The sequence below is a fragment of the Hydractinia symbiolongicarpus genome, chromosome 12, assembly GCF_029227915.1.
Source record: "Hydractinia symbiolongicarpus strain clone_291-10 chromosome 12, HSymV2.1, whole genome shotgun sequence".
Classification (NCBI taxonomy): Eukaryota; Metazoa; Cnidaria; class Hydrozoa; order Anthoathecata; family Hydractiniidae; genus Hydractinia; species Hydractinia symbiolongicarpus.
In genome coordinates this window covers 10,680,383-10,798,309 of record NC_079886.1, presented here as the reverse complement: position 1 = coordinate 10,798,309, position 117,927 = coordinate 10,680,383, and the positions used below count along the sequence as shown (strand labels likewise).

The 117,927-nt window shown below is 33.9% G+C and overlaps 14 protein-coding genes across 17 annotated transcripts; 7 read left to right on the top strand and 7 right to left on the bottom strand.

The window, feature by feature from the left end:
- Window positions 1-5,494: 5,494 nt before the first annotated feature.
- LOC130622010 (ras suppressor protein 1-like) lies at window positions 5,495-9,072 on the bottom strand. The gene is made up of 9 exons (XM_057437405.1): window positions 8,942-9,072; window positions 8,786-8,836; window positions 8,635-8,702; window positions 8,488-8,540; window positions 7,571-7,689; window positions 7,263-7,345; window positions 6,881-6,995; window positions 6,559-6,691; window positions 5,495-6,286 (listed from the first exon to the last, which is right to left on the bottom strand). Exons 1-9 carry the CDS (start codon window positions 9,051-9,053, stop codon window positions 6,190-6,192), a joined length of 831 nt encoding a protein of 276 aa, XP_057293388.1. The 5' UTR covers window positions 9,054-9,072; the 3' UTR covers window positions 5,495-6,189.
- Window positions 9,073-14,308: 5,236 nt separating this feature from the next.
- Window positions 14,309-21,838, top strand: LOC130622013 (pituitary tumor-transforming gene 1 protein-interacting protein-like). The gene is made up of 8 exons (XM_057437408.1): window positions 14,309-14,435; window positions 15,456-15,545; window positions 15,629-15,684; window positions 19,007-19,109; window positions 19,447-19,567; window positions 20,237-20,302; window positions 20,613-20,659; window positions 20,822-21,838. Exons 2-8 carry the CDS (start codon window positions 15,476-15,478, stop codon window positions 20,869-20,871), a joined length of 513 nt encoding a protein of 170 aa, XP_057293391.1. The 5' UTR covers window positions 14,309-14,435; window positions 15,456-15,475; the 3' UTR covers window positions 20,872-21,838.
- LOC130622009 (uncharacterized) lies at window positions 15,744-18,748 on the bottom strand. The gene is made up of 2 exons (XM_057437404.1): window positions 18,479-18,748; window positions 15,744-17,033 (listed from the first exon to the last, which is right to left on the bottom strand). Exons 1-2 carry the CDS (start codon window positions 18,514-18,516, stop codon window positions 15,995-15,997), a joined length of 1,077 nt encoding a protein of 358 aa, XP_057293387.1. The 5' UTR covers window positions 18,517-18,748; the 3' UTR covers window positions 15,744-15,994.
- A 238-nt stretch (window positions 21,839-22,076) lies between the features above and the next one.
- LOC130622011 (collagen alpha-1(IX) chain-like) lies at window positions 22,077-24,508 on the bottom strand. 2 transcript variants are annotated; one of them, XM_057437406.1, is made up of 3 exons: window positions 24,276-24,508; window positions 23,613-23,701; window positions 22,077-23,491 (listed from the first exon to the last, which is right to left on the bottom strand). In XM_057437406.1, the coding sequence occupies exons 2-3, from the start codon at window positions 23,677-23,679 to the stop codon at window positions 23,004-23,006; spliced, it is 555 nt and encodes a 184-aa protein (XP_057293389.1). In that variant the 5' UTR covers window positions 23,680-23,701; window positions 24,276-24,508; the 3' UTR covers window positions 22,077-23,003. The 2 variants fall into 2 exon arrangements, with proteins under 2 accessions (XP_057293389.1, XP_057293390.1); XM_057437407.1 differs by lacking the exon at window positions 24,276-24,508 and having other exon boundaries at window positions 23,613-23,969.
- A 4,624-nt stretch (window positions 24,509-29,132) lies between these two features.
- On the top strand, window positions 29,133-31,687 carry LOC130621977 (carbohydrate sulfotransferase 11-like). 3 transcript variants are annotated; one of them, XM_057437368.1, is made up of 5 exons: window positions 29,133-29,338; window positions 30,074-30,223; window positions 30,440-30,483; window positions 30,671-31,146; window positions 31,254-31,418. In XM_057437368.1, the coding sequence occupies exons 1-5, from the start codon at window positions 29,332-29,334 to the stop codon at window positions 31,273-31,275; spliced, it is 699 nt and encodes a 232-aa protein (XP_057293351.1). In that variant the 5' UTR covers window positions 29,133-29,331; the 3' UTR covers window positions 31,276-31,418. The 3 variants fall into 3 exon arrangements, with proteins under 3 accessions (XP_057293351.1, XP_057293349.1, XP_057293350.1); XM_057437366.1 differs by having other exon boundaries at window positions 29,218-29,338; window positions 30,671-31,687; XM_057437367.1 differs by lacking the exon at window positions 29,133-29,338 and adding an exon at window positions 29,838-29,948 and having other exon boundaries at window positions 30,671-31,687.
- On the bottom strand, window positions 31,596-59,011 carry LOC130621976 (adhesion G protein-coupled receptor L3-like). The gene is made up of 18 exons (XM_057437365.1): window positions 58,539-59,011; window positions 57,407-58,113; window positions 56,878-57,027; window positions 56,549-56,617; window positions 56,360-56,468; window positions 55,991-56,186; window positions 54,488-54,590; window positions 54,272-54,321; window positions 54,022-54,136; window positions 53,567-53,670; window positions 53,022-53,124; window positions 52,236-52,389; window positions 35,724-35,793; window positions 35,133-35,193; window positions 34,675-34,760; window positions 34,457-34,586; window positions 32,610-32,651; window positions 31,596-32,230 (listed from the first exon to the last, which is right to left on the bottom strand). The coding sequence occupies exons 1-18, from the start codon at window positions 58,561-58,563 to the stop codon at window positions 32,171-32,173; spliced, it is 2,334 nt and encodes a 777-aa protein (XP_057293348.1). The 5' UTR covers window positions 58,564-59,011; the 3' UTR covers window positions 31,596-32,170.
- On the top strand, window positions 36,775-52,081 carry LOC130621975 (uncharacterized). The gene is made up of 9 exons (XM_057437364.1): window positions 36,775-37,130; window positions 38,069-38,207; window positions 40,189-40,432; window positions 41,068-41,209; window positions 42,568-42,678; window positions 42,972-43,119; window positions 43,937-44,265; window positions 45,145-45,243; window positions 45,783-52,081. Exons 1-9 carry the CDS (start codon window positions 36,909-36,911, stop codon window positions 52,002-52,004), a joined length of 7,656 nt encoding a protein of 2,551 aa, XP_057293347.1. The 5' UTR covers window positions 36,775-36,908; the 3' UTR covers window positions 52,005-52,081.
- Window positions 59,012-62,796: 3,785 nt separating the features above from the next.
- On the top strand, window positions 62,797-64,820 carry LOC130622196 (uncharacterized). Its single transcript, XM_057437631.1, has 2 exons — window positions 62,797-64,103; window positions 64,467-64,820. The coding sequence occupies exons 1-2, from the start codon at window positions 63,083-63,085 to the stop codon at window positions 64,763-64,765; spliced, it is 1,320 nt and encodes a 439-aa protein (XP_057293614.1). The 5' UTR covers window positions 62,797-63,082; the 3' UTR covers window positions 64,766-64,820.
- Window positions 64,821-65,618: 798 nt separating this feature from the next.
- On the bottom strand, window positions 65,619-67,693 carry LOC130622198 (glutathione S-transferase-like). Its single transcript, XM_057437632.1, has 5 exons — window positions 67,544-67,693; window positions 66,713-66,864; window positions 66,230-66,447; window positions 65,932-66,036; window positions 65,619-65,830 (listed from the first exon to the last, which is right to left on the bottom strand). Exons 2-5 carry the CDS (start codon window positions 66,849-66,851, stop codon window positions 65,672-65,674), a joined length of 621 nt encoding a protein of 206 aa, XP_057293615.1. The 5' UTR covers window positions 66,852-66,864; window positions 67,544-67,693; the 3' UTR covers window positions 65,619-65,671.
- A 6,879-nt stretch (window positions 67,694-74,572) lies between these two features.
- On the top strand, window positions 74,573-77,715 carry LOC130622483 (integrin beta-2-like). Its single transcript, XM_057437939.1, has 7 exons — window positions 74,573-75,470; window positions 75,609-75,706; window positions 75,789-75,870; window positions 75,999-76,123; window positions 76,221-76,307; window positions 76,398-76,626; window positions 76,893-77,715. Exons 1-7 carry the CDS (start codon window positions 75,425-75,427, stop codon window positions 76,988-76,990), a joined length of 765 nt encoding a protein of 254 aa, XP_057293922.1. The 5' UTR covers window positions 74,573-75,424; the 3' UTR covers window positions 76,991-77,715.
- A 3,973-nt stretch (window positions 77,716-81,688) lies between these two features.
- Window positions 81,689-82,639, bottom strand: LOC130621241 (neuropeptide FF receptor 2-like). Its single transcript, XM_057436551.1, has one exon. It carries the CDS (start codon window positions 82,637-82,639, stop codon window positions 81,689-81,691), a length of 951 nt encoding a protein of 316 aa, XP_057292534.1.
- Window positions 82,640-85,957: 3,318 nt separating this feature from the next.
- On the bottom strand, window positions 85,958-93,103 carry LOC130622297 (uncharacterized). Its single transcript, XM_057437746.1, has 6 exons — window positions 92,698-93,103; window positions 90,616-91,136; window positions 90,310-90,514; window positions 89,725-90,123; window positions 87,789-88,454; window positions 85,958-87,253 (listed from the first exon to the last, which is right to left on the bottom strand). The coding sequence occupies exons 1-6, from the start codon at window positions 92,948-92,950 to the stop codon at window positions 87,015-87,017; spliced, it is 2,283 nt and encodes a 760-aa protein (XP_057293729.1). The 5' UTR covers window positions 92,951-93,103; the 3' UTR covers window positions 85,958-87,014.
- Window positions 93,104-103,474: 10,371 nt separating this feature from the next.
- LOC130621559 (DIS3-like exonuclease 2) lies at window positions 103,475-113,765 on the top strand. Its single transcript, XM_057436862.1, has 2 exons — window positions 103,475-103,636; window positions 109,106-113,765. Exon 2 carries the CDS (start codon window positions 109,115-109,117, stop codon window positions 112,052-112,054), a length of 2,940 nt encoding a protein of 979 aa, XP_057292845.1. The 5' UTR covers window positions 103,475-103,636; window positions 109,106-109,114; the 3' UTR covers window positions 112,055-113,765.
- A 1,089-nt stretch (window positions 113,766-114,854) lies between these two features.
- Window positions 114,855-117,785, top strand: LOC130621561 (uncharacterized). Its single transcript, XM_057436863.1, has 2 exons — window positions 114,855-115,042; window positions 116,669-117,785. The coding sequence occupies exons 1-2, from the start codon at window positions 114,970-114,972 to the stop codon at window positions 117,679-117,681; spliced, it is 1,086 nt and encodes a 361-aa protein (XP_057292846.1). The 5' UTR covers window positions 114,855-114,969; the 3' UTR covers window positions 117,682-117,785.
- The last annotated feature ends 142 nt before the right edge of the window (window positions 117,786-117,927 follow it).

Below are 117,927 nucleotides of genomic sequence, written 5' to 3'. Positions count from 1 at the left end.
CAATCATGTAGATCCAGGCAGAGATTTTCGTTGTGGTGTTCATAACAACAACAACAACAACAACAACAACAACAACAACAACAACAACAACAACATCAACAACAACAACAAAATTAATTAAGGCCTTATTGATAGTTTGATTGAGTAATAATTCTTGCAGGATATATGTATATCTTTCTAAAAAGACAATAAATTTCAGCCCAACTTCCTATTTTTTAGACTTACAATGTTTGTTTTTATTATTAAATTTGATACCGTCTTTTTATTACACAACATACAACCTCTCCAGTCAATCATTTATTTATTATGAAAATATCACCACTTCAAGTACTTGTCTGACGGCTAATTTTGGGGGTCGAAGTATCCGGTTTTTAATATAGTATATTCTTTCTCCAGGTATGTCATCATGATTTTCCAATTATTTTTAAGTTGACCTCTCCCATTTTTATATATATATAATTTCTTTGTTATTGTTTTGTCTGACAATGACATTGTGGGAGTTTCTTCAAAGTATAAATCTCCAGGTATCTTTCTTCTGGTATGTCGTTTTAGTTTAGTGGTTATCATACTACAAACAATGTTTTGATTCTGTATTTAGGATGCATGTGTCAATAACTTCTTGTTTCGTCATCTTACAAAGAACTAAAAGTGATATAAGTCTGACGGTATTTTGGTCAAGTGGGGTCTAGTCATAGCAACAGTTCATCATTACGTCAGTTAGTTATTTCTTTCTGCTAAGGACTGTACATGAATGCCCCGGACAGTTGGCTAGTTCAGAAATTCTTGAATGGAAGCTTTAACCGCACTTTGAGATTCCGGCGAACCTCGATAGTAAAAGTACGAGGCTTACTGTAACCCTTAAACAGCAAACCACACAGACAGCGTAAAATAAAACCGTCACACTATTTCATCAAGTAACATCTAAGTACTTATCGCTAAAAAAATTGCTCACGTTTCCGTGGCTCGGAAATTATAATTAGTGGGAGAATTGTAAAGGTGAGACCTTCGTTGGATGAGAGAGGCCAAGTTTTTACACTTAATAACAGATACAAACACTTCTTGTAAACAGCGCGAATGCAGGGCGTACTGAATATGGCAGAGGAGCTGTGCAACACAAAAACCGAACAGGTAATGGGGGCAATATTGTTGGGAAAAACAAATTTATGTATGTATAACGCAATCATATAGGGACGAGAACTCCACTGGTTAAGGAGAAGAAGCTATTGACAAAGGCACCTAAAGACTTTGCCCACTTAGCTACATTGACCTCATTCTAAGACGCAGTTAGCGGCAGACTTATTCAACACGACAGCATGATCACCAGAAAAAACAATAAGGCCAGTTAAAATCTCTGACCCCTACCAACAAGAAATCTGTAAGAACCAATATGGCCAGACATGTTGCGAACGCGCAGAGATTCAGTATACTAGAGACAGATATGACGAGCAGGAAATTGTGTTAAAAGTAAATTGTAGTGGATTAAAATATGTGCGCACATGTCCGCTTCTAGTGCCTGAGTATACCAGAAAAGAGAATACAGTTCCTTGAGTATACCGGAAAAGAGAATACAGTTGAGTATACCAGAAGGGAGAACAGTTCCTTAAGAATAACCAAAAGAGAGATTAATGTTTTCAGCAGACGTAAAGCATCTAAAAAAAGAAGAGATTTTAATAAATTGTCTAAGTACAGAATGAATATCTTAAGGCATTCTGTGCTCAGTTTATTTTTTGACAAATGTAATCCCAGCCATGGCACTCTTTGTCTCTTGTCCACAAGGTAAGAGTATCAGAAGATTTCAGTAACATTGCCAGCAACAACTTACAGATTCTCAAAAGAAGTTAAACAAAATTAACACTGTGCATTCCAGAGACAGAATTTGACATAATTTTGTTGCTCTAGCTCCTAAAGTCTACTTTGTTATTTCAAATTCGAAATGAAATGTAGTTTCCGGATACACATATTCTTAAGCTTCCCTATTATCCGTATTTGAAGTAAGCTAAACTGTTAACTTTTGGCTTGATTAGCAGCTCTGTTAACAGCTTCTTTATCTTGACCATGCTGAAATAAATTATCCTTTTTTGGTATGTGCGCTAGCAATCTTTTGATTTTAATTGTGATCAATGCGTTCGTTAACCTCAACACAAAATCATGACCTTTGTAAATATATTTATATGTGCATTTTACATATCTAGCAGGCAGACATACCTCCAAATAAATATTCATCGATTTCCAAGAATGTAATTTCAAGTAAAACACTTGGCAATACTTTTGACATGGCTGAAATATCAATTAACGAATTAATGAATCTAAAGCTTTTACAATTTAATCAACTTTCATTGTCAATTGCGGTGTTTATTCTGCACAAAAGGTTTTTCTGCATACCCGGGTATATTTCGCCATTGGCCTTTTTCCTGCACATTGTACTTTAAGCTTACTAAGTTCGCTATTTGAAGTACGTGATAGCCATTTTAAACTATTACGTCAATGTTACAAATTTGACGTCAAATAATTTTCTATACTTTGCACATAACTCAGTGACGGAAGGAAGTGACACTGTCAGAATGGAATTCCACACTGCTAATAATAGTAATGGCATGGAACCAGTAAAAAAGGTAAAGAGGTTTGAAAAAGTGCTAACATTTTTTCTTCTCCGCGTCACCCTTAATCCTTTGTCAAATTGTGCAATACATAGCGAAATATAGAGCAATAGAGATGCAAAATAAAAAAAGCAAAAAATTTCTGTGTCTGTCTACAATTTGTTAAGATACATTTACTCTTACTTTTCAGGAAATAAACGAAGCATATGAAGATAAGCTTACAACATTATCTCAAGCTGTTCAAACAGAGAAGAAACTTCGTCAAGAAAGCGAAGAGACAGCAAAAAAGCAGCTAGAGAAAATCCAACATTTGGAGAAAATCATTGAAGATTGTAAGAGAGAATGTGATACAACTTTCGATCAGCTAAGCACAAAAGCAAACGCAATACCTGAAATGATCCAGGAAGCAATAAAACCAATAATAAAGATGGCGACTGACGCCGTTGAACAACAAGAGAGAGAGAAGACGAGAGGAATTCAAGCTGAAGAATTACTGAAGAAGGTGAGACATGAAAGTGATGTTTTGACAAAGGAGAAAGATGAATTGAATCGATGTGCCTTTAACATGGAATGTAAAATTAAAGAACTTGAAGTCATCAACGCTTATCAAAAAGATGCGGTGGAAGATTTAAAGAGAAAAATCGCTGAACAAAATGAGCAGTACACTCATTACAAACGGCAAACGAAGAGTTTCACCACTGCGATTAGAAACAAGTTTGATGGCATTACAAAGATTTTGCATAAAAATTTTATATGCAAAATCTTCCCACGAAAGGTTTCCAAAAAGAAATTGAGAGTTGTGGCTGCAATTGAAGAAGTTGAAGAACTGCTTCAATTGCATGCTGCAGAAATACAAAATTTTTAATTTTCCCTCCCCCCATCCTACCTTTATCCATTTTTCTATGAACTTTTTTCTGTCTTTCTTTTCTGCATTTTTTTTTTCTGATTTTTTTCTGGATTTTTTTAAAAAAAATCTTTTTAATGTTTTTTCCAAATTTTTTTCTGATTTTTTCCTGGGTTTTTACTATGAAATTATATCTTTTTCTTTTCTTTTTTTAATTTTTTTTTGCTAGTTACAAAAGTAACTGGCCACGCTATGGTCAGGCACAAATGACTAGGGCATTAAATACTGTCAACAAGTATTTCAGACGGACGCTTTTATTTCTTAGTGTGATCAATTTTATGTTTCTGTAAACAGGCGGCCACAGAAGCTTAAGTCATCTTGCTAAACTAAAGTCGAGTCCTGATAATATGCTTGTTCTGATAAAGTAGCCCTTTTTCTTGTTTTTAAAACTTTCTTTGGTTTATATGAGATTTTACCGGCCATTTTTTTTTACATATAAAGACTGGAATTCATATGAAAGCATCTGAAAGATGTCGTCGTGGAAAGGCGGCAAATACCCGACGACATCATATTTTCTTTTCAATAATTCCAGTCTTTTAATTCTCATCCCATTAATAGGTTTTTTAAGGTCTTTCTGTGATAGAGGTAGGGTGGGGGTCTACGTCTATTATTCTTATTGTAAAAAATGTTTTGTAAATTAATTCTAATTTTATCACAAAGTTGTTATGACTTTCCAGACAGTTCGTTCAGCCTTGTTCAGTGCTTTGTCCCTATATGATTGTAATGATGGAAAGTCACGCAGACCAAGGAGATTTGAATTTTAGCCTCGCAGCTTTACCAAAGGTTAACAAAATTATCGAGATAAAATGATTGTTATATATAATATATACACAATTTCTTCGAACATATACATATGAAAAAGAAGGCTTTACTTTCATTTATCTTAAATGTCAGTGACAATCGTTGGTATTTAGACAAAGCCTCAAGAACGCCGCGACACTAGCCGGTCACAATCATCTGCTAAACAAACCATTTTCTGCAAATCATCAGGAGCCGAATATTTGGAAGATTTTTCATGGGAACTAAGCAGGCGTATTTGTATTCAAAAGACAATTGCCTTGAATTTACCATTTTGAGATATGCAGACTCTCTGCGAGTGTTAAATCCAAAAGGGTTTTTTGTCGAATTTAGAATAGTACATCTTCTTCACCACAACTTTTCAAGGGGTAGGTGCTAATTGATGTAGCGGAGGTACATAAGTCTTTGACGACCCCATCTGTCTTTGACGACCCCATTTGGGTCCCCCATGTGTTTTATTTACATAGGTAGGTGTCACTATATGCGCAATGAAAGAGGACATTCTCATTCTTTTTCGAAGACGATGTGACATTTTATAAAAGTAAAAAGGGGTGAGTATTTACGTCGTAACTGGTCTGATAAAAGTGTGAGTTTTGTGATAAAAATAACCGAAACTGTGCCAGGCCAAGTGGTTTGGATTTAAGCCCTTGCTTCTTTGTATGAGCGCACTTAAAATAAATTATTAATATCTATTCATTTCTCCTTACTTTGTGAATTGAAGATCTCACCCTGAACAATCCCGGTCACAATTTAATTATTTGTGAAGCCAAATGCATATATACAATAGGGAAGCTGTTTGTATTGCGATATGTTTAAATTGTTTGCTTTGTAACGCAAGCAACAAACATACAAACATATAAACAGTCCTTCATCCAAACAATAACATGTTTTATAGTTGACACAAAGAGTTATATGGACGCAATATAATCATAATCCCGTCTTGTCATATAAAACTTGAAACTGGAAGTTGTTTTGTAACGCTGTTACAAAACAACCATAGGAATCCAGTCGGGCTCGAAGATGAGTAAATTAGCAGGGGGCTTAAGTAAGAAAAGGTAAGGCGCATGCGTAGAAAACCTATAATCATTTGTCAAGAAACTGGACTACCGAATATCTTCGATCGTAGAAAATCCCGCTTGTTTGTGAAGTGTTTTCTGAATTCGAAGTGGCTGCTGCTAATTTTTTTACAAAAGGGTTCACAATGTAACAAGATTTATTCGGCAAATTAAATTTAGTACAGAGTATAAATAATCAAGATTATATAAAAAATTAGAAAGAGCACTTCCAATCAACATCATAACAACAGCATAACACGAGATAGGACAAAGCTCAGTTCAGAAGTCTGCATACTGCATTTTTTTTTATCTTCGGCACACCTTATTGAGACTCGAACAATGTTTCAAGGTTGATTATTTCTACTTAGGTTTATGCCCTAAAAGTGGACGCACTTGGTATGGCATTATTCGCACTGTAGAAGTAAAACAGTAAAAACCTAAATAAACATAATTCAAGTTAATTTTTTTCAAATTAGAATTAGAATTTTCAAGCATCGTTCCCAAGGCAGACTGTTTACATGAAGAAGGAAAAACTAAGGAAAAAAACATCCCATTTTTAACTCCAGACTGAAATCACTTCGAGCTCCGTAAAGTTTGAACAGGCTTTAACGACAATGTATACTATACACAAATAAAATTTGCCACTGCAAGGTCCACTTAATGCACAAGTCTTTTTACAAAAAAGCTTGCCTCATAAACCGGCCCTTATAACCAGTCCTTTAAAAAACCAATATATAATATACAAAATTACACAAAGTGTTTTTTTTTAAAAAAGTGCTTATATTGATATATTTATTAAAGTTTTCTCCCATTTAAAGAGGTATTCTTCTTTTCACTACTTTTTCTTCTCGTCCTTCTTACGCTTTAAGGTTTTTTCGCGCTCTTTCTTGGGAGGAGGTGGTCGTTTTTGATCTAAATGTTCTTGGTATCGTCTAGAAAGCAATAATTTAATGTATATATTCTCTACACAGAATTATTTAAAAAACTGAATTTTCCCCTTTCCCTGTATAATTATGATTTCCGAACAAATTTCTTGGATGTTTTTACGCTTCGTACGATATGTTTTTTTATAAGCAAGTAAATATTAAAAAACATATGCTGACGTTATGCTTATTGAGAAATCAAAAACTTTAATGTTGCCTTACAAGATAAGATGAAATGTACACACGACATGAAAGTGTTACACCCAACATTAAAACCTAACCTCCTGTACGCTTCCGATCTTAAATAGGTGAGAACATGCGATGCACCAAGAACGATTTGATCTTGAATTTCCTGTATCCAAGGATTCTTGTCAACTCGCAATAAATGTTTCGAACTAATCAAATCAAGGTTTCCTAAACATAAAAATGTGAACATTTTAAAATTCATTTTTTCATTTCTTAATCTGTCTTTTATTTCCCTTGCTTACTAAAATATTGTTAACCGCGAACTTTGAATAGTTTATTAAACCAAAACACTAAAAGTTTACCTTTGATACTATGCCATTTTTTTCCTCTTTTCAAAATGAATTTGATGATACCTACCTAGCTCAGGAGGGAGTACTTGCAGTCTGTTATTTTGTATGTGAAGTTCTTTCAGTTTCGATAGTTCTCCGAGTTCTCTGGGAACGGAGATTAGATCATTATCCCGTACCACAAGCTGCAAACAAAAAAAAGAAGAAATTTTTCGTGAGTTTATCAACTTAGTTTCTTTAATTAAGTATCTAGAAAACCATTTTTTGGGACATTCATTCAAGCTGTAGCCTAATTTTTTCCCTAAATTTTTTTCATTTATACTTTGTAGGAAGATTGCGATAATTTTCGATCAGTGATATTATTTTAACGTACGTCGACGATTGGTATGTCAATGGAAAGGTGAATTTACTACTAACTTGTAATGTTGTTACTTTTAAGAAACTTCACTTACAACTTGTAGATTTACTAAATTTTTGATTTCAGGTGGAAGAACTTCAAATTCATTATCACCAAGGTAGAGGGCTCTCAACGGTGCTAGAAAAAAATAATAATAAACACGCTTCAAAGAAATAATGGTCTTTATAGTCTTAAATATTGAATAGGTACGACTTTTCATTTCTATCAACACAATGGGTGTTTCAAAGTTATTTATTTTTCTGTGTTTTATTTTTTTTCAATTTATCAACGCAATAAAGAAATTTGAATATAAGTACAAAACATGCAGAATGTTGTGAGATGGAGTTAAAAATAGTAAACTACCTAAGTAGAAGAAATTTCCTGGAAACGATTGATCATTCAAGTTGTTATATGTTAAATCCAACACTTCCAATGTTGGGCAAGCACCAAAGCCTTTTGGTAATTCCTTCAGCTTGTTAATTCTAAAGCAAATGTGATACATAATGTTAAAAATTGTCAGGGTTGCCACGTATTCTAATAGATTGAGATTGAGATTTGAGGACTTGATGAGAACTTTTAAGTTTTTTTTAAAGGGAACTTGAGGTATAAAATGATGTTGGACTTATATTATAGAGCTTAAGAAATTGGTTAACAAGTCTTTTTAAATTTTTAAAAAGCTCTTTTCCTTCTCAAGATATGCATATTTTTAAAGAATTATAGATTTAATTATGCTGCATAAATTGTAATGTCATATCAAGGAGTAGCAAATTTTCACATTTTCTGTCATCAGTCATTTTACACTTGTTAACTTTATCAAAGCACAGATATTATAAAGGTGAGTTGACAAAAATACACTTGTTGCTCGCCCCAGACCTCTTAATTTTTTTTCGATGACTTAATAACTTGGGATCTGCAACATGATTTGCAATAAAAATTTTCTGGCTAAACTTTTATATAGGCTCTATATGTTTCCTCATTAAGGCTATTTGAGGAGACTTTCACATTTTTCCAAAAAAAATGAGAAGATTTGATAAGAAAATGCTGTCAAAAAATTTACTTTTGGTTGATATTGTAAGAGTTTTAAGGAGATTTTTAGAAGAATTGACAAGTTTTGATTGTGTACAGTGAAAAACACTAGTTTAGACTGCTACGATTTTTTCATGGCCAAACCTCAATAAGCACGTGCTTCATATAATGTATAACGTAATTGCTGAATGGTGCATAAAAGACAGCATCTGTCATTAATTTTGTTAAAAGTTGATGTGATACAAGAAACATACCCACAATTGAGGAACTTGAGCTTTGGTAAATTACACATTGTTGTCGGTAAACTCTAAACGAATAATCGCTAAGTTTACTATACATTCACAAAAATACATTGCAATGCATATATTTTACTCCAAATACCTTCACATTTTTGTACTTACATCCAGGTCATTATTAAACAAATTCAAGTTTTCTAAACCACTAAGATTAGCTATTGCATCGGGTAGCTCTAGAAAGACGAGATTTACAAAATATCAAGTAAAATATTATCAGTTGTTTCAATATATTCTTCTTTAAGAAATATTTACTTACTTTGAATTCTATTATGACTCAAAGTCAAGATAGTGAGGTTACGCATTTGCACTGCAAAAAAAGAAAAGAAAAAGGAATAATATATTATGATCTTTGCCTGTTATTTTTATATCTTTAATAACATACTGCATACAAAAAACTAAAAAACAAGTTTACATAGATGAGGAATATCAGCAACATTGGTTATGCTTTTGTCTTGGAGATCAATTTCTTCATATCCTCTTGATTTGGATTCCTCCATAATTTTTTTCACAGATTTCTGAGCCATTTTTGTACTTTATTTATATCTATAAAATATAGACATGGAAATACATAATCACTCATTGTTAAAAAAATAGGTGGAGAGGTGAGAGACAGCTCTTCGTCTCATCCCTTATAAAAGCATTTAACTATTTTGCAAGCAAATTTTTTTTAACATCATCATCATCATCATCATCATCATCATCATCATCATCATCATCATCATCATCATCATCATCATCATCATCATCATCATCATCATCATCATCATCATCATCATCATCATCATCATCATCATCATCATCATCATCATCATCATTCTCGGCTTAACGTCCGTTTTCCATGCTAGCATGGGTTGGACGGGGTATATTAATGACCCTCTTCCAATCTGATCTAGACTGTGTTAGATCTAAACTCAACTCCCTCTGTATCAAGTCTGTCCTTATAACCTCCTGCCAAGTCTTTCTCGGTTAACAGGAGAAAGGAGAAAACATATGACAGAGAAAACTGAGGAATAATTAACAAAATTTATTTAAGTTTTCATAGTCTACACAGACAGGCGATTTGTTTATCCTTAATAATATGTTATAATAATATGCAATAATATGTTAAATTAGTTTAAATAATTAATTGAACAAATTCCTCAATTTATTTTTTAGATAAAAAAAACAGGAAACATTTTTTTGGAAAGTGTCCTAATTGGTACACCAATAATATTTTTTGGCATTGCGTATTATGCGTATATTGGAGGATAACAATATATAAAAGTCAACCTGGAACAAGACCTATACAATGCTGTCAGATTAAAAAAAAAATACGGTTAATATTTTAAAAATGGCAGATGTAAACAAACAAACAAAATTAAATCAAAATTATCATTTAGGGAATTTATAAGCTGCTCCACAAGTCTAATTAAAACTTCTAGTCTGCTGCTTCACTTGCCATTTTCATTTTTCTTTCGTTTTGAATTGCAATGCACATGCTCTTCTTTTTCAACCCGCTGCCTGACTCAGCAAAGTGATATTATATGAAATGAGTCAACCCTAACCAACACGTTCTGGGTTGAAAAAACGAGCTAGGCGGGTTTTAAAATATTTTTTAGTATAGGGATCTGCCATTATGCTGAGCTGTTTTAATTTTGTCATGCTGAACATGTGGTGAGCCAACTCTCCTCATATATTCAGGCTCTAAAAATCAGTTTATTTAATTCTACACATTTCATACATTTTATCTGTTTTTTTATTGCGTGAGCATGATTTTGTTACGTCTTTTTTTTTATCCAAACAACTACAACATTCATAATATAATTTGAAATAATATCCTTGTATTTTGATTGATTGCTGAAAAGATTTATATAATATATAAAAAAATCTTATAACATTTATATATATACACATTATTTTTTAAATTCTTACCACCCATTTGCCAATTAAAAACATTGTATATATCTCAAAAAAACTAAGTAATGGTTTCAACTAACAGCATTATAAAAAGTAAACAGAGTTTTACTTCTTTAAAAGTGGAGAGGCAAAATTATTCAGCATGGTTTGGGCTCGCGGCTAAGAAATTTTTTAATTTAAACCCCTACATTGGCTAAAACCCCTAGATTCGCTAACATAACTTCAAATTCCAAAATATTGCGCTTGAAAGCCTTCACAAAATGCAGTAGATTATAATAGAAATATAGAAACGTCATATTTTCAAAATAAGCAATAGTAACATTGAAGCAAAATAAAGATAGTCGCAGAGATCTCACCCTTGGGGCACTAACCATAACATTTTGCAGAATACTTTGTAAAATTAAAACAACTGCAAAAAAAAGTCTTCAATCTGTATTATCATCAACGGTAAACAGAAGCCCATATTATGCATGTTTGTTATTGCACAGGTATTTAGAAACAACACTTTTGCCGTATGATTGTAGCACAAATACAGAGCATTATATATATTGATCAATTGATAATTGATTAGAACACACGATAACCTTATAAAACACAACATTAAGATAACATTGGTTTCATACTTATATTGCCAGTAGTATGTGAGAGACAAATGTGCCTATTTCGCATGGCTAGCCTCACAAACATCGAGGGATATATACCCTGTCTATTATTTCCAGGAGGGGTCATGGTTTTGCAGTGGTCCTAGATTAGGGTCCCTGCTCTCCCAGGCAACTCCCTGAAACATTTAATAGCCCACATTGAATGGCTGTCTAGGACAATCTAACCTTGGTTTCTTGCACAAAGTACAAGCCTTATAATCACTAAGCTAAAGAGTATTTTTGGTGACATATTGGCGCAGTTTAGATAAAATGGCATTAGCTCTTTTAAGTTTGGAATTAATTAAATTAATATGAGATCGCCAGGAAAGGTCGAAATCGAGTAAAATACCTAAATAATTAATCATGACACTAGAATTATAATACGTTTATAATAATACGTAATTTATTATAATACGGGCACTTGGAAAGAATAGAGGGCAATAATTGGGTAAGAAAGTGTAGAGACTTGATAGTTCCTGGGGCAAAGCCCAGAGGCAGACCGAGAAAGTCTTGGCAGGAGGTTATAAGGACAGACTTAATACAGAGGAAGTTAAGTTTAGATCTAACACAGTCTAGATCAGATTGGAAGAGGGTCATTAATATACCCCGTCCAACCCATGCTAGCATGGAAAACGGACCTTAGGACTAGAATGATGATGATGAGTAGATTTATGTCTAGGTTTAAATATAATGTATTCGGTTTTTGATGTGTTTATCAAAATTTTATTGCCGTTAAGCCAATAACACAATCGTTTAATATCGGACTGACATGCCTTTTGTAGATGTTTAAGATTTTTATTGAAGTGTAACAATTTGGTATCATCAGCAAAATGATGGACCTCCCCAAATTTAATAGCATGAAATAAGTCATTTATATAAATTAAGAAGAGGAGAGGCCTAAAAACCGAACCTTGAGGAACACAATGTATTTAATAATGTTGGAGCCAGATGAAATACCAGAAAAGGAGACAATTTGTTTTCGATTTAAGGGGTAAGATGAAAAGAGTTCTAATGAATGTCCATGAATACCATAATGTGAGAGTTTAAAAAGAAGTATAATGTGGTCAACTGTGTCGAATGCTTTTTCAGGATCAATAAATAGGGGACATGCAAAGTTTCCTTGGTCAAGGGCTTTAGAAATAAGCTGAGTGATAACTGAAAATAAATTTTGGAATGGACTGTTCCACAATTTACCTCCTGCATTATTTTGCCTGTCAATTAGCGTAAGAGGTCTATGGATTATAATATAACATACAAAATTTTAATACCGTGAGACAATTATTTTTTCAAAAATGAGAAATATTCATAGTGCCCATGGACAAAGCCTTAGGCCACCCTCAAAAATACAATTGGTTAGCGTCACCCGACCGACTCACTTTAAAAGGCTAGAGTCGAGTCGGGGAGTCAGTAAATTTGTAAAAAATAAACCAAACAATCCACGAACAATCTTCGACACGCAACAAAATCCACCATTTACCTTTTCAGTGGTCCTTCGAATTATTTCGATATGGAACTGCGCTGTGCTACTCAGTGCTATATTTCTCTGCTTCGCATTTATACGGCATTACAAGCTCAAACCATGGGAACGACATTGACTGACAAAAATCGAACTTGAAACGGAGTCTAAAAATACAGCTGGCGTACATTTAAAACGAATAATAGAAAATGGCTTTTCAGGAAAAATTTTTATCCCACCGACCGACTGACTCACTTTTGTAATTAGAAATGACGCTAACCAAACATATTTTCGACGGTGGCTTTATTAAATTTACTCTGTTTACTTCCTTTTTTAATACAGAAAATGAGTGAACAACTTAAACTGTGAAAAGAGGTGTAGCTATGGGAAAAAATATCTTTTGGAAAAAACTGAAAAAAGATGGCAGAGGCTTTGGAGATTGTACTTCGCAGGTTCTTTTTTCTCACCTATTTTATGGGAGTGATCCTGGATCTGGGTTTGTCCCGTAGCCGACTCTTACCAGACGAAATGATGAAATTCTTGGTGCAATAATTAGCAGTTATATCCTTCTGACCATTAAGAAATATTGAGGGGATGGGGATCATAAAAAAAAATCAAGAAGAAGAAAAAAACATCCAAACGGGTTAGGTAGCTATATCACTCTTTCCTTCCTTTAATTACGCCAAAATATGGGTTAAAACATTAAAAATAGTTCTACATTTTTAATTTTTCCTGTCATATCGTCTTTATTATTATTATTCTCATGTGAAAAACAGAATACCTTTCGAATTTGGTGAATTTAAAATCCTGAGGAATCCTGTTATGTAATTACTCCTCCTTTTAATAAAATTAAATTGCCGAACGATTTGGAGCAAAGATTATATGGATGTCAGTTTCCCGGAGACGGAGCACGGAAAAATTACGTCACTGACACACAGGACTCATCACAACACTGAAGGATTTCTTTTCTTTTTTTCTTTTATTCTAGTTTACCTTTTTATTGCTTCCACGATATCCGAATTACACATCCCAAAAAGATAATTTGACTGTTGTAGTTTTTTTAATTGAATTAGCATTCGTTGACTGTCTTGCTGTCTTTTAATTTCTTGTTCTTGTTTATGGCTGGGGGATAATGCATGGATGGGTAGCTGGCTAGCTAGCTATTCTCGGATCCGGGTTAACATTATCAAATTTTGAAAAAGAAAACAAGGAACTTTGAGAAAAATGAGTGGCATATTGGAATTTATCAGCAAAAATTATATAACATAGGAAATTTAGAATACCAAAAGATTATTAGAACAGGATTTTTTGTAATTTAAAGTTTTTAAATTTTATAGGAGTTTGACCATAATATGAAAAATTTTCACTGCAGTGAATTTGTGTGGTCGTTTTTTCATAAAACATCAAAAGTTTGGCTACTAATAGAGGCAATTATACTGTTGTACTTACATAGCTAGTGTATAAACTTGAAAATTTGCATGTTTCCATAAATTTTGATGCTGAATTGGTCATTTTTGTTAAAAATGATCAGAATATTTCAAGCATGTTAACCAGGATACGGGAATAGCTAGGTATTAATTTTGTAGGTTTTTAATTTTGAATAGCATTCACTTAATACTGCAGGAAACAAGGTTCCCCTTAAAAATATGTTTAGTTTATGGATCACTCACATATTATAGCTAGCTAGCTACTGACTTTTGCTTTTTTTACATTGTTCTTATAGTTGCGAATGTTTACAAAGTTCTGTATATGCGCGCATTTTTACAGGCAATAAAAGAAGAACCATAGAAAGATAATTGACTTTTTCCTTTAATTTATAGATTTAAGAAATAAACAATCTCAAAGGAGCTGGAATTGTTTTTTCTTAACTATCATTTTCTCTTTTTAGGATCAGGTTTTAATTATTTTAAAAAGTAAGTTGCTTTTTCAACTTGATTTATTTGATCATTGCGGTCTGTTTTTTATATTTCTTGCCTGTGTACATGCATGCACATGTCCATTGTTTTGATGCAAAATCAAAACAACTATGTCACGCTGCAACTCATCTATACTACCAAATCTCTTGGAATGTGCCCATGTTTTTAAGACTTGGCTAGCCAATCTTCGGATAGTGACAAATAGGTGACTAGGTCTTATATGTGGATCTATGGATGCACATCTTCAATCTTGGAACAATTGTGGAGGACAAAAAGAACAAGGAGAATTTTACACTGTTAGTAACATTGAATTGAAACTGTCCCTGCCCAATTAAAAGGCTGAAATAATTTATTATATAGGTATAATGTGTGATGCCTAATAGGCTATAGCTCAGTATAAAATTAAAAATTTAAAATACATAGCAAACCTCTATATATAACATTTATTATAAAATTTATAGAAATTTTTCAATTGATTAGAAAATAAGAAACCCAAGTCCAGCTTTTTTCCTAATATATACACTAAAGAAATTCTGAATATGGAAACTGTTTCACACACATGATTTTTTATGGAATTCTTTGGTTATGGTTAAGAAAACTACAAATTTTATTTGTCAAATAGGCATACACTCATTACTTCTGATGTCTGCCACAATGTCAATTCATTGCATTTATGAATTTTAAGACCAATTAACTTACAAACAGAAGGACATAACTTTCATTTCACAAGTGGGTATAGTTGAGACACATCTTATTTAAGCTTTGTCAAGTCCCCCAATCCAAGGATCATCAACCTGTTACAGAATCAACAGGTTGATGGCATTATTATAAACTTACAAATGGAAGGACATAATGGGTAATTGAGACAAAAATAAAATTGGCCAGTTCCCCGAACCAAGGACCATCATCAACCTGTTACAGAATCAACAGGCATTATTATAAAGGTGCACCTCAACCTCACCTTCAATGTTGGCCAACCTTTTGCCTATTTAAAATTCTTTTTATATATGATTTTAGATAATAGTAAGTAAATAAAAATGAAAGCAGAATTTGTGTTAAGTACATTGCTGGTCCTGTTTTTATCAACTCTAGTTACTGAATCCTCAGGTAAGTTTCTGGATTGTATTTTATTTGGTTAATAATTTTGCATGGTGACTTTTAATTTTGTATATCTTTTACATTTTTTTTAGCTTTGTGTAGTGATAAAGACAACACTAGTTGTTCTGATTGTGTAAAAGATTTTGATGTAAGTTAATCTACCACTATCCAGTTGTGTTACGTTTTTATATAGTACAAATATTCAATACAGATGCGTAATGCTATCCTCAAAACAGTGCTCGACTATAACATTAAATCACAGGAGCCATATAACAAGGGTAATAAAGTAAACTGAGCTTTTACAGTACTCAGAGTTTCATGTATTCACTATACAATCCTCAGCTGTAAAATAAATTCAACTGATCTGAATTCCTATAAGTATAACAAAATTAAATGAGGCTGTAAAACGTGCAATAAAATCAGTAATTTACAATAAGAAAAGTGTCAAAATGTCATTATCAGTCTTTTGATTTATAATTGGCCAATAGGTATTTGTTCATATGGCGGCATTTAGAAACGATCTCCGACCTTTTGTTTAAAAGTTCGTTTTTATTTTCGTAACTAAGGATTTCCAATTTCTCTTGCAGACAAAGTGGACATGATTTGCTTTTGTTCGAGTAACTTCTCACACGTTTTACGATCGACCAGTTTAACTCCGGCGTGATATTTTGATCCTTTAACTGCCAGATGTAAGTGGACAGCGTGGTACTGTTCATGTACTTTTTGTTGTTGAAAGATAATTTGTGCCCACCGTAGCGTTCTTTGAACTCTTTCTCAGTTAACCCGATGTAGGCCTTTTTTGGTTGGTTTTGAGCGGTGACTTCGCATTTGTAGATGACAGACTGAACTCTACAATTTCCTTGTAGAGGGCACGTTCTTTTAACTCTGCAATTGCATGTTGGTGTATCGATTATTTGTTTTGAAGAAACTTTTTTATTATGTGAATTAATGATGGACTTCACGTTTTCTGTACAACTGTAGCTGACTTTAACGTTATTCTTATTGAAAACTTTTTGAAGGTTGTTTTCTTTTGTAAAGTGCTTCTTAATTAGTTTCAGAAAGGATCTCCCGACGTCGTTAACAACATTTTTATTGAAAGGTGGGTTAAACCATATCACGTTTCGTTTCCTATTTCTGCCAATCCGATTGGGTTCCTTTTTATTGAAGGACAAGTTCAGGTTTTTGTATCCGCTTTTTCGGAGGGCTTCTTCGTATTCCGTTTTGGCTTGGTCAAAAACTTGTTCGTTTGACGAATTTTTGACAAGCCTATCGTTGATTGATATTGGTAGTTGTTTCAAAATATTTTTTGGATGGTTAGATAAAATGTGGACGTATTGGAGCTGATCGTTTGGCTTTTTGTAGGGTTTGAAAGTTTCTGAATCTAAATCAAGTGTAACGTCGAGGAAGTCTACTCTTTTTAGGTTAGTTTGAATCTCGATGTCGAATCCGATCGTTTTGAAGGTTTCGATTATTTTTTTACGTTTGGTGTCTGTTGATCTGCCTCTTGAGTTTCTTAATACTAATAATCCGTCATCACGGTATAAGCCGATGTCGTCTTTTCTCACGATTGAAGAGAGCTTTTGCAGAATAAGAATGCCAACTAACTCACAAATTTCGGCTCCATCAAAGCTTCCCATAGTAACGTCAAAACATCCATGTATATCTTTTTTCTTCCATGGCTCTTCATTGAAAAACAAAAGTGACTTTCGGCAGTGTAAGATAGTTCTTATTTCTTTGTCTGATATCGTAGTGTGTTCCTTTGCAAAGCGTAATGCCTCGTCTAGAATGTTGTTTGTAATTGATGGGTAAAATTCTTTGATATCAAGCTGGATGAAAGTACAGGTTTGTTTGTTGTGCAATGAGGAAAACCAATCCAATACCTGGTCGGTGTTTTTCCACTGGTTAACATGAAGTAAGTTTCGTAGGTCTGAATTAATTCGGTCCAAAATCGATTTGCTAATGGCACCAAGCTCACTTTTACATGGGTTTATAAGACGACAAGGCTGTTTTTGATGAAAGTTTTCTTTGTGATCTTTCAAGGATATAAATGCAGGAGATTTTGCGAGTTTTTCAGCGCGATTGTCTATTTTGTAAGAAGATGCAATTTCTTTTGCTTCGGAGTTGATCGCTTTTTCGAGAAGGGGCGGTGCTTTTTTGTACGTTTTGGTGACGTTTTCTTTCAATAGCTTTTCGTGGAGGTCTGGTGCCATCGTGTAAATGTTTGAAGTCTTATCGGCAAAAACGTAAACCTTGTTTGATTTGCGAATGCTTGAAATGTCCTTTTTCAGTTTTCGTTGGAAGGTGTCATGTGTGTTACGAAATTCGATGTTTTCAAATAGGTCCAGTAAATCTGATTCGAAGTTTTCCAGTTCGGTGCAAGGTGGAGGAGTGTTCTTACTTTTAAATCCGAAGGTTTCTGCTTTTGGAATTGTATTTCCGTCCCTGTTGTTAATCCAGTACATTTTCCAGCGCATACGTTTTATGACTGCTTCGATTTTATCAATTAATTTAGTCTTGTAAGAATTTTTATCAGGAATCGGTATGTTCTTCAAGGAGTAAGCAAAGTTTATTTTCTCCATTGATGAAAGCAAAACAAAGTGCTCGACAAGATAAATCCAGGAGCTGTTTATATTCAATACAGATGCGTAATGCTATCCTCAAAACAGTGCTCGACTATAACATTAAATCACAGGAGCCATATAACAAGGGTAATAAAGTAAACTGAGCTTTTACAGTACTCAGAGTTTCATGTATTCACTATACAATCCTCAGCTGTAAAATAAATTCAACTGATCTGAATTCCTATAAGTATAACAAAATTAATCCCTCTACAAGGAAATTGTAGAGTTCAGTCTGTCATCTACAAATGCGAAGTCACCGCTCAAAACCAACCAAAAAAGGCCTACATCGGGTTAACTGAGAAAGAGTTCAAAGAACGCTACGGTGGGCACAAATTATCTTTCAACAACAAAAAGTACATGAACAGTACCACGCTGTCCACTTACATCTGGCAGTTAAAGGATCAAAATATCACGCCGGAGTTAAACTGGTCGATCGTAAAACGTGTGAGAAGTTACTCGAACAAAAGCAAATCATGTCCACTTTGTCTGCAAGAGAAATTGGAAATCCTTAGTTACGAAAATAAAAACGAACTTTTAAACAAAAGGTCGGAGATCGTTTCTAAATGCCGCCATATGAACAAATACCTATTGGCCAATTATAAATCAAAAGACTGATAATGACATTTTGACACTTTTCTTATTGTAAATTACTGATTTTATTGCACGTTTTACAGCCTCATTTAATTTTGTTATACTTATAGGAATTCAGATCAGTTGAATTTATTTTACAGCTGAGGATTGTATAGTGAATACATGAAACTCTGAGTACTGTAAAAGCTCAGTTTACTTTATTACCCTTGTTATAGTACAAATAAAAGTATAAATATTCTAATCTTACTTTTCATCCAGTGTTACTGGTGTGTACCTACAAAGAAATGTGGTGAACGACCAACCATAAAGCCTTCAAAGAGCGAGTGTGATGGCAAATGGTATGCTTTTTCTCAATGCAAAGGTAAAAACATATATTTGTCTTTTTTTGTCTTTTAATGCAAGTTGGAAGTATGGTTAATAATAATAATAATAATAATAAATATTTAAAGTGGCTAGCCCAGAAAATCACAAAAACCTATAGTTAGTGGATTGTTTCCACTGGGGGCCACTAATGGTTTCAAAATTATTTTTGTTTCAAAGGGTTTTAGAATCAGAAATTTTCTTAATTTGTATAATTTTGTAGTGAGGGACTTATCTCAAATTTACCTTACGATCATAACATCAGCTCAATTGTTAGTGCAATGAGGTGTAAACTGAAAGTTGCTGGTTTGGATGTTGACTGTAATTGTATTTTATAGTGTCTGGAAATTTCTTGTTAATCGTCATACCAATTTGTGCTTTTGTTATACTGGTGATTGCGATTGCATGTATATATTGTTGCTGTTGTCGAAACTGTTGCAGGGAGCGTAGAAGAAAGAAGTAGGTAGTATCTCAAGAAGTCATGTACTAATTTGACATTGTTTTTTGAAAGGTCTGACGTGTGCATATGAGAGTAAAAACAAGTGCAAATCTAATTAGTGTGCAGCATTATGTTACTAACATTTTTGTTATTAAAAACCAAAGTAAATTATGTGATGCACACAAGGCTAGTCATGGAGTATCGAATCTTGAAACAATCAGTTCTAAATTATTTTTTGTGTAGTAAGACACTTTTCCATTTTTGGGTGTTTTTGTGAAATTAATTATTAGTTTTTTCATCAATGGACACTAATATGTTGCAGTTTTTTATTCTAAACACTCTCACACTTTTTTGATAAATGGCCGTTTTAGAAAAAGGTCCAGGAAACTTGACTTTTTTAATCAATAATGCTGAAAAAAAACCTATTAAATTTTTTCAATACCTTTATATAGTTATATATCCTGTTGAATGATGAGTTTTTTAAGCACTGGCTAAAGATGGATCACATTAACCTCTTTCTCCGATATTGTTATTGAAGGCTGAATTACTGTTAATTTGGTTCAGTATACATTTTTTAAACACTTTCCTTGATAATCTTAAAATCCACCTGGAATTGTTATAGTTAATTTATTGGAAAAAGTCCTGGAATTTTGTTTCCATGGCTTTCTACTTATGACTTGTTTTTCTAGGTGGGCCAAAGAAGACAATAGGAGTGATCAACGCAAAAAAGAAAGAGAGGACCGCCACGCAGCCAAGTAAATATTTTTTGTAATGTGATTTACTGGAAACAAGAAAAACTTAAGGCAGAGTTTTTTGAGATAAATGAGGTCAATATATTTTAACATTTTGTTGATTAAGTGAAGTCAATATTAATCTAATTAACTTCAAAATATCAAAGCATGGCGATGTTTTATTGTAAACAAATTTAGTTGCACATTTTTAAAACCCACCGATGTTTTTTATGTCAAAATTTTACTTTCATGTGTTGCTTATAATATACCGGTTTAGAGTTCTGTGTTGTGTTGTGAAGTTGTATACAACATAAAATTTCTGTATTTTTTTCAGGGATGAAGAGAGAAGGCTAAAACACGATCAAATCCGTATGAAGTATGGTTAGTAACTAAATCCGTATTTATATTTTTTAAGGCTTGTTTTTTAGTACTTGAGAATCACCCAGATGATAGAAAACTGCTACCATTCGAATCTAAAGAATTTTTTTTGTATTAGACAGGTGTTTTGGATATTTTAACTAAATCATCACATTTGTCTTTCAGGTTTGTTCAAGGAGAATGAACCAAAATATGAGAAATTTGACGCATCTTAAAGTGTTGTAACTGTTGTTATGACGTCAAAGGTTATGGTTTATGTGTATAATTGGTGTTTCTGATTTTGGTGATTTTTTATTCAAGCGTTTTAATATTCTGAAAAGGTTTCATATAACATAAATGGTTGATGCTATATATTTAACTTCAGCCGGATTTTCTAGCACCTACCCTTATAGAATTGCAAACGATAAAAAAAATATATAATATTTCATGTAATAGAATTTACGTTTAGTTTGAATACTGCCTAAAAACTTGAGCCTAAAATTTGAATTGTCACGTGTGCTAAGAAGGTTATGAAATACACACAGTGTTACTTTTTGTATTCTATAAGCGATAACACCATAAGATAGTCTTTTTCAGTTATCTCAGTTTTGTTGTTTTTTAGGACCACTTATGTATTTAGTTTCGGTTAAGAATCTCGATAAATACTTACATATCAACTAAAAATGTGCTAAGTGTGGTCAATGTTTTCTCGATGGGTGAAATCTTGTAACTGAATGTTGTGAATATCATAGGATATAATACTCGTCATGAGTTTTTTGTTAGCTCTTCTGCTTCAAATAAATTGGAATATTTTCGTGTTTTTATAAATATTGCATCTAAAAAAAAAAACATGTAAATGGTACACGAGAGTGTTTATATTTCATAAATTTCCCATCAAGATAAGCAAAGTAAAATATTTCAATGTTTTGAGGTGTGGGAGCCCCGTATAGTTAAACCCTGAGTAGTAACACCGTAGTGATATTTGGTGTATAGTTTGCACATTTAACCATGACGACGGTTTCAAGAGAGTTTTTTTATGTTTTTGTGCTAAAGAATGTGATTGTGTTGTTGTGGAGAGGTGTATATTTTTATGAGATGTAATTATAAAATTGTAGAGGTATTTTTGTATTAAAAGTGTTTGCACAAAAATTCTTATATTCCTGTACATTGTTTTTTTCTGAATAGAAATCAACGGTGATCAAATTTTATTGTTCCTTTCTAACAATTCGAGAAGTTGTCTAAATGTCAAAGTGAGATCTCTCTTAATGGTTTCGCGGCTCATATTTTCGCGAATGATTGTAAAAACTCTCGCAGATAAAATTTACTCTTCTTCCGTCAATGAAATTGCACTCTTTTTTACTCTGAAACAAAAGCTATTCTTGTTTCTTTTTCGCAGGTATTGATTTTCACGAATGTTATCTTGATTAATATTTCGTGGGTACATGCTGTTGAACCGCAGTCCATCGTTCAAACGACGGCGTTCTGTATGCTCAATTTCTATTATATTTAAGACTGTAGCGTTTTAGAAAATTTACACTTGGTGGGCTCGTCTTACTTTCAAGGTTGCGGAAATACAGACGTCGTGGCCGGCCAAAAGATCTCTAATGCGCATGCCCGTACACCAAACGCTGGAAGATTCAGCTAAGTATTGAAAAGCTGTGTAACTCAATGCCATGTAGTTGACTACCGCTTCCTGCAAATTATTTTTGCGTATTTATTTTCGCACCTCCAACAATCTATTCCGCGCGTAATAAATTTCATGCAAGTTAAATAAAAGACAAGGAATAAAAGTAAAATTTCAGAACTTTTACCAAAATATATCGTTTCTTTTATGTAAACAGGTAAGTTCTGTTTGTAACTGTTAACGCAAATCGTGAAAAAAAAACTTGAGAAAAAGTAATTTTTTTGGAAGGAAGTATACCTTCCTGCACATTAATTTGCACACATAATTTCTGTACATAATTTTACGAGGCAAATATTTTTTTCGCAAATGTGTACAAATTAGGTTTCGTTGACTGCAAACTGGAATAGACAACGCAAGAAAAAAAAAGCATATCTTTTTTTTTTTTTGCCGTTAAAGAATTTACAGTTTTGTCAACCTCGTCTCCTATTTGCCATTTATAACGAGGTAGAATCTTATCTATCCTTGAGTGTACATATATACAGTTTTGGTATTAAATTGATACAAAATTTCTAGTGAGCATATTTACACTTCTTTTTCGAATTTCGACATTGCACATATAATGCATAAAATGAATGTAAGAACACGTGTTTCCACCAGGTCTTTAACCATGTCTCCTAACACCAATACGTAGTTATTTTCTTCGCATCGAGTTTGCATTTTTTGCTTTTAATGTCAGAAATGCTTTTATGATGTAACCACACAACAGGTGGGGTGACAGTGGTTTGTACATTCGACTGCACATAAATTTGGACAGAACGCTGGGGGAGGCGGTGGTGGAGCTGGTGGACCAGGCCTCCCCACTGCCCCAGTCTCTCCGACAGGACCAGGAGGCCCAGGCGGACCTGAAAATCCAGGGGCTCCTGTTGCACCTTGTGGTCCATCTTCTCCTTGTGACCCAGCAGGTGCACCGGGAGGACCTGGCGGACCAACAACACCAGGCTCTCCTGCCGGTCCAGGCTCTCCTGGGGGACCATCTGGTCCTTGTGGACCCTCCAATCCCTGTGGTCCGGGAAGGCCCTGTGGAGCTGGTGGATAGTAGTACGTCTGTGGAGGTGGTGGTGGTGGAGGTATAGAGTAGGGTGCAGGAGAACAACATTCAGAAAGACAATACGGAGCGCAAGATGGAGGACAGTTATCAGGACATGATATTTCTTGTTTTTTCCACGCAGGGCCTACAATAAATAAAATCAAGTCGTTTTACAATAGATAAAAAGTAAAGTCAGAACATAACAAACATACAGTTCGATGTCTACACATAGGACATCCATAATATGCTAAAAGAGACAAACATACCTGTATTTGCAGGGGATGCAAGCTGGAAACAAAATACTGAAACTAAAGCCTGTGCCAACATCAACATGATATACTCACTTGAAAGTGACCTAAAGAAACGATAAATACATTCTTAAACCCGTCAAAAGTGATACCAATCAAATAACAGCTTCTATGAAACATAGTTCCCAGGCGTTTTTTATTTTTAAAGGTATGGAAGAAAAGCCTTGGGAACGAGGTTGACAAATGCGTTCATGATATTTCAAAAAAGTTGAATACTACTTTTTTTCTGCTGTATATTTAACCGTATTCTGTTCAAAATGGTATCCGAACCATTATTTTGTGCTAAGGATACACGAAATAACAATGCCGAGGCTACGCACGACGCTGAAAATCTGGCCAAAAGCACCTGAATATATATGTCGGGCCAACCCTAGGATGTTTCTACGATCTAACGACTATTCCTCCCGCTCTCTCGGCTAACAGATGCTATTACACATAAAATGCGTAACCGTATGGGGGAAAGATAGGGTTGAAATGCTCCTCGGATATTCTGAAGTTTCTAGGGAAAGAAATGAAGATATTAGGTTACTTCATGATGGCGTTAACAAATGTAAATCCGAATTAAACTTTATATCTTTGAATTTTATATTTTAACACTGATGCTTAAAAAAAAACTCTTACCTCACACTAACTACTGCAATCTATTTAATAATTTGAAAAACAAGAAGGAGGAATCAATCAATCATACCGTTGTGTGATTTATGATAAACACGACTCGTAAAAAGTGAAGATTTTGCGCATGATTTTTGCAGCGGCATTTAACTTTAAAACCAGTGGTGAGTGATCTTTTGACAGATGAAGAAATTAAACGATATGCAGTATGATATTACCCGCGGTTGTTGTCAAATAAATCGCGGGCAAAACATGTTCTTTCTGCTTCTTTGCAAGAACGAAGAACCAACTGGAATCCTGTAACTTAACTTTTATGTAGTGGTTTTTATTTCAGCAACCTTGTCCCCAGGTTCTCTTTGTTTTTTTACAGTGTGGTAAAATATTAAAACAAAAACAAAATGATGTGCAAAGTATTAAGTTAAAACTCTATGTCTTAAATCAGTAACAAATCTTTCCTGTTCGCCACACAACAAAAAGTGAAAAAGCCTGGGAACGAGTTTGATTGATATGCTAAATTTATAGCTACCCTTTAAAACAAAGGTAAATTATTTATGATAGAAATTTTTTAATGTTTTTTGAAATGCAAATAATTCAATTTAATTTTGCAGATCAAAAATAATTAAAAATTGTAGGTACTTTTTTCTTTTGGAACTAGTCAACCTTGTCCCAAGGGTCTCTTGCCCCTGAGGCAAATTAATCAAAAAGCCCTGGGAACGAGGTTGATAACTAGCACAGTCTAGAATTTGCATAGAACGTGGATACAGCGACAAGGTAGCGCGAAAAGGGTGAACTAAAAACAAAATGTCATATTTTTTTCAATAAGCTTTATAATTGGCTTTGTCACACTAATTAAGCTTATCCGCGAACTTAGGCATGTTTCTCTTTTTGATTATGTTCCAGGGACGTAGCTGGCACACAAATGTAAGAGGGGGCAAGTGGTTGGAGCAGAAAAGCCGGCGGAAATTTTAAGATTTTAATCCTATAAATTGGCTACAAATAAATATTTCGCACAGGACTCCCCCATAAAAACAAGGAACAATGAAGACCCCTTCGGGTACTACGCAATAGGTTCCCATGTGTCAAGACTATAATCTGTTTTAAGAAAGAGCAATTTTACCTGGATTTGTGCGTTTTTTTCTGTTTTTAGTTATTTTACCAGAAGCGAACTTGGCACTGCGCGAATACGCCTACATTTGGCGCTCGAAATAAAACTCGCGAAATTAACCAGACCGAATGAAATCATAAGTAAAATACTGCACGTTGTTTTTTTTTATAAAAATACCAACTTCCTAACCAGGCTGCTAAACAATAAACCTGTTGATTTTAACCTAAAATCACAACCTGATATTTTTATAAAGCATATTTTTATAAAAAAAAATCTTTGATAGGAATATCTTGCAAACTTGGCTAAAATGTTTAAAAAACCACAATAAAAGTAGCACGAAAATTGTGTACCATTAAAGCATGTTTCATTTAGTTGAAAAAGTTATCCATAAAAAACATTATATAGTATTTGGGTAAGTAATGCTATCCGGAGATATCAAATTAACACGTGTTTCCATAGCAACGATATGTAGCAAAAATCAACGAAGCATAGAATGTTTAAATGTTAACGCTAAAGTCTTAAACTTTGTATGTTCGCCTTTGTTACGCTGCGTTTTAAGGTAAGCCATTGAGATCTCTTAATATAATCCTGTTCGACATTTACTATGCAAGTAAAACTTAACATTGCTTTATTTTAAAGCACATAGTTTTAAATGTGTAAAGGCTAAGGGTTTGTTTATAATAGAGATAAGTGGCTTGTCCACTCCAAACGTATCAAAACTTTCAATTAAATGAAGCTATGTTTCCGTGAGTTTGCAACGGACTCTTTTAGTTTGTAATTTTCTCTGCGACGGGTGTGGTTTTTGACGGGGGAAAGCTTCAAGCCGTCGGATTAAACTATTTTATTTCATAACATCGCAATCGATTTTCAACGTAATCGGTTACGTTCGGCTCCGTAAAACTAGAGTACAAACTGTTTCCATCCTCTTTCCATCCTTTTTCAAGGTTATTGCAAACAAGGAAGGGAGCCGCAACTTAAAAGTTATCTGATTTAATCCCGTTAATCTGTATATTATAATGACTCATTTACAGAGTGTTGTGAAGATGTATCTAGAGAAGAACGTTTAGATTCAGGAAAGAAAGAAAGTAATAATTTAGAAGAAAAAAGATTGGCTAATGGTTTAGTTAATGCTCTGCAAATCAAGCATATCATTGTCAGAGAAAATGGCCAATTATATGAATAAATTGTTCCATAAATCCAAATCAGAAAAAGAGATGAGTCATAAAGCTGGATGATTCTCAGGGGGGTGTAACAAAAGAGAAAAAGAAGACACAAGAATTTTGAAAATTTGGTAGCGAGGATTCAATGCAAAGTTTAAAAAGTTGTTGGACCACTGTGCAAAATGTGGGTTACTTTTGATAAATGTAGAGATAAAGGTGAAGAAAAAGCATCGTTAGTCAAAGAACTTTTGTAGTTGTTTTGAACAGTAGATTTTGTTACTGAGTCATAACAAGTAATCAAGCGATGTATGAGAGAGGGAAATATACCCTCTCATGTATACACCACCTACCACAAGTAACAGATACTTTAAAGGGGAAGGCAAAGAGAAAAAAAACAATCACATCCATTTACCTGGAACTTCTAGCAATAAAAATAGCGATTCAAACCTTTATCGAGATGTTACCAGTGGCACTTTGTTATCTTTTAGAAATAGGAGGTAAGCCTCCTTGGAAATGTGCTATATCTCAAAAGATATCTAGAAACATTTGATATTTTAGAAGATTACAATTACGTCCCCAACGCTTTGTATGTATGGGGAAATTTGAAGTCTCGAAACACAACAGACCCATCCGAGTGGAAGTTGCCCTATTGTGTTCCATTACATTTATCACCCTCTCGGGTGTCCATAAATATATTTATTTACAAGTCGGTTGTCTCAACAACTAACAAAGCACTACTCTTAAAACCAAATCCAGTAAGGGGATGGACGTCATGCAACAAGACTGGTCCAAAACTCTTCTCTATACCTTTCCACCCTTCTTAATCTTAATTCACAGAATATTAAGGAAACTCCAAGGTCAGGCATGGTATTCAATTTTTTTAAAAAAAGGATTTATTAAAAATCCTACAGAAATAAATTATCCATAAGTACAAAACAAAAGCCTAAATATACCGGTTTTGATGGTTTCAATGAAATACTTGCGCAGAAGGAATTTCAGATAGAGCTCCTAAACGTATCATCTCATGCAGAAGGCAGTTTTCTGCGTCAAGTTACACTTCGGCCTGGGGTAGATGGGGTAGCTAGCATGACAAACACAAAAATGATCCATTTCAGTCTACTGTGAATCGGTTTTTGATTGTTTAGCTTCCATGTTCGAGTCAGGTTACTCTTTTAATACTATATGCTATCAACGTGCAGCCATCTCAACTTATAATGGTTGGATGGGAAATCTTTGGGAGAAAATCCATTCATCAGTTCTCTTATTACAGGTATTTTTAATCAACGCCCACCACAACCTTGGTTTACCACAATGTGGAATGTTCGAGTAGTGCTAGATTATCTAAAAAGATGGACGAGACCGGTATTTTGTTAGATAGACCTTTGTCACTTATGACAACAATGATTTTTGCTCTAACGTCGGCTGCATGGTCTTTAGGACTTCATCATCTCTATCAAGCATAGGCTAATTTTGAATTGATTATTACTTTTATATATCACAAACTTCACAAGTCATGTAGATAATTGGAGAAACTTCCAATTACTACTTTTCACGAGTCATGTAGATAATTGGAGAAACTTCCAATCACTACTTTTCACGAGTTTGTAGATGACAGTGAACTATGTGTTGTCGAATCTATGAAAACTATCTTCAATGGTCATCAAACTGGAGAAAGGATGACGAGCCTGGCCAGTTAGTGCTAAGTCATGTTAACCCTTATAAACCTATGTTAAGCGATACAATAATAAGCGATCAAACAAGTCCTACTGAGCACAGGTATTATTACACAGGTAATGATATCACTCTCCACCCGTTCTGCTTCAACCTCAAAAGCAAATTCCCATGGTCCAAGCGTTGAAGATATTTTTAATAAAGGTTTCTAGTCTAGTAGGTCGTCAACATGACGTCATATTTTGAAATGAAAGTTGATTACATTTACAAAATGATGTTTTAAAAAGTGTAGTAGTGTCGCTTTAAACTGAAGAAGAAAGCAGTCTGTGCTCCAGTTTCGCGGACCCAAACGCAATCGATTGGGTTAAAAGAAGTAGTGTTAGATTGAGATTTTATGAAATAAATTTGAGAATTTGCAGAAGAGCAGGAAGCGCCTCTTAGCACATTTGAGAGCTAATAAAAAAAATCAAAAAAAAGATCTAATCTTCCTTTTCCCATATACTGTACGCAAATAGTATACAGGGTGTACCTGTATATATAACTTGTTATCTCTCTTCAAAGCCGTTTTACAAGAATCAACACAACAAAAATTACAACAGATGAGATCTACTTTGTAGTATTTCATGTTTTCAGGAAAGAAATAACGTCTTGTTGACATCTTGTGTCATTTCTTCATGATTATTTAGCTATTTGTTTTACCTTTACCAGTTTCGTTGCCTGCTCGCACGCAATTGGGTTGTAAAAATGCAGTGTTAGAATCTTCTTTCAATTTTATTTATAAAATTTAAATTGCGCTTTAGGCGTTGGGTGCCCACCCACAATTTCACAATTGTTGTGGTTCAAAAAACAACCTGTGTTCACGGTTGCTGTCTTGAATGCATGGAAGCGAAATGGTAAATAATTTAAATTACCATTTAGCTTCTCTTTAATTTTACCTTATGAAGTTAAATCACAATCAAAATGTTTTAAACATATGTTCCAAGTTAATGTTTAATGAAATTCAATCTTTTTGAAATTTAGTTGAGAAAGATAAACTGGATGAATGTGCTAAAACAGCTAAACAGTCATTTTCAAAACGGAGATTGTCATTCTTGAAGTCCCCGTGAATAACTGGCTGGTGTTGTTATGCATGGTTGGTAAGGGTTACCTTTTATCAATTTGTTCTGCACCCTCAAACTCAATTTTAAGGAAGCTGTGCACCACTCTGACATTTTTTTTAAGAAGCTTGATTTTTACATATATGTCTGTTTCTTGAGTTTGTTCTTTCTCCGGGGCGTCAAATGTTACTTAGTCGTTGTTGTTGGCTTTTCATTTGGAAAGAGTTAGCAGGATCTTTTTAGGATCAAATTTATTCAGTTGGATGAGTATGCCAATAAACATTAATATTTAGTTTTGATGAATTAATGACTTTTTTATTATCTTTAACTTGTTTTGTTAATTTCCTTAAAAAGCGCCAATAATCAAAACTACGAATTGATTTTAGCTGCGCATGTTATTATATCAAAGAGACTGCATCGAAGGAATAAAAAAGGCTTTTGTATAAGAATTTTTAAATTACACAAAAGCTTTTGTGAAAAAAAATATTATATCACATTTCGTGTTTACATAACACGACTTTCTTCACGCGAACAAACAGACAAACGGAATACGGATATTATTAAAGAGATTTAATCACTTTAGGTTGATTGTTGCTTTATTTTTCAATCTATTTTAATCAAACGTTGCTCATAAAAAATGCGTGCAACAGTAAGTTATAAATGATCTTCCAATGACGATAAACTGATTTTTAATTCAGTGTTTATATATCTTCAAAGTTTTGAGTAAGGCAAATATATTAATGTGAGTTTGAAACATAAATTAACCTGTTTTAGGTACAATGGAATTTAAGAGAGCAAAAGTTAATTTTCAATATGGCGGATACGAAGTAAACAACGGCATGTTCAAACTACTTGTCTTGTTGATATTTCTAGTGCTTCTGCTTTCCGTTATTCAATGTTTACTTATGTTTTCAAGCTGCAAAGGTAAGAAATGAATGCTTATTTTCTTTCTTATAAAAGCCCTCTATCCTGGTATTTTTAATTGTATTGTTCTTTTAACTCATTCAGTCCAGGGAAAGAGGAGAGGGGAAGACTCTTTTTTACATGGCTGTATGGTTATTATACTTACTGAGCTTCTTTATTTAGCAAAAATGCTTTGTAAAATATGCAAAAATAAAAACCTTTCATCTTGCGTTATAGAAAATGGAATCAACCTTCGTTACAGCAATTATGAAAACATTCAGGTACTTTTTTAAATAACAGGTCCAGTCCACAGAAACGATTACGCAAAAAATAAATCTGCATACGCCAGACTGATGGTACTAGACAGTTACCCACTCCACCCTCTTCCCAAAGTTAAGGGTTAGAGTTATAACTCTATTGGGGCGGTAATCGGACAAGTACTAACATTTACCATAAATTTTTATTCAGAGAAGCAAGAATTCACTAAATCAAGGTACTCCGCTGCCACCATCACCTAAAACAACCGCGAGAATAACTAAAACCAATAAGGAAACACAAATGGAGAGGCAGCAGATATTGCGGAATTTCTGCCGCTATAACCAAACAAAAGATCAGTTAAGAAGAAGTAAACCTCTGATGAATAATATGTTCTATAGTGAAAAGAAAGAAATTATTTACTGTTCCATACCAAAAGCTGCTTGTACAAATTGGAAACGATTGCTTCAAGTTTTTGATGGAAGAATGAAAGACTTGTTTCAAGTTAAGGACAAGGACCAGCTGCACAATATGAAATATTCAATGCTACGAAATCTAAATGAAACAGAACTTGCATGGAGAAGAAACTCTTACTATGCTTTCGTGTTCGTCAGACATCCGTTCGAGAGATTATTTTCCGCATATCGAAATAAATTAAAGCAACCAGCCCATCCTGGTTTTCAAAAGCGGTACGGTTCGGTTATATTAAGGATGTTTCGTGTAAATCTAAGTAAAGCAGAATACGATGCAGGAAAAGGGGTAACTTTTAAAGAATTCTTAATGTATTTAATTTCAGTACATCAGAAAAAAGGGCATAAAGCTTTTGACGAACACTGGCAAATAATGACAAAACTGTGCAGTCCTTGCACTATGAAATACGACTTCATTGGCAAAATGGACACGCTGCTGCAAGACGCTGAAGAGGTATTGAAACAGACAGGTCTTTACGAAAAATACAAGTTCCCTTACAACGCCACTGATAATTATAGAGAAAGCGCTAATTCTGTTATGATGAGATTTTATTTAGAAATTCCCAAGTCTTTTCTACGCACGTTATATAACATTTACAGGGACGATTTCATTTCTTTTGGATTTTCTGGAAAGCAATTTGGTTTAGAAGATAGTTAATAGTAATTGATTTTTAAATCAATTTTTTTTTATATTGTTTTATTGATGTAATAAAAAACATGAAATTTGTTAAACTGGGCACAAAACAAGATAAATATTGTAGTTTATTTAGTATTGAATATGATTACAAATGCCAATTGATATAACGCACTCTTATTGCCAGCGAATTTTTGTCTTTATGATAAACTTGGTGACGGCCGTAATTACCTGCTCCAGGGAATAGATCCTAGGGAAAATGTGATATGCAATATTTTTATAAGAAAAATAACCGAAAGGCACTTAAAAAATTGTGTGTTTCAAAATTATCTGTCCTTCAAGAAGGCCTTAATTTTTACTATTTAAAATGTGCTTCGAATTCTTGAAAACAAAGAGGTTTTCTGGAGATTTTCATAGATATAAAGGCAAAAAAACTGAATTTCTTACTGACAAAATTCTTGTATGGTATATTCTCAACCACGTCCCCCGCATCCTCCCCCTCCCCCGTCCTCACTAAGAAAGGTAATATGAGCAAAATACAATACAATACAAAACCGCCATAAACTATGCCCGTGATTAATTAATCTTGATAACAATGATAGCGCGTTGTCATGTTCTTTGTGAACTTCTGTTTCGCGGGGTAAATCGGCGATGAAGATCCGTTCGTATCTGAAACGCAAAAAAAGTGGCAATATAATTTAGAATTTAAGAAGAACAATTGTTTTTTCTGGTCCACTTTCGTAAACACTTTTCGGAGAAAACCTTTTAAAGCAGAGTTTACAAGTATCAGGTATTCTATTTTCAAAAGCTCGATGCATATTTTACAGAACAGAAATTAATGTCGAGTTAAACACACACTATACAGCACCATTTTGAAGAAATAAGTTCTGTTCTCTTCATAGCATTACGTATACCTATAAAATAGGTTTTTTTATGCAGGAGCATGTAAATTCGTAAAACATTATTAAAGGTAAGTAAAAATATAATTCTACACATTTTCCTTTTTTAAAAGCTCTTCCACTTTCCCAATTATTTAAAAATTGCTAACCTTTTTGTCCATGATCATGCAACATATAAATATCCATACACCCTATAAAACAAACGATATATTTGAATCCAGATTGAAGCCTGAGAATAACAGAAAACATGAAAGAAAAACATGTTTTGATAGTAATCTTTATAACTCTAATCTTGAACAAAAAAAACTTTTCATACGCTTGTCCAAATTAAATTAAATTTGGCACATTTATAGTACGTCACAAAAAGAACAAAATGATAGCAATAAATTTCTGCTTAAGTCTGCACTTATCTATGATGTCATCAAAAGCTTGAAATTTGTTCAAAATACCACTATCTGCTTAAAATTCAATTATTTAGTTCTACAGCGAATTTTTACATTCTGTCTGATCTATAAGATCTTCGAAATTTTGAAGGATAATGATCAATTTTTTAACGTCGTTTAACTCTATTTGGTATGGAAGGGGAAAAGCACAAAGTAAATTCAAATCTTAAAATCTTCTGAATTATTTGCTCAATTGTTATGAAACCTAGTTACTATTAATATTTTTATGACTAGCATATTTTACAAATTTTTGACTCCACTTGTGAATGACGTCACAAGTTACTAGACATTGCTGAAAACCGCCAAAGAATACTTTCTAAATAAAATGAGAAATTCTATAAATTTTGATCTGTTAATCATATGAGGGTTTACGTTGATAATGTAAACATTTCGGCTGAGTTTTTTTTTTAAGATTTTTTTACGCTGATTTTACGATTGTAATTTGATACATGGAATATTAGTTAGATATTTTAGAATTTTGCGTATACTTATCCTTTTTTATGTGCAAAAACCAAAATATGTGTTATAAACTATTTATATTACTAACAGAAAATCAAAACAGAATGGCGAAATATACTTAGAACACTCTCAAACGCTCTTAAATTTACAATGCTTGTTTATTTTTTAATCTCATATTACAATTGCGCCAAAGTTTTATTTCATCATAACTATAACCCTGCAAGAAGTTATAGACCGCTGGAACTTTATGCCTCCACATACTTTTAAAGTCCAAAAAAGTCCATGGTCTTAATTTCGCTGTTCTTATTTTTAGATTTATAAATACCTGTGAAAACGAACTTTCTGACCCGAATACTTTGTGAAAATACTCTCTATATTAATAATATTCGTTTGCTGTTTGTTTAAAATAATTGCGCACAAACTTAGTTTGGTCTGTCCATATAATTAATTTAATTACTTCATGTTAACAGGCGAACAAAAAATCACGAGATAGCAATACAAAAAATATGTACGACGGGCGAGTTCCTTACAAAATTTAAGTGAAGTAGAGTATTTCCGAAGCTACGTGATCACCAACCGACTATACACGGAGATTCTGAGAAACGGAAAAACTGCGGTGCGTTAACGTCCCACAATAATTTGAACATTTTTCAAAACTTCTTTTCACTGTCTCACCGCACTCATGTAGACATGAAGCACTATGATTCTTTTTTTTCACAATTTGACAGCTTGTGTGTGAAGCAAGAAAAGAGACTTAATCAAGCTTAGAGAACATCACTAACGAAATATCGTTGCAAATGATGTATGATGTGGATTTTCAAAAGATCATATCCGTGTGACCAACACGTATATGATATTTTGAAAGTACAGTGCAAAGTAAAGCCCGAATAGAAAATTTCTCGACTACGTCAATCATTTGTGTAACAACAAAACGAAAAACACTGTGACGCAATAAAGAAATCGAATACAAAAATGTCTGTATTTTTACAACAAAAATTTGTGTCAATTTACAAAATTATCTCGAAGGTGGCGAAAAAAAAACAACCTTTTTGAAATTTTTCAATTTCTAAGCAGGTGGTACGCTTAATGTTTACCTGATTGGTAGAGAACAGAGCGAATACATATTGCAAGGGACGATTCTTTGGAAATATTGACACAAAAATTCCAACCAACCAGGTTAATCCAAGCGAAGGTGTAAGAACAACCAAGGCTCGAAGTAACTTTCTAAAAAAAAATCGTAAGAATGCAGAAATCATTGTGATTAAATTTAGTGATTTTGTTGGCTGTTTAAAAGAAGATGGTTTTTACTTACTTAGCCTTGATAATATTCTTTGCATTCTCCATCACTTTTGTGCCATATAATCGACGCAATACGTACATGCTAATACCAAAATTGGTCTGAAAGATTAAAAAGTGCATGCGGTTATTCAGAATGAAAATAAAAGATACTAAATGTGAATTAAAAATGCAGATACACACCACCAGTCATGAAAAGTTACATTATCAGGGCTGACGAACTGGTTTTGCAAGTGGAGGGAAAATTACTGGGACTAGAAAGAGTCTAGTCATGGTTGGGCCTTTTTTTAAAACATTTTTAGCATTGAAGACCTTTACATTGGCTAAAGCAATTTAAAATCTAGCTACAGTTTTATTGTGTTAAAATGGAGAGAATTGTGTGTTCAAGCTTTCTAATCCCTAAATGCACCTGGTTTCGTAGGCAAAAAGAAAACAAAAAAAACCCGTATAAATATACTTAAAAAAGGTTCTTACAGCTACGACAGTTGCAACAGGGATGACAAATATCCACAGAGCCTCATCACTTAACCAGCAACTATAAAAAGCAGTCGTAAATAATAATGCAGGATTCATTTTTTAGGATTATTTCCCTACGCAATAAAGAATTGATAATTAAGGAATCGCGTTTTAAAATTATAAAAATAATAAAAAAGTCGAAACACGGTTACCGGTTTCCTTGGTATATTAAGTGTTTACAGAAATTAATCAAACTTCTTTATCAAATTCGCTAAAATAGTAAACTTACGGTTTTTTACATGTTAACTAAGTAAAAATTAATTTGGCATTTACAAGGAAATCTAGTACTGGCATCTTTAGAAGTAAGAAGATTGCTATAGAGAACCAGAGGTTGGAACCTTTGCAGGTCAAAAGAGATCAACCCTAATCGATTGTTGGGTGGCCGTTGGTTGTTTTGGTTATTTTAAAACCTCTAAATCTAAGCTTTAATTCAACAATCGAGCTCCGTGATTCAACATGTTTACGAAATTCACAATTTTTTCAATGTTTACTATAGATGTCCTCTAAATACAATCGACTTTGATGTGCGTACTTTAATATATTACTTACTGGTGCTTGGTGCCAAATCCTTTTCCTTTCGTGTAACTCAAGCCAATTATTTGCAATGCTACTGGAATTCCTAAACAAATATGAAAAGGTAAAAAGCAAGTATGACATCATCACTAGAAATACAAAAAAATCCCAAAAATTTCGGAGCAGAATTTTATCTTTGCATTAAAGTTTAAATTGAAATAGGTTATAAAATTATCGTTTCGAAAACTCAACTCTTTGAAAATAGAGCGCTCAATGAAATTAATTAAACTAACGCTGTTTGTGAACTTTAAAAGTTATTAAATTAGCGCGGTCAGCGGCTAGTAATTCAAAGGGGAGTATAACTAAATGACAGGACTGTACAACGGAACAGGAACTCTTTTACAAAGAGCAATCACTTTTTCCGTATACTCATCACGCCTTGGTCTGGCTTATTACATCGCCTCTTAAGAGTTGGGCCAAGCCGCACTGAAGAATCCCGCCAAAATTTTAAAGATTATAGCTGCCCTTAACAACATTATCTTGCTACAAAAGTAGTTTTACAACGTTATGCACATGGTTTAGCTTGGCTCGTTTTTGGGATTTAGATTATGCAGTCGAAAAAGAATTTCGGCCGCTTTTTTTCGCTGAAATTTTCGCCCTTCGTAAAATTTCTCTGGCAGAAGAATTAAATAAATTAATTGTAGCATTTCGCAAGAATCATTGTAATGAAAAAAAATTTATGCTCCCCCTCTGAAAAAAGAAGTCTTGTTGAAAAGAGTAGAATAAAAGTAATATTTATTACAATTTAAAAGGATGAAGTATATTGCTCATTGTAGTGCTAATTCATCGTCCTTAAGAGCCTGGGTTTCTAGGTTCTCCAAATTTACCTTTATTCCACCAGGAAATGTTAGCTAGAAATTCTTAATTTTGCGATATGTTTCCTAATTCGCTCATAAAACAGATGAATATTGGGGGCCTGTGTTGTGGGAAAATTAGGGAACATCAACAAGATTTTGCGAAGTTCCAACTAGCAATGCTATGGTTTCTATTATAAAACAACGTTCGATTCGGGTTAAATTCGAACATTAGTTAACGCACGAAATCGAAAGTCAGTTGCAGTTTTGTAAACAGTTAAAAACGAGTTGGTTCGTTGTTAACAAAATTTTATGCGTTAAAACTAATGTTATTTTTATAAAGTTTCAATAAGGTGGCGTAATAATTATGGTGGCGCAGAAGAAGGAGAAATTCATAAAATTTCCAAACAAGAATCCCTGGAGTTGGTTAGATGATGCTGGTATCCACGAAAAACAAGGTTTTACTTTTCCACAAGTGAAAGCAAATTTGATACTGTACGAAACACCAGGAAGTCTCGATGGAAAAGTACCGATGGTTCCGGGACTAAGCGATATGATTGACCTAGCAACCACTAAAATAGGCACCAAGGTACTTCTTTACTTCCATTAATGTCGGGGGGAGTGACACTTACTCTAATTCTGTGGTCTTTGGACCTCCCTGCTTTTTTACTTAGAAAGTTGGATTTCTATGTTATTATCTTTCATAATATTATCTTTTGGAATACTACAGAAAGTAAGCAAAAACAATGCAACATGGTTTCCATGACAACTCTGAAAAATGTGTCCTTGAAAATGTGCTAAATAAAAAATTAATAAAATTCAGCACATTTTGATGGAGAGTATGCTAGGAGTTTCAATGAAAAAGTAAGTTGGTGGTATTGAACGAAATCCAATAAACCAGTAATGATCAGTGGATAGAAAACGTGGTCTCAAATTTTTTTTTGACGTCACAGTAAATTGTGGCGCCGTAGATTAGTGGTTATAGCTCTCGTACTCTGTGCGGGAGACCGGGGTTCGATTCCTCTTGACGGCGATTCAACATGGGCGAGTGAATGTTACCATAGCCCCGGGTTAACCCAAGCCATGTGAGGGAAATTGGGAAGATGGCACACTGTGTGGGCCGTTGGATGTTGCCGGGAGTTGTCTAGTAGAGCGCGGGCTCTAATTGGGTCTGCGTAGCTCAAAATGAGCATTAAATACTCTAGGACTCTCCATCTACGCCATGGCCCCTCCTGGAAATAATAGACAGGGTATATCCCTCGATATTTGTGAGGCTAGCCATGTAAAATATGCACATCTATCTATCTATCTAATGAATATCATTTATGCTACACTATATTTCTGCAAAGTTTTCTTTTAACATACCTTAAAGCTGTTGAAAATTATTTAAGGTGGTTAAATTCAATAAAAGTTTTTTAAGGTGGTTAAAATATCTTCTAGATGGGTGGGTACCATCAAAAGGATACTTGAGGCGAAAAAAGCCCAGTGTGTTTGCAATAAATTAAAGCAAAATTTGTTTTCTTTCAGAGATTTCGAGTACCACCAGATGCAGAGTTTGATTTGAGCGAACCGTATCGACCACCTCCGGGGTATAATTTTTTACACGATCCACATCTGCATGATTATCTAAACAATTCTCTCGTACGAAAAAGATTGACTGAAAAAGGTTTGTTTTATATATACATTCAAAAATTTCTGACTGCCAGATTTTTTATAACATCTAGTTTGTTCTTAATAGTAAGAACAGAACTGATGAATCCAGCCTTATTTCGTTCTATTTTATTTTCCCCTGCAAATTTCTCCCAAATCTGTAACCTTATATGAAAAGTGTTTTTCTGCAAATGAAGTCCTATAATTGTGCTCATGAATTACCGAAATTTAAAACAAAAGTATTTACGTCATAATTTGTTCTTCAAGCTAGAAGAACAAATTATGACATAAGTACTTTGCAGACTCAGGTTGTTTTACTTTTGAAAACAATGATTGAAGGATGAAGCTCTTCTTATTTTGTTCTTATTTTTTTATAATTTCTAGTAGAAATATATGCATCTATAGGTGGCAGAAAGAATATCGCAAGTTCGGGGGTGGGGAGGGTACCAATAAATTTAGAGGGGTAGGTTTGTGAGTGTTTTGATTTCACATATGAAAGTTTTAAGTCAATGATTGTTTCTGCTGGAATTCCTTTTGTCTTTTGAGCAGTTTTAAGATGGGCTCAATCGAGTTATCTTAAGGATACGCAATTGTTTGCTGATGATGGATGGATGACTACATTTTTCCAAACATAAAGAGTTCCGCCAAAATTTGTGAATATATTTTGCGACATTAGCTTGAAGCTAATGTCGCGAAGGATAAATCTTTAAAACTTTTTTTAAGTTATCACAACTTCCTCTTGAAGACGACAAGGCGAAAGCCTCGGTATTCCGATAGAAAGAAATGACTTCAGGGTTTGGGACGGGCTTGCTAATCGAAACGACAAGGTGAAATTCTCTTTTTAAAAGTCAAAATTTAATCGTCTGTTGTTAAAATTAGGTAATGACGAGTATACATTTATTTCTTAGTAAAAGTTCAGTATAAGTTCGAGGCTTCCTTTAATTCCAAGAACGCAGATCACAAATGTAGTGGACTTTCCTTACTTGGAATAACTCCCCCTTGACAATTGCTACATGGAGAACACCTGCCCCAGTTAATCCCTCCTCCTCCCCAGCATTACCCAATCACCTCTTTCTCTAACTTTATTTAAAATGCAACGAAAATTTTTAATTGGTAATCCGTGGCCTGTCTCCCCTGGAAATAGAGTTTAGTTAATTTGCAGAATATTTAATATCTTTTCGGATTTCTGAAGCGGCAAAATAGGTAAATTACTTTTTCACAAGCCCACAACAACTTCCTCATTTTGTAAACTATGAATATTTTTAACTCGTTTTTAAATTTTTAATCAATTAAAGTGTTAGGTTTTTATATAGTATTCAAGGCAAAAACACATAGTTAGCTAATGAAGCTAGGCATTGTCCGAGGGAAAGGTTTTTGGTGGTGGTGGGTGTGAATCAATTTCATATAATTCGTGTTCAATGAACCCATGACCATGAATTTTTGTTTCTGTCTGGTATGAAATATTTCTTACGACTTAGGAATCATTTTACTCAATTATTTGCAAAGTAGTACCTTCTTATTTTTCGTATGACAAATTTTTTTCGTTTACCGGGGTATTTAAGAACTCAAAATTGCGAAAAGCTATAAAAGTTTTGAAGTGTTTTCTTTTCATTATATTTTAAAACACATACCTGATATATGATGCAAGGTCCTAGAGACAACGTATATTATTATTGTACCTGTCACCAATAGTTTAAAAAATGATGGATCTTGTTTTCTACTATCTACTAAACAAGGCATTTGTTAAAAATTAAAAAAAAAATCAAATTTAGGAGATAAATACAAGGGAAAAATATTTCCCTTAAAAAAAAACGATAAATACAAGGGAAAAATATTTCCCTTGTATTTATCGTTTTAAGATATAGAGAATCTGCTTGAAATGAATTGGTTGAAACTTACATAGACTTGGACGCATTGAGAATCACAAGGCTGAAAATTGTAGTTTGTTTTTAAACAGTACAATATAAAAATGGTTAAATGCTTTGTCCTGTCAATAGGCTTGGTAACAAAGGATGGTTATGTGAAGTGCACTATTAAAGAATTTAATGATTACAGACAATGGATTCGGAAACTGAAATTAGATGCCATCGACCAAGACTGGCACCTGCAAAAAGCCAATCAAGTCAAAACAGAGAAAGCGTCAAAAAACCACGAAGCGACACAAATTAGTAAACAGCGTCAGGAAAGGGCGAAGCAATTGTACGATCAAAAACTGAAAAAGAAAGAGCAGGAACGCAAAAAGTAAGTTACTGTTTGTTATAAAAACGAACTTGTCATATTACTTTTTATTTTCGAGTAAAATATACGGAATATAAAATTTAGAGAGAAAAATGTCTCGTTTATTCAGGTTTTTACACAGTTTCATTTTACATTGTTCAGACACATCGGTGGTGATTAACTACTGTCTTATATTGACAGAAGACATAACTAGATTATAGTACGCAATGCTTCAAATACAACAAAAATTTTGGCTCGCGCCGATGCGATTTTGTTTGTGAAATTTACATTTTAAATAGACTCGAATTCAATGCATAGATAGCATGTTGTGCTAATAACGCCTGGGCCTATTCACAACTTGATCTATTGTTTTTAAATTTGGGTTTCCGTGTGTATTAGAAACGCGTTAGGATATTATGTTAGCTTTATTACTCTTTCACAGGTGGCGTTGTTAAAAAAAAACTAGATCTTCGTTTTTTACCAAATGCCACCTGTGAAAAGGTGCGCCTAATGTTTCTATCAATTTTACCATAAATTTTTTACTCTCGCTATGTTTTATTTTAAGTGTTATTCCCATACCCAACACGTACGAATTCCATATAATGTTTCCACAAAACTAATTTGAGCAATCGATTATTTATCAATCCATTACCTGTTAGGTATTTAAAGTATATGGAAGAAAAAGAGTTGTACATCGAAAAAATGAAGAACGAAATGAACCGGATGTTTGATCAACGAAAAATGAAAAGAAATCAAGACCGGGAAATTAAGCTACAACAATACAGAGAAAAAGAAAAGGAGGTATAAATGTTTTTTAAAGTGTAATAAGATGTTCTAGGAAGTAGGGAAGATTATACTCAGAAATACTGAAACAGCTAACATGCATCGTTATACAGTTTGTTACATGTTTTTTTATAACTAACTTCATTATAAATTTTACCCTTAGTTGCTAAAGGTAAAACTTTGATTTCAGCATCAAAGTTTTGTAATTTTTCCAAAATAACACTGTTTGCTTATACCCCGATATACCCTTTGGTGCTAAATTGAGTTTAAACATTTTGTTTAATAAAAGTTATTAAACATACCCTCCGGTTTTTACATAGTTTACAGTTTTCGTATGAGAAAATGCTAAAATATTTACAAATATAAGTTCGGGATGATCGAGTAAAATCCGAAATAATCAGGAAGTCTGGTTATACATGGTACTTACTCCTCCTGATAAGGTAAAGTTTCGTTGTGATTTTTAAGTTCTAAGCATAATCCTAAAGAAAGTTGTTAAAGTTTGTCGATAAAAAAGATTTAATAAGAATCGAAGGGGGTAGTTTCGAGTAATAGCCAATATCTAAGCCGCTAAAAAGTAGAAACCTAAACATAAGAAAAATATCTAAAGATCAGTAAGTACCAAAGCTTTGCAACGCAGCAAAATAGAATTTCCCCTCCCAAAAAAAAAAAATTACCGGGGAGTGGGGGAGGGGGAGCTCTTGTTAAGCCTTTCTTCGCCTAAAGGTAATTTTGTCTCCTTTGTCTGTGCAAAATCCACTAGAATATTCTTTAAAAGATGTCCGAAAGAGAAGTTGTGAAAGCAGAGCAGTAAAAGCAGAGCAGTAAAAGCCGAGTAGTGAAATCAGAATAATGAAATCGGAGTAGTGAAATCGGAGTAGTGAAATCGGAGTAGTGAAATCGGAGTAGTGAAATCGGAGTAGTGAAATCGGAGTAGTGAAATCGGAGTAGTGAAATCGGAGTAGTGAAATCGGAGTAGTAAAATCGGAGTAGTAAAAGCAGAGTAGTAAAAGCGGAGTAGTGAAATCGGAGTAGTGAAATCGGAGTAGTAAAAGCGGAGTAGTGAAATCGGAGTAGTGAAATCGAAGTAGTGAAATCGGAGTAGTGAAATCGGAGTAGTAAAAGCGGAGTAGTGAAATCGAAGTAGTGAAATCGGAGTAGTGAAATCGCAGTAGTGAAAGCAGAGTAGTGAAATCGGAGTAGTAAAAGCGGAGTAGTGAAAGTCTGCGTCATGCAAGCACTTGCCTTATTAAAGTTATTAGAAACATGGGCTGCAATTAGCTGTGCCTTCACCCTTTTCTTACATCTGCCTTCATATAGCATTTCCATATAAAAAGATGCATAGAATTAGTTTACGTATATAAATTATCATTCCTTAGGGTAAGAGGATACGCATTCGAATACTATTCGATTCGAAAGAAAGCATTAAAAAGAGAGAAGAACGTATCAATGCTTTACACCAGGAGAAGCTTCTAGAAAAAGAGAAGAGGGTAATTATCTATTTTCTATTGTTAGTGGGGCAGATAGTTAAACTAATTATTTACAGCAGTCGTTAGGAGAATTCCTTAAAAATATATCGCATTTGCTACTTTGACCTTTTCGTGAACTTTTAACACGGTATTAAGGTAAGAAATTTATTCTTTTTGCTCAGCTTATTGCAAGTAAATCACAAATCCGCATTGGAAAATTTTCTTTGTCGGCTTTGTTATGCTGAAAGACTTTTGCTTTTACGTCAGCTTTCTACAAAAGCAAAACTTTTAGACAATACTTTAATTTTTACTAGACTGAAACGGTATGGAAGAGGAAGCAGTCATATTGTTTAGAAAAAATGGAGGAAGAGCGAGAAGCAAGGGAACATGAAGGGTATGCACGAAGACAGAGCATCAGTAGAAGAGAAAGTGTTTATCAAAGAGAAAGGCGAAGGAGTGATGGTACGAAATTATCTAAATACTACTCTTTAGCACGTGGAAAAATCCACGAGAATTCGCTCGTCGCTACTCGAAACTACCATTTTGGTTCACAGACAAGCAGCCAGTCGTATAGCAAGCATTGTAGTTCGAACTAAGCGTCAGCCCGCGCAAAAATGCACTGGTTTGCTGGTCCTCAGGTCTTCCTTAATCGCAAATACCCTAAGTATAGTTATTTTAATCAGCACAAATTAGCGACCCGGTTGCTATTTTAAAGAGAAGATGCTCAAAAAATATAATACATATCGTAAGCAAGCGAGTTTATTCTAGGCTACATCTGTCATCAACGGGTAGTGATCGTAATCATATTTAACTATTTGTTAGTTGAGGTAAATAACTTTTTACGGACATGGGTGGTAACAATAAATTTGATAAAAATCTTTCCTTTTTCTAAAAATTCGCTTCTGTGTTTAATTTTCACGCTACGTAGTATACTGTCGCATTACAGACAAAATATGTCTAGAGAGTCAATGTAATAATATTTTCGGGATCCCTCAAGGATTGTGATGCTGTTCATGTTGGTAAAACGAGACAGACGACGTTTATTTATCGAGACGATAATGTTTTTTATTATGGTCTAAGTAGCAGGATGTGTTTGAAACAGTCTTGACATCGTTATGAATAAAATAAGAGCTTGTAGGAAAAAAGACATAAAATTAATAACACATATCTCACTTTATTTTGACTACTTGATGCAAAAGCTGCATTCTGATATGGCAAATTTATGAATTATAAACGGCCAAAACTATGGTACCCAATCAGTGTCGATAATGTTTTTTAGCTTACATGCTGCAACATGCTCAAGAGAATCGTAACAATGCTATGCGCCATCTTGAAGAGGCGAGTGAATTTCTCAGTCGAATCGAAGCTAAGAAGGAAGAAGAAGTACAAAAATGGAGAGAAAAGTTAAAATGCATAAAAGAACGTGAGGCTTTGCTTGATTACTACAGACAAAACAGACAATACGATCAAAAAGCTGGGATGTATAGACGGCGTCATTCAAAATCAAGGAAAAGTGCATGGGATGTTGATAAGGTCTTGCTTAACCAAGTCATGGAAAGTTTCACTGAGGAAGAGAGACACGAGTTGGAAAAGTTGCAAAATAAGGAGGTAATTTCTTTACATAGGCCTTTGATCCTAAATTAAAATGTGTGGTTTTTACCAAATGCTCGCGGAAAAAATAAAAAAGTTTATCAAACGGCGACACTTAAATTAATCTTATATTCCACTTATGTGCTTGTGATGGCAACTTAATTTTTTTCATTTTCTTACTTAGCATTATTTAATGGTTTTTAAAAACAATGGCAGCTCGCAAAATAGTAATTTTGGCGGGAATTATATTTGTCAGACGTCAAATAAAAATAATTTTGCTGGATGTTTGCCAAATCCTCTAATTTCACCAAACTTTCCGTGAATGTTTGCTCCTTTACCTTTATATATACTGGGTTATCATGAAATCAAAGTTGATATAATTATGGCTAGTATTACATAAAAGGAACAAAATGACAGCGATATTCTTTTCTTATGCCAGCACTTTTTGTGACGTCAACAGAAACTCGAAATTTGTCCAAATTCTGTCTAAAATCAAATTACATTAGTTTTAGATCGAATTTTACTATTCTGTTTGAAGTTCCTGAAAGCTAATAAGGAAGTTATTCAACATATCTTTTGGGTTTTACATATTTCAGATATTAAAATGCTCTACTCGAAAATCCGATTTTGGCGGGAAAGTGTTATAGTTGTATCAAAGTTACGCCGCGTGGCGAAAAATAATTATTAAGAAAATTGGCAGTGTGGCTGATCCCCTCCAACCCAAACACGCGCGTGCTGTGGACCAAACCACGGACCTTGGGATTATAAAAGCGACCTCCATAACCCTAGGCCACCCACCATTCTAGAGCACGCATGCATTTGCATATCAAAATGTGCCAATGTGATCTATGTTTTTTGTTCTTAAACATTTTTCTCAGTATTTATATCAATCTTTAGTCGCACGACCATAAAGAATGTGAGGAATGTGACTCAATAGAAGACGACAGAAGAAATGAAGAAGAAGAAAAGGGAAAGAAAAAAGAAACTGCTGCTGAGGTCAGTAAAATTCTAGGGAATAGTCATCACAGAACAGATCAGCACAGTTTTTGATTATAATAAAACCACCATATCTTCAAACGAGTAAAATTTAACATATTTGTAAAGAATGGTAGGAAATTATGTGCAATTACCAAATTAGTAAGGCTTAAAATTCATTGGATTCTTCAAAATTGCAATTGTGTAACCCGTTTTCTGCAGGGTGGGTGATCGTGGTTACGTTTTTTTTAAGGCTTAAGTGGTTTCTGGGCTGCCATAGTGACGTATATCATTTTATATTACTTTAAAAATATACAACTTTCCGGTTTTCTTCAAACAGCACTGTTTTGATCTTTTTCAACGATTGATAGTACTTTAATACCTCTGCAAATACTCCATACAGAATACAGTACCATTCCCGAAGAAGTCGAAGTGAATAAAATTTTGACCAATTCAATTTACACTTTTGAGGGCGATTGTTTAAATATGACATTGTTTATAAAATAAAGTGTATGGTTTATGCTATAAAACTAAATTTCATTATCTTTTTATTTTCTCAGGTAAACGAAAATAGCAAAGAATCGATAACTTCATATAATGCAATCGAATCCAAAGTTAGCTCCCATTTGAAAACAAACCCCATCGAGCAAAAAATTAGTTTTGTTACATTTGGAAATATTCAACCTGATGACGTTGTTGATGTGTACCACGAGTCAAAAAGACAATCCATCGTGCCAAATCTTGCCGGTAAAAGTTCACAAATTATGGAAATACCTGAGTTGGTCATCCAGCATACAAGAAGTAGTCACGAGCATTTACCGTGTCTATTTGAAGCTGATGCAAATAAAGGTGACGAAGAGCAGCCAGACAATAAATCTGAGGAGGTGTTGGGTGATGAGGATTCAGTTTCCAAGCAGAGTTCCTATGAAATATTAGTGATACCAAGTCGCACAAATAGTCATATCAACGTCCTATCAACAACCGAGGATAATTCAAAGTTCACATTAGTGCACGTAATCGATGACGTTCCTGTATTGCTTACGTCTGCGAATGTATCGGCTGCATCAGTTAATATTGACGATTCTGAGAGTGAAAAAATTGCAGTGGCAGCACAAGCACTTGTTCAAGCATCACTTGGCAATGCAGCAAAAGATTTGGGATACTCAGCTGACGAAATATATGAAACTATTGGTGTAAAAATGGTGGAGAGAATCAAAGAAAATGAATTAGAAGCAATAAAAAGTGAGGAAATTATGGAATCTGCAAAAGAAATTACCAAATTATCACTAATAAGCGCTGCTGTTTATCTTGGATTTGATAGCAATGAAATCTCAGTTGCACTGGGCACTGCTCCTAATAACGCATCCTTGCAAGATATTGCAAAATGTTATCACCAGGAAATTCAGAAAATGGCTAAAGAAGCAGTATTTCAAGCAGCCATATACCTTGGCTACTCTCAAGAAGAAGCTTTAATGGCTGTAGAAACGTTTTCTTGGTCCATTTCGCGTTCGTCAAGTAACGAACTTTCTTCGACACAAAGCAGTTTTACAGCTCTCACAAAACAACTTGCTAAAACTGCAGTCTGTGAAGCAGCAAAGAAACTAGGATTTGAGAAGAAAATATCAAGTCATACATTCGTACATGATATTGAAGAGCGACACCAAAATGCACAACATAAATCTTCTTCCTTTACTTTAACTCCAGTGAGCTCTCGTGATTACGATGAACCGTTCAAAGTTATAGCTCACAACGCTCTAAGAAACGCTGCATTTTCTTTGAAATATTCTGAAGAAGAGGTCCTTAATGTGGTAGGACCCGAAAAGATTCACCAAGATGAAGCAACTATACGCAAGTGGGCAAAGTTGCTTGCACAAAATGCAATACAGAATTGCATTTTATCCGATACAAGTAAAGCAGATATGCACCATAAAAATTTACAACACAAAGAAGATTCTGAATTTTTAGTAAGACGATATTCATCAAATCTATGCGAGCCATCACATCAAGAAGTACATATTAAAGGAGCAAAGACACGTGACCACAAGGATCTTGAATTTGTTTCTCAAAAACTTTGCGAGGATGCAATACATCAAGCAAGCCTTGACTTGGGTATTGTTAAGGAGGAAAATAGAGTTGAAAATGTCGACTTAAAGTTGTATGACAAAAACTTGGATTACTCAGCTGACGAAATATATGAAACTATTGGTGTAAAAATGGTGGAAAGAATCAAAGAAAATGAAATGGAAGCATCAAAAAGTGAGGAAATTATGGAATCTGCAAAAGAAATTACTAAATTATCACTAATAAGCGCTGCTGTTTCTCTTGGATTTGATAGCAATGAAATCTCAGTTGCATTGGGCATTGCTCCTAATAACGCATCCTTGCAAGATATCGCAAAACGTTATCACCAGGAAATTCAGAAAGTGGCTAAAGAAGCAGTATTTCAATCAAAGACACGTGACCACGAGGATCTTAAATTTGTTTCTCGAAAACTTTGCGAGGACTCAATACATCAAACAAGCCTTGACTTGGGTATTGTTAAGGAGGAAAATAGAGTTGATAATAACGACTTAAAGTTGTATGCCAAAAATTTAGTGTCAACTGTTATGGGAAAAGCTGTGAAAATTGTTCGCGAAGAAAAAAGTGCTTCTAAATTATTGATGGAAGATAAAAAGTTAAAATCGTTCGCTTTGAAATTTTCAATGGTTGTTATTGGGTCAGCTGGAAAAATATTAGGGTATAAAGATGAAGCGATTTTAAACGCCTTATCCCGCAATATAAGTGCATGGAATAAAAAAGGTGATTCTGAGAAGCATCCAAATGTACTGGTCAAGTTTAATCAGGAATCAATCAATACAGCCGAAAGACAAAGTTTATCAAATCAACAGAGGCGAGAGTCAATTAGAAATCGACCTTTAACTCCTAAACCAGTTGCATGTAAATCAAATGACAATGTTGATGATGTTAGTGATATCGAAGAGGATAGTCATGGGGAAGCATCCTGCGCTGAAATCGATGAAGTCATGCAGAATAATACAAATGATACAGCTACCAAGGAAAGACGAGCTACACCGTACTTTCCTCCATCTATTCAACTAAAGATTGTAGAGGAATTTAACAAGAGCAAAAAACCTCACGAATTAATTATAGAGGAAGAAGAGGAAGAAGAAGGCGAAGAAGAAGATGTCAAAGATGGAGAACAAAATGCTGATGGACCTAAACTGCCTGTGAAAAGTCCTGACTTAGAAATACAAACAAAATGGTCGAAAGAATTTATAAAAAAGCTTGACAGTATCACCGGTCAAGTTGAGAAACTAGATACAAGTGAAGACCTTTCAGAATTGACAGAAGCAGAAATGATTTCCAAAATCATGCAGGAAAACGAGAAAGAAAGGAATGATCGAAACAGTTTGTCAGAGTATCCGACAGAATGTGAATTTTTGACTCTACTTAGTGTAGAAAATTCTAAATTGTTACAAAAAAGTGACGATAATGAAGTTTATCAACACGTGGAGAAGAAGGAAGCACCTCCAGGAATACTTGATTTGTATTCTTCAATCCAATCTAACATCGTACAATGTTTTTCAGAGACTTTAACTAACGCCATGACATCAGCAGATGCAATTAGTTCATCTTGTCAGATCAGTCTTTATTCCGCCATACCAAACCAGGAAAATGAGCTGTGCAGCTTATCAAACGAATCTTCATATATACTTCCTGAATTACATTCAGGAAGTCAAGTTTGTCTAACTGGAAGAAAAGACTCGATAAACATCGGTAAAAATTCGAATAAGCAAGTTAGCAATATTGACTTGGGAACTGAATTACCGCAGGTTGTTTCATCAGCAACAAGAAGTAGACTTTCTGTTGCTCCAATTGATATTAATTCAAAATCCAGCGTACCGTCTTTGCCAAGACTAAAGTCTCCCTCTAATAAAATACGTCTCCCGCAACTAAAATCACCAGAGTCAGAAAACGTACCTGCTTTAAGACAATCTCTTTCACTGATGTGTGTAGAAATTAAAGACGGTTGCACTGGTCAACATATTGAGCATGCAACTGTTGGAGATGATATGATGATAACTGAGGAACAAGAGGTGGTAATAAAGGCTCCAACAGATTTCCATGATAATTTTAAAGTTAGAATTGAAAAGCATGTCGAAAAGTCCCTCGAGAATAAGAGTTCGTCAAATGCACAAGTTAGAAATTTAACCCAAGCCAGTGTGACCAACTCCTACAATAGAAATACCGTAAAAAATAGCAAGCCATCAATAGATTCATCTAGTAAGTCATCAGCGGTCATAAAAAAATCTATTAAACAAATTTCAGCTGACAATATAAGCACGAGAGAAAAATCTTCACTAATAACCATTTCGCAGAATTCTACACCCAGCTATGCAAAACCTTTAAATCGAATGTCATCCGTTAACATAAAAGAATCTGAAGTACGTAACCGTCCAAAAACAAATTCTTCAAACTCTGTGTTTGAAAGATTATCGACAATAAATAAAAGATCTGAAGGGAAATTGACGACGAGAGATAAAGAGGTTAAAGAGAATAGCGTATTAAACACGCCAGCAAAACTGCCTGGAAGTGAAACGAAACAAAATGCGAGGACGTCAAATCGCTCTAAATTGGAACGTTATGGGTCAGTGCCATCTAAATCATCAACATCAGCATCTTCAAATGTTGAAAGTGTTTCAACTACAAAAGTAGTGTCCAATCTCACTACTAGGATATCATCGAATGAAATACCTGTTATAAAATCTCACCAAATTATTTGGCGATCAAGTCCACCTAGTAAAAGTAGCGCTATTTACAATACAAAATCTAAAGTTGGTAAAAATAAAACAAATGAAAGTCTCGACAAGGTAGCGCACAAAAAAGGTACCGAGCCTACTAAAAAAGCAAGTGATTCCAATGCATCGATGCCCAAAGGGCAAACTAAAAAATCGGTGTCATTGAAAAACATTAAAAGTAATGTTGAAGTTAAAAGGAAATCAGTTAGCAACAGTAGATCATCCTCTGTCTTCAGTAATTCTAAAATAAATAAGTCAAGAAATGCTATGGCCAATGCTTCAACTAGTCACACCAAAAAACGTCGAAGGGAGTCAAAGAAATCACTTTCCAAGGCTAAGATGTCTTCTACTTGTGCAACACAAAGTGAAAAGCAACACAACTTGAAGAAAGATAGTGCTGTTATAGAGGTTGCGAGTAACAAAATCTTCGAATTAGTTGATGGCACTGATAACCTTTACGCAACTTCACGCGTTAATGTTGACCTGGACGCAAAAGAACAATCAAAGAAATCTCTATCCAATCCTAAGATGTCCTTCACTGGCGCGCAAAAGATTGGAAACCAGCTCAGCATGAAGAAAGACAATGCTGTTCAAGAAGTTGCAAGTAACAGCATTCCGAAATTGATTGATACAAATAATCTATGTAACACTTCACAAGCTAATGTTAAAATTAACACAAAAGAGCAAACAAAGAAAACTCTTTCCAGTGCTAAGTTATCTTGTGTGAGTGTAGATCAGGGTGAGAATCGATTCAAGTTAAAAATAGATGTGACTGAACGAGATGCTGCGAGAATTAAAGTGGGAGATGAAATGAATAATCTAGAAGGAATTCAACAAAGCGCAAAAGATATTAGCGAAGGAAATGACAAAAAACTTTCTGCAAACGATGTAGCAATGGAAGATTTCAGTGATATGACCGACAGTAATAAGATGTCAACACACACAGATGCGACAAGTATTGGAGGAAAAGAAGATGATTTGGGGATAAATAATCAAGAACTTCAAAATGCTTCTAACCAGGAGAAAACTTGTAATGTGACCGGTGAAAAAGGACAAAGGGAACTCGAAAGCTTATCTCAAGATAAGGATGATCTAGCTGGAAAAGTTCCTGTGGATGCCGTACAAAATCCTGAGAATGCCAGAGAGAAAGATAACCCTGTGTCAACAGTTACCTTAGAATTTAATGGCAAACTAGACATGTTGAAAACAAAAAGTTCAAAAGTAGAAAATGATAATTTGAAAACATCAAAAGAAAACTGTTTGGAAGAGACAGTTGGAAACAACATTCGTAAACATACCGCGAAAACAACATCTAGTCTAAAGTTCTTACCATCTCCACCACCAGGAAAAAGACCAAATATGTTTATTTCGCAATCCTTAAAAGCGATGGTAAGCAACCGTGCTATGAGAGCCGTTTCAAAAAGTAAAAGTTTAGGTTCGGCCGGAAGAGTCAAGTCAAATGAGTCCAGGCGTGGTCAATATGCTTCTACATTTAAAGAATCTATCCCGATGTTACCAGTCAGCGAAGGGGATTATCAGTCGTTTACTGAATTAACTAAGCCTGGGTCCTCGATAAATGATGTGATAAACAGAAGATCACTGTCCAAAACAACAGCATCTTCCATGTGGGTACCATCTCAAAGCGTTACAGCGCGAAATTCTGCAAATGAAATCTCTTCACAATCTCCAAGTGCTGTGCTTGTGAAGGCTGCATCCTCCAGAAAACTTTCAGACTCTTCGTTTACATCTGGTCACATTTTTGTGACACCTGCTGCTTCTATCAATTTCGTCACGTCGTCATCACAAACAGATACTGCTATTAAATATCCTACACCATCATCCAGAGCGTCCATTGATGAAATTGTTGAGAAACGTGTTTCAGGCTCAAAATTGTCAAATCAGCCTTCCTTGGCATCAAACGTCGACTTAACCACTGATAATCAACTAATAGTGAGAGAAACTGCAGAAGAAAATCCAAAATGATTTTGTTTTAACGTCTTCTAAATATTTTTATATTTGTTTTTTTTATTTACGCAATTAATAGTATATTTATCTTTTTAGGATTCTAGTTTTATCTCTTACTATGCATCCCTTAACGTAAAAGTATGGACTGACCCTAGGGGCGCCCACATAGCAAAATCCAGTTAATCCTGTAACCAATTTTCTAATCGAGAAGGAAATATTGTATCTGAAAACAAATATGCAAACACATACCATATCCAACGCAATAAAAATACAACAGCCTTCTTCTTTTCGACATGAGTCTGGTAGTAACGGAAAACACCAAATGTATTCCGATGTTGAGCATCCACATAAAAGAACATGTGTACCAAAACGACGTACCAAGGGCCACAATTGCACATAACGCCTAAATTTACATATGAGAAAAAAAGGTAGTTAAATCAAAGTAAAATTAACACATTTGTTGTTGTGCAGAAACAGTGCTAAGCATTTACAGATCCTCCTTATGCGTTTTCTTTTAAAACACCTCATTGACCCCCTCTTAATTGTTAATATTCAGTACATTTAGTACACTCACGCCCACCCTATTTCGTTCACAGCCTTGTTTATTTCCTACTCTAGAGGTCTAGAGTTTGCAAAATTCCTTAATTAAACAAACCTCGACAGGCTAAAATTCGTGAAATTTGTTGATTAAACTGCTAGAAATTTCCTAAAAGTAATCTACGATTAGAGGATTTTTAACAAAAATGTTACAACCGATTTTTTTTGATGTCGTAGGATGTGTCGTAAAATCCGGAATTTGTTATGAATGAGATTTGAATGCAACAAAAACTATGGCGAACATGCTTGAAAATTCAGTCAACTACATAAAACTCAAGCACGCTATCCTTATAAGTATTTTGCAGTGATTGATGTATGATTCGAAAGCATTATTCAAGGAACGCGCTTGTGAGTACATAGATAAATAGATGTAGGCTGTATAGTTGCGAAGCATAGTTGCAATGAGGAAAAGCAGACAAGTAATGTAACTAAGCCTACCACAGTCACTTTAGCTTTTTCAACCAGTGAGACGAACAGAATGTGTGCAAGCAACATGTTGACAAGCAAATTGAGAATTAATTTCCTTCGTGTCGTCAGCTGTCTAAGATAAAAGCAATAAACCTTTCTTTGTCTTTTGAAGAAAATCAGTTGTATTTACAAATTTTTACGTAGGAGTATTGAACACAGATAATGTTTTTTGTAATGGGAGAGTAATATTAAAGCATCCTCTGTTAACTGAGAAGTTATTTCTTGCTTATTCAGTTGGTAGAGATTAGAATTTTTGTCATCAGTACATTTATTATACCACTTTTATTCTAAGTACCTAGCAGGCCCTGCAACAGAATTGAATATTTTTTATCTGTGGATTTTTTTTAATCTGATTTTTTACTTTAGCAATACACGATTTCGAGTTTCAGAAAGAGTATATGTCAATAAAAAAAGACGTACAACTAGAAGGATAAAATCCCACAGATTGCGCTTTTTAAAAATTATGTGTGTTTTTTTTGAAAAACATGTTGCTGGGGGGATGGACTATGTATTACCTGATGTAAATCATAACAGCTATACTAACAAGCTCACAAAATATGGATATGATGAGCCCAATTGTTGTTATGTAAGACAAAATTATGTCATCTTCAGCACTCGTCTGAAAAATTAATGTTATTCACATATATATCAAAATTAAGCAAGGAAACGTATGTATATATAACGTATGATAAACATTAGTCATACAGTCAATTTCACACAGTTAGGAGTAGCTCATGAAGTTTACATGGAGAATTTTTCATATAGATCATCCAACAGGTAAGGCCTGATGCATCCTCTCCTTCTTTTCGGACTTCGTCTTCTTTCCTCTTCATGTTTTAAGGATTTTTCCTCACAGGAAATACATTACTATCGATTGCAGTCTATTCGTAAATCCATTGTATTTCTCAAGGTGATAAGCCAGAAAAAATGCACTGTGGTGGGGAATTATCAAAATAAACGAAATACTTACTAACTCTCCAGTGACGAGAATAGCAAAGTTTGTCAAATGATTGCACGTAAAAGTCGTAGCATTAGCTGAGGAAGTTAAAACTTTGCATCCGGAAGTTGACCAAGTTCCAGAAGTGCTGAAAGCAAGTCACATACTAACTTTCTTAAAGCACTTTATAAAAATTTAAGGTTTTTAGGCTCAATGAAAATTGGAGATTACGAAATAACACTAAGAACTATTGGATTATCAACAAATGTGAAAATTATAGTACCTGTTCAAGATTTGCCAGAATACAGGAATTTGTTTGTACTCTACATCAGTCTAGAGTAACAAACAATGTATAATCTTGTTTAGTTTTGGTGTTCAAACTCGTACAAAGAAAGACAAGGCCATTGATTGGAATAAGCCATCACGTTAACGCTAAGCAAGGCTCACAGCTCGTTTGCTTAACTTCTTTAAAAAAACATTGGAAGCGTTATATTGTTACCTTCAAATGTCTCAATGTGATCACTGATACAATATCTTTTGTGATTTCTTTCTTACTGTTAGCTGTGTATAAGGTTCCTGAGATGATGTTGCTATTGATAAAGCTGAAAATGATCACAATTTAAATTCTTTACTAAGTGAAACCCATACGCTTTTCTACAAAAGAAGGCGCCCGAACAAAAAGAAACTATGTATAAATACTTTATTTTGTATGTACAATTTTGTTCTTAGGACAAAGAAGTTTGAAAAAGCAATGAGTTTGCTCATGGTTCCAGTAAAAAGGATTACAGTTCGGTTCGTGGATCGACTTATGAATACGTAAATATTGCGAATCGTATTCGCTACAACAATTTGCGCAACTCACCACAACTTGTTTTGCTAATTGTAGTTGACTGGCGTTGAAAAGCAGAAAATCAAATAAAAAACAAAAATATTGAAAAATTTAATCCTTTAAGGCGTGAGTATACAAAAAAGGTGTGATATTTTAAAAGCTTTTAATTACAAAACTTTATTTTGATATATTAATGTATATATTTTTAGAAAGCCTATACGATTACTTATATAATGCTATAAAAATTATTAAGAAAAAATAAAATTTGCGAATTTCTTTACTGTTTTTGCAATTATCAGAACAAAGTTCTCGCAAAATCGAAATGTTAGATCATGTTTCTCACAATTTTCAAAGGTTTCTTCGTAGAAACAACAAGACGTATGATATACGCAAACAACCTCGCGAATAAAGTTTGCAAGAAGCTGTCTATCAAATTGGGATTTTTGTTACGAAGTTAGACACGACATATTTTACTATTCAGATACGCAATAATATTTGTTACACACTTATTTTTCAAAATTGATTTGTGAGACCTTCCTGAACGGAAAATTCCTCGAACTTTTAATTTTCGATGGGTCCGTCTTGGGTGAACCGACTGACAGGAAGAAGAAAGACCACAAACCCACAAACCCCAAAATTTGCGAAATTCATTAATTCAGTTAATTCTGCCTACATTCACTTTTAAAAAGTTTGGTGGAAACACCTTTATTTACTAGTTAGTTAAACAAGTGTTTTGAACACTTGTCTTATCTTTTTAAAAAAGAAAAAAGAAAAAAAAAGTAAAAATAGTTACCAAGATGAGATTCAAACACACGACGACTCCCGTGTCGGTGCTCAGAGAGGCAAAAATTTCCATTCTTGTAGACACATTTGCGTTTTAATACAAGCTCACGAGCTTGTAATAATAATAGCTGTATTCTGTCTCTGCGCAATTTTATAGGCGTGACACGGACACACGAAAGGACAAGCGAACTCATGGATTTATAGGCGGGCTCCTAACAAGTATTAGATTTAATTTTCTGATTTTTTGCGAAATTTAATTCTCGCAAAATCTAAAGCATAGCTTATTTTTTATTCGCGAAATCGCAAAAACTAATTCTCGTAAAAATGTATTCCCTTAAGGCATATAAAAGTTCATTGTTGAATTTGCGGGATAAGAAATGGCAATCAGACCTGTTGTTGGATCCAACACTTTTATTTTTCACATTTACTGGTAATAACTTGTTGATATTCTTTATAACTACAGTGCTAAATATGATATTTCCTTTCGCTGAATGATTTCTAATGCTGATTTGATCTTGATCGTCATTTGCAAGCTCATCCGAAAACGTCATGGTGTTGTTTGGAGACATTTTAACACCTTGATAGACTAAACGTAATATAAGACATAATTAAAAGAAAATGTAAAAATGACAGAACAGAACAGGGACGCGTTTTAAAGAATAAAAAGTATCTAGGAGCAAGAAAGACAGCCCGTATTTCTTCCTTTAAGCTTATATTGATAATAATATTCATATTAATATTCATCATTTAATAACCTACCGATATTTTTCAAATATTTTTCGACTGAAGATGAGCGATCGACATCATCCAATCCACTTGATATAATAACCTCGATATCATTCAGTAACCTTATACCAACTGGAATCAACTTAAATAAAAAAATAATGGATCATTGAAGTCATAAGACTTATAAAGTGGATAAATAAAAAACAGAAATTGACATCTTACCTCGTTCAAAACTTTCATCTCTTCAATGTTCTTGTCATCTATAACTTCATTGCAAAGATCAAGGACGTCCTGTATAATTGAATATATTAAATTTGTTTACATAAGAAAGATCAAATCGCATGTTTAAAAAATGGCAGTCAAAAGGAATCTTATGAATCAATCTTTAGTCCCAAATTTCAAAAGACTGGTTCTCAGATTTTCAATCATTCATCTGCAACTTTCTCTATTTTGAACTAATCCAACTGAGAAAGAGACTGCTGCAGATACGCAGTCTGTCTATTACCGTTATTAGTAAGAGCAAAATAAAAACCACGAAAGGGTAAAAATACCTGATATTTTGGGGTCTTTGCTTCTACATTGATAAGATCAGTTATCATAATCAATTGAGTATCTGTTAGATTTTCTTCCTTGACTACCTTCACCACGCTTTTCATATGTGCTTGAGAGAAAACACGTGGTCGTTTGACATCGTCGTATAACTAAGAATAAAAAGAACAGGTCAGGACGGTTTTAGCTGACCCCGTAAAACAATTCTTTGTCTTAAACTTTTTTTCCTTTTAAACATTTTGCAGTCTTGTTTACATTAAGTTTATAAGTATTCTTTTTTAGGTTTATTTCTTTAAAAAAAAAATGTTGAGGTATTTTGCAAATATTTTTTTTAGATTGATCCATTTCTACGAAATGTTTTAAACTCCAGTGTCGCAATTGCGGGGTTTTTCATAAAAAGTCCTTCAAAAACACAACCAGTCGCTTCTACACATATTCAGTTGTTTAACATTTTAACAGAAGCTCCACTTCTTAACGTTTGCACCGCCTTAGGACCTTTGCCCCAACACCTTTCATCCAAGAAATAATTACCTGATTATAAAGTGATGCAAAAACGCCCTCATAACAGCTTCGTGGTGGGCGTTTGTTACGCCCTATGCGTTGACAATTTTCTTTATTAGTCATGGTGGTGGATTTTTTGGTTGGTTTGTATTTTGTAGACTGGGGTTGTTTCGTGACGAGTTGTGTTTTAATTGATTTGATGCCACCATGTATTACAACAGTTTTGCTGGTAGCTTGAAGCATAAGTTTCTTGCTTTTAATGATAGTGCGTCTTAGTATTACTAGTAAAGGATCACTGAATTTGTTTTCATTTGTTTCTTTGATAATTTTATTTCCTGTAGAGATTTGTTTATCCACAGATGGTAATATAATTCGTGTAAAGGGCAAATGGTACGTTGATCGTTGTTTCATAATGCTCATGCATGTGGTTGTAGGCGCAAAAGTGGCATCGCTAAGTTTTTTTTTAATGTTTCTTGCCGAATTTATCTTCTTAAATATGGCTTTCACTTTTAGTAACTTTGGCTTGAGTTTATTAAAACTTGACAGCAGTAATCTTCCAGATTGAGGTCGGTCGTTATGGCAATCGCGTACACTCTTACCATTCTGCCTCTCGTTGGTAGGAAACCGCCCCTCACGTATGGAATCCGAGTTATAAGTACTTACATCATGGTAAGGGGTATCGATATTTAAATTTTCACATGATGCCAAGGATATTAGTATCAACAATAAGACGTGATCTAAAAATAAAGAACTTTGTACAATATTACAGTCCCCTTGATGGAAAGGAAAAAATTAAGATTTTAGCAAATCGGAGACATTAAATTTTATATCTGTTATTTTTTAGGTTGTTTATAAGTTCACGTGGTAATACAACTTTATTATTTCCATCCGCAAAGTTAAATTACCGTGAAGAAGTGCCATGACTTCCCGTAAGGTACTTTTTAAGAGCGAGAAGCAAAAATATTGCATCCTAGGCTGGTTCCTTATCAACTGTATCATTACTTTTGCATCACACGCTAGAGTTACATAATTTTTTTTTAACTTGTTTAATAGAAGACTCCAAATAAACAGGATAACCTACAACCTTATAATCATCAATCAAATGCACCTCACTACAACACCACCACTACAGTGGCAAGGCTAAAGTTTACCAAAAAAGTACCTTGCATAATCAACACAAGAACCATCAATCTTGAATCTTTCTTCAACTTTTCCAAAAAACCACCAAAAGTGATTATTTTCCAGCTGTTTTCAACAGTATTGTTACAAACTGTTGTTTGAGAAAGAAAAACCTTTTAATTACCAGACTTGTGAACTTCTGAATTGAAAAGACTCGTTTATAAAAGATCTTTGCGAAAAAACACTGCATATTCTCTTGACATTTTGGCTTTTTTGTAAGTTAAAAAACTCACTGCTATTGTGTACATGCATCAACTCAGCTGATTGGTATATACCTATTGCGGTCTTTGATGTTAAAATGTTTCTTTTAAATGTTTATTAATAAATATCTTATTATAATCATCCTTTACAAACACTTAAAAACTTAAAATTACTTCAAAAATATTATGTTTGAACAGACACATATAACATATGTGGCTTTCCCAAACGTTATGGACATATATCTTTGCGAGCATATTATTGGACGTTACAAATAAGAGACTTTTTGATTTTAATGGTAAAAAAAAATCTTATGCATGTCAATCATTTTATAGAAAACATTACAACGTAACAACTTCCATAATCCAGTCTTCTTCATTTACTCTAAGATAATAAGAATTGCTTTATATGTATTTACCCTATTATAACATACCAAAGTTCTTGCAGTGAATTCAAATTTCAACACATCAAATTTATGTTCAAATACTCTTTTTGTAGTACTACATTCATAATTTTTAAAATGTTGACTTTATCCGTTTATTACCAGATGTTAACACATAGAAAAACATTTAAAATGTCAATTTTTTTAAAATCTGCTTTCTCTAGAATACCGACTAATCGCAGCACCCTTTTCCTCCCAAATGTTAATTCTTGGAATCTTTCTATCCCCTTAATTTATTAATTTGTTGAGATGAGCAAAGTATTTAACAATTCAGACCTTTTCACTATTTTCTCTATTTTCCTTTTGTTTTGTCACTGTTATGATTAGCGGTAATATTGGCATTTTTAATTTTTCATTGGTATCTACCCAGTTAGCTAAGCTAAATTTTTTAGTCTGTGTAAAGTTTAAATGTGTAGTTGTAACTGCGGATGATACCGATAGACTGAGTAGCCCACAGTGGTTAGTGTGTTTTTTATCCGTACATGAAGCCTATAAAACAGTATGATAGCTAGCTCTAGCTATCTAATCAACCTTTTTTACAAGGGCTACAAGGCCAAATGTGTAACTGGGTGATATATACACAATCACTTTCTTTCTAATTTTGCAATTTTCATCGAGCTTACTTACTGTTAAAAATCATTATTGGTTGTTTCCTGTGTTCTTAAACAGACAAAAGTGATGATAAAAAGCTATTTTTTGGAAAAGATATGCCGAAAAGAGTGCTCCACTGAGTGTGTGGCAGACATACCTTTATTAGGCGCCTCGCCACAACATACGATATGTCTATCTATGCAAAAACCCGGCGTAGCTTGTGTGAATGCATGATTACAGAAAATTATTTGTTGAAAAAAAAATTACGAATAAAAGGCGTCTTAAGTGCTCCACAAGGTGTACCTGCACGAAGCACTCCACCCTTGCAACGTGGATGCTAATGTAATAAACACTCTATCTTGTGTGTAACATATAATGGTTTTTGCAAATTTCACTGAAACAAGCGAAAATATTGTACAATTAATCAACCAATTAATCAATTTTCAAAGATGTAGTAAATCATTTGTAACTATAATCTAGTTATCTTAATTTGAAGTATTTCGGTCTGTGGTATGACAAAGTTGTAACTGATTATCCGAACATTGAATACGAAATTTTATTCTTTCTTTCTTTTTTATTTATATTTATTTGTGAAGTATAAACGATTTATTGATATTTTTGACTAAATGGTGTATTTATTTAATGAATTTATGTTATTAACTAGTCACGTGCGCTCCTTTGTATTCTGCAAACTATCTACAGCAGAATGATGTAACCGTGTATAATCCACTTTTAAACAATCACGCATTGGTAACAAACTTTTTCAAAGTTTTCCAACCAGCCATCCACCCTTGGATAACTTTCCCAAACACTTTAATAAAATTACATTAGAATACCGTATCCGGCCCCTTACTAAACCGACTGAAATAACTGTAACTTGTAAATGATTGAACCAATTGAGTTAGTTTGTAAACGCCCTGTCACATATTTCTTTGATTTGAAGGTAACCCTTCGACTAATATTTTGATCAAAAAATTTCTGCTTTGAATGGATTGCCCAAAAACGCGCTCTTCTCATTCACATGTAATGATAAAAAAAAGGCTAAATGAAATTCAGTTAGACATCAACTTGTACTCCATTTTCTAATCTATCAACATCGAAAAACAAATGGAACGAAAAAATTAGAAATACTATAAATGCACTTGTCTACTGTGTAGCTACTGTTCTCTATTCTATTCCGACATTCCGACATTCCGACATTCCGACATAATTTACATGAAGTTACCAAAATCATATATTTCTTCCTGCTTCAATAAAATATACAACGAGCGTCCTGGCAAAAAAGGACAATAAATGTTTCAGTTTATTTTATTTCATTATTTAGTCTTTTTTATTCCATTTGTTTTATTTTTTAAAGTTTTTGCAGCACAGAGGACGCCAATCTTTTAAGACTTGTTTTTGGCTTTCTGCTCTATCACCAATTTCTACGCCTTCTGATTGGACAAAATATTTTTAATTATCGAAGGCGAGTTGAATATTTCTACTCACTCGCAAATCGACACAAGAAAAAAAATCGATAGAAATACCAGAATTTACCAACGCCAATGCTCAGCATACTTTCTTCTCGAAATATGTGGTGTGGAAATAAAACTTTAACATATCGTTTGTCTCTCTAATTATACTTAGTAAAAGTGTTGCATTTTCTTTTCAGGTACATACTCGTATACCTTTTTCCTTGAATTATAAAAAATACGGATAGTTTTTCTTTTATATTTTGTTCAAAACAAAATGCCAGGTCCAAAAAACTTTATTTAGAGCATCTCAAAAACCATAGAAAAGTATTCTAACAGTTTTTTCTAAAGGGCTTTTTATGTGTACAAAAATAGATTAAGCTTTTTAAATTTCTATCTGTGACAACCAGGAGCTTAACATCATCACCAAAAAAGTAGCTAGTACATAGTAGTACACTTTAAAGAGATTCTCCCCTCGTCGGAGAGGTGGATCAAGCAACTGGTTCAGATTATATTGTAGGTCTTAGAGTTTAACTAGGTGGAGTGTCTTCAGATAAAAATGATAATATACAGGACGTGCAAAAGGAGTCCGTTCTTGGTTCACCTTTGTTCTTGGTGCATATATATAATCTATTTTCATGTTGCAACTCGTATTCAACGTATTCCACTTTTGACGACACCTGGTTGACAGCAAAAAGGATTGCACTGAACGCATCAAAAACATTATTTTTAAATCCAACAGAAAACCTTTATCAATGCGTTTCCATCGCACAATAAGTTGACAAAAAATCCTAAACCTTCCAAAAAGTATTTTGGTGTGATTCTTAATGATCACTTAACGTAGAACCTTCATATGGATGCGCTCGTTTCCAAAGCTTAATAGAACCATCTATATGCTAGCAAAAGTTTGCCATTACTTTCTACCGGACAAAATACTTGTTATATGGGATGCAAGTCTGCAATCATAACAATAATAAGGTGATGTTAAAAAGTAAATCTTTTCAGAACACAGCATCAAAAGTGACACATTTAAAAAAACCCTAATTCTCTCCAGGCTATCAAACACTAAGACCTTCTGGATACGATTGGTACAGCTCTATCGAAACCATACTGTTGCATATTCTTTATTTTTTATAGAAGTATATCAATTGTAATTAAAACGTATCTCTTTCGAGGTGACCCATGACGTCCCAAAGTTTTGTGCAAATTAAATCCTTGATCGAGCATTCTACGATAAAAAAAAAGTTCCAACATTTTCAAAGCAGTTCCTAAAAGGTGCAAAAAAATTCTCGTAATAGGAAAAAAAGAAGATGTTCTCCCTAAAAAAAATTGCACTTAAAGCAGTTTTAATATTGGAAAAAAATAGAACGCACATCAAAAAAAAAAAAGAAATTGAATTTATCTAATCTCTAAAGAAACACCGGGAATCAATTCTCATAAGAACAAAAATGAATAAAAAATAAATTTGATAGGTTCCTGTGGTGTCTTTTTCTATTTTGTAAACGCTTGGTCTTCAGATTTTTAACTGAATGAGAATGCAGTAGATTTCACGCTCTGTTTGATATTTTGCTAAAAAAATAAACTGACAGAAAACAGCGAAGCCACAGCGAATCCACAGCGAGTAAAACCAAATCATACCGAATCTGAGTTGATGTTTGATGTCATTTGGTAACGCTTGAACACCTTCCTGAATTGAGTGTAGTAACGAATGTATGTTAAGAACAGTTAAAAGTATCGGCAAAAAATATACCGGAGAAGATTACCGTAATGTTAAAAAAATAGAACTTTGATTTGCTTTTAAGATTTTTATTACTCTCATTCTTGATATACGACAACGTTAAAGGAATGGGTTTAAAAGACACTACTGATTTCACTACTCAAGAAACCAATGAGAGTACTGAAGTTACTAAAGTTGAAAAGAAAGGTCTAACAACAATGGGAGCAGTTTTCTTTGTTGTTGGTGACATAGTAGGTGCAGGGATTGTCACGTTGCCTTACACGATGCGATTGGTTAGTTGGTGGGGAGTTCCTTTATTTTTCTTGGCAGCTCTGTTGATGTGCCTTTGTGGCATATTATTGTCGAAAGGTTGTTTAATTGTTTTCAAGGAAGTTAAGAATAGAGAAGAACTGCGAGATCCTTACCCAAGATTGGCTGAGAAAGCATTTGGTCCCAAAGCCAAAATCAGTGTCATTATCATTCTAAATGTATCTCTTATTTTTACATGCATTGTTTTTTTATTGCTACTGGGCGAGATTTTCACGCAATTCGCTCCACTTCCAACGGACATATTGACGCAGAGAAATCAACTTAGAATATGGTTTATCATTTGTGCGTTAGTTTTACTACCTCTAACCTTTTTGGGAACTCCAAAGGACTTCTGGGGAATTGGTCTTTTGGCTACTGTTTGTAGCAGTTTAGCTGCAATACTAATTGTAGTAAATATCGCCATGACAAGTCATAAGTATGGATATAGAATACCGACCAGAATCAAAATAAACCCTGAAACTATATTAGCAGCCTTTGGAACTATACAATTTACATTCGGTGGAATAGCTATATTTCCAACGATACAGAACGACTTAAAAAAACCGGAGAAATTCCCCATTGCTGTTATATTTGGGTATTGCATAGTTTTGTTTATATACCTTGGAGTGTCCTTGACGGCTTTTATAGTACTTGATGGAAAAATTCAAGAAGATATTCTGACTTCATTTTCAAGCATGCCGATGTTTAAGACTTGCAAGTTTTTCAAAGCGTATGTCATGATTGCGCAAATGTTGATATGCGGTCATGTGTTATGTGCGTTTGTTATGTTAGTAAATCCAGTGAATCAACAGTTAGAAGCTCTTCTGAATGCCCCGATATGTAAGTAACACATTTTGTATGAATCAAAATCACTACTCCAATGCTTTATAATTATGTTAGCTACCTATATTTTGTGGAATGTCCGTCGCCAGCAAGTATTTTTCACGGGAAATTAAAAAATGTGCACATTTTATTAAATAATCATTTTTATTTTAACATTGACTAAATTATAAATTTTGTAATTATCAGGACCATAGCATATTTTTTTAAAAACTAAAAAAAGTTTTATTCGCGAATTACATGCACATGATCTATTTATCTGTAGCTAGATAGATTTTTTTAAATTTTTCATTTTTAAATTTTTTGACATTGGCCAATTTATGAATGACTGTCTTCCATTTTCCTGTGCTTTTCATCGTTTAGATTTCAGTTGGCAAAGAATTGTGATTCGCACCGCAATTATTGTCTTAATCGTTGTTGTAGCAACTGTAATACCGAACTTTGGACCAGTTTTATCGTTGGCTGGTGGAACATTGTTTAGCTTATTAAATGTCATCTTCCCCATTCTCTTTTATTGCAAACTGGCCAATAGGATGGGCTGGTTAAAAGAGGTATTTTTAGCGCTAATTATTATAATCTCTGTAGCAACGGCAATTGGGAACGGGTATGTGGAAATCAAAGACGTGGTAAAAGTTATACAAGGGAAATACGAAGTCGTGTAATTAAATTGTTATAATTAATGTAAATAGATCCTGTAAATAGATAATAATTAAGCCATGCTCTCGTCCTATTTAGCTTTGTTCAAATACATCGGAAATTTATATGGCTTTCCAAGTTATTTGTGAATTATATTTTGAAAAAGTGAATCTTTTAATTTCTTGAAATAAGGTTAACAAGACCTGTTTTGTCACCTCTCTCAAATACCTAGCACATATTTGCTACAAGGACTGATTGAACATATGTTATTCAAATCAATCAATACAGCAAAAGAGCGCAGGTTAAGGGAAAGTAACAGTCTTAGCTACTATTTTATCCGAATGACCAAAACAATAAATTCAGAAATATATGATGACGTCATCCAAAAATTTCTTATCCCAAATGTCATCCAATGTTCTAACAAACATTTATGTCAAGTTTTCTGGCAACTACTGTGTATCACACAGATCATAACTACGGAATAACAAACTTGAAAACTATATTTTTGTCACGTGCACACCTATATAATATGTACAACACAGATAACATGCAGTCTACGGACACGGCACTTAACACATAAAACACAGACTAGACACATAACCGCAACACGATGTCTTTTTCGTCAGTTTTGGAGAAGGGAAGGGGGAAGCAGACTTTTTTAACCCTCACCCCAGGCTTTTTAGAATCCCCAAAAGCCCGGTCTGAACACGGTCAATACTAATTCCCAGATTTGTAGGCAAAAAAAGGGCGTATGGTAGGTGTTTCTAGAAGTCTTTGGACATAAAGTTTGGGTGAATAACGTTAAAATGTGCGTGCTTTTTCGACACGCGTTTATACGCTGATGGCTTAATTAAGGCCCCCAAAAAGAACAGACAATGATAAACATAACTTCTATATCTTAAAATAATAAATATAACTGGTACTAAAAATATTTATTTGCGCTCTGATAAATACTTTTTTATATTTTCTGCTTCCCTCGTTTTGCTGTCAATGTTCTTTAAGACGGCGTATTGTTCCAAAATTTTGTTTTCAGGGAGAGAAACGTTCATGTAGTCAACCACATCAACGAAATATATATCGGCGAGTGAAATCTGAAAACATAACATATATAGAAAATACATCCACTAAATTCTTAATACTCTCTTAATTCGGCTTAAACAGATTAGAATATCAATGAATTTAAATGACATACCGCTTTTCCAACGAAGTGGTCTTTCGACTCATTGTCTTTGATAAAAATTTCATAAAATTTGAATGACTTATGAATTGTATTCTCAAGCTGTTTGCGTTTCTCCGGCTAAAATGCAACAAATAGAAAAATATTAGTTATTTACGGCAGTAAAAATATTTCAAGAATTTTGCTACATTACGCTTGTGCTTTACGAAATAATCCACAAGCAACTGTGTACCATTTAAAGCTGAAAGTTTTAATAGAAAAATGCAAGGGAATGCTGTATGACATTTAGTGAATCCTCAACAAAATGATTTACCTTGTCCTCATCTTTCGTTCCAAACTCCAAAGATATCATAAGATCGTGTACTTCTTTATGTGTATCCACAATAGCATCGATCATTGCACGCTCCACATTGCCGTTACCATAGAGATTTAGTTCATTTGCCACGTATCTTAAAATAGCAGTTGTTTGCACTATTTTCTTTCCACATGGTGTTGTCAAAACTGGCAAAGAGCCGGATGGAGTTTTTGTAACTGAAAAGACAAAACAAAGTATTTTCTAAAAAACACTATAGTGTTAACTTGTCAAGCTGAAGATTTAAAAAATTAAATACGAACCGGGACATAATGCATTTTATGGCTCAGAAAAAAGATAATAAAAACAATATTAATAAGGTCACACGGAACTGGATAAAACAAGACAGGGCAAGTTAGGACAAAACACCAAAAATAAACAAACAAAATAAAACAAGATAGAAGAAAATAAAACAAAACAAAGAAACGAGAAAAGAGTCGGTACCGTCTGCTTTGACCTCTGGGAACTCTGCAAATGTGATTTTTTTATCTTCAAAATCAACTCCAGCATGTTTGAATAACATTCGAATCGCTTCGCCGCGTGCGCGAAGGTCAAAGTACAACAAGGAATATTTAGCAGTCATCTTTAAATTAAACCTAAAACAATGCAAACAATAAACAAATAGTTGAAACAGTTGAAAACGTCTGCCTTTTAATAAAGTTTAAGAATTTGTTTGATCTAAAAAATATTTTGTTAATGCTCCAATCTTTTAAATGAAGAAGTCATATAACAAGGTTTATGTCAAAGTAATAAAAAGTGTTTGTGTTTGTTAAATGAAACAAGCCAGCTACAAAATTATCGTTGAAATCTACTTGGCTGAAAATTACGTCTTAATACACACGGACATAAATTAATAGAATTTTTTTCAACATTTCCAAACATTTAAAGACTTCAAGATAAGGCCAAGTGTTTGCAGACTTAATAAAAATTCCGCAAACGCTTTCATTTTTAATGTTTGAAAATTAGGCATATTGAGCGCTGTCGTAACTGGAAACTGCGGCAAAAAGCGCTTTAGCGGAAAGCAGCTTGTGATTGTTAAAGCATACTAAGCCAGGAAGTTTCTTAACTTCCATGCATGTATTTCAAAAATATTTGTGGCCTATATTCGTTGCTCAACTCACTCTAAAACTTTTTTTATAACTCGCCAGATGCCAATTCAAAGTACGACAGCCTACATAAGTTCTTTGATCTGTGTATATAAAAGTCTTAATCTCAAAGCGGGTCCATCTCCTGCATGAAAAACATGTAGTACAAGAGACAAAATAATCTTCATACCTGATATAAACAAGTCTGTTGGTTAATTAAAAAAGGGATGACAAAGTAAGAATTTTTGTTTTATAGTAAAGTTTGGAATGACGATGCAAAAATCTCTTCATCACTATACACTCAGTGTACATTTACTTCATTACGAAAGTATTTTAAAAGTCTCTGCAATGGAGACTGTGAAGAGAAACATAGATTCTCGTGTGAAGATCATATGACAGTAAACTTGTGACATAATGAAAGTAAAAGAATGACTGGATAAGTATCACTTTAAAATGCCATTTAAACCCAAGGCTCAATTTTAAGCAACCTAAAACCCGAGGCCACGATCATTCATAAATAATTGCATAATAAACAAATATTATTTTCTTCAAATAGACTTTTTTGTCTGGTGTAAAAATAAAAGCGTTTGGGTTTTGCGGGGCGTTGTGAGACACTAACCAAGCCACCGCTCTTTAACGCCCTGTAATGATCAAAGTAGCTTAAAAATTAACTCCTAATTTGTTGTACTTTTTCTTGTAGTCGTCACAAATATTTTAGTTTTTTTGCAAGTTCAACGAAAAATTTAGTTTAAGAACAGTAATATATTTTTTCTTTTTTTTGTTTTATATTATTCCTTTTTCTTAACACAAGCTTGTTTGTTGATGATATTTAAGTTGTATTCAAGGTATTATATCCTTATTTTGATCAGTTTCTTCAGCGTAGCGTATAATAGATGTATATTTGCTATTGAACAGCCAAATAGTATAAAACACATTTTTGAATGTTTGTACTAATACTGTCTTCCTATTTGATTCTGTACATAAAATGCAACATCAAAGATCTAGGAAGAAAACATTATTCGTTCAATTGTTTATCACGGTTAATTCCGGTACGAAATTGTTTTTTAAACGTATTGTGATTTCGCAAGAATTTACACCAACCATCAGGATAATTTAAAATCATAACAAACTTTCAAATCGACGAAGTATAATTTATTTGAATAAAACTTTAAACATGTCATCACTCAAAATCTTATGAAAGTAACGCTAAATATCTTTCTAAGTCATCTTGTAAAGAAGGCCCACCTATGTATCACAGCTGTCAGCTATTATTCATTATAATATTCGTATTTAATTCTAATCATACCGTTTCTTTTGAGGCCGCTTAAAACAAGCAGTGTGCACATAGGGCACGGGGTCCTTGAAAATTATTTGATTAGTTCCATAGCTCTGAAAATCTGACCGGATAAAATTTCAACATTAATTTACCACAAAAAAAAATTCTGTAAATAAACTTTTCCCAGCGGTCACACGGGTTCTGGGTAAAAAGGAACGAAATGCAAAAATTGGGATTTTTTGAAAGAATTTTGGCGAGGAATCTGTTTAAATAAAATAGTACCGATCAAAATAAGTTTGGTCCAAAAGTATGTAAACGTTGTATAGAGTATTACATGTACCTACATAATAGAACAGAGATTTATGGAGCAAAATATTGCAGTAACTAATGTAACTGTTTGACATAAATAATGAAAATAAAAACAAATAGTTTACCTAAATGGTGGCTTGTGAAGTATGACATAAAAGAAAAGGTTGTTTGTATTACAAAGATAAACCACATTTAGTTGTGATATATATGTAAATAAAATACTAACTAACTAAGAAGATGGTAACTTTTCTTTCCGAGTAAGCTTCCCTGGCAGAATCTAAAAAGACACAAATGACGCTTTTCATTAACCCTATTCGGTCCGGGGGAGGGGGGAGGCGGATTCCGCCCCCCTCCCAGTTTTTTTTAATAACCCTTTAATGCTATATTGCATGGCAACAATACTTACTGAGTTCAATATATCTATTAGACACCTGCATACAAAATGTTTAGGTTTGATATTGGCTTTGATATTGGCATCACTCGAAACAACTAAAAATCTCTATGAAACCCTTATAATGGGGAAAATATAATAACTCTTGTTAGGATTATGTATGGAACTTGAAACTTACAACACAACTTTCGTCGTCAAAAAGAATCTTTTGGCATGTTTTGGTCACATGATTAATCGGATTTCCCGATTTTTTCGGATTAAACCCGAAAATCGGAAAAAACCGGATTTTCAGGCAATATTTGGCAATTTTTCATTTTACGATTTATGTTAAAACCGGAAAATATGTTAAATAACTTTAATTTAGCTTTCATAAACTTCAAGCAGAATTTAAAAATTCGCTGTAGAACTAAAGTAATAGAATTTTAAGCAGATAGTGGCATTTTGAACAAATTTCAAGCTTTTGATGACGTCACAGAAAATGTGCTGACGCAAGCAAAAATTTATTGCTACCATTTTGTTTCTTTTGTGACGTACTATAAGTGTGGATTTAATTTGGACGATTATGACCGGGGGAATCCCCCCGGGTCATAATATGTTCGAAAAACCCCGGACCGAATAGGGTTAAAGATAGGAACTGCATGGAAATGTTTCTATGATATTGATATTTTAATGATTTTTCTATGTTGTCTTTACTGCGTACGAAGAAATGCATAAATGTCCATCTTGTTTGTCAAAAAAATAGTTGTTGTCAATCCTGCATGTCTTTTATTGCTAGCGGAATTGTTTGTTTGCATCTTTGCGATATATGTGGTGTGTTTGCCGTACAACCAAAGTGATAACGACATTGACTTGTATAAACAATCAAAGCAGATATTTCATCCTGCAAGTTGTGTCATGCTTTCTAATCTTTCAATCAAATATTTCACAATTTCTTCTGTACCTTGTACGTAATATTCACCACCTTCCTCAACTGCTCTTTCACGATATGGTTCAGCAACAAAGCTGTATGGGTTACGATTTCCGTTTATTAACTTAAAGAGTATTCCATATGTACCTGACACGTTTGGGTAGTACTATTTAACCCCTATCTGTGTCCACATATCGTACAGTGTCGTTTAACGAAAGACAATTTCCCGGTGAAAGACATTGCATGCAGTGATGGTTAACAGCAAAACGATATTTCTTCCATGTGTCGCCTTAAGTAGTTTGGTCGTCGAATTAAAGGTATGGCGGAAGGAAATGTTAAACAGTTATGTGACAATTTGCATCACATATTCGCCACACTCGTTGGTAAACAGTGTATCAATAATAAATTTATATAGCTTTTAAAGCACTCTATATAAAAGCAATCCTACAAATTCACTAAGTTCACGTGGAACGGTTGGTTTTGTAAATGGGTACGACTTATTGTCGAAGACATTTGGAAATTTAGCGGTAATATTTTCAATTTTCATAAGTGTATAATTAACAATCTTGTGAATCTTATTATGAGTGTTATAATACTTAAAAAATTCCTGTTATCTTTAGTACCCTTGCAACGCCTTGATGCCCTGTTGGTTAGGCGCTAGTATAATAATTATAAAGGGCATATAAAACCAATTCCGTAATTTTTACTGAGCGCAGTGAAAATTATAGAATTGGCGACAACATAGATTTGTTTCGTGCACATTGGCACACTGCCAGTATGAATAGGGTTACCGCGCGCTAAAGAAATTATCGCTTTTTCGGAAACTATATTTTCTCCTCTGTCTAACAAAAAAATATTCGTATCAACATGAATTTAAGACTGATCTTCAAATATTATCGTTCGACGCCCCTCTCCGCGATAAAATAATTGGTGGAGGGACATGTGTGAAATGGTATAGAACTTTAACATTAAACGCCATCGTACCTGTGTGTTTTATTCGAATTTAGGTTGTTTAGGCAGTTTTTGTGGGACGCACCCTGAAGAACTGAAAACAGTCTCAAAAAATACATTTTCTTGGCTTTCCAAAACGGTACCTGTCCGATTGCATTTCACCATTTGTGTCCCACATTCCGGCATCATTGTATTTCGCCGCCGCTTTCCCCGATAAAAAAGGCGGCAGGAGTCACCATGACAAAATCTGAAGAATGGAAAGCGAATCATATCCGTTAGTCTCAATATGTTTTACAAATCGTCAAATACACCGATGAGGCCTGTTATTCTTCATTTGAAACACCCTACTTCAAGATAATAAAAGATAGATTCCTACCGCCCCTTTTACCAATGGTGTACCCTGCAAATGGAATCCTTATCGCTATTTTAAAATATTGGATGTAATGGAAGTCTTTTACAAAAGCGAACAACAAAGTTTCCAAAGGGTACTTTAATTACTTTTGACCCTCGAGATGCTCCCAAAATTGTGTTTTGCGCACACTGCGGTCTTTATTTTGATAGATTCGAGTCGAGCAAAGAAAACGCGTACTTGCAAGGAAATGAAACAAACTCAAAGAATAGCAGTCTTTTAATTGGTTTAATTACAGCACATGAGTTTTGCAACCACCACGAGACTTTATGATTATTACTAGCCATAGTTACCACTAATGCGCCCCGAATTGCTAATAACGATTTAAAACATTCAAATTTAACATTAAAATTGAAAATGGTGAATGTTTGAAATCAATAAAAACTGCAGCGTTAGAACTTATTATTTTCATTATTTTCGCATTTGGCTAAGGCTCTATCTATAAAGTTGGATCCTGAAGACCCTTTCTTAGATCTTGGTTACATATATGTACACTTTCAACGACTCTAGCCTTCTTGTTGTGTAATTTCACGTAATTATTGCTTTTGAATTTTGGTTAAAATCCGTTCAAAAGACTTACGCATACATTTTTGACTTAATAAATCTCCAAAAATTCTTGTGCTGAATTAAAAAATTGTGTCCAAAAGCTATTCTGCTAAAACATTTTCCGCCAAAAATTTTAGTTCAGCGCGATAACAAATATGATAGAGAAATGCAGTACGGAATTGCATAGAGGCTTGTGAATAAGCTTATTGCCCAGGGGAAGAATTTTAAATAAAAAGCCCTGCGACTTGAAGATTTCCGTTATTAGCCCGAAAGATTCTGAAATTTAAAGTAGACTTTAAAAATGGAGAACAATGGGGTATATACACACATCATAAGTATCCTAATTCTTAATTATTATTGTAATTAACGTAAAATACAACTTGAGAAATAAAAAATAATTTTTTTCTTACATATATATAGTATATATTCTAAAACAATAGTTAAAACTTTAACTGGATATTTTTATAACTGATCTTGATCTGAAAAATTCTGAAAATTCTAGGATACAGGATTGCTATGTATGAACTTCACGAATATATATAATAACTTCTGAACATTTCAATTTCAATGAATTATTACACCGTTAGGTTACCAATAAAATCCTTCAAAATTTCTCTCGTTGAAGATTTTTCGAAAATGCTGATGTTGCATGGTTTGATAACAGGTGATCTGAAAAAGAAAGTATATTTAAAATTGAGAAAGAAGAATATAATTTTGCCAGAACTGAATTAATACTAGGTTGTTTAATTATTGTCTACTTCTCTGATTTAAAGTTAGAATTTATTAAAAAGATACAAATCAATGCCATGCGATGCACAAAAGGTATGCTATATAAATAAATGTATATAGATTTAGTCAAGCTGGTTTTGATATCATTGTTAAACAAGTAAAATATTAAGCAAGTGATCCATGATTTTCAAACCTGTGGACAATACAGGACTTATTTTGTCGAAATCGATTTATTGAATTATACAAATTTGATTGTTTATTATCGAGGAAATTGATTGGTCATTGTTTTCGAATTGAATTCAACAAGCTGATACAAAAAAGGGTAGACACTCAATTAATAAATTTGTCAGATTTGATAAATCAACAACATCATATTATAATTTCAAGAAAAAACATGAAAAAGTGAAGAAAACAAAGAAACCTGTAACCTACTGTGGGTAGCTCTAGTTGTACTGCAACGGCTAACTATGTTATGTTATTGGTTAATTTATCAATTCAACTTGACTGTTTCGTGCAATGAACAACAATATTTTTTCACAATTCAACAAATATCTTTTTATATATATTCTTGCGGTCCGATTCATAATACTCGTTGAATCATTACGGGCAAGTATTCATGTTAAGCAGCCATTATGAAATGGGGTACAAATGCGTAATCATAATGTTTTTGCGGTGAAACATTCATAAATAAAATACTAGATTTTTTCAAGGAATTCTTTTTTTTAGTCAAATCTTTAATATGTTTTAGATACTGCTTAATTTTTGCCATTTTGCGACATTTTAACGCCGTTTTACTTGTAAATTCTGTTTAATTAAGGTTGCTACTTTAAAGGTTTCACCATGAGAACATTCCAACCGCAAGAATACTTGATAGCAGCCTCACAAAGGTTCTTTTAGAAGTTATTTTACTCACCCAAAACGCCCAATCTTTTTTACGGTGCATGTGGTTCATAAAATTACGCAAAGCAGGATAAAAGTTTTTTGTTGCTGCCGACTTCCGAAAAAAAGGGACTCTAATGAAAGCACTATTTTGTGCAGTTCTAACTTGATAGCTGTAGTACAACTAAAAGGTAGTTTTACGACTATTACCTAATAAAATGCAACAATTTAAAAATAAGTATTTAGCTCCCTAGCTACATCAGTAAAGTTATTACGACAAGCCAGACAATCGGGAAGGGAAGACAAACAAAATGCAAGCTTTAGTCATGGCCATACACGGAATGTTCTGTTCTTGATTGACTTTAAATTGTGATGCATTTATAAATTGCGCCTTTGGATCAACTCCATAAACCGTTCTGAGTTTAATTTAATATAAGATACAAGTAATCTTACTTACTGTTAACAAGTTTGGCAACAACGTGGACAAACAAAAACAAACCTTTTCTTGAAGATAAATTCACGTGAGCTGCAGCGACATTTAAGCACATTAAACGAGATAATATTACAAAGCTTTAAATTAACATAACAAAAGAATCTCGACTAACATTTTTTATAGCAGTCAAATCTTCAGAGACAACAAGGAAACCGAGACAAGATAAGTTTTGCTCGATCAGTGTTTGTTTTTTTTGTCTTGATGGTACCAAACACACAGGTTGTGTTATATCAAACCTAGGTTGGATGTTCGAGCCGAAGTCCCCTGCGAAGTTGAGAGTAAGAAAAAACTTCTCCCATACATAAAACAAACACTATATACCCGCGGTCCACTAAATGTAGAATTCCATCGGCGGGGCGCAATAAAGATCGTTCTTCAAATTCCACAGATATGAAATGGAACCTTTTAAGACGAGATAGCATCGCCTGTTTGGTAGACAAAATTGATTTTACCAACAAACCGGTAACTGGCAGTATATGTATTATTTACTGAGATACTTGAAACCGCTTGAGGCATTTAAATTGGATTTTTAAAGAAAATTTAAAAAGGTTTTAACAACTGGTTTCTTTCAGATTGTTTTGTTTCGGATGTGTAATTTTATATTCCAGTTGTGTGAAAGTTTATTTAATAAATTGCTTATTTTTTATTTTTTTGCAACTAATTAATTTTTTTTTCTTGTCGCTATTGTGCTTTCCGTTCCAGCCGTCGTTGTTATTATTAGACTTGGCATGATTGTTTCTTTTTTTAATAACAAAAATAACATGAAATATTGTGACGATACGTCAAATTGTTTTGAGGGTAAACACGATGACTGTGTCACCTAATTAATTTTTGCAACTTTACAACAGTTACAAATTTATAACAGTTACAAATATATGGTTGGTGACGTCATAATAATACGAAAGGGAAGTTTTTTAATACTGCATCAGCGAAAATAAGACGATGATCGTTAAAGTTCCTCATTAGGAACACACGTTTGTAAATGGTTTTTTAAAGGAATTTACTTAATTGCTTGTTTTTATAGTATAGTAAATGTGAGCAGGATACGGGCAAAATTTACAATCAGTCACATAAATTGTAGCACAAACTTTTTGGGTTACAAAGATTTATATATTTAGTTATTTGTTTAAAGTGTTGTTAAAATTTTCATTACTATAATTTTCTAGACTGTCAACTTCAACATGTTAAAAGCAAGTCTTGTAATTATTTGCACCATCATGGTAGTAGGTAGGTGATAAGTTTACCTTTCCTTTAAGATTTAAAATATGTATATATAAAATCGGGTTAAGAAATAACTTTGACAGAGCAAAAGAGTCAAATTATAATCATTGTTTAAAAAAAATATCAGACTTGTGTTTTTCAAAGGAAATGCTGAGAGCTCGTGTAGACGGCCGGGAGACTCAGTAGATTGCAGTGGCTTGGGGACATGTGTTAATGGAATGTGCGAGTGCATTTCAAGATCGGTAAATGTCTTCTTCACTTTTTTGGAAAGAAAATTGAAGCCTCTACATATTTTCCATTTATTTTATTTTCTAACACGTTTAGAATCCCACGGAGAAAATCACAGGGAAATTTTGTCAATGTAATAATTTTGGCTGTGATAGACACGAAGGAAAAGTTTGTGGAGGTAAGGTTAAGTTGATGCCCACTTTTGTTGCAAAGAACCACGCTCGTTATTTTTTTTATGTTCTTTATAATTTCTTACCTGTTGTCAAACTAGCAGTGGTACATTTTAAGTTAAACTTTTTTGTGTAGGCAAGGACAGAGGAGTGTGTGATTGCGGACAATGTAGATGTGAAACTGGATTTCTTGGAAGTAATTGTGGAAAAGTGGATTGCTCAGTTGGAAAGAAGAATTGTTTACATGCCAGTTCACCAAACGTATTTATTTTTAATTTGTTTTATACAAAGTCAAATTTTCAAAAAATTATTTAAAATTAACAATCATAGCAAGGTTAGAATATATTTATCATTTTAGACTTCATGCAGCGGAAATGGCGTTTGCAACTGTGACCAGTGCGATTGCAACACAGGTTATCGCGGAAAGTTTTGTGAAGAATGCGTAGTATGTTTATTGCTTGAGCAAACTTCATCTTATCTTATTTTTACTTAAAACAAAATTTTACACACCATGGTTAAATAATTTGTTTCTTAGAGCTGTCCTGAAAAATGCAACATGTTAAGCGATTGTGTGAGATGTCAAGCATTCAATGAACCAGATAAGGATACTTGCGGCAATCTCAAATGCAGCTTAAACATAGTTCTTGTTAATGTAACCGAGGAACACTGTCATCACAAATCTTCAGATAACTGTTATATCATTTTCTCACCTCAACGAGACCCGATAACAGGAGCAGAAACCATTTTCGTTCAGAAAGATAAAAGTATGTTTTTATTCCTGCATATTTTTATGTTTTTGTTTTATTTTTTTAGCTTGTTTTCTTCATTTTTTTTATTGGACAAATTCCCTGGGAATGAATAAATACGTTAACCTAGCATTACACTGCCTTGCGCTGGGTCCTAATGAGTATCTAAGACCCAGAATAGATTATAGCCTAATAACTGTCCAATACTTAATCCACGTGGTTCCATGCGTTTAGTTTATTACGATCTGTTTAACTGGTTAATATATTTTCTTACTTGCTTTTAGGATGCGTAAAAATTATAAAAAAAGACGCACAAAAAACAATCAGGTTGTTCATCATGTTTCGTCCTGCATCATTCTTCTGGTTTTTATGGCAAGCATGATGGTATGGATGTGATGAGCAAAGGGGAAAGTAGACAAACAATGCGTGAAAACAATACCCACAAACCTATTTAAAGCAGAAACTCTTTTTATAAAACATTAATTTTGATCTAATTCTTTTTTACATCAACATGTATTATTGACTTTTTTTCTGTAATAATTTACTTTTATATGTTTTTGTTTTTTTAATTTCTTACCTAGGGAGTTGGCAGTTTGATTTCTCTCAAAACGCAAATAATAATTTTTTCCGCCTCTTACAACTTCGTTAACGAATGATGAACCTGAATGAATGATGAACTGGAAGTGCAAAAGCAATATTGCTAAAACCTCTACACAAAGTAAAGTGGAACTGTCATAAGCTCGATATGGTCGATCATTTTTTATTTCAGAACAGACAAAAAGAGCAGGTTCTTTTTTGACATTTAATGGCTTATACGAGTAGAGTCTGGTGCAGAACCAAATGTGCAAGAAAGGGTCAGGCGACCTGAAGTTAAAATAGCCCAAGATTATGTGTCAAAAATATCGGACCGATTCTTAAACCAAAAATCCGAGCAAAAACATAAGGAGTGGATATAAGAGGATGAAATAACAAAACTTGTATTGACAGTCGTGTTATATAATTCAAGGTATAATATGTATTGTGTATAACATGTTATTTCATTACAAATAGAATAATATCCATTTTATTTGATTCGTACTACGTGGTAGTGGTATCGTTTCTGACACATCTTATTTCATAAGGATGAAGTCGCTATCGCAGTAGGTTACTTCAGTAAATCTTCCACAGCGATTGCAGTTAGCTTAGCTACGTTCTCATGTTGTTATAGTATAAAAATCGCAATATCACTGTTCCCAGGAGTTTCATAACGATTTTTTTTGTATTATTTGTCTAACTCGGTGTCGTAATAACTTATTTGATACTGGTCTAGCAATACAAACGTCATTTTCGAGCAGTAGGTGTTTAGATTGTACAATATTCCGCCATTATTGTTACATCATTGCTCATTTTTACCAACATAATAGTAGGTTTCTTAAATCACAATATTTTAATTCGATTGGTAACTTTTTCAAGAATTTTTATGTTAACGCTTCTTGAGGAGAGTCAGGTGTTGCGTATGCATGTCAGGTTTTTCTTCGCGCGCGTGTATGGGCATGCACGCTTCTGGTTTCCCTCGGGCATAGTTACAACTGCATAAATAGACTGTCCTTTTTTGACGATTGTTAATTGTTGTAGTCATAACTGAATTGTCGCTTTTGAAAGTGTGTACTGCGAATGTTAAAATTAGCAAGAAAAGAAGCTCTTTTTTTAGAGGCTAATGTTGAAGTTTGTTTAATTGAAAATTTTTAAATTTGAATTCAAAGTTACGTATACAGTTTTACGGATATTTGGCGGTCGCGTTAACGTTGTGTTTATTTGTTATTTTTTCATCGATTTGTTATTTGTATTTGTAGATGTATAGGCGTTTGATTTTGCTGTGTATATTCATGTGTTTCTATGTATGGGCGCTTTGCAATAGGCTACGTTGTTCAGTAGTAAATCCGTGTCTGTAATCCTCCGTATATTTATTCGTGTACATTTGTCCGTGTACGTTTCGTCTGTGTCCAAGCCTGGTCAGTAAGCGCTGCATATACTGCAACTGTAGTTTTCCCTGGAACGGTGGTTGTTTAGGACAGGAGGTACTCTGGGTGGGTATATGTCTTACTCTCAGCTGTGATCTCACATGCTGGACTATATTTTTGACTTTGAAGTAGATAGACCGCGTGTATGCAAAAGACCTCCATATAACGCAATAGTGTCGCCAAAATGTTGAGAAAGTGATTTTGTTGTGATGCGGCTAGCTGGCAGTCTTGAAAAAAAACAAATATTTTCTTTTCTACGACAATTAATTTTTGTCACCAGAGCTAGCTGATTATTTGCATAAGCGAAAAGGCGTCTTTGATGTTTCCACCCTAGATCGAAAGCGAAGTCGGAAATGTTCCTTGCCATCCAAAAAAAATAACATAAAGAAGGAGCGGGAGAAAATTATTGAATTAGTCGATGGTAGTTATTATCTGGGATTATTCTCTGGTCAGAACCATGGATAAAGCTTATGAAGATGCTGCTGCTAAAACAACTCCTTGATAAAAAAGACCTTCAATGAATGCTTAAAGGTCTTCATATCCAGCGAACGTTTGTTTCCCCGTTTCATCCACGCAATGATTTCATACGCTTTGATTCATGCGATTATGCAAGGATTAAAACTGTGTTACAAGTATTTTTTACACTTATTCACTTAATTTTTTACCTTTGAGAATTGGAATACAACTCACGAATCGGCAATTTAAATTCTATTCAAATTTCTTTCGAAAGCAGTGTCCTTTGAAGCTATGCGAGATGGAAAGTTTACTGGATATACACAGATTTGCAGAACACTTGAGTTTGTTTATGTTTTTGAAAAGCCATTTATTAAATACATATTTCCTAAGGGCTAAGGTCTAGGTGGCTTTTGAATCTTATAAGCCAATCATCTTTAAAGGATATGTAACATTAAAAAAAGCACAATCTTAATCTTGAGAGAAATTGGAAAATATAAAAAAAAATAAAATGCTGTAAAAACTGACTTAAAACATAAGAAATACATGCGCCGTTGTAAAGCTGTTACAGCCATGGCACAATTAATGTTGAAGAAAACGTCTCTGAAAATTTCAAGTCGATCCATTGATGTTTGCACAGGTTATAGGCTTTTATTTCTGACATCTTTTTAAGCAAAATTTCAGTAAAAAACGGGGCCAAGAGCTATTATGAATGTTTTGATTTGCTAAATAATTCTTTTGTTTCATTTCTGTTTTGCATCACGCATGATTTCAATAGCTCTAAAGAGGATGTATCTCCTCTTCTTTTATACCTTCATATGATATAACCTTGAATTGTAAACACTCATTCTGATAATGATTGTTGATGCAATCGAAACGTGTAATTAATAAATTTTGCCATTATTTTTTTCCCGAAAGTTGTATGAAATTAACAAGACAAAGAAACTATTGTGCAAATATGCTAAGTTCTGCAAAACGCAAAAAGTATGGAAGTTTAGATACATTTTACCATAATTAATAGACAAATTCCTGGTTTCAAAAATCGCAAAACTTTAAAGGGTCGTGAAAGTGCTCATTTTTTAGTTGACCGGACACGCCAAGTTTAAAAATGGGAAAACATTACAAGTTGAAGAAACTGGTTATCGTTTAGGCGAAGAGTAGACATTAATATAAGTTTTTTGAAGAGAATAAAATAATAGAAAATGTAATTAATGGAAACTTGATGGATATTTTGAACATTGAGAAAAATAAGAAAAACAACGTATTGACAATGTTCCGGGTGCACAAACTAGCTAATTTTTTTGTTCCTTTATTATTGTCCTTAACATCTAACGAGTTCATTGTCTATGATTCTTACAAACTTACCTTTAGATGAGACTATAGATATAGATTTGATTTTTAATGATTGTACTTCTTTTACTAATTTTTCTTGCCGAATCTTGTTGTTTTTTTCTCCACTAGTTCCACTAGCAGAGCCTTACGTTCTCTTCTTATAACGTCGCAGTAGTGTAAAATTCCACATATATTGACTAGGTTTGGGTTTTGGTTTAAAAAGATTAAAATTAATAGCCTCTACAGCCGCAGAATCCATTGAAGTTTAGCTAGCTAGCTACAACAACTACGCTACCATTATTGTTATTTTGTTGTGTCATCACTCTACGCGGTTAAAAATTTAAATGATCAAATATCATTTTACTTTTACGCAATACAATTCAATCATTATCATTACATTTTTAGGTGATCGTGTTGCACACACGTAATATAGAAGTGCAAAAATAGTGATATCTTATCTTTCCTGTCCACTTTAAATATTTTAAAATTTAAAATATTTTAACTGCGTTTTTCTTGGTTCACTGTCTCACTACGCCGACAAGGATATCTCAACTTGTAGGCGTTTAGTATGGCCGATGTTTTAAGTGACTTACATTTGCCTTTAAAGTTTTAACTTTGAGTTATTCTGTGTAGAAAATTATATTTTTGCCTGATTTGCTCTCCGTAATGCACGTCCATATGCAGGCGATGCACCCTGAAAAAATTCACATTACTTGAGCTTTAAGTAAGAGAAGTCGTGATAGCATGTTTGACGTTGCACCGGATTCCCTTTTGGCAACGCAAACATCCAAAAAGTTGCATTCTACTCACAACGTGTAACCAAGAAAATAACCCAGTTAAATATTTATCTCAATTTTACAGTGCACACCCAATACTAAAAAAACAAAAATATTATCAGTTCTTAATCCGTTAATTTTTTTGTAACCACATTATATTGCATGACATTAACATTAGCAAGAGCGAATAACAAACGCAGTGACTTTTTTACCAAAAATAACATCGACTAACTATTGCTGAGTTTAATATCAATAGGTATTTACATGGATTGATTTACATGGACTTGTGATCTAAAAACACACTATGAAAGTGGTCCTGTTGAAATTCCTACAGAAAAAAGAAGACTTTAATGCACAATAGTCGCTTTTAGGCTGTTTAGTAGAAATTTAGATTTGGTAAAATAAGCAGCAACTAAAGGGTTCATGTAAATGCTTCTTTACCTACGTAAAGTTAATTTATCGTCTATCATTTTTGCATTGTTGTTACTTGTTGAGTATGTAGAATTGATGTAGAACATTTTATTTATCAGGACAACTCAATCGGCCACAGGAATTCCTATCATTTGAAAAATTGTCTTGGGCAACAGTTTTTGTGAAAAACATTTTCATATATTTTAATACGCCACCATTCCGGGATATATATACGATAGAATTGATGCCAGAATTATACACAATGGGTGCATGCGCCCAAGGAAGCATATAGTTATAATAATGGCTACGAGGATCATTAGTGACAATTAGAAATCCAACAAATGGAAATAAAATAATAAGTGGCAAATAACATAGTATAGCCACGACTGTTATAATAAGTATGGTTTTAGTGGCTTTTGTATGGTATTGAATGATGTTTGAATTTTTACGTAACGCACTGTTCTTGCTTGTTTTGTTGATGTGAAATAACAATCGCAAATTTATAACAATCATGCCAGTAACGATACAAATCACATAAGCGGATGAAAATATCAAGAAAATTACGTGATGTAATTGGCGAGTCAAGCGTGAAATATAGCAATACCAGCATGCGTAACACAACGAAAACAACACTTGGATAATTAGAATAAATTTCACTGCTGACGGTGATGTTAATTTCATTGCTTTGGAATTCTTTGTTATCAGTGCGTAACGAAATAGAGATATTACCATTAATAACATCATTGACAAGCTAGGTGAAAATGCATTAAAAAATGCTTGGATGGATACTAAAGTGCAATTGCTCTTTGATCCATTGATAACCATTCCGATTTGAATCGGGACTGTTAAAATGCCAGTGACTAAATCGGAAAAAGACTGACATAAAAATAACTTCTTCGATAATGAAAGATGTTTGTTTAACTTGATGGTGCCAATAATCATCAGGATATTAGAAAACAATATAAACACAATCGCACAAACATAAACAATCAAAAGGAGAAGAACATTTAGAGTGACGGAGAAATTTTTCTTGAATATTTTCACGCACGTTTCATTCATTCCGATATTTTTTACTGCAACATCAGTGACACACGAAGTTTAAAACTTGTGTCGCATATCGTGAACTCTTTCAGACTGTTTATTTGTATCTGCGACAACAGGTTGCTAATAATACTAGTACAGATTCTTTCTTGCAACTAATGAGTCCATTTTATAAAAATATATCATCGAAATATATTTTCTTTAAAACTTGTTTGCTTTTTTGGTTTAACTATTTATTTAAGTTTTCTTTCGTTTCATTAGGGCAGCGCAAACATGCAAATTTAAGAACTAGCTCGACTTCCGATATAATAATAACGATAAACAGAGTTATTTTACAGACACGTTTTGTTTTTTTGTAAGTACGTTTTAATTCCAGCTGAAGCCTAAAAAAATAATAGATGATGCAGAAGTTAAAAACGTACATGTAAATAAAAATCAGTTTCTAAAATAATTAATACTTAGTAATTTTAGTTTTCGAGAAATTGGGCAGAAAACAAAAACAAAAAAGCTATCTATATCAATCCCCATACGAAATAAGTTAAGAGAGCTGTTGAAGATTTTCAAGAAGAATTAAAGAAAGTTTGAGTCGTGAAAGACACAGTTGACTAACCCTTCGACAAATCAACTTACAAGATATTCATGTCTCATCGTATTTTCCGCAAAAAGTGGATACACTTGAAGGGACCGCGTAATGTGCGTAACCTAAAAAGATGGAGAGGTGTAATATGATACTTCCTCTAATTATGGTTTCATTTGCTCGTTACGGAGGAGTGCATTGATTTAGTTGTTTTCTCCTGTGTGGTAGCTTTTTATGCCGTTGTATTCAATATTTTGTATTCGTGCAGTGCTTCTCGTCCCTAGCTAAAATTTTGTTTTCGTTCATTTTATGTAAGCTGCTTTCCAATGCTTAATTGTAAAACATAAGAAAGAACATTTGCTGTAGGATTACAATATTGGACAAAAATATTGAGACAAAGGCAGTTTTTTCCAGACAGGGTGCAAAGTCTTTACTTTACACACACGTAGGTAAGAGATACAGCATTTAAAATTTGCCAGACACATTCTCTAGCACACTTGCATACCAAAAAAATCCGCGATCGCCGAAGGACCCGAAATTAGTGTAAAATGCCCAGTCTGACGTCAGCAACAATTAGCACATTTTAAAAGTTTGGATCAAATCAAATATCCTCAGTCCACTCTGATCATTAACAAAGTAAACTGTGACATGTTTAAATGCATGTATCTGATATGGAAATAACCTACGAAATTCCATGGGGTTGCGAACTTCGTAATTAGCATATTTTGTAGCATATTTAGCAATATGTTTTAACCAAGATTGTGGCTACTTTACGCACTAGACGCACTTACCGACTTTTATACAGCGCAGTCTGGGCACATTTTTCATAATAGTGTCGCAACAAAAAGAAGACAACAACATTAGCAGAAGATTTAACTTGTGGCTTTACCATTATAACACTAAAATTAAAGAAGGGTATTCTTTAATGGTTTATGGAATGTATCCTATCCACTAGACACGAAATTCAAGTTTATTAATGACTGAAAACTGTTGGTATCCGTTATATGGTTAGGCTAGCTAAAAATCAAATGTCAAATGTGTCAAACAAGAAAGAAATGTTATTGTTGACATCATATTGCTAGTTTTTATTTTTACAGTAGACGTCCGTTAATTCGAACACGCAATTAATTAATTGATAAATTAAAAGAAATTTTTCCACCATTGATGCAAAAAAAGAATGAATAAAAATGAATACATTTTTTTTATTTTCCCTTAAGATTTCATTTATCGATACACAAAATTTCGAATTAACGAGCATAATGCAGCTTTGGGACTAAAAAATTGTTCGAGTTAGCGAAATATTCGAATTGCGGAGTTCGAATTAAGCAGCTCAAAATATAAGACTTTATTAAACCAAACTCAAGGGACTTGGAAATTTGTTCGAAATAACGGAAAGTTCGAATTAAGCGGCATTCGAATTAACGGACGTCTACTGTATCCTTAAAACGTATTGTGCCCAATAGTTGCTACCACTTTATTTTAAAAGTAAGCAAGTGTAGCTAGCTAGCTGCTAACGCAAGGTAGGTATAATTTAAGCCGGTTAGCTGTAGTTAACCTGACAGCCTGGCAGTGTGGAGGGACAAAGAAAAAACCCTGAGACACCCAAATTTGACTGTTCCTAAACTCCAAGAAACAACTTACTTTTACTTTTCTAGGTGATCAGTACGGTTAAAAAAGTGGTACACCCCGCCCTGTCGCAGCCTATTAAACATAGCGTTTTCCGCAAAACCAAGGATTGGTATACTTCAAACATTTTTACGGGAATGAAAAAAAGCGAATCTAAAATTCAAGAAAACTCCTAACCATTTGCTTTTTGAGTCAGATTCTACACCGGAAAAGTATTAAATTGCAAGACTTGTTGCAATACATATCACCATGCCTTTTTTATTAGGAAGAATCAATGTCAATAATTCAAACGCTTGCATTATCTAATTTCGAGAATTTTACCAGAAAATTGGGAAAATTGGATTTTCGTGCATTTTGACGTTAAGCAGTATAAAAATCTCGCTTAAGCAGACATCAACGGTGCCTTATGAGTGTCCACTATAGAGAGTATAAAACTGTCGACCTCGTAGAGCTTCGATGTTGTAAAGAGGTTTCCGGTTTAGGATGTACGCTACAATTGTATACTTATCTATCATAAGACTTCAAAAAGAATATTCAAAATTCCTTTTAGAAGTTAATGGATTTTAGTGCTAAACCAATTTCATTTTTTCTAAACAAAACATAGTTTTTTCCGCAATGTATTCACCCAATTCGTGTTGTCATTTTGTTGTGTTTTTCTTTTTTCAATTCTTTTTAACGTTGAAGCTACAATCCCCCCAAAATTTATAAGAAAAACTGAATTTTTTGCAAATTTTCACCCCTCTTCCCCCAACTCAAGGTTGAGGGTAGTAGCTGCCTGTGCTTAGCGAGTCTTTAGTAAGGCAACATTAATACAGGGTGAGGGGATAGAGAACCTTTATTTTGACTTATTTTTAGAGTTGTCTCAGCATATTTTGTGGAGGTTGTAGATAATCTAGGTTCAACCGGTCAAGAGCTGTTCTTTCTTAGCTACTTTGGATGGTCTTAAATTCATGATCCCTCCTTTCTCACCTTTTCCAGTAACTCTTTGCTCCTAACCCATCACGATCATCAAAAAGGTAAAATGTCCTAGGAACAAAGATACTTCTTTTTCTATCCTCGAATTGAAGAATGCATGGAGGGCAATGAGTTCAACAAGCATATAAAACTTGAAACTTTCATAGACAGTCGAGAAATAAATTGTTAAAAATTAACAATATAAAATGAAAAAGAAACTATTTTTGAGAAATTCAAGAAAAAACAAATGTGATATTAGAGATGAAATAATAAATATATAAATCTATACATAACATGGACTTATGCACAAAAAAATTATAGAAAAAAAAATAACAAGAAAACAACAAATGTCTTCTTCAAATGCTAATAAGAAAAGTGATGAAACTTTACTGAAACTCAATAGAAAATATTTGAAACGCAACATGAGGACATTCTCAGTTCCAATTAAAAAAATTCACAAAGAATTGCAAAAATGCAAATTCTTGGTGAACAAATTAATTACTTACAGCAATTTATCTTTCATTTAAAGCTCACTGTGTATTTAAGAAGTATAATTTTACCTTAATTTTTTCGATCGAATTTAACACAAACTTTCGCAAATTTCCAATATAATGTTTCAGCACTAATTTTTGCTTGTAAAACATCAGTTTGATAACAACTGAAAAGGTTGTGCAAATACATTGTTATATAAACGGCACACAAAATATTTTTCTATTCTCCAGAATAGTTACAGTACTTTTGATAAGAAGAAATGCTAGAAAACGCATAAAAAGCCTTTATATGCAACAAGATAATGGCATTAAAACATTTTTTAGATAATTTGCAAAATTTCTTGCTAACAGAAGATGAAGTATACTTCAATAACATATACTTCAATAACATAATGTAAATGAATTTTAGCTAAAGTAGTTCACTGATGTTCTGTTGCAAAGCAACTGTACTGTATCACCCATCTGTTATGGTATGACGATATGCTTAAGCTTCGTGATGTCTGTTTCAATTGATATCTACCTTTTTAATGTAAAGACCAACATGTTAAGTTGTAACTGGATTTACACACAGCAATCACTACATACTTCCCCATTCCTTTCTTCTCATTGAAACAGTTTTGAATCCAACAACAGGAATATGTATATAAGATCTTCTGTGACTGTAAAACATTTCTTTTTTAGTGATGTGCACTATTCCTTTGATTTTTATGTCAAAATGAAATTACTTTTTCACATAATTTGACATTTAAAAGTATATTGTATTTCTTTCGTATTTGTTTGGTGTATTTTCATGTGTACTTGTTGTCACAAGGTGTAAACTTGTTTCAGAGAAATCCAACAACTCTTTAGTAATAGAGTCAATCATGTTGATTGAAACATCGAGATCTCGAGTGTTTCCGTTACCTTTAAAATTGCTGCTCGTATATGCATCACTGCCAGCCCCTTCTGAAAAACATCTTGGTCTAGTGACGTATGTTTCAGATTCTAAAAAAAAATGCACGCATAGTTTTAAAAACTTTCAGTGACAACTTACTACTAACAATAGCGGTGAAAATTTCGTCAAGGAAAATTTTATTCAGAAATATAATTCATCACTAGCAACTTATTTTGTCACTTTTTTCAGACACCCCTCCCCCAGTATTATAGAAGCTATAATTTTTATTATTTATTTTATTATAAAACTAAAATTTTTCATTTCATTTGATTCATTCTTTTTTTAAAATAACCCCATTTCGTTATGTTTCAAAAATTATCCGTGCAAAAATTAGCCAGTAATAAATCATACTTAATGAGGAAAAACCACTTTAATAAAATATACAAACCTCGGTATTGACACGGAAACTACACATAAAAAATAGTAAACTACCTAATTTTAGTTTCGGGTTTATAAGTGTTTAGTATCGGGTTTATAAGTGTTTAGTTTCGGGTTATAAGTGTTTAGTTTCGGGTTTATAAGTGTTTAGTTTCGGGTTTATAAGTGTTTAGTTTCGGGTTTTGCAAAAAACGAATTAACTGTTACCTAATTCCCCTTTCCTTCCATCGATAACCGAACTTCTAGTAGAATCAATAATTGAATCTCTACACATGTTTCGAATATTTGTGTTGATTATTTTATCACAGTATGACCGAGGCCTAGTCTCGCCACAAGAATCTCGCATACCACTTCCACCACATGGGTAGCTATCTACAAAATCAGGTATATTAGAGCAAGATTGACTTTCACGTCTTTCGTCAATATGAGTTTTTATTTTCAGACAATCTGCTGTCTCACTCTCCTTCCCGGAAAGATCTGCAGTCTTTTGAGTGTTCAGATTTTCAACAAAACTAATTTCTTTATTATGTTCAAATCCTTTTGAAAAAATATCATTGTTATTCACCGGACTTTCCATATCTTCAGGACAAATCAGCGGATCTCTCTCCGACGCTATGGATGACCGAAGCAGTTCCAACGAATTTCTCACATCTGCTGTTTCACGTTTAGAACCAAGATATTTTTGTACACGATCAAGTAGCATTAATTTTCTTCTCTGACCAGGCGAGGCTTCATTTGAACCTTCTTCCGTTCTTATGCAATTCTTGTTATGATGTTGATTATTCTTTTTTTCATTTTCTAAATTTTCTGGTAAAACGTCTTTAGCATTCGTACAACCTTGCTTATTGTTGTTGGAACTTGGTCCTTCTTCAACTATAACAAAATGTTTATTGATTAACTTCGATTCCTTTATAAGTAGAACATGAAAAGGAATAAGGTCTTTACAGTATACACTATACTAAAAAAATACTTGCTTGCTCCGATATTTTAGGAACCAATGAAATTAAGAAAACAAATTTCCTGTTTCCCAACAAACTTTAATGACCAACTTATGTTTTAGCTGTCATATTTAAAAAGCAAAATATCATAAAATATGGTAGAAATAATATGAAGCTGCCAGAATCATTTTATCCCAAGTAAATCTATGCTGACATTTGTTTCAATGCATTTAATGGTATTACTCTCCCGCAACGTTTGGAAAAGCTGGTATTATCACTGTTTCTGTATCTCTGTATTTAGATTCTTATTTCGTCTATTTTGGAAAAAAAGACTTCCAGACGTCAGTGTATCAGAGGGCTATCTTTCAAGAGCAGACCAGTGAATTAGGACAATTGTGAAAGAATAAGAACTTAAATCTTTTAAGAACATAAGTAGCTACTAAGCCTGGTTTTTGCTATGCTATTGTGAAAAATAAATTGATAATAGACTGTTTTTTATAAATAAAAATTTTATCAATATCAGCTACGGGCAATGATATGTTTATCATGATGTTAATAGAACCAAATGTTTTTTGTAGCAGTGACTAATAAATGGAAACACTTTAATGTGATAATCTCGTAAGTAATAGATAGTACTAGGCTGGCAAATAGCTGCTAATATCTCTCTATTAATAATAGCTGTGTTTTAAGCTAGAAATTGAAAATGTCAAAGATGCATGAAATATTCCGCTAAATCGCTAGTCTGAAAATAATTTGATAGCAAAATTCCCGTGGATTTTTCCAGGGCCTAACCACTAGCCTTTATAATAGTGGCCGTGTTTCGTCTGCGAGGCTATTTGTGCCATAAAGTATCAACACACCAGATAGCAAAAAAGGTATTTGTCGATTTGACTGCGACAAGTAAAACAAAAATTTGTGCTAGATAGTATTTGAGACAGAGAATTCCCATCTTATATTTCCACAAATGTCAACTATTTACCTTGATGCAATATCAAGCAGTTTCTGTAAAGAAAATATAATGTTCATGACTTCTTTTTTTAGGAGAACAAGACATTTATTGTCGGCATTGAAATGAAACTAAACTCACTAGTGGAATAGTAATCTCGAATCGCAAAGCCCTGAAGTCATGATTATAATGGTTGCAAATATTGAAAGAATAAGCTGTACTTTAAATCGTTCATCCTTATACCCTATCAACTATTTACCTTGTTTTGTATGAGGTGTGTCAGGACTTCCATCAATGCCTGAATCAATAGACCTACTAGACGATGCTGTTGGTTGCTGGCTGTAAATTTGTAAATTGCTATCTTGCAATCCTATTTCGTGATGAATTTCTGGTAAAGTTGATAGCCTTCTTTCTTCCTTTGTTTCTTCCTTTTTAGATTCTGGCACTGACTCCCTTCTTTTTTGGCGATATGATTCATATGTTTCAAGGTCAGAGGGCAATCTGTGTCTTTGGTAATCAGTTGGAACCATAGAGTCTGTAAGTGAGCTGCCACCCATATCAGTGAGTGATCGTATTCTTTGATCGCCTCTATCTTCATTTTCTTTTGCTTTGCGTGTATTTCTCCGCACAGTTGATGCAGTACCCCGACGCCATGGATCTAACAATTGGAAATAACATATAGTTAACAATCTTTAACCTCGTTATTTATTTATTACTTTTATTCTTTATTTTATGGTTGGGGGGGGGGTGAGTTGTGAGTTAAATTTGTCCTGTGCTTAATTACCACCCTCTAAACGAGATACAAACTACTCTCCTTAGAATAATTTTGAAATATTTAGCTTACCCCAAATGTCACTATCAGGTCTTTGGAATCCAGCGTATGAACACATTACTCTTAAATAAAATAATATACCACGACGATACGGTTTACATAACGCTGCACAAGCTAATGGGTTTAACATTGAATTTACAACAGCTATTCGGATAGCAAATAGATCTAGGTTTTTTAATGGAATATCCACGCCTAGTTGGCTAGCTGTCACCACCATCTAAACCAAAATAAGATATTCTACAGCTGTAACAGTAGTCACGGAAACAACATCTAACACCATGACAAAAAAATAGGAAAAATAACCACAGAGTAACTTACCAAAAATGGCAACCAACTGAACCAAAATAAAACCATCAATGCCACTGTCAGATAGGAAAACATTTTCTCCGTTTTTAAATTAAGCCCTCTCGGTGACTTACTCCCATTTTTTCGATGTGCCGACAGTTTTCTATGTCGGCGTATGAGGTCGCGAATTTTATAAAAAACAAAACCATACGCCACCATAACTATGCCGATCATTCCAAAGCCATAACTAATAATGAAAATGGAATATGCCATCGTCCCATGGGAGTGCTTGGAGTAATCGAAATGAGAATACGCCCCGTCATTGTATGGTAGCATCCTTCCCACACCAATAACTGGTAATGCAGATTGAAAGGCTGTTATCAACATAGCAATTGCAGATACGATTTGAACTTTTCTTGTTGTCACCCAGCGTTTATAGGCGAATGGTTTGACCACTGCCCAGAATCTTTCAATTGCCATGAGCGTCAATATAAGCATAGCCGCTGAATTTGTAAAGAAAGCAATCCAACCAAAGAAATTACATCCAACAGTTCCTGTAAAGAAAGAAGGAAATTTAGGCAGAAACAGATCTCGTTAAACTCCTATCCGGGATCCACACCACGGGATTCTTTAGATCACGACATGTTTGAAAAGTATTTTATTGAAAGGATTGACTGAAATTAATCCGTTTGTTGGAGTGATGTCATTAAAAGCAACGATTTTTCTTTCCTATATGTCTTCTTTGTATCCCTAAGTAAACCAATCAGAGGGCCTACCAGTTTAGGTTTCTTAAGTATTTCGTGATTAACCGTTTTGCATGTGGTTTTTTAGTGAAAACTTGTGCGCATACTACAAACATTTAAACAGGTAACGAGAGGGCAAAAATGCGTTGTCCAATTTCAAATGGCCCTAAAAGTTACCTAAATTTTTTATTAAATAAGATATAGCAGTACGAGTTTTTAAAACCTTTAGGGAACTTAGTACCCAATTTCCTATCAACAGATTTCTTTTAAGAAAATATGTGTCATTTTTTCTAAAAAAATGTTTTTTGTTTTTGTTCTGAGAAGCCTCAATCATCAGGCACAGTACCGCATCTTTTTACTTTTGATTGGTGTATATTTGATGTGGAGAAAAAAGTTACGATTTAAAAACCCGCAGACAAATACTTTCAAGAAGGATACAACCACAATGTTATTACGAGCTCCGTCTATATTTGGGCCCACTTAGGCTAAATTAATCATCAAGTGGTAAACTGTGATTACTCAAGTAGACTTTCCTTTACTTAGTTTTGTAAAAACTATTTTTATTTGTTACAAAACTATTTGTTCCTAACATATGACGAGGTAAATAACAATGAGAGTTTTTATTGTGAAGCTATATTCTTGTTGACATAAGGTCTAAAAGTTGTAATTTCTCTTTGATGAGTAATAATAAACAAAAATAATTTTTTTTATGTTTTATATGGTATTATATAGTATATGTAATAATGGTATATAATATAATAGGATACAGAAACTCCACATGACACAGAAAATTTGTAAAATACTGTAAAGAGAATGCAAATGTGCTTATATTTGATCATCTGAGTTTACTGTGTAAATCTTTTCCTTGTTTTCTGTGTTTATTTATTATATAATTATATTTATTATTATGTATTTACACTTTATACTTAACTTTATACTAACTTTAGTTCAAATGTTTAGTTCAAAGATATATAGCTATTCTTTGTTTTGCACGTGCATATCTTGTTACGACAAACTTCACGTAAATGACTCATGCTATTGTTGAGTGGAGACGTGAATAAATTCAAGATTTATCTTTTCACATTTTAAATTTTTCTATAGCTGAATATTGATGTCTTTTAAAACGTTAGCATTAAGAAGCATTCCAGTCCTTCAGATGCAGGTGGAAAAGCCTAGCCTTCCTATATTTTTGAAATATTCATTTAAACATTCCCGGAACAAAAATACTACCAGCTATTTATCATGCACGTCTGTAAACATCTGCACGTAAATTAATAAAACCCTAACATTAGCCCTGATTGTATATAATTTTTAATACTTTTATAGATACCTCAATTTCGAGAATAGTAGAAAAAACTTAATATGTACGTACCTACTTTAAGATAAGCGTCCGTCATGTATATATAAATTGACATTGGAACTGGAATCATCCCTTTTAGTAAATCAGTCATGGCTAACGTTAACACAAATATATCTATCGCGTTCTTATGTCGAAATCGAACTATCACCATGATTGCTAGTACGTTAAGTAGAATGATAAAAAAGTTGATTCCAAGCAACGTTCCACCTAAAACACTATCATGAATTCCTACTTCTGATGTTGTGTTGACTTTTTTTGACGCCATTTTGAATTAGTTAAGTAACTCTGCGTTAGGTAAATTAAAATCAGTGTTCTCTTCACGGAAGAATAACACCTCGGTGTTGTTATCGGAAAAAATTGATTCGCATGCAACTTTTTTCTTGTACCTGTAAGGGAAAAGTTGAAAGGTAAATAAAACACCTAAAACAAAATAAAAACATAGTCCACAGAAAGTTTGATGTTACTGGCAAGCATAACAGGAAGTTTTTAAAATCACTTAAAACATTACTACTACACGAAATATTTAACAGCCACATTCGACCTTCGTAAGAATACACAGCTTGGATAAGCTAAGTGTAACAAGCAAAGCCACAGTTGATAAAACAAACGAACATGGTTTTTCTAAAAAAAATCACGACATAAATACATTAGTTTTGCTTTCAATTTTTTCAACCCTTACGAAAACCATTGGCTCTGTTAAACTTTGTGCAAAAATATTGATCGATAACATCGCCTGTTATTTATTTAAGCAGAACTTTAAGCTACTTTGAAAGTAAATAAATTTCTTTCAGGACAGAGAATACAAAACATTGGTAAATATTGTTGAAAAGAAGACTTCAAAATATAGATTAAATATGTCTTGTTAAGTTTCTGTTTTGTTTCAAGAAATTATTTTTTATATGTTTTCGATTAACTAACACGTTATACACTCTTGTGTTTGTGTCACGTCAACCAAAACATTTCAATGGCGTCGATTTCATTCTAGTTTTCGCGCTAAAATGAAGAACTGCCAAATAAGGTTATGCGTAGTAGCTACTTCCATATCATATACAAGATTGTAAAGAAATGTACACGCGTCGCTTTTCTACAATTCAACATGCTAGGTTATAGTAAACAGGGAAACAAATCGCTTACACGAATAAACAAAGATAAAGAATGTAAACACAAAAAACGAAAGCTTCTCTTTTGTCTGTGAAAACATTATGGCGTGAACACAATCCTTATTGCAAAATATGAGTTACTTTAAAATTTTCGTATAAAAGAAGATTGGAGTAATTAGACACATTTTGTGCATGGAGTTTGTATATAAAGAGTAAAACGCGTCGCTTTAAAGTTTTGCATAATGGGGAGGAAGCACATATAGTTTAGCTACCTTAAAACAAAAGAGATTATTCCGGAAAAAGAGAATAAAAATTGGTATTAGCGAATTTTCCGTCAAATTTGGGAGGATTAACACTCTCATTTTTAACAAGAGGTTATTTTCTATTTAAACCTAGAAACTTTCCCGTTCATTCATCTCCTATTATTTGTTCGTATTCTTTTTATTCCGCAAAATTTTGAAATTCATAAGTTTTAATGCCGCAATCTTGTTTACCTTTTTAAAGGGAATAAGAAGTTGAAATGAAATCCAACAAATCACAGTACGTGATTTTACGAGCTTACAATAATAAAGTAACGTAAGTAAGTAACGTAGGAACAACAATACACAGAGATGCAGTGTTAAGAATAGACTTTCATCATCTTTATCAAACAAAAATCTTACTACTTATTTTTTTCAACTTTTTAGGCAGCCGATGGTTTCCTATATTATGTATATCTTATTTATATCTGCAACTGCTAAAAACGTCGTACAATTACACGATAGGATTACACAGGCAGTGGTCACTTCAACGTTGTGACATTGAATAGACGTTGATTTTGCGTTGAAAGTGAAAATGTCTTTTTCTGACGTCTATTCAACGTCAGACAATAACGTCTAAAGTTGAAAAGACGTTGGATTTACGTAGGTCACATCGACGTTGCTAACCCAACGTTGAAAAAACGTTGCTAACGTAGGGCTGCGAAGTCCCGTCTAACATTCAATGTTGAATGAACATTGAATAAACGTCGTGTGCCCGCTGAGGAAAGTATACGCATGCGTAATTTGTTTACATCTGGTTAACCTCCGTGTAGTGCCTAAATAGCTACATTCTTAGGTTGATAACTAAATGAAAACGGAGTCGCCTAACATAACTCTTCACAGAAAATGCGGAAAAAAGCAATATTTATTTACCATCCTTATCAGTTTGAGATTTACGCGAAGTTGTACGATCATTTTAAAAAATGCATGTACTGAACTGACACTGGAAAATTTAACACACCTCATCCTAACTCATAAGAACTTTAAGTCTTTATACTAAGTAACGTTATATCAAACATAAACATGCAAGTATTTTCTTGACATTACTTTATTAAAAATTTCATCTGACCCGTAAACAATCTTTGCAGAGATATACACAGATAGTCTCTCGTTCTCTCGTGAAATGTAAAAAAGCAAACAACTTTACATCTCCATGATTTTATCCATAAAAATTAATCTTTATAACTTCATCATCATCGTTTAGTCATGTTTCTTTTGACACTTCATTCACTAAAGATGAAATCCCCATCCGGCTCTCAGCATAGATTCGTTTAACACTTTCTAATCAGAAAATAAACAAATCAACATTTCCGACATCACCACCATGTTGTTATAACAGTTTAACAGCGTTTAGGCGCGAGCAAATATAACCTACTTGTTCCCGTAGTAACAAGGATCCCCTGTTGTCATGGTAACGACAATTAAAATTTTTCATAAAATTCGCGCCATACATACATTGCTTTTACAGACAATTGCATTTAATTGTGTAAGTCAAACGCTTTTTATAGCAGATAAGTTTTTTTCACCCTAAATGTAGCTAAAGTTGGGTCTTAGAATTGGAAAACTTTTTTGGCCCTCTCGCATCGGTTCCTTTATATTTAAATAGAGAAGCAGACAAAACATTTGACTGTCCTTAGGAAATCCCTACAAGATTTTATACTTCGTTTGAGATCAGCGTATTGAAGTCTGATTGTCAAGGAAGAGAAAGCTTATGGCACGATTCTTAAAAGATATTTTTAAATTTAAGAGGTGTGAATTTTAGAGAAAATCTTTTTTTCTGCATATACGCTAAGTTCATTAATTTTTGCGAATTTCGCTAACTTTATTTAAATTACGGGAGATTTGTCTGCTCGGAAATTGCCGGAAAAAGCAGATTTGCGAAAATAACTCTTCGCCAAATTACTAAACACCACATCTTTTTGAAAGTAAAAGGGGTTTTTCTAGGTTTTTGCTTTTGTTTTTGTTTGTAAATTTCCTTTTTTGTATTTTTACACTTTTTAGACTTTCGTGCAAAGCAGTTTTTTATTTTCTGATGTTAAGGCAAGTTTACTTTTTCGCGAAATATTTTACTTTACTTGTATTTGTACATATTTTCCTAAAAAAGTGTGAAACAATGCATTTCAGTTTTTTATACCCGTTAATTCTTGGGAAAAATCAAAATCGGTGAATTCGCAAAATTCGCGAAAGTTTCTATCACAAAAGAAAGTACTAGTAAAAAAGGACTAGTAGACTGGCGAAAATATCTCAACAATGCTAATTTGTTAATTTTTTTTCGTTCTTGAAATTTGCAAAAGTATAAAAATCAATTAATCAGTACGTTCAAAAATGTTTAGATTACGGCGCAGTTAATTAGTTGGAATATTCACCATTGATAGGAAGTGCAGAATATATTAGTGCGATTTTGGACTATTAAAGCGATACCTTTAGCGCATTAAGTATAAATAACATTAAGTGTTTTGAAACTAAAGCAAACCAGTTAGGTAAAGAAACATTTGTAAAGGACAATTTGGCCTAAAGAAGTAAAATTATTAGAAATGCATTTAAATGAATGAATGGTTTAATGACCAACCAGAATTTGCTACACAAATTCGTGTACCCAAAATATTAGAATATATATAAACGAATAAATAAATAAAAGAATGAACGGATAATGACTTTTCAGGATAGTATGGCTAAATGTTCTAAATCGGAAAAATTAAAACGAATTAAGCTTCATGCTAAACACAGACCTTTTTGGACATTTTAAGTAGTAGGGTAGAAGAATATAAAAACCTAGTAAATAATTGCAAAGTTACACAGCTGGTCAATTTTTTTCTTTCTCTGATTCGTAGAGGTAAATTCTGGAAGAAGAAACAATTCGAGATGTTTTCGGGACATGGAAGAAGTGTCCACTTTAGGCAGTGTCTGCTTTTTTGGACTGTCCGCTTTGAAGAAGAGGTGTTACTATAAGGGTTTATTAGGAACATGGATATATTAGAAATTCCTCGGGACAAATTTTTTTGGCCGTCTTAAGAAGGTGTTTGCTTTAGGGGATGTACGCTTTAAGAAGATTCCACTGTATATATGTCTCAATGTGTAATCAAGAAAATGACCTGGACGTAACAATTGTTGTGGAAATAGTCGTTTTGACTATTGTCTGAAATTATCGAACAGCATCATTTGTAGGTTGCGAAAAGTTATACTTTAAACAACGTCGAAAAAAAATTAAAATCCACGAAATCTGATATATTTTTTTGATTCTATTTTCATTTTTTTTTTTATTTGTTTCGTCAAAAATTATACGAAGCTTGAAAAACTTTTTAAGTTCCTTAGGCCCACATGCGTTTACAGTCACGTTCCTCTCACATGTGTCATCAAATATTCAACACGTTTAATTGTCATGCCTTTAAAATCTTTGCAGTGATAAATAAATATCTCTTAGTGAGGGTTTATATTATAAACATTCCGATGTCCTCTTTTAATAAGTTTTGAGTGGTTATCTATCTAAAGTTGGTTCACCGTTAGAAAAATAAAACATGATTACATTTTTCAACGTGAACAAAATCATATCATAACATTCTGAATGATACACGTTTTTTTTGTAAGAAACCAATGAAAGCGCATAGTAGTCTAGTTTCCCTGACTTTAGTACGAAAAGTTTCTTATGTGTTTTCTTTTCAATAAAAGGAAAATTTATCAAATGTGAAACTTTGAGTTTTGGGTTAAAACCTCTATGTGGACATTATTTTGGTCATTCTTCAACATCTTCTTCTTATAAAACATACCACGCATCGTCGCCATCGACTTCTTCGCCAGTAACTCGATTATAAGCATAATAAGCATTCCGCTCCTCTTCATCAATTCTGCAAACGGCGTCCATATTTAACGCTTATAAGGTAGGGTCTTGATCGACCGAGAAATCAATATCATGGAAAGGACCTATGGTCGGTGGCTTACCTAATCTAAGTACAATGGTGTCGTATATTCCAGCGGCTTTCCATCCATTAATGATGATATCTTTACCATCGGCTAATGTAATGTAGTTGTGAAAGTCAATTATCCAACCAGCATGCAAAGGCTTCAATTGTCTCTTGTCTCTTTTCAGTTGTCTCTTTTTTATATCTTTATAGCCAAGTGAGGGAGAGACAAGAAAAAACTTTTAAAACAAACATTTTTTTTTAAGTATTAGTGGATAAACTTTTGCGAATCAACAATTTAGAAAGTTTGTACTTAATGAACTTTCGCGACTGGCCATTTTTGAAAGTTTCGCGGGAAAGTTTCGCGGGAAAGTTTCGCGGGAAAGTTTCGCGGGAAAGTTTCGCGGGAAAGTTTCGCGGGAAAGTTTCGCGGGAAAGTTTCGCGGAAAAGTTTCGCGGAAAAGTTTCGCGGGAAAGTTTCGCGGGAAAGTTTCGCGGGAAAGTTTCGCGAAAAAGTCCAAAAAACACAAAATTTGCGAAAGTTTCTCTCGCGAAAGCTTCTCCGAATAAAGTATCTTCTTGTGGAATCAAATTAACATGTTCCCTTGCGCAGTTAGGCCGGTGCTTCAGTCGAAGTCTACCTTCGTCTTAAATTACGTTCGTCGTAATCGTATGAAACTTACTGACTTTTACAACAAGAACAAGAAGTCTCTAGAAGTTTTTAATCAGTTGAGGCTGGTTGTTGCTTATAAATTGCTTCTTTTTCTGAGGAATTTGAACTTCTTGCTTTTATTGGGTGAGAAATGAGGAGAGCTGGGGCGATTGACCTGACTGTCTCGGTTACTCTATTAAATTTTAACTAAAAATTGTGTTTATATGTGCTTTGTCAAGATTTCGGTTGAATTTGTCGAGACGGGTGTACTATTTCCATGTAATCATAATCTACGGAACCAATGTACCTAGGCAAGGTTTTATTATGCTGAATTCATCAATTTCTTTTGTGATAAAAAGTATGTCTTTTGTTTTACATTGCGTAATTTTGGACCGAGCCCGCCAACCGAGATAGTTTTTTTTTTCAGATAAAAACAAGCTGAAAATTTACCGCCTGAAAGACCGCCTGTCCATAAACATTCCTTAAGATGTTACTGGCCGCAAACCAGAGGATTTCTGAACATTCACTTCGTTTGGGCATGAATATAAAAAAGTAACATAACCACACATGACAATACATAGCAGCTTTAAAGATAAATGACATCATAGGACATTCTCAAAAACAAAAGATGGACAACCACTAAACAGTTTTGTTTTCGCTGAATTTAAAAACAGATTAATACCCGGAGAAAGTTTCCAATCAACAGCAATCGTTTGAAAATTCTGTGTAAATTAATAAAATCGTCCGTATGACTAGACGTGTTTTTACGCAAGTACTTAACTATACTGTATTGCAAATATAACCCATGCAGATATTTGTAACAAAAAAACCATATATATATCTCATAACACACAATTATAATAATATTTTACCTCAATCTTCTGGTTAAGCTGTTTATGTAAGCCAGATACCTCTTAAATTAAATAATCGAACGCTTAAGTTATATCAAAGAATATTCGAACACTTTTTTCTCAAAATTGTCTGGGGAATAACTATCTCTTTTCTTTTAAATAAAATACCTGTTGGCTGGCTGGGGTGCGTCATTTTTTTGTATGACTATGGTGCAACTGTTCAACTTTGTATTCAGCAGTACAAAGTAGCATTTAGCATCAGAAAGCGTAAGGTCAACTAACATCCGAGGTTAACTACTATTTTATAGGGTTTACTACCGTTTTGGGCAATGCGCAAGGCAGGGGCTTATGTTCACCCTTAAATATCTTTTAATAAAAATTTCCAAATTATTTCCAACTATAATTGATATTAATTTATTTCCGCCAAGCGAGGCAGAATCTGTGAATTCGCTGCAGGTTGTTAATTTACTCAACAATAGTATATTCAACAACGCTTTTGATATAATTTCTTGTTTCAACCTTTTTCAAAAGTGTGTTGAAAGATTGTGCATATAGTAATGCTTCGAATAAACAGCAATCAGTGGGTAGTTGAACGCATGAAGTTTCTTGAAATTTTGCACACTTTATTTTTCCGGTAAAGCATTACGGTATTGTTACCTTCCTGCGTTTTACCATGAGAAATAATTATTATTCTTTCGTCAAAAATTCTAACTTATAAAACGTTGAAAAATAATCGTAAAAAGCAATATTCTTTGTTGATTAATCTAATGTGCAAAAGAGGATTTTCACGAAGCGAATTGAACAGCGAATTCGATGGCGAATTCTCTTTTTAATTTTCATGACAAAATAAATTAGACCTCAAATTCATTGTTTACATTGGTTAACCGCGTTCATTTCGGCCAACATGTTGGTACTGTTTGCGTTGGCGAATATTTTTAAAAAAAACAAGTAGCCAACATTACGAAATGTTCATTCATTTGTTTTTTTACTTCCAATGAACTTATAAGTCTTTAAGTTTCCAATTCAGAGTATCTGAAAGAACATTATCTTATATTGTTGATGAGGTTACTAAAGCGATCACAGAGTACATCGGAAAAGAGTATATCAAGATACCTTAAATTCTAGATGATTGGAAAAAGTTATCTGAGAAGTTTGCATCAAGGTAGAACTTTCCCAATTGCATAGGCGCTATTGATGGAAAGCATATCCTAATAAGACCTCCACCTGGCACTTGTTCCTGAATATCTCAACTACAAGAAAAGTTTTTCAATAATCTTATTGGCTATAGATGGTCCTGATTACGAGTGTATTTATGCGGATATAGGTAGTAATGGACGAATGAATGATTCTGGAGTTTGGAATAACTCAGATTTGCGCAGAAAATTCGAGGAAAATAGTATGAACATCCCAGACCCAACTCCTTTACCTCATGGATATACCAACACCCCGCATGTTTTTGTTGGGATGACGCATTTGCCTTAAAGTTGTACATAATGAAGCCCTATGCTCAAGCAAATTTAACCCCGCAAATTTAAAAGTGAATCTATAACTACCGGCATAGCCGGGGACGAACAATTTCCGAGAATCTATTTGTAATACTGGCAAATAAATGGAGAATCTTTTTATAACCATTACGATTATCGCCAGAAAAAGCTCGTACCATCACAGCATGTGCTGTGGTTCTGCACAATTCTCTCTGCAAGTGGAAAAGCAGAAATGAATACATTATTCCCCCTGAATTTGTCGTTTCCGTTTCTTCGACAGGCAAAATTGTGCGAGGGAGCTGGAGAGCGGAGAATATCAAGAACTCTCTTGGCGTTTTCTCTTCATCTATTGTGCCTCAAGTTGGAAGAAAGGCTCCTACAACGGCTAAAGTAATTCGAGAAACATTTACTGAATATTTTATTGATAAAGGAAGTGTCGACTGGCAGTAGAAAAAGGCATAGACAAAAACTAAACAAGAAAAGCAAGGCGGATTTATTGTATTTTAACACTATATTTTATGCTTAGAGTACTATATTTATCAAATGAAAGGCTTAACCAATAATCAAAAATCATTATTTAACATAGCAGTATAAGGTCCTTGTATAGGTGAAGCAGCAAATCTTTGATTGTGAACGCCAGGATTGAAACGTGTAGGTTGGTCAAACTCCTAAAAGCGCATCTCAAATAATATGTCATTGATTCGTTTTTCTGTAAGCAACCTGCGTCGTTTATCTAATGTTTTTAGCTGATCAGAAACATACAAAGCAAATGGTTCTTCAAGCTCTTTCTCTTTTATAGGGTTTTTCGGACGATCCAATACATCAATGCATTTTGAAATCAGCTTTTGTTTTTGTTCAGCTGAATTAGGGGTACGTTTACGTTTGTTATTGTTTACTGGAGTTTCTTTGGCTGATTGTTTTACAGGAGTCTCCTCCTCTTTTTCACTTCCATCCTCCTCGTCTTCGATTATGTTTCAAAGGCGCTTGTAATCTTGTCGACTATTGACGTGCTTTTTGCTGTTTTCTTTGCGTGTTCAATAAATCGCATTTTATTCTTGAAAATGCCTTGCCCACTTTTGGTCTTGGATTCCTTAGTAAGCTCTCTCCCGATTTTATCAAGGGTATTTCTTTTTCCATCTCTTCTTTAATCTCAGCTAACGCTTGTTCTTTTACGTCTTTCTTGGAATATGTGGAATCAGCCACGTCCCAAAGGCATGGTCTTGCTTCATACATAAGTGTCTCTACTTCATCATCATTCCAAGAGCGTTTTTTGTTTGCAGCTGCAGCAGCAGACTTTTTGGTACTGCTCACTTCCTTTTTGTCAGCCATTTTGAAATGAATAGGGTGCTATAAGGACATGCTAAATGTAAAATATATATAAACATTCAAATCAATTAAGAACATTCGATTTGGAGTTCGAATTTTAAAAAATTCGAATTAAAACATTCGAAAGCTAAAATGTTGGTCGAAATGTTGGCCATAATGTTGGTTACCCAGCGGAAACAGACAAACATGCTACCAACATGCAAATTTTGGTGGAAATGTTGGCCAACATGTATTAAATATTTAATAAATGTTGGCCAATATTTTTTGACATTTTTTTTCTTCTTGAGCATGATGGCGTCTAACGCAAACCGGCCAACATTGTTGGCCAACATGTTGGTCAGTCGATGTTGGTCAAAATGTTGGCAAAAATGTGGCAGGTTTGCGCCACCCCTCTTTAAGTCCCTGCGCAAAAAGAGCTGCCGCTTAACCCTATTCGGTCCGGGGTTTTTCGAACATAGTATGACCGGGGGGGGCGGATTCCGCCCCCCCCCCCCCCTCAATAACTTTTCATAGGATTGCTCAAATTGAATCAAACTTGGCACACTTTTAGTACGTCATAAAAGGAACAAAATGGCGGCAATAACTTTTTGCTTGCGTCAGCACATTTTCTGTGACGTCATCAGAAGCTTGAACATTGTTAAAAATGCCACTATCTGCTTATAATATAATTACTTTTGTTCTAGAGCGAATTTTTACATTCTGTTTGAAGTTTCTAAAAGCTAAATAAATTTTTTTTAACATATCTTCCGGTTTTTACATGATCGGATAAAAAATTGCCAAAAATTGCCCGAAAATCCGTTTTTTTTCGATTTTCAGGTAAAATCCGACAAAATCGGGAAATCGGATTAGTCACGTGTCAAAATTATTCAAAATGATTCTTCTTGATGAAACAAAGTTGTGTTGCAAGTTTCAAGTTCTAAGGATAATCCTAACAGGGGAGTTATATATTTTCCCCATTATAAGGGTTTCATAGAGAATATAGGGGTAGTTTCGAGTAATGGCCAATATCAAAGCTTCTGAAAGGAATGGGACCTAAAAATTTAACGTGCAGGTGTCTAATAGGTAAATGTTGAAACTCAGTAAGTATCATAGCCATATAAGAAAGTAATCAGGAGTTATTAAAAAAAACCGTCAGGGGGGGGGGCGGAATCCGCCCCCCCGGACGGAATAGGGTTAAGGTTGCTTTGCAATTTTAAAATGGGGGAGAAGTAACGGTCCATCTGACGAAAGACTTTGCAATTTTTAGAGTAAAAACGAAAGTGCATACTTTAGGAAATATTTAATATATATATTAGATTTATGACTATTTTGCAGTTTTAAAATCAAATAAATCAATTCAGAAGGTGAGAGTTGTGTACTATTACGACTACCTAAGTAGCTCTAGCTAGCTAGTACCTTGTTAGCTACATTTTTAGTCATTTTTATCTATGTTTGTTTTAGTTTTTTAGACTTTGCTAGCTAGCTCTTTCATCATTACCTAGCTAATCATAGTAGCCAAACCTTTTCTCATAAACAGAATGGTCTCCTTCCTCCGGCCTCTTCTTTTGGTGTAGCTCGATAGATAGCTAGATGTGCATATTTTTAAATACATGGCTAGCCCTCACAAATATAGAGGGATATACCATGTCTCTATTTCCAGGAGGCATTTATTAAATAGGGAGTCCTACAGTAATGTTTATTTTAAGCTATGCAGACCCAATTAGGGGCTGCACTCTAACAGTCAATCCTCTCAGCAACATCTAACAGCCCACACACAGTGTTTCCATCTATCTCCCAAATTTCCCTCACATGGCTATGGTTAACCTGGGGCTATGGTAACATTCACTCGCCCATACTGAATTGCTGTAAAGGGGAATAGAATCCTGGTCTCCTGCACAAAGTGGGAGAGTTATAACCACTAAGCTAAGGCACACTGTCATTTGTCAAAGTTTTAATAAAGATTGGTATGCCAATTGCTTTTAACATGCTGATTAAGAAAATGTATAATCATGTACTTTTGGTGAATGGTTACAGAGATATTTGGATTTAGAGGTTTTTAATGACGTCATTAACTTGTCTGTTCCAAAAGAGTATAGGTAATCTTCGAGTCGGTGAGTTAGTAAGTTCGCAAGTCGCAAGTTGGTGACTTGGTAAGTTCAAAAAAAAAAAACGGCTGCCATTTTTCATATGGTTATTTTCCCAGAAAATTATTATATATTTTATTGTTGCATTTTTAACCTGCTTTTTCACCGGAATAGTTCAAAGTAAATCTAAAAAGGCTTAAGGCTGATCCTCAATTAGGCAAATTTTACATAAGAGTATAGGTAATCTTTGAGTGTGTGAGTTAGTAAGTTCGCAAGTCGCAAGCAACTGCAGGCGAAAAGGACAAATTTACACAATGCTTTAGATATCTTGCTGGTATGATAATTTCGTCTTAAGTTTCTTCCCCCAAATCGAAGCGCACTGACTGAAAAAGGACCTGAAAAACTGGAAAATTGGCCATATTGAGCAAATCATCACTGTGTTTAAATTCAAAGGGGTAAAATGTGATCACTGATATTTTTTTTGCTATTCAAAACCACGAAGAGAAGAGATAAAAAACACCATTTTCGGTTATAGGAAACACACTATATATATGTTTTAAATTAGATTTTTAACTCTTCGTGACTTTTCCACCACTTTTTCAAACTTGTTGCTTTGACATAATTGTCACTAAACACCCTGAAATGTAATGTGAAAATGATATAATTACATCTTAAAATATGAAACTCCACGGTGAAGAGCAACAAGAAAAGGATATGCATATTTTTCCAAATGTCGGCATTCGGAAAATTTAGCAACACACCAGCCCACTGACTCACGCCTCGCCAACTCACCAACTTACAACTATAACATTTACTTAACTTGCTCCAAAACGGTTGGGTTGAGACAAGGATGGACAGACCCAGGGTTGGCCTGGATAAATTTTGTTTCAGGGGCTGTCCAGGGTACTTATATACATGTGATTTTTATAAGCGTGAAATTTATACAACGTCACAAAAACCTACAAAAAAGTGCCAAAGAACCTCGAAAGAGCGACCAACCTAGAAGCGCAACACATCGCCAGTTCGTACAACATTGACAAGAGAGCCGAATCCCTCGCAAGCAGCCCTGCTTTTATCACCCTCAAAGACCATAAGGAAAACTTCCAAACCAAGCTCCCATGTAGATTAATCAATCCATGCAAGAGCAACTTGGGGAAAGTAAGCAAATCTATCTTAGATCGAATCAACTCAGACATCAGAAATTCAATTCAAGTGAACCAATGGAAAAATACAGACAAAGCGATTTCGTGGTTTGATTCTATCGAAAATAAAGATGCATGTTTGTTCATACAACTCGATATAAAGGAATTCTACCCCACTATAACTAAAGAGATTTTGAACGAAGCACTTGAGTTTGCAAAAATCTACACAACGATCTCAGATAAGGAATTGAGAACAATCAACCACTGCAGAAAATCACTCCTATTTTTCAACAAGGAAGCTTGGACCAAGAAATTGACCAGTGACTGTTTTGACGTGACTATGGGTAGTTATGATGGCGCAGAAATATGTGAACTTGTGGGACTCTTCATATTGAATAAGCTTTCATCTCTAATTAACAAATCAGACGCAGGCTTGTATAGGGATGATGGTTTAATGGTTCTACGCAATATGAAAGGGCGCAGTGTCGATAAGATGAGAAAAGACATTATAAAACTGTTCAAATCGATAGGATTCCAGATAGAAATAGTCACAGGGCTCTATTCTGTAGACTTTCTTGACGTAACCTTCAACTTGAAACACGCCACATACCAACCTTACAAAAAACCAAACGACACCATGCAGTACATACACACTTCTTCAAATCATCCACAACAGATACTAAAGCAGTTGCCAATTGCAATAGCTGATCGTTTATCTAAAAACTCTTCAAATGAAGCAATTTTCGAGAAAGCGAAAGTCGACTACGAAGATTCATTGAAAAAAAGCGGATATAAGAACATCAATCTGACGTTTACAAAAAAGAAAACCCGAAGAAGGAAGAAGAAACGTACGAGAAATGTAATATGGTTTAACCCCCCGTACAATAAAAATGTATCAACAAACGTAGCGAGGAAGTTCTTATCTCTTATCAACAAACACTTCCATTCCGGACACCTGAAGAAGCTGTTCAACAAAAACAACATAAAGGTCAGCTACAGCTGCATGGAAAACATGGCCACCATCATCAAATCGCATAATTTGAAAGTCTCGAAATCCGACACACCAGTTACAGCAAGCTGCAATTGCAGAAGAAAACCCGAATGTCCATTGGAAGGAAACTGCCAAGTGACGTCTGTCATATACAAATGCGAAGTTACAGCACCCGCTCACCAAAAGAAAGTCTACATTGGTCTGACCGAGAAATCGTTTAAGACAAGATTCAATGGCCACAAACAGTCTTTTAGCAACAAAAAGTACAAGAACAGCACGTCACTTTCATCATACGTTTGGGACTTGAAAGAGAAAAGCAATGTCACCCCGACGCTCAAATGGTCGACCATCAAGCAAGTACAAAGCTACACTAACAATTCACGAAATTGTCCTCTTTGTCTTCAAGAAAAATTTGAAATCCTCTTTTACAAAGACAAAAGTGAGCTTTTAAACAAACGCAGTGAACTCATTGCTAAATGTCGTCACACAAATAAGTTTCTTTTGGCTAATTATAAATCTAAGGACTGATAATTACTTAGCCAATTATCTATTCACATGTTTATAACACCACGCATTTAATGATGTCTCTTAGGAATTTATCTTGTTAAATAGATAGATACGAATTTTCTTGTTTACTTTTTTCACTTGTATAATTTGGCTGATGAGTGTATAACACGAAACTCGGAGTACCGAACCAATGTCAAGTTAATTTTTACTTCCTTTACTAAGAATCATATACTATGATTAAATCTGTTAATTTTTAAGCATTATGCAAAGCCTAAGAAAATGTTGTGAAGTTTTATGCTTTTTCTTTTGTAAGCAGTTTTTTTATTTTTTTATGTCTTGATTAAATACATTTTCAAAAAACATAGGTAGGATTTTGTCCAATTGTGAACATTGGTATACCATTTTACATTTTTGTCTCTGTAGCTGATTTGATATTTCCAAAAAAATCTTGAATAAATATTTGAAAAATAGAATAACAAAATTTTGTAACAGTGAAGTTTCCATCCTTGTAGTTTGTGTACACTATGAGATATATAACTTTACAAACTCAAACAAGAGAAATGATAAAAAAGTAACTATTGTATTTTTTTACAAATGATAAAAAGCTTTATAAATGTTTGAAAATTTATTTTTATGACTTGAAACTTGGTACAGGCATAATTTTGATAAATAAAATCACAATTTCTCAGTTATTTTTTATGAAGCAAGCAAAATGTTAAATCGCATTCGCACCACACATCAATCGTCACTACAGTGGCAACTGAACTTTTGACTTTGTTTTTGAGGAAGACATATTCATGTTTTTTTTATGCAATAAAACATTTTAAAATTATCGAGGTCAATATGTTATATACAATGAAAATGGAATACATAGACTTTAGTAATAATTTTTCTACACAGCTTAATTTTATTTTTTATTTTTTTCACCCTGGAACAATCTGCAAGCATAAACAGGGAATTAAGTTGAAATTCCTGAAAAAGCACCAGCATGCCTGGCAAACCTCAGACTCTGGTATTTTTCCAGGGTCTGTTCACCCTCATGGGTTGACCCAAGTGTAGGAAATTGTTCTCATTTTGGTGCCCAGTGGTCCCTAATTACCCACGCAGCAGATAACATCAGTTATTGCCACCCACTTCCAAATTATTTGACCTGAAACATAAAGATTCAATGCAATTAAAACATTGATGTCAGTCTAATTTATCAACGAAATAAAAACCTAACTAAATGTTTTGTCGATTAGCAATTCAGATATATTGATATGTTGATAAAGGGGAAAAGTCACCATTTTCTCTCAAAAACACAGATGCAGATGATATAAGCTATTGTGTCTTATATAGGCTATTAATATAACATAGGCAAAAAATCTTTTTGAATTTATGTTTAGAACAGAGATAATTCAACTAAAGGAAGAATAGAAATTTTTTTATTGTGAATTGAGCAGTGAATTAGTGTACAAAAGACTTTTTTTTAAAGTATTTAACATTTATTGGTTTATCCATTTAAGAAGTCAGTTTTGCTGACTAATTGTAAGATTAGACATGACAACGAAGGTTTGACGGAAAGCGTTTTTTTCTTTTAAGAAAATTTTAACAAGAGGACAATGAAAACTATATAAATCAGTAATTTTAATGATTTTTGTTTCTTTTTCTGTCATTTAAAAATTTCCTCTGATTTGGTCTTCAACTTCTGCTTCGTTATTTTCTTTTCAACTCTTTTTTTCTCTGTTACGCTAACTTAAAACATTACTCAGACTGATACAAGACTGTTTTCATGTTTAATGGTTTTAGATACTGAATTGATAAGTGGTTAAAAAATGAAAATGGCTGAAATAAAAAAATGTTGCTGATTAGTAACCTCAGGCTCATTTGAAGATGCTCTAATGTGCTGGTTTTGAGGGTAGAATAAAGAAAAAATAAAAAACATTAAGGCTCAGATTATCAAAATTTTAAGAAACTCCAATTCAACCAAATGCTCAGGTTTTTAAAAAAAGTGCATTTGTTAAAATTCTAACATCAACATTTCCCTGAATACAACCATCTACAAAAAGACAATATTAGTTTGTGTCTTTGCTTTTATGTTTTTCTCCTAATTGTAATGTCTTTTTTTAGCACTGCTAAATGTTCAAACTACTTCATGGTGCTTGTAGTACAGTGAAAAGAGTTTTAATTCCCGCATCAGATTTTGCTGCATTTGGCGCTCCATTGACGCAACTTGTCAAGCATAACAAACAGTCACCATTTAATTCTATAAAGATACAAGTGCGACACAAGTCCACGGTACGATCTTATTTGAAAGATTTACTTACCACCATGTCTGCTGGTGCTAAGATGAGCAAAGACCAAGCACAAAAAACAGAGTCTGTTCAAGTTAAAGAAGTTAACGAAAAGCAGGACATTGGGAATCCTTCAGAAGCGAAGGAAGAAGGCATTACTCTGACATCACAACAGAAACGGAACAGGAATCAAAATCGTATTCGCAAGTTGAAAAAGGAGGCTATGAACAATCCGAACAATGCCGAAGCTAATCGAAATAGAAAAGAAACTGCTCCTTCTACCAAAAAAAGGAACAACAAGCATGGTAAAGAAGATAGTAAAAAAAGCGAAAATGCAAGTGAAAAGTTACCTCCATACCTTCTTACTCCCAGTCCGGGCGACAAAGGCAAACCTGCTAACCGCAAAAGGACTGATAACGAAGAGAAGAAAGGAAATGGTCAACAAAGGAGTAGCAAACTTCCCGAAATCAACTTTCAACCATACATAACGTTCAATGAGTGTTCACAAGGCTTGAAAAGAGGAGAGTTGATCCAAGGCGTTCTGAGAATAAATCAGCGAAATTTTCAAGAAGCTTACATCACTTCCGACGCAGGAGGGCGTGACATTCTCATGGATGGCGTTGCTGCCAGAAACAGGGCGCTACCTGGTGACGTTGTTGTAATCAAAATACTTCCCAAAGAAAAATGGAAAAGATATAATCAACATTCGCAAGCAGACAATGTTGCTGAAAGTGATAGCGATTTTAGTAGGACCGCCAACGTTGTGTTCATTCTTGAAAAGAAGCACCCGAGGCTTGCAGCTGGTCATCTGAATGTCTATCGCAATAACGCTTTCGGTTTTGCTTTAATGTCACCTGTTGATAACCGGTTACCTCGATTAATGATACCGTTAAACGAATGTCCTGATGATTTCAAAGCTAGACCAACCGATTACGCAAAGACTTTGTTTATCGCTCGAATTTCAAACTGGAATTTAAATGTGGCGTTCGCGTCAGGTAAACTTATGCGTAGTTTAGGAGAAGCAGGTCACATAGAACCTGAAACTGAAGCTATGCTTATTGCAAACGATATTGATAGTTCTCCTTTTGAAAAAGATGTTATCGATTGTTTACCAAATGGAGCTACTTGGCACATAACAAAAGAAGAGTTGAGCAAACGGAGAGACTTGCGAAAGGAGTGTATATTTACCATCGATCCAGCCACTGCTCGTGATTTAGATGACGCACTGTCTTGTAAGAAGATCGGTGAAGATTTGTACGAAGTCGGTGTACATATTGCTGACGTCAGCCATTTTATAGAACAAGGTAGTGCTTTAGATAAAGTTGCTACGCAACGAGCCACTAGCGTTTATTTGGCACAGAAGGTGGTGCCAATGCTACCGTCTGTTTTATGTGAACAATTGTGCAGTTTAAATCCTGGTGTGGAGCGGCTTGCTTATTCAGTCATTTGGAATATGACTTCGAACGGAACCATTCTAAAGGAATGGTTTGGAAGAACAGTGATACGTTCATGTATAAAACTATCCTACAACCACGCACAGCAGATGATTGAAAGTGCTGAAGATGATCAATTAAATCCGGAAGAATACCCTGCTGTAGACGGCGGATTTAGTTTGGGAAAAATCCGAGATACCGTTCAATTGTTATTTGGTATGTCCGATTTTTTAAGAAAGAAGCGATTTCAGTCGGGTGCTTTGAGACTGGATCAACCGAAGTTAGCATTTACACTCGAATCTAAAACCGGTTTACCCAACGGATGCAGTGTATATGAGTACAAAGACAGCAACCGTATGATTGAAGAATTCATGTTATTAGCTAATATGGCTGTTGGTCGAAAGATATATGACGCTCAACCAGACAGGGCTATTTTACGTTGCCACCCTCCTCCACACCCACAAATGATGGAAGACTTACTTAACCAGTGCAAGTTGTATAACATACCTTTCGATATAAGTGATAGTTCTAGTATATCACAATCTCTTGACAGAGTCTCTGAGATGGAGCCCGGAGTTCGGGATTATATGTTACCTGCTCTTACCTTAATGTGCACCAAACCGTTTCAGAATGCTAAATACTTCTGCACCGGCAGCGTTGAAGATGAATCTGTATACAGACATTACGCTTTAAATGTTCCCATTTATACTCATTTCACATCGCCGATACGTCGGTATCCCGACGTCTTAGTCCATCGTTTTCTGACAGCGGCTTTAGACGGACAATTCGAAGTGGCATCGGAAGCAAAAGAATTGCAGAAAATAGCTGAACATTGCAATGATAAGAAGTGGGCGGCGAAGAAAGTATCGGAACAAAGTTCACTTCTCTTCTTTTCTATATATGTATTAGAATGCGGCCCGCTTGTGGAGAAAGGAGTGGTCGTTGGAATACTAGATCAGGCAGTTGACATTTTATGTACGCGGATAGGTATGGTGCAGCGAGTTTATTGTGATAAGTTGTCCTTGTTTCGTCATGAATTCAAGATGGTGGATCTTAAGCCGCAAATGACTCTGCATTGGGTAGAAGAAAAAACTGACGAAAATGTGGATGAAAAGCTTACAAAGTTGACAAAACGCTTTGAAAGAAACTGGGTGCAAGGAAGAAACGGAAAGGAAAAAGATCCCAAAGAGTGTGAAGAACTTCCAGCAGTTCCCGATGACGCCATGACACAAACTTTGCATATGTTCTCACCTGTCGATGTCGTGTTAAAAGTTGAACGACAATCTCCAACAAAAATACTGGCATTCTTACGCAGTCCGTTTGTCACCGATACCCCAGACATAGGGCTTTAAACAGTTTTTCTAGTAGTAGCACTAGTGATGTTATTTGAGTTTATTGTAATGTTTTATTTTCTATTAGGAAGCTTTGGAAGAGCTTTTCTCTTTTAAGTTTAGCCTGCGAACTAAATTTATTGCAAGAAATTTGTGCTGTCAGTGACATCTAGACTTTTAATTTTTAAAATGACGAAGTATGCATGCACCTGCAATACGGTTGTGTTATTAGTTATGTTCGCACTTTTAGTTTTTAAGCTTTTAAACGACTTTAATGTTTTTATTTTTACCTCATATTTTTTATATAGTAGTATGGGATCGCATTTATATTTTCAATGAGTTTAATTTCCTACTATTTAGAATGGAACTACCTTAATTCAAGAAATTTTCGCTCGCAGCTAATTTTCGGGCAAAGCCCTTGCGTAAATCCAGTGAAGTTTTTGACCGCAAATCAGCTACACAAAAAGTCATTTTTGTAAAACAAAAGTTAAGATTTATAAACTTTTTGAGAAGTGCAACACTTAGATTTGTTATTAAGCGTTGTTTCTATATATTACATGCGCGCGAAAATAACGTGTGCGCTAAATCTAGGTGCGCAAGAGAAAGTGTGCAAAAAAAGTGCGCAAAAGAAAGTGCGCGAGTTTAAAATTTGAATGTTTAACTTAAACTTGAAGAAAAATTTCATGAATTAAGGTTACATACACATCGACTTATTCGAACGTGTAGTAAGTGGGAAAAACCTGTTCGAGTGTTTGAATGAAGGTGGATTTCCACTCAAATGCAAAATTAATCGGAACGGAACAAGAAATAATTAAATTTGATTGGTTATGTGCTAATTATTCTTTTGTTTTTTTTTAATTTTTTTTGTTCCTGTCCGCAAGAAAAGTTTAAATGGGAACGAGAAATTTTATCAACCAATTAGATTCTAGAAATCACAATGGTCCGTTGTCGGTCCGTTGTCTATGTCGTTTTTAAGTGGAAATTCACCTTAACGAAACAAAAAATGAGGCGGAGTCTTCGAGTTAACCGCCAATTGGGTTAGTGGATGGGTGGAGTTGCTATGATTTTAATTACACCCACACTAAAAACAAGGAGTGTTTTTTGCTTAGAAGAGTTTATGTAGCCAAATTAAAAAGTACCATAGTTATCAGTGCAAACCTAATCAAGCTTCCACCAGAACACATCTTTTATATAATCTTTAAGATTTGTGCGTTTAATCATTCGGTCGCGCACGGAATTCCCAGCTGTCTTAAATCTTCAATAGGAAGCATTCGATTATTTTAGAGAAATCTTAGAAAAATTGTTTTGTAAGAATGAATATTAATTATTTGCAAGTTCTATGTCAAACTTTACATGAAGTTCTTTTATCCAACTCATTTGTGAAATCAGATTACGCGGTTATAAAATTTGTGCTGTTATTTAACTTCTATTGTACTTTACTATTATTCCTCCTTAAAAACAGAATTTTGCGGGTTAATAATACTCAAATGGAAATGGTCAACATAATTTATTCTGGCGAATTAAATATCTTCTTCAGGATAGATACTTTGTGAGTTTTATTTATCTGCGTAAATTTTTCGCCAAGAGTTGATTTTTTTGGTTTATTTAACCGACATTTTTAGAGCCGAGGAGGTTTTTAATATAATTATGAATTTAAGCATTGTGAGAGGTATTATTTAACATTTCTAAAATTAAATAATTTGGCAAAGGGAAGCAAATCCCGAATCGAGAACACGTGACTTTTCATTTTCTCGCTTTGTTGACTGTACACCTTGACTGTACACTCGTTGTAGATTGTACACTTGTGGATTCCACATTTACGAATTAGTGAGTCACTGCTGTTGTTGTTCTACTCCATTCCAGAATATCTGCCAATCTTTCAACACGAAAATAACTGTCGAAAGGCGAAGTAGAGTTTTACATATTATAAGCGCAAGACCTGTCATCAGCAGACGCGCAAGTGGCTTGTTTTTGCGATGGATCTAACGTTGGTTTCTTAAGATAAACACTTTTTCAAACCATATTTGCCGACTATGTGTATGCGGAAGTGCATGAGACGCAATCTCATTCCCAGGGCTTCCTAGGTTCCGTCACAATATTTGAAAACGAATTTGATTCAACAAAACATTTTTTTTTTGCAAGTGCGCAGGCAACAGATGTTCGGAAGTTTTCTTGAAAGGTCTTCACAGATCTGTCAAAGTTTAAACGAATCTTCTATCTATCACACTGCAGCAATATATTGTTGCCAATAAAAATTGATATGGTTGCACAATATGTTGATATTACGTTGAAAGGACCTGCAATGTATTTTAGTAAATGACAAGTAAATGGTCGAAATGTTTGGCAATATCTTTCAAATAAAACTCGATTTAATTTAAAAGATACTTTAGATGAATTTCTTCTGTTCATTAGGCTTCGCTTGTTTTATTGAAATCAAAAGAGAAATTTAATTTAGTAAAACAACAACAAGAACTTTAGGAGACACCTTGTATAGCAGGATCAGTAACATTGTGAAAGAAATTGCTGTAATGTAAAACCGCCTTTAGATTAGTCTCTTTTTCTGGAAGACTTGTTATGAACACGCACTTTTTGGCGAACTTAGTAAATTCGAGTGCGCAATTAGTTTGTACAACACCAAATAAGCGTGATGAACATTTTGTTAATATGGCGAATTAGAGGTAGCTTCCAAAGATATCTAGAATCGTTTTGCTTTGCTTTTTCACTATCAAACATATTCGCACATCAAAACAAGACGTAAACAGCTGCTGTACAGAACACCAAGACTGCTGTGGCTCAATGGTTTATGCAGAAAGCAAGTAAATTCTCTCTCACTTCAGCATGATAAATCACATTTCTGTATCTTTCACACTTACATGCGAAAGAAGCTGCAACAAAACTACTTTTTGCGTACTATGTATCATTTCAGTTGACGAAAGATGTTGATCTATTTGTATGTCTTAATCATACAGCATATGATGTTATCATCATCAGAAGCAATGTATCTTGTTGGTAAGTATAATTTTATTGCAAATACTCTTTCCATACAAAATACAGATATACAAATATCATTGATTTCCCTTTGCTATGCTTTTTTTTTCTCACAATTTTCTTGATAACAACGATTTTATAAGAAGAAGAGGCTAGGTAAAGCTAAATAAGAACAAAGTAAGGACTAAAATAAGACTGAAATTTTTCCAATTTTCTCTTTTTATCTTAAAAACACAACTAACATTAGGAAGCACATTTTTTAGGCATAAATTGTTGCAGCGCCAATTATTGCGATTTCGCAAACGTGTAATTTTGGTTCATATATTTATACTGAAATTAAAAAAAAATATGCTCCGAATAAAAGCAAAACAAGAACAATGTTTGGAATGATTTCTTGTCCTTCCATTTCATTCCCCACACACACACAGAAGCAAATGTTTAACCAAAACCTATCTGTTATATTGTTTTGAGTTCATAAATTACACGAATGTTAAAAGTCTAAAACTGGAAGTTTTCACAAACATGTAGATGTATTACATTATACAGAAAATCTTCAGCTTATTTAACTTTTTTTTCAACGAACACATCAGCCCTATTCGGTCCCGTATTTCGAACATATTGAGGCTAGGGGAGGCTGATTCCGCCCACCCATAACTTTTGATAGATGGCTTTTCCAAATGAAATCAAACTTCACATACTTATAGTACGTCATGGAATGAACAGAATGGCAGCAATAAAAATGTCGCTGCGTTTTTGTGACGTCATGGAAAGCATAAATTTAGTGCAAATTAGAACGGAATTGACATTCTGTTTAAAGTTCCTGAAGTTATTTGGCTTTTACACAATTCGCATGGCAAAATGCTAAATATTGACCAAAATCCGAAAAGAAATCGGGGAAGCAGGGTAATTATGTGTCCAAATTTTTCAAAATTATTTCCGTTGATGAAATACAGTTTTACTATGATTTCAAGTTTCAAGGATATTCCTAACAAAAGTTGTTATATTTTTCGATTATAAGGATTTCATCGAAAGTTAAAGGGTATTTTCGAGTAATAGGCATTATCTAGGGCTCTGAGAGGTATGAGACCTAGACCAAAAATTGGCATGAAGGTGTCTAAAAGATAAATATGCAAACTCAGTATGTATCAAAGTCATGCAGGATAACTAAAGAGTTATTTGAGAAAAAAAACAGGTGGGGTCCGAAAAGGATTCACTTAACTTTAACGGTATCTTTAACTTTGTGCCTTTTTCTATTCAGGTGATAATTTTTTTCCATAATGCCGAAGAGGTCTAAAAGTTAAGCCTTGTTCACAAGACATGAATGCAACATTGAAATGATCGCCATTTTAAACGTCTTTGAAAATTAAACTAAAGAAAATAAGTATGATGGAATTTAAAAAGTCGCTGGTGCAAAATTTAGTCCCCAAAACGTTTTGTTGTTTTGTGTATGTGTACGCTTGAAAGAAAGCTCCGAATTGTATGAGAGGTAGGGAAAGATGAGAGTGCTGACAGAGAAAATATTATGCTCAATGTGTTGATTAGTAGTTACTTTGACTTGTTTAACTGAAATAATTACGAATTGGATAGAGACGAAAAATGAAACAAAAAAAACAATTTTTTTCTTATTAATTTTTGCAACGTTTTTAGATAATCGTTTACCAATGACAAGAAGCGGACGTTTGGAACAACCACCACTTGTTGATATAAATAATGATATGTTGGAACAAGAACTTTCGATGGCATACAAAAACCAGGTCGTACCTTCCTCTCGATACCTCACAGACTTGCCAGCAAACGAAGAATCTCCTTTCTCTCTAAACCAAATTAATCTTAGACGATATGCATCACTGCTGCAGAACAAAGACTTGATTTCGCAGAAAAACACGCGACATTATAATGATTATTCCCAGGGTTATTTAAGCGAATTGCAAAAGTTTTATGAAAAACAATCTCAAAAGAGAAGTCAATCAACAGCAAACAATGATCAAAACACCATCACTGAAAATGACGCTGGTACATTGTCTAAAGATCCGGATAGCATGGTAAACAGTACGGATACTTTATCACGTGATACAGAAGTACCACTAAAAGACACTGATATAACACATAAGCGCGTTTTTAACGAATCGGAAACTGTTGTCGAGGTAATAGGCGACGAGAATGCAAATAACACAATTTCAGTGGATTCAGATTTAGAGTCCATTCCAAATTTAGAAAGTAGTAATGACACGAGCGTTAATGAAACGCAGGAGTTTCAAGATTTACTTGAAGAGGCGCGAAAAACAAAAGAACAAATAGAACGGCTATCAGCAAAGTTAAATGATGACTCAGACGAAATGACAGCAAAAGACAATGAAACAACTGCTTCTAAGAAAAGCAATCTTGATAATTTGCAGAACGACATAAGTGTTGAACGAGGTGTTCGACAATTACTTGTAAAGCATTTGATTCAAGTGCAAATCGAAGATCGACACCGCGAAGAAGCGTTGGAAAGTATGTTAAAACATTTTCCCATTGAAAACAATGCATTAAGGTCATGGAATATTACCCAAGGTGCACTAAAAGCTATATTACGCGCAAAGGTAAATTTAATGGATCCTGAAAATAGACTTCTAATGGCAAAGAAGCTGAGCCGCATAAGAGAGATGCAAGGCAACTGATACTGATTTTCCCGCCTTTTTTATACTACTCATTCATATGTTTATAGTTATTTATTTTTTTTAGTTTATGCAAAGGATCCTGAAATATAATGCAGCATACAAAACATGATCTGCTTTTAACTAGCTTTTAAGCTTCTATCGCACGTTTGAATGCACTCCATGGAACGCACACTTCCAATAGTTTGGAATAATAGGAAGGGGCGCATCTATAAATTACATGTGCAAGGAAAGGTGGGGATATGATCA

Coding starts and splice junctions, on each gene's coding strand:
- LOC130622010 (XM_057437405.1), bottom strand. CDS start 9,053: ATGGCTCAGAAATCTGTGAAAAAAATTATGGAGGAATCCAAATCAAGA. Junction 8,837..8,941: donor TGCTGATATTCCTCATCTAT/GTAAACTTGTTT, acceptor CTTTTTTTGCAG/TGCAAATGCGTAACCTCACT. Junction 6,996..7,262: donor ATTTAGTAAATCTACAAGTT/GTAAGTGAAGTT, acceptor TTTTGTTTGCAG/CTTGTGGTACGGGATAATGA.
- LOC130622013 (XM_057437408.1), top strand. CDS start 15,476: ATGAAAGCAGAATTTGTGTTAAGTACATTGCTGGTCCTGTTTTTATCA. Junction 15,685..19,006: donor ATTGTGTAAAAGATTTTGAT/GTAAGTTAATCT, acceptor CTTTTCATCCAG/TGTTACTGGTGTGTACCTAC. Junction 20,303..20,612: donor GAGGACCGCCACGCAGCCAA/GTAAATATTTTT, acceptor TATTTTTTTCAG/GGATGAAGAGAGAAGGCTAA.
- LOC130622009 (XM_057437404.1), bottom strand. CDS start 18,516: ATGTACTTTTTGTTGTTGAAAGATAATTTGTGCCCACC. Junction 17,034..18,478: donor AAAGATAATTTGTGCCCACC/GTAGCGTTCTTT, acceptor CTCAAGAGGCAG/ATCAACAGACACCAAACGTA.
- LOC130622011 (XM_057437406.1), bottom strand. CDS start 23,679: ATGTTGATGTTGGCACAGGCTTTAGTTTCAGTATTTTGTTTCCAGCTT. Junction 23,492..23,612: donor TGCATCCCCTGCAAATACAG/GTATGTTTGTCT, acceptor TATTTATTGTAG/GCCCTGCGTGGAAAAAACAA.
- LOC130621977 (XM_057437366.1), top strand. Junction 30,224..30,439: donor TATGTTTTCAAGCTGCAAAG/GTAAGAAATGAA, acceptor CTTGCGTTATAG/AAAATGGAATCAACCTTCGT. Junction 30,484..30,670: donor GCAATTATGAAAACATTCAG/GTACTTTTTTAA, acceptor ATTTTTATTCAG/AGAAGCAAGAATTCACTAAA.
- LOC130621975 (XM_057437364.1), top strand. CDS start 36,909: ATGGTGGCGCAGAAGAAGGAGAAATTCATAAAATTTCCAAACAAGAAT. Junction 40,433..41,067: donor AAAGAGCAGGAACGCAAAAA/GTAAGTTACTGT, acceptor ATTACCTGTTAG/GTATTTAAAGTATATGGAAG. Junction 45,244..45,782: donor AAAAAGAAACTGCTGCTGAG/GTCAGTAAAATT, acceptor TTATTTTCTCAG/GTAAACGAAAATAGCAAAGA.
- LOC130621976 (XM_057437365.1), bottom strand. CDS start 58,563: ATGGTTCTTGTGTTGATTATGCAAG. Junction 34,761..35,132: donor CTGTTGCAACTGTCGTAGCT/GTAAGAACCTTT, acceptor TTAATCTTTCAG/ACCAATTTTGGTATTAGCAT. Junction 34,587..34,674: donor AAGAATATTATCAAGGCTAA/GTAAGTAAAAAC, acceptor ATTTTTTTTTAG/AAAGTTACTTCGAGCCTTGG.
- LOC130622196 (XM_057437631.1), top strand. CDS start 63,083: ATGGGTTTAAAAGACACTACTGATTTCACTACTCAAGAAACCAATGAG. Junction 64,104..64,466: donor TCTTCTGAATGCCCCGATAT/GTAAGTAACACA, acceptor TTCATCGTTTAG/ATTTCAGTTGGCAAAGAATT.
- LOC130622198 (XM_057437632.1), bottom strand. CDS start 66,851: ATGACTGCTAAATATTCCTTGTTGTACTTTGACCTTCGCGCACGCGGC. Junction 66,037..66,229: donor GAACGAAAGATGAGGACAAG/GTAAATCATTTT, acceptor GTTGCATTTTAG/CCGGAGAAACGCAAACAGCT. Junction 65,831..65,931: donor ACCACTTCGTTGGAAAAGCG/GTATGTCATTTA, acceptor TTATGTTTTCAG/ATTTCACTCGCCGATATATA.
- LOC130622483 (XM_057437939.1), top strand. CDS start 75,425: ATGTTAAAAGCAAGTCTTGTAATTATTTGCACCATCATGGTAGTAG. Junction 75,471..75,608: donor TTGCACCATCATGGTAGTAG/GTAGGTGATAAG, acceptor TGTTTTTCAAAG/GAAATGCTGAGAGCTCGTGT. Junction 75,707..75,788: donor GCGAGTGCATTTCAAGATCG/GTAAATGTCTTC, acceptor TAACACGTTTAG/AATCCCACGGAGAAAATCAC.
- LOC130621241 (XM_057436551.1), bottom strand. CDS start 82,639: ATGAATGAAACGTGCGTGAAAATATTCAAGAAAAATTTCTCCGTCACT.
- LOC130622297 (XM_057437746.1), bottom strand. CDS start 92,950: ATGGCGTCAAAAAAAGTCAACACAACATCAGAAGTAGGAATTCATGAT. Junction 90,124..90,309: donor ACCTGATAGTGACATTTGGG/GTAAGCTAAATA, acceptor TCCAATTGTTAG/ATCCATGGCGTCGGGGTACT. Junction 87,254..87,788: donor TGGAAGGAAAGGGGAATTAG/GTAACAGTTAAT, acceptor ATTTTTTTTTAG/AATCTGAAACATACGTCACT.
- LOC130621559 (XM_057436862.1), top strand. CDS start 109,115: ATGTTCAAACTACTTCATGGTGCTTGTAGTACAGTGAAAAGAGTTTTA.
- LOC130621561 (XM_057436863.1), top strand. CDS start 114,970: ATGTTGATCTATTTGTATGTCTTAATCATACAGCATATGATGTTATCA. Junction 115,043..116,668: donor AGAAGCAATGTATCTTGTTG/GTAAGTATAATT, acceptor CAACGTTTTTAG/ATAATCGTTTACCAATGACA.